At 45.2% G+C, this 144,179-nt stretch overlaps 1 protein-coding gene and 1 pseudogene across 2 annotated transcripts; both read left to right on the top strand.

The window, feature by feature from the left end:
- Window positions 1–71,000: 71,000 nt before the first annotated feature.
- Window positions 71,001–128,281, top strand: NOAZFP (nucleolar atypical zinc finger). 2 transcript variants are annotated; one of them, XM_088445780.1, is made up of 10 exons: window positions 71,001–71,158; window positions 74,257–74,392; window positions 101,729–101,748; window positions 101,846–101,916; window positions 109,485–109,564; window positions 111,767–111,893; window positions 121,485–121,589; window positions 121,948–121,994; window positions 122,309–122,426; window positions 126,408–128,281. In XM_088445780.1, exons 2-10 carry the CDS (start codon window positions 74,273–74,275, stop codon window positions 126,671–126,673), a joined length of 954 nt encoding a protein of 317 aa, XP_088301906.1. In that variant the 5' UTR covers window positions 71,001–71,158; window positions 74,257–74,272; the 3' UTR covers window positions 126,674–128,281. The 2 variants fall into 2 exon arrangements, with proteins under 2 accessions (XP_088301906.1, XP_088301907.1); XM_088445781.1 differs by having other exon boundaries at window positions 74,254–74,392.
- LOC148507667 (5S ribosomal RNA) lies at window positions 115,233–115,351 on the top strand (annotated as a pseudogene).
- Window positions 128,282–144,179: the final 15,898 nt, after the last annotated feature.

Below are 144,179 nucleotides of genomic sequence, written 5' to 3'. Positions count from 1 at the left end.
GTTGCCATGGCGATGGTTGCTAGGCAACTGGTTGCCATGGCGACGGTTGCTAGGCAACTGGTTGCCATGGCGACGGTTGCTAGGCAACTGGTTGCCATGGCGATGGTTGCTAGGCAACTGGTTGCCATGGCGATGGTTGCTAGGTAACTGGTTGCTATGGCGATGGTTGCCATGGCGATGGTTGCTAGGCAACTGGTTGCCATGACGATGGTTGCTAGGCAACTGGTTGCCATGGCGATGGTTGCTATGCAACTGGTTGCCATGGCGACGGTTGCTTGGCAACTGGTTGCCATGGCGACGGTTGCTAGGCAACTGGTTGCCATGGTGATGGTTGCCATGGCGATGGTTGCTAGGCAACTGGTTGCCATGGCGATGGTTGCGAGGCAACTGGTTGCCATGGCGATGGTTGCTATACAACTGGTTGCCATGGCAATGGTTGCTAGGCAACTGGTTGCCATGGCGATGGTTGCCATGGCGACGGTTGCTAGGCAACTGGTTGCCATGGTGACGGTTGCTAGGCAACTTGTTGCCATGGCGACGGTTGCTAGGCAACTGGTTGCCATGGCGATGGTTGCTAGGCAACTGGTTGCCATGGCGACGGTTGCTTGGCAACTGGTTGCCATGGCAATGGTTGCTAGGCAACTGGTTACCATGGTGATGGTTGCCATGGCGATGGTTGCTAGGCAACTGGTTGCCATGGCGATGGTTGCGAGGCAACTGGTTGCCATGGCGATGGTTGCTATACAACTGGTTGCCATGGCAATGGTTGCTAGGCAACTGGTTGCCATGGCGATGGTTGCCATGGCGACGGTTGCTAGGCAACTGGTTGCCATGGTGACGGTTGCTAGGCAACTTGTTGCCATGGCGACGGTTGCTAGGCAACTGGTTGCCATGGCGATGGTTGCTAGGCAACTGGTTGCCATGGCAATGGTTGCTAGGCAACTGGTTGCCATGGCAATGGTTGCTAGGCAACTGTTTGCCATGGCAATGGTTGCCATTGCGATGGTTGCTAGGCAACTGGTTGCCATGGCGATGGTTGCTAGGCAATTGGTTGCCATGGCGACGGTTGCTAGGCAACTGGTTGCCATGGTGATGGTTGCTAGGCAACTGGTTGCCATGGCGATGGTTGCTAGGCAACTGGTTGCCATGGCGATGGTTGCTAGGCAACTGGTTGCCATGGCGATGGTTGCCATGGCGATGGTTGCTAGGCAACTGGTTGCCATGGCGATGGTTGCTAGGCAACTGGTTGCCATGGTGATGGTTGCTAGGCAACTGGTTGCCATGGCGACGGTTGCTAGGCAACTGGTTGCCATGGCGACGGTTGCTAGGCAACTGGTTGCCATGGCGATGGTTGCTAGGCAACTGGTTGCCATGGCGATGGTTGCTAGGCAACTGGATGCCATGGCGATGGTTGCTAGGCAACTGGTTGCCATGGTGATGGTTGCCATGGCGATGGTTGCTAGGCAACTGGTTGCCATGGCGATGGTTGCGAGGCAACTGGTTGCCATGGCGATGGTTGCTATACAACTGGTTGCCATGGCAATGGTTGCTAGGCAACTGGTTGCCATGGCGATGGTTGCCATGGCGACGGTTGCTAGGCAACTGGTTGCCATGGCGACGGTTGCTAGGCAACTGGTTGCCATGGCGATGGTTGCTAGGCAACTGGTTGCCATGGCAATGGTTGCTAGGCAACTGGTTGCCATGGCAATGGTTGCTAGGCAACTGGTTGCCATGGCGATGGTTGCCATTGCGATGGTTGCTAGGCAACTGGTTGCCATGGCGATGGTTGCTAGGCAATTGGTTGCCATGGCGACGGTTGCTAGGCAACTGGTTGCCATGGTGATGGTTGCTAGGCAACTGGTTGCCATGGCGATGGTTGCTAGGCAACTGGTTGCCATGGCGATGGTTGCTAGGCAACTGGTTGCCATGGCGATGGTTGCTAGGCAACTGGTTGCCATGGCGATGGTTGCCATGGTGATGGTTGCTAGGCAACTGGTTGCCATGGTGACGGTTGCAAGGCAACTGGTTGCCATGGCGACGGTTGCTAGGCAACTGGTTGACATGGCGACGGTTGCTAGGCAACTGGTTGCCATGGCGACGGTTGCTAGGCAACTGGTTGCCATGGCGATGGTTGCTAGGCAACTGGTTACCATGGCGATGGTTGCCATGGCGACGGTTGCTAGGCAACTGGTTGCCATGGGCGACAGTTGCTAGGCAACTGGTTGCCATGGCGACGGTTGCTAGGCAACTGGTTGCCATGGCGATGGTTGCTAGGCAACTGGTTGCCATGGCGATGGTTGCCATGGTGACGGTTGCTAGGCAACTGTTTGCCATGGCGATGGTTGCTATGCAACTGGTTGCCATGGCGACGGTTGCTTGGCAACTGGTTGCCATGGCGACGGTTGCTAGGCAACTGGTTGCCATGGCGACGGTTGCTAGGCAACTGGTTGCCATGGCGATGGTTGCTAGGCAACTGGTTGCCATGGTGATGGTTGCTAGGCAACTGGTTGCCATGGTGATGGTTGCTAGGCAACTGGTTGCCATGGCGATGGTTGCTAGGCAACTGGTTGCCATGGCGACGGTTGCTAGGCAACTGGTTGCCATGTCGATGGTTACCCTGGCGACGGTTGCTAGGCAACTGGTTGCCATGGTGATGGTTGCTAGGCAACTGGTTGCCATGGTGATGGTTGCCATGGCGATGGTTGCTAGGCAACTGGTTGCCATGGCGATGGTTGCTAGGCAACTGGTTGCCATGTTGATGGTTACCATGGTGACGGTTGCTAGGCAACTGGTTGCCATGGCGATGGTTGCTAGGCAACTGGTTGCCATGGCGATGGTTGCCATGGCGATGGTTGCTAGGCAACTGGTTGCCATGGCGATGGTTGCTAGGCAACTGGTTGCCATGGCGACGGTTGCTTGGCAACTGGTTGCCATGGCGACGGTTGCTAGGCAACTGGTTGCCATGGCGATGGTTGCCATGGCGATGGTTGCTAGGCAACTGGTTGCCATGGCGATGGTTGCTAGGCAACTGGTTGCCATGGCGATGGTTGCTAGGCAACTGGTTGCCATGGCGACGGTTGCTAGGCAACTGGTTGCCATGGCGATGGTTGCTAGGCAACTGGTTGCCATGGCGATGGTTGCCATGGTGATAATTGCTAGGCAACTGGTTGCCATGGCGACGGTTGCTAGACAACTGGTTGCCATGGCAACGGTTGCTAGGCAACTGGTTGCCATGGCGACGGTTGCTAGGCAACTGGTTGCCATGGCGATGGTTGCTAGGCAACTGGTTGCCATGGCAATGGTTGCTAGGCAACTGGTTGCCATGGCGACGGTTGCTATGCAACTGGTTGCCATGTCGATGGTTACCATGGCGACGGTTGCTAGGCAACTGGTTGCCATGGCGATGGTTGCTAGGCAACTGGTTGCCATGGCGATGGTTGCCATGGCGATGGTTGCTAGGCAACTGGTTGCCATGGTGATGGTTGCAAGGCAACTGGTTGCCATGGCGACGGTTACTAGGCAACTGGTTGCCATGGTGATGGTTGCTAGGCAACTGGTTGCCATGGCGATGGTTGCTAGGCAACTGGTTGCCATGGCGATGGATGCCATGGTGATGGTTGCTAGGCAACTGGTTGCCATGGCGATGGTTGCTAGGCAACTGGTTGCCATGTTGATGGTTACCATGGTGACGGTTGCTAGGCAACTGGTTGCCATGGCGATGGTTGCTAGGCAACTGGTTGCCATGGCGATGGTTGCCATGGCGATGGTTGCTAGGCAACTGGTTGCCATGGCGATGGTTGCTAGGCAACTGGTTGCCATGGCGACGGTTGCTTGGCAACTGGTTGCCATGGCGACGGTTGCTAGACAACTGGTTGCCATGGCAACGGTTGCTAGGCAACTGGTTGCCATGGCGACGGTTGCTAGGCAACTGGTTGCCATGGCGATGGTTGCTAGGCAACTGGTTGCCATGGCAATGGTTGCTAGGCAACTGGTTGCCATGGCGACGGTTGCTATGCAACTGGTTGCCATGTCGATGGTTACCATGGCGACGGTTGCTAGGCAACTGGTTGCCATGGCGATGGTTGCTAGGCAACTGGTTGCCATGGCGATGGTTGCCATGGCGATGGTTGCTAGGCAACTGGTTGCCATGGTGATGGTTGCAAGGCAACTGGTTGCCATGGCGACGGTTGCTAGGCAACTGGTTGCCATGGTGATGGTTGCTAGGCAACTGGTTGCCATGGCGATGGTTGCTAGGCAACTGGTTGCCATGGCGATGGATGCCATGGTGATGGTTGCTAGGCAACTGGTTGCCATGGTGACGGTTGCAAGGCAACTGGTTGCCATGGTGACGGTTGCAAGGCAACTGGTTGCCATGGCAACGGTTGCTAGGCAACTGGTTGCCATGGCGACGGTTGCTAGGCAACTGGTTGCCATGGCGACGGTTGCTAGGCAACTGGTTGCCATGGCGATGGTTGCTAGGCAACTGGTTGCCATGGCGATGGTTGCCATGGCGACGGTTGCTAGGCAACTGGTTGCCATTGCGACGGTTGCTAGGCAACTGGTTGCCATGGGCGACGGTTGCTAGGCAACTGGTTGCCATGGCGACGGTTGCTAGGCAACTGGTTGCCATGGCGATGGTTGCTAGGCAACTGGTTGCCATGGCGATGGTTGCCATGGTGACGGTTGCTAGGCAACTGTTTGCCATGGCGATGGTTGCTATGCAACTGGTTGCCATGGCGACGGTTGCTTGGCAACTGGTTGCCATGGCGACGGTTGCTAGGCAACTGGTTGCCATGGCGATGGTTGCTAGGCAACTGGTTGCCATGGTGATGGTTGCTAGGCAACTGGTTGCCATGGTGATGGTTGCTAGGCAACTGGTTGCCATGGCGATGGTTGCTTGGCAACTGGTTGCCATGGCGACGGTTGCTAGGCAACTGGTTGCCATGGCGATGGTTGCCATGGCGATGGTTGCTAGGCAACTGGTTGCCATGGCGATGGTTGCTAGGCAACTGGTTGCCATGGCGATGGTTGCTAGGCAACTGGTTGCCATGGCGACGGTTGCTAGGCAACTGGTTGCCATGGCGACGGTTGCTAGGCAACTGGTTGCCATGGCGATGGTTGCCATGGTGATAATTGCTAGGCAACTGGTTGCCATGGCAACGGTTGCTAGACAACTGGTTGCCATGGCGATGGTTGCTAGGCAACTGGTTGCCATGGCAATGGTTGCTAGGCAACTGGTTGCCATGGCAATGGTTGCTAGGCAACTGGTTGCCATGGCGATGGTTGCCATTGCGATGGTTGCTAGGCAACTGGTTGCCATGGCAATGGTTGCTAGGCAATTGGTTGCCATGGCGACGGTTGCTAGGCAACTGGTTGCCATGGTGATGGTTGCTAGGCAACTGGTTGCCATGGCGATGGTTGCTAGGCAACTGGTTGCCATGGCGACAGTTGCTAGGCAACTGGTTGCCATGGCGACGGTTGCCATGGTGATGGATGCTAGCAACTGGTTGCCATGGCGACAGTTGCTAGGCAACTGGTTGCCATGGCAACTGGTTGCCATGGCGATGGTTGCTAGGCAACTGGTTGCCATGGCGATGGTTGCCATGGCGATGGTTGCTAGGCAACTGGTTGCCATGGCGATGGTTGCTAGGCAACTGGTTGCCATGGTGATGGTTGCTAGGCAACTGGTTGCCATGGCGACGGTTGCTAGGCAACTGGTTGCCATGGCGACGGTTGCTAGGCAACTGGTTGCCATGGCGACGGTTGCTAGGCAACTGGTTGCCATGGCGATGGTTGCTAGGCAACTGGTTGCCATGGCGATGGTTGCTAGGCAACTGGATGCCATGGCGATGGTTGCTAGGCAACTGGTTGCCATGGCAATGGTTGCTAGGCAACTGGTTGCCATGGTGATGGTTGCTAGGCAACTGGTTGCCATGGCAATGGTTGCTAGGCAACTGGTTGCCATGGCGATGGTTGCTAGGCAACTGGTTGCCATGGCGATGGTTGCTAGGTAACTGGTTGCCATGGCGATGGTTGCCATGGCGATGGTTGCTAGGCAACTGGTTGCCATGGTGATGGTTGCTAGGCAACTGGTTGCCATGGCGATGGTTGCTAGGCAACTGGTTGCCATGGCGATGGTTGCTAGGCAACTGGTTGCCATGGCGATGGTTGCTAGGCAACTGGTTGCCATGGCGATGGTTGCCATGGCGATGGTTGCTAGGCAACTGGTTGCCATGGCGACGGTTGCTAGGCAACTGGTTGCCATGGCGACGGTTGCTAGGCAACTGGTTGCCATGGCGATGGTTGCTAGGCAACTGGTTGCCATGGCGACGGTTGCTAGGCAACTGGTTGCCATGGCGATGGTTGCTAGGCAACTGGTTGCCATGGTGATGGTTGCCATGGCGACGGTTGCTAGGCAACTGGTTGCCATTGCGACGGTTGCTAGGCAACTGGTTGCCATGGGCGACAGTTGCTAGGCAACTGGTTGCCATGGCGACGGTTGCTAGGCAACTGGTTGCCATGGCGATGGTTGCTAGGCAACTGGTTGCCATGGCGATGGTTGCCATGGTGACGGTTGCTAGGCAACTGTTTGCCATGGCGATGGTTGCTATGCAACTGGTTGCCATGGCGACGGTTGCTTGGCAACTGGTTGCCATGGCGACGGTTGCTAGGCAACTGGTTGCCATGGCGATGGTTGCTAGGCAACTGGTTGCCATGGTGATGGTTGCTAGGCAACTGGTTGCCATGGTGATGGTTGCTAGGCAACTGGTTGCCATGGCGATGGTTGCTTGGCAACTGGTTGCCATGGCGACGGTTGCTAGGCAACTGGTTGCCATGGCGATGGTTGCCATGGCGATGGTTGCTAGGCAACTGGTTGCCATGGCGATGGTTGCTAGGCAACTGGTTGCCATGGCGATGGTTGCTAGGCAACTGGTTGCCATGGCGACGGTTGCTAGGCAACTGGTTGCCATGGCGACGGTTGCTAGGCAACTGGTTGCCATGGCGATGGTTGCCATGGTGATAATTGCTAGGCAACTGGTTGCCATGGCAACGGTTGCTAGACAACTGGTTGCCATGGCGATGGTTGCTAGGCAACTGGTTGCCATGGCAATGGTTGCTAGGCAACTGGTTGCCATGGCAATGGTTGCTAGGCAACTGGTTGCCATGGCGATGGTTGCCATTGCGATGGTTGCTAGGCAACTGGTTGCCATGGCAATGGTTGCTAGGCAATTGGTTGCCATGGCGACGGTTGCTAGGCAACTGGTTGCCATGGTGATGGTTGCTAGGCAACTGGTTGCCATGGCGATGGTTGCTAGGCAACTGGTTGCCATGGCAACAGTTGCTAGGCAACTGGTTGCCATGGCGACGGTTGCCATGGTGATGGATGCTAGCAACTGGTTGCCATGGCAATGGTTGCTAGGCAACTGGTTGCCATGGCGATGGTTGCTAGGCAACTGGTTGCCATGGCGATGGTTGCTAGGCAAATGGTTGCCATGGCGATGGTTGCTAGGCTACTGGTTGCCATGGCGATGGTTGCTAGGCAACAGGTTGCCATGGCGATGGTTGCTAGGCAACTGGTTGCCATGGCGATGGTTGCTAGGCAACTGGTTGCCATGGCGATGGTTGCTAGGCAACTGGTTGCCATGGCGATGGTTGCTAGGCAACTGGTTGCCATGGCGATGGTTGCCATGGCGATGGTTGCTAGGCAACTGGTTGCCATGGCGATGGTTGCTAGGCAACTGGTTGCCATGGTGATGGTTGCTAGGCAACTGGTTGCCATGGTGACGGTTGCTAGGCAACTGGTTGCCATGGCGACGGTTGCCATGGCGATGGTTGCTAGGCAACTGGTTGCCATGGCGATGGTTGCTAGGCAACTGGTTGCCATGGCGACGGTTGCTAGGCAACTGGTTGCCATGGCGACAGTTGCTAGGCAACTGGTTGCCATGGTGATGGTTGCTAGGCAACTGGTTGCCATGGTGATGGTTGCTAGGCAACTGGTTGCCATGGCGATGGTTGCTTGGCAACAGGTTGCCATGGCGATGGTTGCTAGGCAACTGGTTGCCATGGCGATGGTTGCTAGGCAACTGGTTGCCATGGCGATGGTTGCTATGCAACTGGTTGCCATGGCGACAGTTGCTTGGCAACTGGTTGCCATGGCGACGGTTGCTAGGCAACTGGTTGCCATGGCGACAGTTGCCATGGCAATGGTTGCTAGGCAACTGGTTGCCATGGCGATGGTTGCTAGGCAACTGGTTGCCATGGCGATGGTTGCTAGGCAACTGGTTGCCATGGCGACGGTTGCTAGGCAACTGGTTGCCATGGCAACGGTTGCTAGGCAACTGGTTGCCATGGTGATGGTTGCCATGGTGATAATTGCTAGGCAACTGGTTGCCATGGCGATGGTTGCTATGCAACTGGTTGCCATGGCGACGGTTGCTTGGCAACTGGTTGCCATGGCGACGGTTGCTAGGCAACTGGTTGCCATGGCGATGGTTGCTAGGCAACTGGTTGCCATGGCGATGGTTGCTAGGCAACTGGTTGCCATGGCGATGGTTGCCATGGCGATGGTTGCTAGGCAACTGGTTGCCATGGCGATGGTTGCTAGGCAAATGGTTGCCATGGCGATGGTTGCTAGGCAACTGGTTGCCATGGCGATGGTTGCTAGGCAACTGGTTGCCATGGCGATGGTTGCTAGGCAACTGGTTGCCATGGCGATGGTTGCTAGGCAACTGGTTGCCATGGCGATGGTTGCCATGGCGATGGTTGCTAGGCAACTGGTTGCCATGGCGATGGTTGCTAGGCAACTGGTTGCCATGGCGACGGTTGCTAGGCAACTGGTTGCCATGGCGATGGTTGCTAGGCAACTGGTTGCCATGGCGATGGTTGCTAGGCAACTGGATGCCATGGCGATGGTTGCTAGGCAACTGGTTGCCATGGCGATGGTTGCTAGGCAACTGGTTGCCATGGTGATGGTTGCTAGGCAACTGGTTGCCATGGCGATGGTTGCTAGGCAACTGGTTGCCATGGCGATGGTTGCTAGGCAACTGGTTGCCATGGCGATGGTTGCTAGGTAACTGGTTGCCATGGCGATGGTTGCCATGGCGATGGTTGCTAGGCAACTGGTTGCCATGGCGATGGTTGCTAGGCAACTGGTTGCCATGGCGATGGTTGCTAGGCAACTGGTTGCCATGGCGATGGTTGCTAGGCAACTGGTTGCCATGGCGATGGTTGCTAGGCAACTGGTTGCCATGGCGATGGTTGCCATGGCGATGGTTGCTAGGCAACTGGTTGCCATGGCGACGGTTGCTAGGCAACTGGTTGCCATGGCGACGGTTGCTAGGCAACTGGTTGCCATGGCGATGGTTGCTAGGCAACTGGTTGCCATGGCGATGGTTGCTAGGTAACTAGTTGCCATGGCGATGGTTGCCATGGCGATGGTTGCTAGGCAACTGGTTGCCATGGCAATGGTTGCTAGGCAACTGGTTGCCATGGCGATGGTTGCTATGCAACTGGTTGCCATGGCGACGGTTGCTTGGCAACTGGTTGCCATGGCGATGGTTGCTAGGCAACTGGTTGCCATGGTGATGGTTGCCATGGCGATGGTTGCTAGGCAACTGGTTGCCATGGCGATGGTTGCGAGGCAACTGGTTGCCATGGCGATGGTTGCTATACAACTGGTTGCCATCGCAATGGTTGCTAGGCAACTGGTTGCCATGGCGATGGTTGCTAGGCAACTGGTTGCCATGGCGATGGTTGCTAGGCAACTGGTTGCCATGACGATGGTTGCCATGGTGATGGTTGCTAGGCAACTGGTTGCCATGGTGACGGTTGCAAGGCAACTGGTTGCCATGGCGACGGTTGCTAGGCAACTGGTTGACATGGTGACGGTTGCTAGGCAACTGGTTGCCATGGCGACGGTTGCTAGGCAACTGGTTGCCATGGCGATGGTTGCTAGGCAACTGGTTGCCATGGCGATGGTTGCCATGGCGACGGTTGCTAGGCAACTGGTTGCCATGGGCGACAGTTGCTAGGCAACTGGTTGCCATGGCGATGGTTGCTAGGCAACTGGTTGCCATGGCGATGGTTGCCATGGCGACGGTTGCTAGGCAACTGGTTGCCATGGGCGACAGTTGCTAGGCAACTGGTTGCCATGGCGACGGTTGCTAGGCAACTGGTTGCCATGGCGATGGTTGCTAGGCAACTGGTTGCCATGGCGATGGTTGCCATGGTGACGGTTGCTAGGCAACTGTTTGCCATGGCGATGGTTGCTATGCAACTGGTTGCCATGGCGACGGTTGCTTGGCAACTGGTTGCCATGGCGACGGTTGCTAGGCAACTGGTTGCCATGGCGACGGTTGCTAGGCAACTGGTTGCCATGGCGATGGTTGCTAGGCAACTGGTTGCCATGGTGATGGTTGCTAGGCAACTGGTTGCCATGGTGATGGTTGCTAGGCAACTGGTTGCCATGGCGATGGTTGCTAGGCAACTGGTTGCCATGGCGACGGTTGCTAGGCAACTGGTTGCCATGTCGATGGTTACCCTGGCGACGGTTGCTAGGCAACTGGTTGCCATGGTGATGGTTGCTAGGCAACTGGTTGCCATGGCGATGGTTGCCATGGCGATGGTTGCTAGGCAACTGGTTGCCATGGCGATGGTTGCTAGGCAACTGGTTGCCGTGTTGATGGTTACCATGGTGACGGTTGCTAGGCAACTGGTTGCCATGGCGATGGTTGCTAGGCAACTGGTTGCCATGGCGATGGTTGCCATGGCGATGGTTGCTAGGCAACTGGTTGCCATGGCGATGGTTGCTAGGCAACTGGTTGCCATGGCGATGGTTGCTATGCAACTGGTTGCCATGGCGACGGTTGCTTGGCAACTGGTTGCCATGGCGACGGTTGCTAGGCAACTGGTTGCCATGGCGATGGTTGCCATGGCGATGGTTGCTAGGCAACTGGTTGCCATGGCGATGGTTGCTAGGCAACTGGTTGCCATGGCGATGGTTGCTAGGCAACTGGTTGCCATGGCAACGGTTGCTAGGCAACTGGTTGCCATGGCGATGGTTGCCATGGTGATGGTTGCTAGGCAACTGGTTGCCATGGCGACGGTTGCTAGGCAACTGGTTGCCATGGCGATGGTTGCTAGGCAACTGGTTGCCATGGCGATGGTTGCTAGGAAACTGGTTGCCATGGCGATGGTTGCTAGGTAACTGGTTGCCATGGCGATGGTTGCCATGGCGATGGTTGCTAGGCAACTGGTTGCCATGGCGACGGTTGCTAGGCAACTGGTTGCCATGGCGACAGTTGCTAGGCAACTGGTTGCCATGGCGATGGTTGCTAGGCAACTGGTTGCCATGGCGACGGTTGCTAGGCAACTGGTTGCCATGGCGACAGTTGCTAGGCAACTGGTTGCCATGGCGACGGTTGCTAAGCAACTGGTTGTCATGGCGATGGTTGCTAGGCAACTGGTTGCCATGGCGATGGTTGCTAGGCAACTGGTTGCCATGGCGACGGTTGCTAGTCAACTGGTTGCCATGGCGATGGTTGCTAGGCAACTGGTTGCCATGGCGAAGGTTGCTAGGCAACTGGTTGCCATGGCGATGGTTGCCATGGTGACGGTTGCTAGGCAACTGGTTGCCATGGCAACGGTTGCTAGTCAACTGGTTGCCATGGCGATGGTTGCTAGGCAACTGGTTGCCATGGCGAAGGTTGCTAGGCAACTGGTTGCCATGGCGACGGATGCTAGGCAACTGGTTGCCATGGCGACGGTTGCTAGTCAACTGGTTGCCATGGCGACGGTTGCTAGGCAACTGGTTGCCATGGCGAAGGTTGCTAGGCAACTGGTTGCCATGGCGATGGTTGCTAGGCAACTGGTTGCCTTGGCGACGGTTGCTAGGCAACTGGTTGCCTTGGCGACGGTTGCTAGGCAACTGGTTGCCATGGCGATGGTTGCCATGGCGATGGTTGCCATGGCGATGGTTGCTAGGCAACTGGTTGCCATGGCGATGGTTGCTAGGCAACTGGTTGCCATGGCGACGGTTGCTAGGCAACTGGTTGCCATGGCGACGGTTGCTAGGCAACTGGTTGCCATGGCGACGGTTGCTAGGCAACTGGTTGCCATGGCGACGGTTGCTAGGCAACTGGTTGCCATGGCGACGGTTGTTAGGCAACTGGTTGCCATGGTGACGGTTGCTAGGCAACTGGTTGCCATGGCGACGGTTGCTAGGCAACTGGTTGCCATGGCGATGGTTGCTAGGCAACTGGTTGCCATGGCGACAGTTGCTAGGCAACTGGTTGCCATGGCGATGGTTGCTAGGCAACTGGTTGCCATGGTGATGGTTGCTAGGCAACTGGTTGCCATGGCGATGGTTGCTAGGCAACTGGTTGCCATGGCGACGGTTGCTAGGCAACTGGTTGCCATGTCGATGGTTACCCTGGCGACGGTTGCTAGGCAACTGGTTGCCATGGTGATGGTTGCTAGGCAACTGGTTGCCATGGCGATGGTTGCCATGGCGATGGTTGCTAGGCAACTGGTTGCCATGGCGATGGTTGCTAGGCAACTGGTTGCCGTGTTGATGGTTACCATGGTGACGGTTGCTAGGCAACTGGTTGCCATGGCGATGGTTGCTAGGCAACTGGTTGCCATGGCGATGGTTGCCATGGCGATGGTTGCTAGGCAACTGGTTGCCATGGCGATGGTTGCTAGGCAACTGGTTGCCATGGCGATGGTTGCTAGGCAACTGGTTGCCATGGCGACGGTTGCTTGGCAACTGGTTGCCATGGCGATGGTTGCTAGGCAACTGGTTGCCATGGCGATGGTTGCCATGGCGATGGTTGCTAGGCAACTGGTTGCCATGGCGATGGTTGCTAGGCAACTGGTTGCCATGGTGATGGTTGCTAGGCAACTGGTTGCCATGGCAACGGTTGCTAGGCAACTGGTTGCCATGGCGATGGTTGCCATGGTGATGGTTGCTAGGCAACTGGTTGCCATGGCGACGGTTGCTAGGCAACTGGTTGCCATGGCGATGGTTGCTAGGCAACTGGTTGCCATGGCGATGGTTGCTAGGAAACTGGTTGCCATGGCGATGGTTGCTAGGTAACTGGTTGCCATGGCGATGGTTGCCATGGCGATGGTTGCTAGGCAACTGGTTGCCATGGCGACGGTTGCTAGGCAACTGGTTGCCATGGCGACAGTTGCTAGGCAACTGGTTGCCATGGCAACGGTTGCTAGGCAACTGGTTGCCATGGCGACGGTTGCTAGGCAACTGGTTGTCATGGCGATGGTTGCTAGGCAACTGGTTGCCATGGCGATGGTTGCTAGGCAACTGGTTGCCATGGCGACGGTTGCTAGTCAACTGGTTGCCATGGCGATGGTTGCTAGGCAACTGGTTGCCATGGCGAAGGTTGCTAGGCAACTGGTTGCCATGGCGATGGTTGCCATGGTGACGGTTGCTAGGCAACTGGTTGCCATGGCAACGGTTGCTAGTCAACTGGTTGCCATGGCGATGGTTGCTAGGCAACTGGTTGCCATGGCGAAGGTTGCTAGGCAACTGGTTGCCATGGCGACGGATGCTAGGCAACTGGTTGCCATGGCGACGGTTGCTAGTCAACTGGTTGCCATGGCGAAGGTTGCTAGGCAACTGGTTGCCATGGCGAAGGTTGCTAGGCAACTGGTTGCCATGGCGATGGTTGCTAGGCAACTGGTTGCCTTGGCGACGGTTGCTAGGCAACTGGTTGCCTTGGCGACGGTTGCTAGGCAACTGGTTGCCATGGCGATGGTTGCCATGGCGATGGTTGCCATGGCGATGGTTGCTAGGCAACTGGTTGCCATGGCGATGGTTGCTAGGCAACTGGTTGCCATGGCGACGGTTGCTAGGCAACTGGTTGCCATGGTGATGGTTGCTAGGCAACTGGTTGCCATGGCGACGGTTGCTAGGCAACTGGTTGCCATGGCGACGGTTGCTAGGCAACTGGTTGCCATGGCGACGGTTGCTAGTCAACTGGTTGCCATGGCGACGGTTGCTAGGCAACTGGTTGCCATGGCAACGGTTGCTAGGCAACTGGTTGCCATGGTGACGGTTGCTAGGCAACTGGTTGCCATGGCGACGGTTGCTAGGCAACTGGTTGCCATGGCGACGGTTGCTAAGCAACTGGTTGCCATGGCAACGGTTGCTAGGCAACTGGTTGCCATGGTGATGGTTGCTAGGCAACTGGTTGCCATGGCGTTGGATGCCATGGCGATGGTTGACATGAAGACGGTTGCTTGGCAAATGGTTGCCATGGCGATGGTTGCTAGGCAACTGGTTGCCATGGCGATGGTTGCTAGGCAACTGGTTGCCATGGTGATGGTTGCCATGGTGACGGTTGCTAGGCAACTGGTTGCCATGGTGACGGTTGCTAGGCAACTGGTTGCCATGGCGATGGTTGCTAGGCAACTGGTTGCCATAGCGACGGTTGCTAGGCAACTGGTTGCCATGGCGACGGTTGCTTGGCAACTGGTTGCCATGGCGATGGTTGCTAGGCAACTGGTTGCCATGGTAACGGTTGCTAGGCAACTGGTTGCCATGGCGACAGTTGCTAGGCAACTGGTTGCCATGGCGATGGTTGCTAGGCAACTGGTTGCCATGGTGATGGTTGCTAGGCAACTGGTTGCCATGGCGACGGTTGCTAGGCAACTGGTTGCCATGGCGACGGTTGCTAGTCAACTGGTTGCCATGGCGACGGTTGCTAGGCAACTGGTTGCCATGGCAACGGTTGCTAGGCAACTGGTTGCCATGGTGACGGTTGCTAGGCAACTGGTTGCCATGGCGACGGTTGCTAGGCAACTGGTTGCCATGGCGACGGTTGCTAGGCAACTGGTTGCCATGGCAACGGTTGCTAGGCAACTGGTTGCCATGGTGATGGTTGCTAGGCAACTGGTTGCCATGGCGTTGGATGCCATGGCGATGGTTGACATGAAGACGGTTGCTTGGCAAATGGTTGCCATGGCGATGGTTGCTAGGCAACTGGTTGCCATGGCGATGGTTGCTAGGCAACTGGTTGCCATGGTGATGGTTGCCATGGTGACGGTTGCTAGGCAACTGGTTGCCATGGTGACGGTTGCTAGGCAACTGGTTGCCATGGCGATGGTTGCTAGGCAACTGGTTGCCATAGCGACGGTTGCTAGGCAACTGGTTGCCATGGCGACGGTTGCTTGGCAACTGGTTGCCATGGCGATGGTTGCTAGGCAACTGGTTGCCATGGTAACGGTTGCTAGGCAACTGGTTGCCATGGCGACAGTTGCTAGGCAACTGGTTGCCATGGCGATGGTTGCTAGGCAACTGGTTGCCATGGCGATGGTTGACATGGCGATGGTTGCTAGGCAACTGGTTGCCATGGTGACGGTTGCTAGGCAACAGGTTGCCATGGTGACGGTTGTCATGGCGATGGTTACTAGTCAACTGGTTGCCATGGCGATGGTTGCTAGGCAACTGGTTGCCATGGTGATGGTTGCTAGGCAACTGGTTGCCATGGCGACGGTTGCCATGGCGATGGTTGCTAGGCAACTGGTTGCCATGGCGACGGTTGTCATGGCGATTGTTGCTAGGCAACTGGTTGCCGTGGTGATGGTTGCCATGGCGACTGTTGCCATGGCGATGTTTGCTAGGCAACTGGTTCCCTTGGTTATGGTTGCCATGGCAATGGTTGCTAGGTAACTGGTTGCCATGGCGATGGTTGCTAGGCAACGGGTTGCCATGTTGATGGTAATCATGGCGACCATTGTCATGGCGATTGTTGCTATGGTGATGGTTGCCATAGCGATGGTTGCCATGGCGATGGTTGCTAGGCAACTGGTTGCCATGGAGATGGTTGTCATGGTGAGCGTTGTCATGGCAATGGTTGCTAGGCAACTGGTTGCCATGGCAACGCTTGCTAGGCAACTGGTTGCCATAGTGATAGTTGTCATGGCGACCGTTGTCATGGCGATGTTTGCTATGGTGACATTTACCATGGCTATGGTTGCTTGGCAACTGGTTGCCATGGCGATGATTGTCAAGGCAACCATTGTCATAGCAGTGGTTGTTATGGCAATGGTTGCCATGGTAATGGTTGCTAGGTAACTGGTTGCCATAGCAACGGTTGCTAAGCAACTTGTTGCCAAGGCGATGGTCGTCATGGTGAGGCTTGCTAGGTTACTTGATTCCGATGGCGACGGTTGCTAGGCAACTGGTTACCATGGCAATGGTTATCATGGCGACAGTTGTCATGGCAATGGTTGCCATGGCGATTGTTGCTAGGTAACTGGTTGCCATGGCAATGGTCATCATGGCGACAGTTGTCATGACAATGGTTGCTATGGCGATGGTTGCCATGGTGATGTTTGCTAGGCAACTGGTTGCCATGGCGATGGTCATCATAGCGACCATTGTCATGGTGACGGTTGCTATGGCGGACAGTTACCATGGTGATGGTTGTTAGGTAACTAGTTGCCATGGTAACTGTTGCATTTCAACTGGTTGTCATGGCGATGGTTGTTATGGCGATGGTTGCCAGGCAACCGGTTGCCATGGCGATGGTCATCATGGCAATGGTTGCTAGGTAACTGGTTGCCATGCTGATGGTTGCTATGCAAGTGGTTGCCATGGCGATGGTTGCTAGGTAACTGGTTGCCATGGCAATGGTTGCTAGGTAACTGGTTGCCATGATGATGGTCATCATGGCAAACATTGTCATGGCGATGGGTTGTCTAGCAACCATCGCCATGACAACCATCACCATGACAACAGTCACCATGGCAGCCAACACGATGACTACGATCGCCATGGCAACCCGTTGCCTAGCAACAATTGCCATAACAACCATCACCATGGCATCCATTTGCCTAGCAACTGTTGCCATGACATCCATCGCCCTGACAACCGTCGCCATGGCAACCCATTACCTAGCATCCATTGCCATGGCAACTAATTGCCTGGAAGCCATGGCAACACACGCCATGACAACAGTCACCATGTCAACCAATTGCCTAGCAACCGTCACCATGGCAACCAGTTGCACAATTAGGGCTTGTTATGCATCCATCTCCCATTGTCCAGCTGCCAGGCATATCTTTTCACTGTGTTTTATATATGTTTATGAAGATAAATTTTCAAGTTTTCCTTCACCACAAGACATATTAGTCAGACTGTTCATTAACATGGTTTCCCAAAATAAAAAGCCCTTGGAACCTTAGGTAGAGCCTATATAAGGGTCTAACCTGCACACACACTAAGGTGGAATGTGGGGCTAGTTTTAATCGCACACCTAAAGGATTAGGGAGAGTATTTTATTTTTATTTGAAAAGGTAAACTTAGATCAATTTAGAACATAACGCATTGTATGAAAAATAACTTTTATTTTAACCACTCTACATTCACTTTGATCCCAAAAGTGACCAGACAATCCCCTGGAGCTGGGAATGTATTCTTCAGGGCTCTAGAATAAGAGATGGTCTCAGAACATTTAAGGAGTTAGCAACCTATAACAGCCTTACTCAAACCAACATTTAAGTAGGTTTTAAAACAATGTGAAATTACACTGGGGTAGTTTAAGTCAAACACCAGAAGGATTTATTTACAGCCTAAAAATTGGGCAAGGGACTTTCTTTTTTAAAACAAACACTGACTCTTCCCAAAAGGGTATGGCTTAAAGATTTTATATATATATATATATATATATATATTTTATTTTTACCATTCAGATTTTTAAGACTTTGTTATTTTCCTCATTAGGATAAAAATCCTTACTCTTCCAATAAACAAAAATCTTTAAATCATCATTATGATATAAATGTACTTAAGGTGGTTTGAAAAAAAAGCTATTTAAGATAAGAAAGAAAACCCTTTAAATACCCCAAATACTTATTACCTTTATTTATGCACCAACCCACCATAAAGAACAAAATGCACTACACACCCACACTCCTCCCTACCCATCCAAGTATATTTAACGAAATGCTTCCATTTCTTATGCTTCCAAATTCCCTCCGCATCGCTTCCATTCCCAGTCTCTCTATCCCACTGTCGAAGCTGGATAATTGGCTGAGACAAGATCAGTTTAAAATTGAATCGCAGCGATGCCATCTTGTGACTGGCCGCAAGACGCCATTTTGGAAATGAGATCGCAAGACGCCATTTTGCGAATGGCCACCTAAGCGCCATTTTAGATAAACTCACCCTTTAGTACATGTGGCGATATTACTATTAGCACCTTGTGATTGCATCTTTCACCATTTCTCATGCACACATTAATACGCACAATTGCACTGTTAACTAGTCGCATATTAGCGAATGCATAAGACTTTGTATGAAAACACTGTTTTATTAGCTTCATGCGCACGCATCTGCACCAAGTTAACTAGCGTCCTTATATCAAACCCCGCATACTCACACATTACATATCCACATACAAGGTTTAATAAGCTTTAAAGTATAAGATTTAAGTTGGCTCAGTTAGTATAAATGCTGTGAAATAAAGATTATTTGGTAACTAAGGCTTTATACATGCTAAGTAAGCCGTGTTTGGTTTTGTACTGATGCGTACTCTTTCAACAGAATTCCGGTGTTATCGGTGTGGAGATCGCATCATGCATTCTCAACTTATGGACTGCAGAGATTTCAAGCAACAAAATGTATATTATATGAACAACTGTTAGGATGCAGCATGGGGCGGGAGGGCAGAGACCCCCAGTTGTTAGAGGCTGGGCAGAGTCTATTTGAATCAGCCTGTTAAATGCTCTGTAACAGATGCTTCCCCCTGGGAACCAATGGCATAAGCAGAAAACTTCTCTATTGTTCTGTCTATTCCGGGGGGGTATAAATATGTGTGCTCCAACACTGGGTTTTTAGTCTTCATGCGGAATGCTGAATGACGAAGGGGTTTCTTGCTGATGCCTATCATCTGGTCCGGAAGCGCTGCGTATGTATACTGTACTTGGGTCTGTATAATTCCTTTGCGCCGAATTGTGTCTGGATCAATAGCATGTAACTGACTGTACTTTTTACTTGAATAATACTTTGTGCTTTGGAACCACATGTTCTAAGTCTGGAGTCTCAATTTACTGTATGACTGCGTACGCAAATTAGCATCATCCTTAGAGGTTTATAGGTAGGATTCTAGAAGGTACAGGCAGGGGTATATAGAGGTTCAATTTCAGTATCATTAGTTGGGGGCTCATAGTAGTGAGGTCACTTAGATATTCACATGGCACATATGGTTATCGATATCTCAGCAAAGGGTGGAGTGGCCACATGCAGGGTTTTCCTGCAACCGCTTTGTGCTGAAAAATTGCTATTCATTTTCGTGTGAGCCAAGGAAGCTGACTAGAATCCAGGGACAAGAGAGGAAAAAGTATGTTTTCCTTTGTTGATAGAACCTAGCATTTAAAGGGGTGCCGCAGTATTGAGTACGCGGCTGAGTCGCAGTTTTGCGCACAGTAAAAATGCACTTTTGCGTACGCAGTTAAAAAGTCATTATACGGTTGTGTGGTAGTCGCATTATTGTGTATGCGACTGGTCGCACAATAGCGTATACGTACTTCTGGTTGTGCTGCCACGTGTTTAAACAAAGCCGTTCAATTGTTATCAATATCTGGGTTAACGTTTATTTTTCTGCACAGGAAAAAAGTGTGTAACAGTGAGAATTTGTTGGACAAAGTTAAGGGTATCGTATGATTCTTAAGGGCTAGGTGCAAGGGTTAGTCTAGCCGCTCGGTAAGTAGCTTTACCGTTCTATACGCAGTAGCAGGTGTACATGTTGTCTTTGTTGTAGAGAGGTGCGTGGAAGTGGCCGACCTACACACTTCCATGGGTGTGGAAGTTGCCTTACTAAATCTTATCCGGGTGTGGAAGTTGCCTTTTTCAAATCTTATCCAGGTGTGTGGGCACCACCGACTTAAATCGTCCACAGGTAAGTGAACATATCTTTATTGTCTTTCACCAGTTTAAATCTTTATTGAAAAGCATAGGATTTTATCTCAGAATGGGAGCCGCGCAAACAGTGGAGATGTTAGACAATGATGTGCTGCTAATGGAGGCGCCGGTCGGATCGGCTCGTCGTATTATGCATACTAAGTACGGTACTTATGCAATAAGGTATTGTGATGTATGGTTTAAAATGATGATGAAGAGTGTTAGACTGTTTCCCAGAATTGGTAGTTTTGATAAGGATGTATTAGATAATGTCCGGGATCACATCAGTTTGATGCGCTCCCGAGAGAAAAAGGTCAAATATTGTGAATGTTTAAGATTGTGGCAGCATGAAGGGGATGCGTGGCTTAAAAATGTGCAAACGACGCAAACCAGTGTTGCTAGCGCATTGCCAGAGAATACATCCGCAACGCTAAATTGCAATACGGGTGAGCCACAACATGGCGCGCACGTGCGGCAAGGTAGCATTGTGGAGAGTATTGCCAGCAGTTCACGCTCACCTCCCCCACCTTATGTGGATGGAGGTGCAAGTACAGTTACCAAAAATACCCATAAAAATGTAACAAGCAATTTGTACCCCCTCTTAAGTAACCATCAAGAAAATGTTTATGATGTGGATGATGAGCCTATTGTAATGTCTGCCATTTCCCATGCTGTGCAAATGATAGATGCTGCATCACCACAATCACAAGTGGTGCCGCCATCTCCATCGGTAATAGCAAGGGAAGTGTTAACATCCTCTGCACCTGCAGCGGAATTTGTTCATACCATACGTAGCAGCAGCAGATTAAACCCCCAGCCAGGTAATCAGGTCAGAGGTAGCAACGCTACCGGTCTGCATCCCATTCGGATGATAACTGTTCCAAATGGAAATGCAGATGCGAACGGTGTAGTGCCCACGAGGGAAGTAGTAATGTATTGTCCTTGGACAAGAGCAGAACTAAATTGCATCATAAATGAATTCCCCGATCCCAAAAAGGAACTAGCCAAATGTCAAAGATTTTTGAGAAATTTGGGTAGTTCTCATGAACCAACTAATAAAGAGTGGCGTGTGGTGCTAAGGGTCTGTCTGCCATGCAATACCAACGTGACAAAATTTATCACGGATTGATTATTGGATGGTGACGTTCCCTTAACAGACCAAGTAAACCAAGGTAACATTTCCCGCATTGTAACTCAATTGGGTATATATTTTCCAGTAGTAGTTCACTGGAACAAAATTTTCACAATCTAACAAAAGGATAGTGAAACTGCAGAAGATTTTTGCGACCGGTCTCTGCAGGCTATCACCCAGTACACTGGGATAGAAGATATAAAAGATAGCACTCACCACAGGGGAATGATAGTCACGGTACTCATGGATGGTCTGAAAGAGAATTTAAAGAACCGGGTTCAGACCTCACAACCTGGCTGGAGGGGACTCACAATAGATAACCTCATAGAGTCTGCCATAGAACATGATAAAAATATCTCAAAAAAGAGGGAGACCCAGAGCGAAAAACTAATGGCTGTCAGTATCCAAGCTCTGGAGGGAATGACTGTAACATCACAGTCAACAGACACACTCGCAACTGCACTCACACCTACACCTGCACTCACTAACCCCACACCACAACAAACCCAGCTCCACTACTCATATCCCCCACAATACCCTTACCCTGCCTATCCTTACCCATATCCACCACCTTTACCCTCTGCTCAAACCTCGCAATAACCCATGTTTTCACCTGACCCACGGACATGTTTTAATTGTAAACAGACAGGACATTTAAGTAGAAATTGTACAGTAAAACGAGTAGGAACTCCAAATCAGGGAAGACCTGGATATCCCCATAAGGGATATGCACAGAGACCAGCAAATGTTCAACAGGCTCCAGCTCCAATTGTGGCCGTAAATACTTTATTGGAGAATGGTAGCCAACACTAGGGGTCAGGTCATACCTGTAGTCTACAGATAGTCAGGTTAACGGGAAGTACTAGGGAAGAACTGGTCATGATGGTTGATGTAGCTGGTACTGAATATCCTTTTCTTGTAGACACAGGGGCGACCAGGTCAGTGATGAAATCTCCTGTTAATTTACAGGTGACCAACGAGACGGTACCAGCAATGGGTGTAACAGGTAAAGTGGAACATTATCCTTTAACAAAGTCCACAGAGGTTACTATTGGGTCATTGCATACCAGACATTCTTTTCTTCTGGCTGCTGCAACTCCTACTAACCTGCTTGGAAGAGACTTGTTATGTAAAATGGGATGTGTTATATATTGCACTCCTGATGGTGTATATTTAGATATCCCAGAGAGAATTGCACACGAGGTGCGGGATATGTTGGACACTCTTCAAAGGATAATGTATCACTCTACAAGTTTAAACGAAAATCCATCACAGGTAGATGAAATTTTGTCCCAAATTCCAAATTCACTTTGGACTAAGGATGGACAGGACACTGGATTAATGGCAAACGTAAGCCCTGTATTGGTAAATTTAAAAAGCGGTAGGCAGGCTCCAAAAATTCCCCAGTACCCATTAAAACAGGAGGTAGAATTAGGGGTGTTTCCAATAATTGAGCGATTATTGCAACAGGGAATCTTAGTTCGTACAGCTAGTGTAGCCAACAGCCCCATCTTTCCAGTGAAGAAGAGTGGTGGGAGGGGTTATAGGCTGGTACAAGACCTCAGAGGTGTTAATAAGGTGGTAGAGAGCCAATTTCCCGTAGTGCCAAATCCAGCTGTCATCCTGATGCAGATCCCACCAAATGCAACCCATTTCACTGTCATTGACCTCTGTTCTGCTTTCTTCTCTGTGCCTCTCCACCCTGACTGTCAGTATCTATTCGCATTTACATACAGAGGTGTGCAATATACATGGACACGGTTAGCCCAAGGTTTCATAGACAGCCCCAGTATCTTCTCCCAGGCATTGCACAACTGTTTACAATCTTTTCAACCTGCCAATGGATCTGTTCTAATTCAATATGTGGATGATTTATTGCTATGTTCTGACTCGTTTATGTCATGTCTGAATGATACTAAACATTTGTTACTTTATCTCTCGCATACAGGACACAAGGTGGCTAAGGACAAACTACAGCCATGCCAATCCAGAGTAAAATATTTCGGACACTGCCTAACCCAGGGGTTACGACATCTTACAAACGATAGAATCCAGGCTATACAAAACATGACACTGCTGCAGAATCAACAGCAAATTTGTACCTTCTTGGGAATGTGTGGATATTGCAGAATGTGGATCCCAGGTTTTTCTATTTTGGCCTTGCCTTTACAGGAATTAGTCTCTTCCTCAAAGCCCGATCATGTCATACACACAGAGGAATCAGAGCAGGCTTTCCTTAATCTTAAGGATAGCCTGACAAAAGCTCCTGCATTGGGAATACCTGATTATGAAAAACCTTTTGATTTGTATTGTACGGAAGCTGATGGTTGTGCTGCAGGTGTCCTTACACAAAAACATAGTGATGCCAGTAGGCCCGTAGCATACTACAGTGCCCAATTGGACACTGTAGCAAGATCACTCCCCACTTATTTGAGAAGTGTAGCAGCTACCGCTCTATTGGTGAGTAAAAGTGAGGACGTAGTACTGGGCCATGATATGATTGTCTACACTCCCCATGCTGTATTTGCTCTGTTGAACTCCGCTCAAACCAGACACGTCTCTTCAGCTAGGTTTACCAAATGGGAACTAGCTCTAATTGCACCCGCAAATATCACTGTTAAACGTTGCAGCACACTGAATCCAGCAACGTATTTACCATATGTACAACATGATGTACAAAGGGTGGAAGGAGACGAGTTGCTGGCGGGAGGTGAGTTCAGCAGACATAATGATATGCACAATTGTATGACATATCTAAATCAAACCTTTACTGCTAGACCTGACATACATGACACACCTTTAGAGAATGTGGATGTGACTTTTTATATGGATGGGAGTTGTCATAGACAAACAGACACAGGTGAATTAAGTACAAGTTATGCTGTTGTAAATGACACAGACATCATAGAAGCTAAACCTCTTGGTCCTCCTCACTCAGCCCAGGTAGCAGAGTTAGTAGCACTAACTAGAGCGTGTGAACTGGCAGCAGGCAAATCTGCTAACATTTACACTGACTCGAGGTATGCGTTCGGGGTGGTGCATGATTTTGGGGCTCTATGGCATCTGAGAAATTTTATGACAGCAGCAGGCACACCAGTTGCACACTCCCGACACATAAAACATCTTTTAGAAGCAATCCAACTGCCCAAAACAGTGGCAGTAATTAAATGTAAAGCCCATACATGTGAGGATGACCCGGTGTCACTAGGCAACAACAGGGCAGATGAAGCTGCAAAATGGGCAGCAGGGTTGAAAATGTTTTCTCCAACTGAAAAAATTATGTATTTCCAAACAATTGATATGCTGAAATTAATTGAGATGCAAAATTTGTGTTCAATTCAGGAAAAATCCATTTGGAAGCCCAAGGGATGTGGGCAAGAGTCCTCCGGGCTCTGGAGGGATGGCCAAGGTAAACCAGTAGCCCCAAAGGCATATTACCCCAGCCTGGCTGAGGCAGCACATGGTCTGACTCATCTGGGAAAACAAGGTATGTGCAAGTTGGTGAGGGCATACTGGTGTGCACCAGGTTTTTCTTCACAAGCAGAAAAGATAGCAATGTCCTGTCTGACCTGCTTGAGGAAGAACATAGGGAAAGCGATCCCTACAGAACCGTCCCACATTCCACCGACTGATGGACTTTTCCAGGTGATACAAATTGATTTTATCCAATTACCACCCTGCAGGAACCTTAAGTATGTATTAGTGTGCACCGATGTATTTTCTAACTGGGTTGAGGCCTACCCAGCGGCCACTATTACTGCTGCATTTACTGCCAAGAAAATAGTTCAGGAATTTGTATGCAGGTACGGTATCCCTAGAATCATCGAGAGTGACAGGGGTACTCATTTCACAGGTGATGTTTTTCAAAATATGTGCAAGCTGATGGGTATTAATAGCCGCTTCATACCCCCTACCGACCGCAAGCCAGTGCCAAGGTAGAGAGGACAAACGGGACTACTAAAAATAAGTTAAGTAAAATTATGGCAGAAACTGGACTGGGATGGCCAGAAGCGTTACCTTTGGTCCTACATAGCATAAGGACCACTCCGAGACCCCCTCTAAATCTGTTCCCATTTGAAATACTGTTTGGTAGACAACCTCATTTGATTATAAGTCCACAGGAAGAGGTAACTGTAAAGTATCTTATATCAATGAGTAAGCAGCTAAAACAACAGCAGCAGAAACTGAAATTGTTGTCTAATGATATGCCTGAAACTAACTGTCATGATGTTGAACCAGGAGAATATGTTATGATCAGAAATTTCTTGTGTTCAGGTTGTTTGACTGATCGGTGGGAAGGTCCATACCATGTGCTGACAAGTATACTACATCTTTGAAGGTGGCCGAGAGAGATACCTGGGTCCACTCCACTCACTGCAAAAAGGTCAATCAACCGGTGGAGAAACAAGTTGGAGACAAGGCTGATAACGTGGACCTGTTGCTCGCGAGCTTGTTCCGGGAGGATTGAGCAGGTTGTAGTGAGATACCTGAACTGAGAGAAATTTTCAGATCTTGTTATGACAATGGACAGGCCTGCTGTGTTCATTTTCATATTCTCTTTTAGAGTGTTCACCATCCTGGTCGGTTCGGGGATATCCAGTGTCTGTGATGGGGGACCGATTGAGGAAATGGGAGCTGATGGCAGTGCTGATGGAGTGGAGTCAGGAGGAATGCAATGCCAATCAGGGGAGTGTCTGACCAATCTTAGTACTGTTATTGTTAAGAGAGCTGTCATTCCGGATACTCGGGGAAGGTGTGGAGGTTTATCGTCTGAAGATTCCTGTATTTGTGAGATTTGTGGGTGCCTAGTTGATGAGAACTGTATCCAACGGTGCCAACCTAAATATAACACGTACTGGGGTGGGTATCATTTAGAGGATTATCATAGCATGGTAGGCAAAGTGTTAAATCAAACTGATTGCTGGGTGTGTTCACACGTGCCACAGGGACAGCATAACATAGGATTGGTGCCATTTCCGCTGAATACCACGGAAATTTTAGAATTACAAAAAGGGAAAACCTTGGATGGAAAATTCCTCTCATCCAAACCACCTCATTTCAAACTCTATCAATTCCAAGTAGATAGATCACTTTTGTGTTTAAACATAACCAACCCCAATAAACCCGGGAGTTGGGAAGTGACGGGGAATAATCAGATGATGACCATCTCACAAAGAGCTGATAATGAGTCCATAAACCATGATCTGTTATGCTCAATTAAATCTAGTGGGAAACATTTTAGGTATCGGTATACATTGAGTTCCACCAAAGAAAAAATTGGTAAGGTGCCAGATGGTTATTGTGCTAAAATAATAAAGCCAGAGACTTGCATGAACCAGATGAAAGACCCAGAAATAGGATTGTTTGCAAGAGAAATGTGCTTAATGATAATGATGCATACCATCCCTTATGTTCTCCCTGATAATATATATTTTGAATGTGGAAGAAAAGCGCATAAATGGCTCTCCCCGAGTTCCAAAGGTTTGTGTTACCTGGGAATAGTGGTTCCAGAAGTTATGACTCTCACACATGTTGAAATGCTTGGTATTCGTAAAAACACATCATCACCATATCTTCACATGCAATATGAACACAGAGGCAAAAGAAACATGATACCTGGTGATGTGCATAAAGCCACTCGGTTAATTAGTGAGACAACTGGCTTTCAAGTGTTGGTAGCACTGGATCCCACCAGGATCGCTCGGGGAACACTAAATTTCAGATATATTCAGGAACTTGCTAAAGTGATAGATAATATCCCCGAGATGTACGATGACACATTCAGGTATACAGGGAGAGAATTGCAAGCGTACAAGAAAGAACTGGTGCAACACATGCTAGTTTTAAATTATTTAACTGCTGTTACTGGAGGGTACTGCATAACTCTGGCCACCCAATTTGGAGTAAAATGTTGCACCTATGTCACCAATGATACCAGCGACCCCAAGGAGGTGATAGACCGGAAGATGGATGAAATTCTGCAGCTAAAATGGGAATTTCGTAAGAACCATAACGCTTCAGTGGTTGAAGTAGGGTAGAAGATAGAAGGATGGGTTTCATGGCTCAACCCAGTGAAATGGTTCTCAGGTCTAGGGGAATGGGTCCAGGAAGTAATCGCCAGCATAGGCAAATTCTTAATCCTTATACTGATTGTCATCATAATAATTGGCATATTTGTCCGGTGTGTTCCTATTGTGTTGAAGTGTGGAAAATGTAAAAATAGAGTAAAACAAAAGAACGAAATTATGATGGTGGTCAGTATGAATACCAAGGTAAATACAGAACTGCATTACAGCCCTGAGCTAGGAAATACCATCATTTAATGTATTATATTTAGCCATGCATAAAAATGTATTATTGAAATGTTATTTTTAAAACACCCCAGATAATGTAAAGTCTCAATTCCCCTTCAAGACTGCTTTTATAAGACTGGTGCATTCCCACACCTTTCACATGATCTTCCAAGATCCGCGGTGTGCGTATAATAGTAGTTTTATGTCCCCACTCAGAGACACATTATTGATGGATTAAGAACCACCTTGTGCCATCCCATAATAACACTAAATAATATGTAAAATGTAAGCCTAAGTCAAAATTCCAACAACAGATTGTGATAGCATGTTGTTTGCTATCAAAGGGTGGACTGTCGAAGCTGGATAATTGGCTGAGACAAGATCAGTTTAAAATTGAATCGCAGAGACGCCATCTTGCGACTGGCCGCAAGACGCCATTTTGGAAATGAGATCACAAGACGCCATTTTGCGAATGGCCGCCTAAGCGCCATTTTAGATAAACTTACCCTTTAGTACATGTGGCAATATTACTATTAGCACCATGCGATTGCATCTTTCACCATTTCTCATACACACATTAATACGCACAATTGCGCTGTTAACTAGTCGCATATTAGCGAATGCATAAGACTTTGTATGAAAACGCTGTTTTATTAGCTTCATGCGCACGCATCTGCACCAAGTTAACTAGCGTCCTTATATCAAACCCCGCATACTCACACATTACATATCCACATACAAGGTTTAATAAGCTTTAAAGTATAAGATTTAAGTTGGCTCAGTTAGTATAAATGCTGTGAAATAAAGATTATTTGGTAACTAAGGCTTTATACATGCTAAGTAAGCCGTGTTTGGTTTTGTACTGATGCGTACTCTTTCAACAGAATTCCGGTGTTATCGGTGTGGAGATCGCATCATGCATTCTCAACTTATGGACTGCAGAGATTTCAAGCAACAAAATGTATATTATATGAACAACTGTTAGGATGCAGCATGGGGCGGGAGAGCAGAGACCCCCAGTTGTTAGAGGCTGGGCAGAGTCTATTTGAATCAGCCTGTTAAACGCTCTGTAACAGATGCTTCCCCCTGGGAACCAATGGCATAAGCAGAAAACTTCTCTATTGTTCTGTCTATTCCGGGGGGGTATAAATATGTGTGCTCCAACACTGGGTTTTTAGTCTTCATGCGGAATGCTGAATGACGAAGGGGTTTCTTGCTGATGCCTATCATCTGGTCCGGAAGCGCTGCGTATGTATACTGTACTTGGGTCTGTATAATTCCTTTGCGCCGAATTGTGTCTGGATCAATAGCGTGTAACTGACTGTACTTTTTACTTGAATAATACTTTGTGCTTTGGAACCACATGTTCTAAGTCTGGAGTCTCAATTTACTGTATGACTGTGTACGCAAATTAGCGTCATCCTTAGAGGTTTATAGGTAGGATTCTAGAAGGTACAGGCAGGGGTATATAGAGGTTCAATTTCAGTATCATTAGTTGGGGGCTCATAGTAGTGAGGTCACTTAGATATTCACACGGCACATATGGTTATCGATATCTCAGCAAAGGGTGGAGTGGCCACATGCAGGGTTTTCCTGCAACCGCTTTGTGCTGAAAAATTGCTATTCGTTTTCGTGTGAGCCAAGGAAGCTGACTAGAATCCAGGGACAAGAGAGGAAAAAGTTCTAAGTCTAAGTCTGGAGTCTCAATTTACTGTATGACTGCGTATGTAAATTAGCGTCATCCTTAGAGGTTTATAGGTAGGATTTAGAAGGTACAGGCAGGGGTATATAGAGGTTCAATTTCAGTATCGTTACCACTTATAACAAAAATATAATTTACCTAACATCCTTTATATGCACTCATTCACTTCAATCTCTTCTTTCTTGAATACATACACATTCCTTGCATCCCACAGACATTCCAATACTCACACCATTATCAACCATAAAATCCTCTCAATCTTTTCCCCATATGCTCCCATACCATATAAAGCTGCCTTCCATGTCATCTTCTGCAACCCAGTCAACTCCTTGCATATACCACCCACAGACTTCCATACTTTTTGTGCATACTTACAATTCCATTCCAGATGAGCAATGCTTTCACATCCTCTACATTCACACCTAGGACACTCATCAAACATTACTAAATTACACTTTCTCAGAACCTCTCTTTCTGGCAATATTCCATGCAAACTCATCCATACAATATCCATTTGTTTATTTTTCATACCATCCATAACCACTTTTTCCATAATTCCTCACATTCCTTCGATTTACAAACTCCAATCTCACATAGTATCTATTCCTCTCAACACTCACATAGGTTTTTTCCTTTGCTTAAATTCTTCTTTACTCACCCTCAACAACTCTCATCTTCTCACAAACTTCTCATATATTTTATACCACTTACATACCTCAAAAGCCACTGGCTCATTGAACTTCCTTTCACACCACTTCAAACCACATAACATCCACCCAGCCATATACTTTACCAATGCTACCTTGCTTTCTTTTTCAATCAAAACCAGCATACTCGCTATACCAATCAACATCAGATACACTTTCCAATCCTCCATTCTTCCTTTCTTTCATCACCCATTCTCTCTAAAAGCGCTCCATCCTACATCCCCACAAAAAAAGAACAACATTCTATTAAACTTTCTTAGTAGCACAACATTTGGTGGAAAAACATTCGCAACACACAGCATCATAGGCAACACAATCATTTTTACAATCAGCACTTTCCCAGTCATAGACAAATTGCTCATCTTCCAAAACGCCAACTTTCTTTCAACCATTTTTCCAATTCACTCCAACTTTCTTCCCCTTTCTTATCTTTATCAAACACTACTACTAACACTTTAATACCTTTCTTCTCATATTCACTTCCCCTCTCACTTCCTCCATCCTGCCCAAACAGTTTAATTTTGGATTTCTCCCAGGTTAGTTTAAAAGCCGTTGCTCCACAGAAGATACTTATTAATAATTTAACCCTATTCAAAGCAGCCTAATTTACCCCCACTACCACAACATCATTCATGTATCCAAGCACTTTCACACTCCTTCTATTTCTCCCAGGTATCATAACACCTCTCATCACCTTTTCATTCCTTAACATACATAACAAAGGTTCTATCACACATATAAAAACAATTGGCAACAATGGACATCCCTGTCTTACTCCTGATTCAATCCTAATATTCTTTGTGAAACACCTATTCACCAATACCTTACTACTCAAATCTTCATACATACTTCTTATTTTACTCACAAACACACTCGGAAACCCCATTCTTATCAACACCCTCAACATAAACTCATGTGAAACCCTATCAAAAGCCTTCTCAAAATCCAGTGCCATCAGAAACATTCTTTGCCCTCTACTCACACAATCTTCAACCACATCCCTTAACAACACCAAATTATCACTTATTCATCTTTCAGGCACTGCACACACTGGATCCTCTCCAATCATCTGATCAATCACTCCTCTCATTCTATTCGCAATCACTTTCGCATAAATCTTATAGTCCACATTCAACAACGTTATCGGCCTCCAATTTTTCAAACACTTCCTCTCACCTTTCTTATGTATCATAACAACCACACCATCTTTCATAGAAGCACTCATCTTCCCATTCTCAAGCATATACTTAATAATTTCTACAACATCCTTACTCACTATCTCCCACAAACTTCTATAAAATTCCACAGGCATACCAGCATTCCCTGACATCTTATTTTTTTCATGCTATCCACTGCCCCCTTCACCTCTTTCTCAGTCACCTCACCACATAATATACTACAGTCACTCTCATCCACTTTGTCACTAATTGCATTTAATACTTCACTCTCCATACTATCATCACTTGCTTTCTTTCCATATAGACAACTATAAAATTTCTCCACTTCTTCAATCACTTCCACACCTCTTCCTTCCATTCCATCCTCTCATTACCACATCCATATCTTTTCTTCCACCACACACTTTCCTGAAAAAAAAACTAGTACATTTCTCATCCTTTTCCATACATTCTACTTTTGCTCTATAAATTATTTGTCTCCCTTTCTCTTCCATACTTCTTTTAATCTCCTTTCTCTCTTGTATCAATTCTTCAGACACATTAAAACCACATTCTCTCATTCTATATAAATATTCCAGCCTTCTATTCATCCATTCCTCTTTTTCTCTCCTAATTCTCGCCATTCTACCTGTATTCTTTCTAAAAAAAAAAACATCCAATTTCCTTTTTCACCCAATCCCACCATTTTAACTTACAATCATACTCTTTCATTCTTCCTTTCCATTCTGCATAGCATTCAACAAACTGATCTTTCACATCAGCATTCTAAAACACACTTACATTTAACTTCCATACTCCCCTTCTATAATCCACACCTGTTATACATTCAATCTTACATTAAATACACTCATGATCAGAAAAACCCACTTTGTTCTGTTCATAACTGACACATGTGAACTCTCTTGTAACAAAAAAATAATCTAAACGCGATACAATCATTCCCCTATCTGCCTTATAAGTAGTTCTTGGTTCTCCTATACCACACATTCTCGCAACATCCTTCAGTGAAAAATCCTCATTCTTCTTAACATTCCCCCCGTGACATCAATCTTAGCTTCCTTCAACCCTCTCTTCACACCTCTATCTATCGCACAATTCATGTCTCCTGCAATTACTACCGGCATCCTTTCAACCAAAAAAAAACACAATCTTTTCAAACTATTCTATTATTTGTTCTCATCAGCATGTACATATATATTAAATAATTTGCACCTCCACCCACCAAAATTCAACGTAACAACAATACATCTACCTGGTTCAATAATTGTGTAAGATTCTATTTTAATATGTCTACCCTTCACCAAAACACCTATACCATCACACTTCTTTTCCCCAGGCCCACTCCACACTGAATCCCCTTATGCCCACTCATCCTTCTATGGTGCATGTGTTATCCCACATTACTGCAAACAAATAATCTCACTCCCTACTCTACTTACATGGTCTAAAACTGCCGCCCTTTTATTCCTGTTTTTACATCCCCTTACATTAAGGGATGCCAGGCATATACTTTTTGCAGCACTAAATGCTTACTTATAAGGAACCTTCCCCTTTTAAACAATTTTTATGTTATTCCATTCCCTGTTCCATAATTGGAGACTTTATTTAATTCTTTCATTCTCCCTTCATCCAGAAAAGGCTGTTCTGGTGAATCTGGGGCAGGAGAAAAGCAGGCAGAAGAGGCTCTGGACTCGGGGCTAGACCGCATTCCGACTGCTAGTGGAGGAAAATTTTTAATCATTGTTCTTGTATCCATCAAAACTTCAGGTGCTTTATGTTCAACTGGATTTTCCTTACGGGGCTATTTGGCAGTACAAAAATTAAGTCTTTCTCTAAACTGTTCTGGAGTTCTGCTATAGTCTGTGTCGCTGTACCTCTCATTATGGTGCCGCACAGCTCTTTTTGCAGTCCCCTGTTCTGTGTGCATTTCATCCTCACTGCTCACACCGGACTCATCCGCCTCTGCCCCATCCGATAGAGCAGCCTCATCCATACTACTTTCATTTTGAAAATCCTCCGCCATTTTTTTGCACAGGGACCCCCTGTTAGAAAGTGCGGGAATGTCCCTGTTCACCGCTGGGACAGTTGCAGAGACACCGGGGCTCTCATCGCTAGCCACGCTTGTAACCCATCTCTGCAATAACACTTACCCACGTCCTGCCTTCTTCAAAGTCTTTAGCCGCGGATTCTGCTTGCATGCGAGTCTCTTCCTCCTCTCTCTGTCTCCTCACTTCAGCTGCTGCCTCTCTCCTCCGATACTCCTCAGCATTCTCCTGTGCATGTTGCCTAGCAGATTTACTTTTCCTTTCAGTCTTTAATTTATCACAGTCTCTTGCCATGTGCTCTTGTTCTCCACATAAATCAAATTTTTTAGGAAGGTGACATTCTCCCACTTTGTGCCCTGGCTTACCGAAATTTCTGCAAAAATCCAGGTTTGGACACTCATCTCTAGAATAATAGTGTTGCTGGCATTTTCTACAGAACTCCGGCTGTTTCTGGTACCATAAATACCCTCTGAAACCTCCAACGAAGAAAGAGGCTGGGGGGAGCTTTACCCCTTGTCTGTCCTCTTTATCCACCTGCAGCCTCACCCAGAATTTCCAATTGACATTGAAAATCCCACAGCAATTTGTCTGCTGCAGACCTCGATGAGCCACAGAGCAATACTGTTTCAAGAAGATGTTAATTACAGCTAAATCCGTAAAGGGATCAAACAAGTGTATGAACAAAACTCTTTCATTGCACATTTGTGGCACTATTTCAACACCATCTAGCACAGAGTTCTTTGCTTCTCTCAAAAACCTGTCTTGCACATCTTCCAACACCCCGTATTCCAAAATAGTTACATCAAAAATACTTTGAGATGGTATTTCTTGAATGCAATAAATACTTTAGACCTCCATTGCCTGTACACCTCTTCAACCGCAGTCTCAAAGTGTTCTTGATATTCGACATTCTAGCTGTCCTCCTGGAACTCTGAAAAAACCTAAAAGAGAGAAAAAAAAATCACACTTCTGACCCAGCCCAGATCTGAGCCAAAAGAACAGACTTCAATGTCTCCATCCACTACATAGCTGTAAATATATATTATTTTTTTTTACCACGCAGGGTGGTATTAAAACCAGACTGTTCTAAAAGGAACAAGTAATCATGGCCTACATAGTAACATAATCATGGCCCATCATCAACGTGATCTTATTAAACTTAAAGAGATTTTATGGTGGGGAAAAATCTGCATAACTCCTCCACTTTTTTCCCTCCATTTCCCAAATGAACACTCCCCCAACACAGAACTTGGGGGCCATTTTGAGAAATAAACATCAGGAGACATTTTAAGTAAAGCATATATAAAAACTGGCATCTTCAAATGTGTCTCCCCATGATACATCTGGCACAAAATCATACAGAATACACAAAAAGTCATTTTGCCCAGGAAAATCCTTATACCCATGCTGCAACAATCTAGGCCACAAACTTTCAGCAAAGCATTTCTTCTGTATGACTCTAGCCTTTGCTCCTTTAAAAGTCTTAACCAACTCTGGTGCTAAGTTCTGAAAATCAGCCACATCTTTAAACTCTTTATGAACTGATTTTGGCACATAGGCTATATTTTCCCCTGACTGTTAAGCAGATTTGCCACACTTTTTTTTCTTTCCCACATCCACCTCTTCCTCAGACTGACTCCAAGGGATCATGCAGGTTCTGCTTCCACCATTTCCACAGACTTCTGACTACAAGTAAGTTCACACTTTTCAGAATCTTTCTGCATATTCTCTTTTACATTCTGAGTTTCAGGCACATTGTCACTCTATCAAACTATTTTTCCTGCTCTTCAGGAACACTCCCACCTTCCATACCAGGGCACCCTCTGGCAGAGTAGCCACTCATCCCAACATCACATGTTTTAGGCTGTGGACATGCTCCAGCCTCATGGCCTACATTTTTGCAATTTCTGCAATATTTCTCTTTAGGGCAATCTTCTTTTATATGGCCGTACTCATAGAAGAACTTGCAAAAACGTGGCTGCCCAGGGTAAAAAAAACAAACCCCTATACCCCCCCACAGAAAAATTAGCTGGAGGGTGCATAACACCTCCTTTTTAATTTGGGTCTGACCTCAGCTTCACCCAAAACTTATACTTTCCGTTGAAAATATCGAAGTCATTTTTCTGGGGAACACCACCTCTCACAGTAACACAATTTCTGGATAAAAAGGCTCTTATCAGATTCAGTGGAATATAGAGGTTATAGACATGCACAATTACCAGGCATTCTGAACTCAAGAAGAGAGGGATGACCTCAATGCCTTCCATGTCAGGTTCCAAAATTCTCTCCCGGATTTTCTCAAAAACAGGCAGGCAGATCTTGTCATCATAAAAAGTGACATCATATACTCCAGTACTGGGGAAATCCTGTACACAAAAGTCATCATCCAAAATCAATCCAGCAATCTCCATCAAAAAAAATATTTCATGCTGAAGCACAAATTCTTTACACACTTCCTCTCAGAATCAACCTGAAGTCAAAAGGTATTCCTGATTCCAATCATATCTACAATAGAACAGGCCAAAATTCAATTTCTCATTACCCAAGGAGTCCCCCACAGAGAAGAACTACAAAGTGCCAAATGACCAAAAAATGATCAGATACAGAACAACTCACTAAGATCAAACTCATAACCTGACATGAATTCAAATACCAACCCACAACACTGGGGGCAGTTCAACTCACCCACCAGTAGCATTAGGGAGACTCTTTTTTTTTATGTGCATTTCCTCTTTTATATGCTTTTGTTTCCACTAGCTATGTGCTGATCCTTATTTCTTGGTTTCTGAGTATAAGCTGAACAGTGCAGAGTGCAACATTGCATAAATTGTAACATTGGTGCAAATCATTTCCATATATGCAAATTACCTTGTCATTTGTCCAAAGTGATCATGATTAATATGGTGTTTGTGGTCTTTCGTGCATGGTTGACATATGGCAATCAGTGGATGTAATTGGCATGAGGTGGGTATTGTGGGGGAAGTGCTCTCCCTAATTTTGAATGGTCATGGTATAAAGGGACATATAAGAATGTGCGGATGAATTGTGGGGGACTATCCACTTAGCGATTTAGCCAAGTGTTTGCATGATAACGATGTTGTTATCGTGCAATTGCTTGCAAATTGCTCATACATCAGGCATGTTTTGGTCGGAAGCAACCAGCGACGTGCGTGCCCGCTGGTCACTTCCAGCATTGCCTATACATGCTGGTCAACCTGGCGATCTTGTCAGGTTCAGCATATGAGGGCTGTGCCAGGACTGAACGAGTGAACATTCAGTCTAGGCACATCACTAGCTATACAAATGAGAGCACGATTGCAATGTCATAATCGTGCTGTCGTTTGTATATCTACAAGTGGATACCTGCCTTTAGAAATCCGGTTGGGGAGAAAGGGCTGCAATAAACAGGAAAACAGACCACAAGTGCCTCATTGCATCAAAGGAACAGTCAGCTTAATAAATATAAGTGAAATTTGGGAATGTCATACCATTGTATACTAGCACACTTCAAGCTCTATCTCTTTATATATAGAGATACATATATAATCATCGTCAGAATCCCAATACAAATCACATGAAAACAATGTAAATAACTCCTAGTTGCCTAGCACCCATTGCCATGACAATAATCACCATTGCAACCATCGCCATAACAATAGACACCATGACAAACCAGTTACCTAGCAGCCATGGCAACTAATTGCCTAACAACCATCACCGTGGCATCTTTTTGCCTAGCAAATGTTGCCATAGCAACCAGTTGCCTAGTAATGATTGCCATTGGAAATAGTTGCCATGGCAGCCTTGGCAAACAGTTGCCTAGCAACCATCGACCGTGACAACCATTGACATGAAAACAGTCTCCATGGCAACCAGTTACCTAGCAACCATCACCATGACAATGGTCACCATGGCACCCAGTTGCCTGGCAACCATCTCCTTTGCAAAAAGTTGCCTAGCAACCATCACCATGGCAACCAGTTGCACAATAAGGGTGTGTTATGCATCCATTTTCCAGCTGCTGGGCATATCTTTTCACTGTGTTTTATATATGTATAGGAAGACAAATATTCAATCTTTCCTCCACCACAAGACATAGTAGTCAGAATGTCCATCAAAAACATGGTTTATTGATTGCTATGCGACCATTTTCACAGTTTCTATGCAACTGGTTGCAATGGCGATGGCTGTCATGACGATGGTTGCTAGGCAACTGCTTGCCATGGTGACCGTTGCCAAGGCGATGGTTGCCATGGCGACAGTTGCTAGGCAACTGCCAGTGAGTCCCAGCCAGTGATGTTTGGCAGTGTGTGAAATGACAGTTGGTGTGGCTCCCCTATTTGAATTTTGAATTGTGCTGCAGCCCCACCTCTTACCAGGGAAGTCCAGGATCACAGCATTGTGTCCCTCCTGGAGATGGTCATTTTGGGAGGTATGGTCAAAGTGTTTGTCTTAAAAAGAGAGTCCCTTGCCCAATTTTTAGGCTGTAAATAAATCCTTCTGGTGTTTGACTTAAACTACCTCCAGTGTGATTCCACATTCTTTTAAAACCTACTTAAATGTGGGTTTGAGTAAGGCTTTTATAGACCGCTCACTCCTAAAAATGTTCTGAGACATTCCCATTATGTGGAGCGCTGAAGAATACATTCCCAGCTCCAGTGGATTGTCTTGCTATTTTTGGGATCAATGTCAATGTAGATTGGTTAAAATAAAATTATAAGTTGCAAGTTATTTTTCCTACAATGCATTATGTTCTAAAATGATGTAAAGTTTGCCTTTTCAAGTAAAAATAAAATACTCTCCCTAATGCTTTAGGTGTGTGATTAATACTACCCACACATTCCACCATTGTGTGGGTTAGGGCTAGATACTCGTATAGGCTCTACCTAAATGTTTTAGGGCTTTTTGTTTTGGGAATTGCTAAAGAAACCATGTTTTTAATGGACATTCTGACTAATATGTTTTGTGGAGGAAGGCTTGAATATTTGTCTTCCTATAAATATATAAAACACAGTGAAAAGATATGCCTGGCAGCTGGAAAATGGGAGATGGATGAATAAAATGCCCTTATTGTGCAACAGGTTGCCATTGTGATGGTAGTCATGGCGATGGTTGCTAGGTAACGGGTTGCCATGGTGATGGTTGTCACGGTGACAGTTGCTAGGCAACTGGTATTTTCCATCTATCTGTCTACTATTGTTCATTGAAACCTTTAATATTGTTTTGATTCCGGCACCTTTCTTATACCACCCAGCTCAACCACCAGGGCTGACCCAACTCACAATAGAGCACCAGCCAGCCAGCAGAAGGCAACAGAAATGTTCATTGCATGGAGCTGCCCAGCTGGAAGAAAGATCCGGCTGCCTCCTCTCCTACTCGAAGCCAGCCAAAAAGTAAGTGAGATGCCGGGTGGGAGGGTGCATGATGTACTGCTTCTGCTTACCTCCTATGATATGGTTAGTTTATAATGTCACCTGGCTTTAAAAAAACATCTGGAGAGAACACTAGAATCAGTACTCCTGATTTAACAGGGACAGATCAAAATGTGTAAAGTGTCCTGCTAATTTTCTTACTAGAGCCTGAATGTGGCACCTGAATAATACAATTAAATTACTCATCCTCATCTACAAAGTCATCAATAATACTGCATCTTCATACATTTCAATTCTCTTCTTGAAATACTATCCTTCACACCCACTTAGATCTACTTTTAAGCTGCACCTCACCTCGTTTCTGGTAACCAAATTTCACTGCTGCCTACTAGACATCTCTTATGATGCTAATAGGGTTGAATATCGAAGGAGTCACCATTGATCGTTAACTTGATGGAACTATCATCACTTGTCCATCTAAAGTGAGTGACCATCAATGTTTTACATAACACCTTACTCCTGACAACACATTGTATGAAAAACAGCAGTTTCTCTCCTCCTATCCCAGCGGCATTGTCCATTATGATGACTTCTCTGCTTAAAGGAGGCAAAACCAAAATACTGGCAGAGCGGCCAGCCTGCGTATGGTGATCCGTGGCTGCAACCTTGGTTGCAGTGCTGGGTTTACAGATGCAGCAAGAAGTGTCAGACACCTCCTGCTGCATTTGCACTTTAGCAAGGACGGAATTGCAAAGCTATTTTGTGTGCAGATTTTAAATTCCATCCTCTGCTCAATCAGGCCCTATAACGTATAAGATCACATGAGAAAATGGTGTATATGCTGTGATGACATGCTGATTCCCCCTCCTGCTGTGTCATGATTGGCCTGAAAACATTTATGTGACCATCGACATAAAGCCTTCGATGACGGGGATACATTGGACTACCGCCATCAATGGGGAAAAGATTTACCATTGGCTTAGAACCATTAATGTTTGCTAATAACAATGGCGATGGCTAACCCTAGCTGCTGCCCAATTATGGTATTTCCTACACCATGCCGTCAGCTTTTCTAAATCTGATTTGGCTGTGTCCTCTTCTAATTAGATTATAAACTTGCTAAAGAGCAAGGCCCTTTCTATCCTTCGTTTTCATGTCTGCATTTATTTTATCTACATTTTATGTCCCTGACAATAATAATAACTGCCCACTTATAAAAATTGGGAAAATCGTGACAGACTATGGGGTGGTGCCAAGTACTCTAACTGCAGCACAGTCAGGGCCCTTTAGGATCTAATGAACTACTGTCTCTGTTCAACTGCTGGATCTACTCAATAATATCGGAAGCACAAATCTCAAATTTTATTTTCAAATATTTTTATTATACAATTCAATAGTAACATGAACGACGTAACATATTGAAATAGAGAACAATATATTGTACAGGAATTTGTGCTTTGTACATCTCAATATTATAGAAACACAATAAACAGCATAGCTAGATATAACAGTGAGGTCAGCAAATTTTAAGTATCAAGATCACTGTTAATTTTTTTGAATGGCGAGCCACAAAACTGTAACAGAAAAGATCATAAAACAAAGCAAGTACATTTTTCAAAAGGAAACTTAAAATCTATCCTAAGAGTGATGAAGACATCCCAAATAATAAACAGGGCCATATTAGCGGTTCGGTTTTGACTCGGTTCTTTTTGCCAAATTAGCACTAGTTTGAATTTATCTTATTGGCTATCCAAAACGTGAGAGTTGGATAACCGATAAAATGCTATTTTTGAGATCTGAACATACCCTCTAATCCACTCATCTCTAATTATCATGAGGAAGGTCATTCTGTCTATAATCAACAAGTAAGCAATATTCTTGTTAGGCCATATACAACGCACCCAAAAATGAACAAGGCTAGATGGTGATTGAAGGGGCAATGGTTGTTTATGGTGAAATTAGCTGTACATAGGAAATGGGATAAAATAGCAAAAGGATGCATGTAGTGGCAACAGTCACAGATGCCATAATTATATTATAACTCAACACATACTATTCTTTAGATTCAAGAACTTTCATTAAGTTATTTTGAATTGGATCAGGTGGAGAGTCAATAAAATCTCTATCTTATCCAATACTTGGCCAGCAGTTGTAAGAGTAATCTTATCGCTTGCCAGGCCCATAAATGCTCCATCAACGCATGTGTTAGTTGGAATACTCAGGCTTCCAGTTTCAATTAAAATAAACTGAGATGGCATTAATGATCAGAGGACAGCTGCAGTACTTCTACTGCTGCTGTCCATATTAAATACGGGAAGCATTGCAGGAGTCTTCCACTGAAGGTTACCACCAGCGAAAGTCATCACCATTCCCACCACGGCCCTAACTGTGCTGAGTTTGTATATTCTCCCTGTGTTTGCATGGGTTTCCTCCTAGTACTCCGGTTTCCTCCCACACTCCAACAATATACTGGTAGGTTAATTGTCTCCCACCAAAAATTATCCCTAGTGTGTATGTGTGTGCGTGTACATGTGGTAGGGAATATAGATTGTAAGCTCCACTGGGGCAGGGACTGAAGTGAATGGCTAGATCTTCTCTGTAAAGCGCTGCGGAATATGTGTGCGCTATATAAATAACTGGTAATAAATAATAAATAAAATAAATCACCAGGAGCGGGGCTTTGATAAATAGACAGAAGCAATAAATCCTGTAAAAATGTAAAATTTTTGCAGGATTTAAGGTTTCTGCCTATGGTAAAAAGAACCTATTACAACATATCGACAGGGTACAATAGGTAGGTCTGGTGAGTGCAGTGAGTATTATTGGGACCCCAGTGGAAAGTTTGGATATACCTGGTTTGTTGCACCCTTGCAATGGATGGACATTTGGACTACTGAGTAAACGACTCTATCTACATCTACATACATACATATATATATATATATATATATATATATATCTTTTACGCCCTGATGATGGTGCAATAAACTGATGCCTCGAAACATTGGTAATCTACCCTGCCTCCATGACAGTTATTATGACTTCAGTGCAGCCTTAAGGAGTTTTTCTGTGTTTGGTCCCTCGTGATGTGGAGACCTATGGAGGGCACCAGGGACTATCAAGTATATTAATGGGAGTGCCACCCTTAAGGATATTATATATATATATATATATATATATTCAGTTTGAAATGAAACAAACAAGATGTGATTTAACTGCAGACATTCAGATTTAATTTGAGAGTAATTACATCCAAACTAGGTGAACAGTGTAGGAATTACAACGGTTTCTATATGTGCCTCCCACTTTTTAAGGGGCCAAAAGTAATGGGACAAACTAAACAATCCTAAATCTAACTTTCACTTTTTAATACTTTGTTGCCAATCCTTTACGGGCAATTACAGCCTGAAGTCTGGAACGCATAGACATCACCAGACACTGGGTTTCATCCCTGGTGATGCTCTGCCACGCCTCTACTGCAAATGTCTTCAGTTCCTGGTTGTTCTTGGGGCATTTTCCCTTCAGTTTTGTCTTCATCAAGTGAAATGCATGCTCAATCGGATTCAAGTCAGGGGATTGACTTGGCCATTGCATAACATTCCACTTTTTAGCCTTAAAAAACTCTTTGGTTGCTTTTGCAGTATGCTTCGGGTCATTGTCCATCTGCACTGTGAAGCGACATCCAATGAGTTCTGAAGCATTTGACTGAATATCAGCATATAATATTGCCCGAAACACTTCAGAATTCATCTGCTGCTTTTGTCAACAGTCACATCATCAATAAATACAAGGGAACCAGTTCCATTGGCAGCCATACATGCCCACGCCATGACACTATCACCACCATGCTTCACTGATGAGGTGGTATGTTTTGGATCATGAGTAGTTCCTTTCCTTCTCTTCTCTTCTCTTCCCATCACTCTGGTACAAGTTGATCTTTGTCTCATCTGTCCATAGGATGTTGTTCCAGAACTGTAATGGCTTTTTAGATGTTGTTTGGCAAAATCTAATCTGGTCTTCCTGTTTTTGTGGCTCACCAATGGCTTACATCTTGTGGTGAACCCTCTATATTCACTCTTGTGAAGTCTTCTATTGATTGTTGACTTTGACACATATACATCTACCTCCTGGAGAGTGTTTTTGATTTGGCCAACTGTTGTGAAGGGGTTTTTCTTCACCAGGGAAAAAATTATTTTGTCATCCACCACAGTTGTTTTCCGTGGTCTTCCAGGTCTTCTGGTGTTGCTGAGCTCTCCGGTGCGTTCTTTCTTTTTAAGAATGTTCCAAACAGTGGATTTGGCCACACCTAATGTTTTTGCTATCTCTCTGAAGGGTTTATTTTGATTTTTCAGCCTAATGATGGCTTGCTTCACTGATATTGACAGCTCTTTGGATCTCACATTGAGAGTTGACAGTAACTGATTCCAAATGCAAATGTCACACCTAGAATCAACTCCAGACCATTTACCTGCTTAATTGATAATGAAATAACGAGGGAATAGCCCACACCTGTCCATGAAATAGCTTTTGAGTTGATAGTCCCATTACTTTTGGCCCCTTAAAAAGTGAGAGGCACATATTGAAACTGTTGTAATTCCAACACTGTTCACCCAATTTGGATGTAATTACCCTCAAATTAAATCTGAAAGTGTGCAGTTAAAGCACATCTTGTTTGTTTCATTTCAAAGCCATTGTGGTGGTGAACAGAGGCCAAAATATGAAAATTCTGTCAATGTCCCAATATTTATGGACCTGACTGTATATATAAAAAACGGGGGGCACTCCAGGGACTCAATAATAAATTCAAATAAGCTGTATTTTGCATCCCGAAACGTCGATGTCCTTGCATTAAACTATTGAAATTTAACATTGTTGAAAGCTCTCTGAGTGCCGCCTCTGTGTGCAGTATATATCGGGTCTTTATTAACCTTTTTCAAGGTATAAAGTGTAGTACAAACATAAGCCCTGATTCAGACCCACTCACTGCCGGAGACAGCTAGCAGGTCTGAAGGGCATTTTTTTTTGTGACCGGCCTCCTGGCCGCTCGCTAAGCTGTGGATGACCACCCACAGCTTTAGCGAGCGGCCAGGTGATGGTTGCGACCATCGCGGCTTGTGAAAAGACCCTTGTGGTAGGGTCTCCTCTTCCGCAAGCCCCAGTGAGCTTCCGGCTCTAATAGAGCCGGAAGCTCACTACTGACATCACTCGTGATGTCAGAAGGGCCGCCCCCAAATGGCAAGCGTTCCTTCGGGAATGCCTCCCTTTGGCCAGCCACCCCCCCTCCCCACCTACTAAATGGGGCGAGCTGTTGATCAACATAGACAGCCACCCCATTTGTAGTGAGCCACGGAGCGAGATCATTTCTCTCTCGCTCCAGGGCTTGCGCACTCGCAGTGCACACGTGGCGCATGCACACTGCCCAGCTCTGGAACGCCACAGAAGATTATCAAAAAACCTCTGCCTATACTGTGGAGAATCGGGTCACCTGGTGGCCTCCTGTACCCGCAAACCAGGAAATGGGCGTTCCTAACTGACCCTGGGGACATCAAGTTAGGAGTAATCTGTCCGCCCCCAACTTTTATAGATTTTGTTCTGACCTTGACTTTAGATGTTTAGCCTAAACCTGCCTTCATCGCTGCTCTACTGGATTCTGGAGCAGCCAGAAACTATATGAAATCTAGTCTTGTTGATTAAGTACAAATTTCCTGTTCTACCCTGGATCATTCAATTTCTCTGACTGCTGTAGATGGACGTCCTCTGGTTAATGGAGTTGTCACCAAGGAGACTCAACCAATATTAGTCCGCATTGGAGCACTCCATTTGGAGTATCTAAAATTTCTTGTGATTCCTGAGGCATCCCAAGAAGTCGTTCTAGGGTTACCCTGGTTTCGTCTGCACAATCCTAGGATAGACCGGTGCTCTATGCAAATTCTTTCATGGGGAATGGAGTGTCAAAAGTCCTGTCTTCCCAAGATACGACCTGTGAGGAAAACAGTCTCGATAGTACCCCCAGCTATCCCCAAGGAATATCAACTGTTTGCTGATGTTTTTTCTGAACAACTAATCTTACCTACTCCCAGGGAATGGGATTGCCCCATCGATTTGTTGCCTTATAAGACACCTCCTCGAGGTCGCACCTATCCTCTATCTTTGCCAGAGACCCAAGCAATGTCTGAATACATCCAGGAGAATTTAGAGAAAGGGTTCATTCGTCCTTCTACATGTCCTGCTGGTGCTGGATTCTTTTTCATTGGGAAGAAGGATGGTGGGTTAAGGCCATGTATAGATTATCAAGGCCTTAATGACATAACAGTCAAGAATCGATACCTTTTTCCGTTGATTACAGAGCTGTTCGATAGGGTCAAGGGATCCATAATTTTCTCTAAATTAAATCTATGAGGGGCTTATAACCTTATTCGTATCTGTGTGGGAGATGAGTGGAAAACCACTTTTAATACCAGAGGATTTTTAATAAGTTCTTGAGTAGACATATAATGTGGCAGTAAATAAAAGTCCAGGAATATATAAATGTGCACAAGAGTTCTGTGGTGGGAGCAAAGGGGTTAATGTCCAAGTAGAAACAATTAGAGCTGTCCAGGTGTGCAGGTATTGAAACTGAAAATAATCAAGCCAGGTTTGCAGGTAGTGAACTGAAAATAATCAAGCCAGGTTTGCAGGTAGTGAACTGAAGCGCAGGATGTCAGCAGGCTCAGGCACTCAGGTATGGGCAAGGGTGATGGAGGAAGCGGGGTAGTCCAGTGGGAGCTAGGAGCTGACAGGCAGACTGGCAGACAGCGAATTCACAGGAACAGGAAAGCACAGAGAACTCCCTCTCAGCTAGGCTGAGATACACGTTGCACTGGCAAAGAAGGAAGGCACTGACCCTTCCTAAATAACCCATGCCGTGCTGTTACTGGCGGGAGGGAACATGTGACTCACCAGGATTGGCCAGCCGCATCACATGGCCAGAAGGCAAGATGGCGGCGCCCATGCCAAATGGAACGGAGACGCTGCCAGGGCTCACCAGCGCAGAGTGACAACAGGGCCGCACAACAACACGCGCAGCCAAAGCCCCCCGCCAAGCACCAGCTCCACCACCAGACAGCCCGTGCCACAACGACCTCACAGGTAACACACGCCTAGCGCCATGCTGAAATACCCTGGCCGTGACATTGGTTATGTCATCTCCAGCTCTAGCCTGGAGATGGATCCCAAAAAGGTCCAGGCGATTCTAGATTGGTCCCGACCCCAGACATTGAAAGCCATCCAAAGACTGCTCAGATTCGCCAATTACTATAGATGCTTTATCAAAGGATTTTCATCTCTGATGGCCCCCATCACAGCATTGACTTGTAAAGGCGTTAACCCTGCTCTATGGACTCCAGAAGCTGAGACAGCCTTCCAGCTTTTGAAACAAGCTTTTATCACTGCTCCAGTGTTAAGACAACCAGACGTGGATAGACCTTTTTTGTTGGAGGTAGATGCATCATCAGAGGCGGTGGGACCAGTTCTATATCAACGGTATGAGGATAACCAAGTATACCCTTGTGGCTTCTTCTCCAAGAAGTTTTCTCCAGCTGATAAGAACTATGCTATAGGAGAACAACTTTTGGCTGTTAAGCTGGCACTTATAGAGTGGGATACCAGTTGGAGGGGGATAAATTCCCTTTCACTCTCTTCACGACCATAGAAACCTCCTCTCCCTCAAAAATCTTCAGTGTGTAAGTCCTCGTCTGGCCCAATGGGCAATATTCTTTGCTCGATTCCATTTTACTCTGACCTTTCACGGTGGAGCTCTCAACCAGAAAGCAGATGCTCTGTCTAGATAATTTTCCTGTGACAACAATACCAAAATCTCTTGCAGTACCCCCGTGCTGGAATCAAGGGTCTTTGCCACCATACAGTTACAGCCCCCTACTGGGAGAGCCTTTGTGGCCCCGGAGTTAAAGAAGCAGCTGCTCACGTGGGCTCACTTCTCATGCTTCGCAGAACATTCTGGTACTCGGAAGACTCTGGAACTTTTAAAAAGGTCCTACTGGTGGCCCTGGATGAAAACTGATGTATTGGAGTTTATCTCATCATGTACCTCCTGTGCCCAGCACAAATCCTCACTTCAAGCTCCAGCTGGTGAACTGTTGCCTATTCCATCACGTCCATGGACGCATCTCTCCATAGACTTTGTAATGGACTTACCAAGTTCTGAGCGTTACACCACCATCTGGGTCGTGGTGGATCGATTTTCGAAGATGGTCCATTACGTTCCTCTGAAGAAATTGCCCACAGCCCCTGAATTGGATCATTTGTTTGTCCAGCACATATTCTGCCTGCATGGACTCCCTACAGAAATAGTCTCTGATCGTGGTGCTCAATTTGTGGCAAAGTTTTGGAGAGCCTTATGTTCCATCCTACAAGTGAAACTCAATTTTTCTACAGGCTACCACCCACAGAGTAATGGATCCACAGAAAGAGTCTTTCAGGACCTTGAGACTTTTCTGAGAATATTCATGTCATCATCCCAAGACAACTGGTCTGAGTTATTGCCTTGGGTCGAATTTGCGCACTATGCCTCATATCATTCCTCTACGAATCTAACTCCTTTTCAGGTGGTTTACGGTCTTCACCCTCGAATACCTGAGTGTTGGAGCCTGCCAGCTTTTGATGTTCCAGCCGTGGAGGATACAGTACAGAGGTTTGTGGCCATATGGGCTCAAGTGCGCACTGATTTGGAGAAGACGTCCTCGCACTACAAACTACAAGCAGACAAGAGGCGAAGGAAGGTACCTTGCATGAAAGTTGGAGACCAGGTTTGGTTGTCCACCCGGAACCTACGCCTCAGAGTTCCATCCATGAAGTTTGCCCCATGTTACATCAGACCCTTCTCCATCACAGAAATCATCAATCCTGTGGTTTATCACCTTCAGCTCCCCTCTTACTTAAGTGTTCCAAACTCTTTTCACATCTCCCTTCTGAAACCTTTGATTCTAAATAATTTCCTTAAGGTCCTCCCTATTTCCCCTCATATCCAAACAGAAAGAGGTGTGGAGTTCGAGGTCTCCCAAATCCTGGATTCTCGTGTCCTCAGGGGCCGTTTGCAGTACCTTCTAGATTGGAAGGGTTACGACCCGGAATAACGCTACTGGACCGATGCCCGGGACGTTCATGCCGGGACATTCAGAAGATTCCATTCTACACACCCTAAGAAGCCTGGAGAGTGTCCTGAGGCCACCCATAAGGGGGGGGTACTGTCACGACCAGGGTTTCTCGGCATAGCGGTCAGCGGGTATTACCTGTGAGGTAGCTATGGCGGGGGGCGTCTGGCGGTGGTGCTGGTGCCTGGTGGGGAGCATTGGTTATGCGTGATCCTGTGCTGGCATGTTGTCACTCTGGGCTTGTTTGGTCTGGCGGTGTTTCCGTCCGCTCCAGCATGGGCACCATTGAAAAACCTGTATTCCCTACACAGCAAAATGCGTAAGGTGCTCAGCCTCTACCCCACAGGGTTATTCTCCAAGTTGAAACTACAACCAGCCAGGACCAGTTTACGGACATATTGATTTTCTTTGCTCAGTCCTTATCAAGTGCGCAGCACCTGGATTACAACAGACACCATGGACCTATGAGGGCTCCGAGTGCAGCATACAGTATTGTATGTTAATAGGACCATCCCTCTACCTGGTGACAGGAGCTGGTAATTATACTTTGGACACAAACGTTCCTCACATTTAAGACTGAGATTGTTACTAACATAAACCAAAAATCCGGAAACTTCCATAGGAACAGGCTATACTTACCTTTAACTTGTGGGAGAGGCTCAATGTTTCCTTTTTGCTCAATTTTTATTGTTATACAATTTACCACATGTCATATGTACAATTGACATATTTTATTTATTTATATATAATAAATTAATTTAATATTTTATATCAATATTGAATGGTCATATAGTCCAGCGCTGCTATTCTATATGTGTTTCCTGCTCCATACCCTGCTGGAATCCTCTGCCTCCTCCTATTGCCTTTCCCTTGCCTGAGTACCTGTGTCAACTGTTACCCTGCACCCTGCCTCCACTTGCTAATCCCCTGAACATTATCAATTCACTACAGACTGCAATTCACTTCAATCTGCAATTCATTACAGCCTCACAAGACCCGGATTACTAGACTGCTCCTATCTGCCACTACCTGGACTTTTACTCATTGCTTCACCTCAGTTCCCATTTGCACTTTAGTGCCATCCCTGGACTTTATTTTCTCCCATTGTTCATGTCTGCCAACTATTAGCTATTAGCAACAGTGTATTCCGATCAGTGGCCTTGGAGTAAATGCTGGTATTGATTTTGTTATTCTTAATGGAAATCAGGACATCCAAGAAGGGAATTGATTCAAGAATCAAAGAGTATGTAAATTTGATAGGGCAGTCCAGATTATTAATATCCACCATGATCTTAGTAAACTCCACATAGTCCTCCCCTCCAAAGTAGAAGGCTGCCATCTATATAGCGGTAATAAAACAAGATCCTGTCTCTAGTATCTCGATTGAAGAACAGTTCTTTTTTTATTTCAAACATGTAAGCATTTGCGTATGAGGTTGCAACGTGCGATCACATCGCCAACTCCATACGCTGTAAATAAAAAACTCCATTAATGTAAAAGAAATTCCTCTTAAGGGTTAATTCTAATAGTTGAAGAAAGAAATGAAATGTCTGGACCAGTGTAGTAGGGATTACCTTTCAATCATTTCTTGGTCGCAAGTATTCCACCATAATGAGGAATACTACAGACTAGAGATATCCAATGTATTGTCTGGTATACTGTATCTCTTATTATTCCAACTTATTTAAAAGAAATGTATCTTTAAGATGTGTAACTTCATGTTGAATACATGGTTGTATATAATGATCGAATCAATTAGAAACATTGCTGTATAACGAATCCCAAGCCGAGGTAATCAGTCGGCCCAGGGACACCTGTGGGTTCATGTGAATCTTAGGAAGACTGTACAGTAAAGGAACTTTGGGAAACTCAGTCACAAGAAATGCAAAAATCTTGTTGTCTATAATATTGTTGGATAAAGCCCCTTGTAGGGTCATATTTAGTTCCTGTTTAGATTCTGCAGTTGGATTACCTGTAATCCGGGAGTAAACATATATATATATATATATATATATATATATATACTGTACAGTGCTATTTTTCACAGAAACAAGCAGGAACTCAGGCCCTGATTCAGAGCCAGACGCTCGCTCTGAATCAGGGCCGTCCCTCTTACTGTTTGGGGCAGCCTCCTGGCCGCTCGCATAGCTGTGGGTGACCACCCACAGCTATAGCGAGCGGCCAAAATGATGGTCGCGATGGGCAATCGTGACCATCGGGACCATCGGGCTTGCCTCCTCCCCTCCATTTCTCCTTCATACATTTTCTTCGGAATCAAAAAACGAAATTAAATTTACTACCAATCAACACTCCCTCTCCCTGCCCTCAACTACATACATACTCCAACTCCCTCAGGCCTCTCTTGAATAATAAAAGTGTTTCCTGATGTGCCATGTTTGAAGTTGAACTGCCATGTGTTTGTGCTGCCCACTGCTGCAGTCAGCCAGCTATCTTGGTGCAAATTTTGGGCCTAAACTAAATGAAAAAAATCAATATTGTGAGATGTGAGTGTAAATAAATGTTATTGAGGTTATTAACACTAAAGGAACAAAAAAAAGCCCATTTTATGTGATTTTAGTTGTTTTTATGATTTTTTAAGAAAAAAAAACAAAGCTGAAAAACAAAACACGGAGGTGAGGTTTTGGCAAAACCAATCCAGATCCAAAACCAGGGGGGATCTAGATCCAAAACCAAAACACGAGGGTCAGTGCACATCTCTAATATATATATATATATATATATATATATATACATACACACAGTCAGGTGCATAAATATTGGGACATTGACAGAATTTCCATATTTTAGCCTCTATTCACCACCACAATGGCTTTGAAATGAAACAAACAAGATGTGTTTTAACTGCAGAATTTCAGATTTAATTTCAGGGTAATTACATCCAAATCAGGTGAACGGTGTAGGAATTACAACGGTTTCTATATGTGCCTCTCACTTTTTAAGGGGCCAATAGTAATGGGACTATCAACTCAAAAGCTATGTCATGGCCAGGTGTGGGCTATTTCCTCGTTATTTCATTATCAATTAAGCAGGTAAAAGGTCTGGAGTTGATTCCAGGTGTGACATTTGCATTTGGAATTAGTTGCTGTCGACTCTCAATATGAGATCCAAAGAGCTGTCACTATCAGTGAAGCAAGCCATCATTAGGCTGAAAAATCAAAATAAACCCTTCAGAGAGATAGCAAAAACATTAGGTGTGGCCAAATCCACTGTTTGGAACATTCTTAAAAAGAAAGAACGCACCGGAGAGCTCAGCAACACCAAAAGACCCGGAAGACCACGGAAAACAACTGTGGTGGATGACAGAAGAATTATTTCACTGGTGAAGAAAAACCCCTTCACAACAGTTGGCCAAATCAAGAACACTCTCCAGGAGGTAGGTGTATATGTGGCAAAGTCAACAATCAATAGAAGACTTCACAAGAGTGAATATAGAGGGTTCACCACAAGATGTAAAGCATTGGTGAGCCTCAAAAACAGGAAGACCAGATTAGAGTTTGCCAAACAACATCTAAAAAAGCCATTACAGTTCTGGAACAACATCCTATGGACAGATGAGACAAAGATCAACTTGTATCAGAGTGATGGGAAGAGAAGAGTATGGAGAAGGAAAGGAACTACTCACGATCCAAAACATACAACCTCATCAGTGAAGCGTGGTGGTGGTAGTGTCATGGCGTGGGCATGTATGGCTGCCAATGGAACTGGTTTCCTTGTATTTATTGATGATGTGACTGCTGACAAAAGCAGCAGAATGAATTCTGAAGTGTTTCGGGCAATATTATATGCTCATATTCAGTCAAATGCTTCAGAACTCATTGGACGGTGCTTTGCAGTGCAGATGGACAATGACTCGAAGCATACTGCAAAAGCAACCAGAGAGTTTTTTAAGGCTAAAAAGTGGAATGTTATGCAATGGCCTAGTCAATCCCCTGACCTGAATCCGATTAAGCATGCATTTCACTTGATGAAGACAAAACTGAAGGGAAAATGCCCCAAGAACAAGCAGGAACTGAAGACATTTGCAGTAGAGGCGTGGCAGAGCATCACCAGGGATGAAACCCAGCGTCTGGTGATGTCTATGCATTCCAGACTTCAGGCTGTAATTGCCTGCAAAGGATTTCCAACAAAGTATTAAAAAGTGAAAGTTAGATTTAGGATTGTTTAGTTTGTCCCATTACTTTTGGCACCTTAAAAAGTGGGAGGCACATATAGAAACCCTTGTAATTCCTACACCATTCACCTGATTTGGATGTAATTACCCACAAATTAAATCTGAAAGTCTGCAGTTAAAGCACATCTTGTTTGTTTCATTTCAAAGCCACTGTGGTGGTGAATAGAGGCCAAAATATGAAAATTCTGTCAATGTCCCAATATTTATGCACCTGACTGTATATTATATATATATATATATATATATATATATATATATATACATATATATACACACACACACAATACTGTGCAAAAGTTTTAGACAGGTGTGGAAAAAAGTTGCAAAATAAGAATAATTTCACAAATAGAAGTGTCGATAGTTTATTTTTATCAATTAACAAGAAGAAAAGTGAATGAACAGAAGAGAAATCTGAATAAAATCAATATTTGGTGTGACCACCCTTTGCCTTCAAAACAGCATCAATTCTTCTACTGTAGGTACACTTGCACAAAGTCAGGGATTTTGTAAGATTATAGTCAGGTGTATGATTAACCAATCACACCAAACATGGTGATAATATTCATCATTTTCATATGTAGGTTGAAAACACAGTCAGTAACTGAAACAGCTGTGTAGGAGGCTTAAAACTATGTGAGGAACAGCCAAACTCTGCTACAAAGGTAGGATTGTGGAAGACAGTTTCATGCCACAAGTCATACACCATGGCAAAACTGTGCACAGCAACAAGACACAAGGTAGTTATACTACATCAGCAAGGTCTCTCCCAGGCAAAGATTTCAAAGCAGACTGGGGTTTCAAGATGTGCTGTTCAAGCTCTTTTGAAGAAGCACAAAGAAACTGGTAACGTTGAGGACCATAGCCACAGTGGTCAGCCAAGGAAACTTAGGGCCTGATTCAGAGCCGTTCGCTATTTGTGGTCGTTCGTTCAAAAACAAGGGGTGGCTATTCAAATGATCCGTTCGCAAATTGCAGTCTGTTCCCACCTCTAAGTCTGAACGAGCGAGCAAAACATACGCTCGTTTATTTGATAAAAACGCCCCCTGGCCGCACGCACCATACGTCATGTCCGCTATTTATTAGATTAATCGAGTACATCGTACAGCGTATGAACTGCTCGCTATTCTTGTGGTTGGTGTTTTCAACCGCTATTTTGCGAGCAGTTCTGACTTAAAAAAAACCAAGTGACGTGGTCAATGACGCTGCTGTATTAATTATGCACTCCCTTAAAACGCCCGTTTTGACCTTTAAGCACGCCTGCGTTCGGATCTCCACTCCCCGTTTTCAAGCACCTTCCCCTGTTACCACCCACATACGCCTCATTCTGTCACTGAAAATAGCAGGCCCTCGCTATATTGCGTACCAACGATTTTCGGCCGCACTGACTGGTTCGCGCATGCGTACTAAAAACCGTACGCATGCGCAGATGTGCGAACATCGCTCGGAACGAGCGTACTGCCGCTAGCGAGTGGCTCTGAATGAGGGCCTTAGTGCATCAGATGAAAGACACATCATGCTTACTTCCCATCGAAATCAGAAGATGTCCAGCACAGGGCCGTAACTAGGGTGGTGCGAACTGTGCCCTGGCACAGGGCACCACAGGGAAGGGGGCACTGTTTGGGCCTGTCAATTTTCTATTAATTATCATTCTCACTTGTAGCTTCCCCTTATTTTATCCCCAGCATCTTCTGGCTTCCCCTATCTCTTCCCTGACCCTTCCATATAAGGCCATGCCCCTTTTTCGGGTGCGTTATGCCCCTATTTGAAATATAGGGGGTGCTAATGCTCTCTCTGGAACAGGACACCAAAAAGTCTAGTAACCGCTCTGGTCCAGCAATGCCATCAGCTCAAAACTGCCAGAAACCAATGGGACCTAGGTACACCCATCTCCTGTTTCGGAGAACTCTGTCCAGAAGTGGTCTTCATGGAAAAATTGCAGCCAAAAAGCCATACCTTTGACGTGGAACCAAGGCCAAATGACACAACTATGCACAAAAACATAGGAACTGGGGTGCAGAAAAATGGCAGCAGGTGCTCTGGGACTATTTGGCTGTAAAGAAAGGCAGTTTGTTCACCGAAGGACTGGAGAGCGGTACAATAATGAGTGTCTGCAGGCAACAGTGAAGCATGGTGGAGGTTCCTTGCAAGTTTGGGGCTGCATTTCAGAAAATGGAGTTGGGGATTTGGTCAGAATTAATGGTGTTGTCAATGCTGAGAAATACAGGCAGGTACTTCTCCATCATGCAATACCATCAGGGAGGCATCTGATTTGTTCCAAATTTATTCTGCAGCAGAACCACGACCCCAAACATACAGCCAATGTAATTAAGAACTATATTCAGTGTAAAGAAGAAATAGGAATCCTGGAAGTGATTATATGGTCCCCACAGAGCCCTGATCTCAACATCATTAAGTCTGGGATTACATGAAAAGACAGAAGGATTTGATCAAGCCTACATCCACAAAGATCTGTGATTAGTTCTCCAAGATGTTTGGAACAACCTCCCTGCCGAGTTCCTTCAAAAACTGTGTGCAAGTGTACATACCTAGAAGAATTGATGCTGTTTGAAGGCAAAGGGTGGTTACACCAAATATCGATTTGATTTAGATTTCTCTTCTGTTCATTCTCTTTGCATTGTGTTAATTGACAAAAATAAACTATTAACACAATTTTTGTAAGCATTCTTACGTTGCAGCATTTTTTCCAAACCTGCCTAAAACGTTTGCAGAGTACTGTATGTGTGTGTGTACATAGGAACCGAAACAGGGGAGGCAAGGGAGTGGTTCACCTCCTGCCCTCAAACATTTCAGAGGCGCCAGTGGAGCGGCGGCCGTGGATGGTCAGAGGCGGCACATTATAGGAAAAGGCTGCACAGCCCCTGCACTGGATGGAGGAAGAGGAAGTGTAATGTGCATTCTTCTTTAAGTTAAAAGAATACAAATTACACCTCTTCCTCCATGCAGTGCAGGGGCTGTGCAGCCTATTGCTATAATGCCTCCTGCTCCGCTATGATGCCTCCTTCTCCTCCCTGGTGGTCCTGCCCTCCTCTTCTTCCGTGGTGTCAGCCTCCTCCCCCATGCTACCTACCCACCTCCACCCAGCAAAAGGTAAGTTGGAGGGGGGGTGCTAAAATTAAATATCTTCCCCCAGCACAAAATTGTCCTGACACCCATGTACGTGTATACATATTTTAGCACGTGTGTATACACATATATATATATATATAGTAACCATCCAGAGTGTCCGCACTTGCAATACCAAAATCGAGTTCGGGGTGCTCAATTAAAGACAAGAGAAGCCCAAATGCATGACAAATTGGAATCGGCACTCACCAGGTAACTGACAAAAAAGTGGATTTAATTACCCATCTTGAGGGAAAAAGTGCATAAAGCCATAAAGTGCAGTAGTCATAGTCTACGTTTCGGTCCAATGGAGGACCTTCTTCAGGACATAACAGCAGACATGTTTCAGCTTGAAAACCAAAGACAGACTAAATACCACCACCACTTGCTGACATATATACCCACATCTATTAAGTAGAGCTCCACCCACGCAAGACACAATGTATGCTGGGACATAGTCACTACATCTTATGAACAACTAAACATACATATCTCAAACAACACTAGAATGATTCCCTTATTAGCGCTAAGTCCAACCGCCAAGACAGCGTCGGAAATGGCTTCCAAATAGACTCAAACAAAGAGAAAAGAGAAAAAAGCGTTACTACCGGAAGTTCCATGCGTTCCAAAGCAGTGGAACGCATACCCACAACCGGAAGTCGCGGACAAAAGACACAAGGCATACCAAATCATCCCCGGAAGGTGGTAAGCGCTTCAACTAAGTGGAGCGCAGACATCATCGCAAAGGTGACAGAGCACTCATAATAAACAAAAAACACATACCCAAAGATAAATACGGTCTGCATGTGTTGTGGCCACAGTAATAAAAATTCACTGCTCTGATGACTTCAATAATGTGTAATAGCCCAAACAATAGAGAGCATACAACACAACACATCTTAATCACACCCCCTGCTGGTCGGGAGGACAACTGTATCATATACCAAAAGGAATAATGTTACAGTGTGTATATTAAAATCAATAATAATAATTCCTTATACAATTAGAATCAAATATATATATATATATATATATATATATATGTGTCATTCATATATTCCAGAGAGAGTCAGGTCCCAATACAAGTTTACACAGAACTGGTTATTCCAGCATATCAATAGGGATGGCTAACTAAAAATACAAGCTGATTAGCATTTGTTTACCCTAGCTAAGAGACACAGCTTCCTGCCTGAGACCCTACACAATAAGGTTTGAATGTCCTTTTATGGGCAAGATCCCACAGGTAAGGGAGAGCAGGATGGCATTCACACAAACACTTGGAGAAACACACATGCTTGCAAGGATACACCAGAGGCAGGCAGACATACACTTGCAGAGAGATACGAAGGACAGCAGACTTCTCCCCAGAAGACTGCCAAGATGGATCTAAATACACCTGGAAATGGCTAAGTAAACTGTACAGTGGTTAGCCTATATGGGTATTTGTAACTAGTTTGATTTGATCTGTTTATAGCTTGTATAGATAGTTTGTAGTGATGAATATTGTGGTTCATAGTGGAATCTTTGTTAGCGCACAGGTTATCAGGCTGTAATGTTTTGGTTACGCCTTAGTTTGTGTTAATCTGTAGTAGACAATATGTAAAAGTTTGCAGTGATTTGGGTTCAGTTTTACATATATGGCTGGCTGTGATATATATATATATATATATATATATATATATATAAGTTTCGTCTTTCCCCCTTCCTTCCCATGTGTTGTATTCTTGTGATCTGACTGTATCATTGTGTAGTTAAGATTAAGATGGAAATTGTGTAAAATATTGCAATCTGTAGATATATAATTGTTTGATATCAGCTGATGATGAAGGAACCCGTAACTCGGTAGTGGTCAATTACATTGTACTAAGTTTATAAGTAATGTACACTGTTTAGTAGTTTATACTTTGTGAAACATTATATAATGGAATCAGGTTGAATTCAGCTAGTGGTTGTGGTCCCATGGGAGTTGCGGATTGCTAGCCATATTGTGATAGTATTGTGAAGTTATATATTATCATAGTTTGGGCATTTCAAGATGGCTACCTCCATGTGGTGTGAACAAAGGAAATTCCATGTGCTCCACGTTTCCCCATTGAATCATGTGCTTGATTCAATGGAAGTTGGGAATTACTAGTCTTGTGATCATAGTTATAATTCTACCCAGTTTTGGTGTTGTATAGTATAAATAGGTTGTTATAGATATTATAATTATGATCATTAATGGATATATGATTTACAGAAGTTACAACATTATGTGAGTTTTCAAAATGCAGTTTGCCTAGGGATCATGAGGCTTGCAAACAAAGGAAATAGCATGTGCTTCGGCCCTTCCCCCTCCCCATGGTCTAGTGGGTACTGGATGGGGTCTGTTGTAGGATGGTATTGTTGTATATTGGAATCAGCTTGTGTTGTACATGTTGGAATATTAAATGGTGCAGTGTTTGCCTGATGTGTTGGCATATGATATTCAGCTTGCATATTTAATTAACTATGGTATTATGGGAGATTTCAATGAGGGTTTTTCTGACATTCAAAATGGAGTTTGTGTTCAGAGACCATGCGGTTTGAACAATAGGACAAAGGGTCACAACAACCACCACACACAATCTCATACAGCAGCCATATTTTCTCTCTCACTTTTTCTTTCTCTCTCTCTCTAATCTTTGTATCGTCTATATTGTATTTTAACAAACATTGATTTTATGAAGATTGATTGGAAGAATATAAAACATTTTACTTATAGCATTTTGTGTGCATCGTTATCTTTATGAAAGGAAATTATCCAAATGATTTAAAAGGTATATAATTCTGGTTAACACTTTGCGAAGTTCATATTTATGTTACTTATAACCTGATAGTTATTATATGAAAAATAGAATAATTTACTTCAGATATATTGGGATTAAACAAGCTGGCAATAGGCTGTGTGTACAAAAAGAAAGAAGGAAAAAACACCCCCCTTATCAAATAAATACCTGTGATACTAACAAAATATTAATAATCAAAAAATATTAATGAGAAAAATTGATGTAGGTATATATGTCAACAAAATAACAAAACCCAACATTATAAAAAATACATAATATAAACAGAATAGTATACAAAAATAATAGTCATATACAAAGGTCACTCTAAACAAAGAAAAAAACAAGGAAAACACAGAAAAAGAAAAAAAGAAGAGAAAGAAAAAGAAAGGACTCCCATAAAGATATTAAAGACTTCATTTTAAAAAAACATTGAGTGGATTAGATTCATTAAGTCCCTTAGGAACTAGGGTATCTAACTCAAAAATCCATCTTGCTTCACGTTTACGTAGGGCAACTTCCCGGTCACCACCTCTTCTCAAAGCAGGGATATGGTCTATCATCATGCATTTCAAACTGGACACCGAATGCCCAACTTGTAGAAAATGTAGTGCCACAGGTTTGTCAGTTCTCTGTGTATCTAATGCCATTCTGATAGATGAGCGATGGTTCGCCATTCGTTCACTGAAGGGTCTCTTTGTCATCCCGACATAATAAAGTCCACATGGGCAAACTAGGATGTAGATGATAAAGTCCATAAGACAATGTAATTTGTGTTTTATTTTTATACTTCTGCCATTGTGTGGATGAGCAAAAGTAGGTCCACTCAATAATGACCGACAGGTTGTACAATCTGGACATCTGAAGCATCCCATCTTCTGATTATGCAGCCAAGTGTTTGTTCTTACTTCTGGTGTCATGGTAGGCCGCATTAGAAGATTACGGAGTTTGGGACCACGTCGATAGGCACATACAGGTGGCTTTTTGCCCAGTGCTCCTAGTTCACGATCCGACGTGATTATCGGCCAGTGTTTGCGAATAATTTTATTGGCATAATGGGAGGTTACATCAAAGGTGCTTGTGAATAGCATCCTTGTTGAGTCCAATCTGAGATTTTCTGTCAGACCTGTCTGTGAGTGCCGTGTTGTTGCCTTAGATAAACATCTACGTAAAGTCATATCCGAATAAACTCGTTCCAAAAATCGCTGGGTCATGCCAGCATCTGTGTTTCCGCTTGTGAGACTGAGGAATTGTTCCTGAAAATACGTAGATATTGAGAAATGGGTAGACTTTCTTTCAAATGACTTGGATGTTGACTCGTAGAATAAAGTAAGGTGATCTGTATCCTTCCTATAGAGGGTGGTGCCGAGAGTGTTGCCATCACGATAAATCGTGACATCCAAAAAATTGATTTCACAATGGTGTACTTGACTAGTAAATTTTATGGGAGAATCCAATGTATTCAAAAAATTGACCATGTCCATAAATTGAGCCTCAGAGTCCAACCAAATCAAAAACAAATCATCGATATAACGTTTGTAAAATAAAATTTCTGACCCAAATACAGGTAAGATGTGCATCTGTTCAAATTGTGCCATGTACAGGTTGGCGTACGCCGGCGCCAAATTTGACCCCATAGCGGTGCCTTTATGTTGTACAAAATAACTATTGCCATATTGAAAATAGTTATTAGTCAAAACTAATTCAATAAGTTCCAGCATAAATTCAACTGGAGGACCATGATAATCATTGTTTGTAAGAGCCTGTTTAACAGCCTGTAAGCCGCCATCATGCAGAATCACAGTGTATAGCGAGCATACATCTAACGTGGCCAACAGTATATTGTCGGGAAGACATGTCAATGATTTAAGGCAAGTGAGAAAATTGTTGGTATCCTTCACATAACTAGGCATCTTGACAACAACAGATTGCAAAAACGAGTCAACAAATTGAGCCAATGGTTGTAAGGTAGAGTTGCGTGCCGATATTATCGGTCTACCTGGAGGATCAACCAATCGTTTGTGTATTTTAGGTAGCGTGTATAATATCAGACACACTGGATGTTCTACTCTTAACCAACTAGCGACCTTCTTGTCAATCCAACCATGTTGGTATGCCAACTCAATAGCAGAGTCAACTTTGCGTTTCACTTTGATCATAGGGCTGGCATCAACCTTAGTGTAAGTGTTCAAATCAGATAACTGTCGTTTGATCTCTCTGTCATAGGCGTGCCAGTCTTGCACGACTGTAGCTCCACCCTTGTCGGCTTGTCTAATCACAATTTGATCATTCTGTATTAGGGATTTAAGGGCAACTCTCTGAGCTCTAGACAGATTATCATATTTCGGCTTGGAGTTGACCAACCTCATATCATTCTCAAAAAGCCGTAGGTGATCGAAATAATGAATCAGGCATGGAATTGTTGGAATTACCAAAAAATTCTCTAAGTCTCATCTTACTACCAAGTTTATAATGGTCGACTGACCAACTAAAACTGTTATGTAAACTGGTAGGAACAAACGATAAACCACAAGATAAAACGTCCAACTCTGCTGTAGATAAATCATAGCTGGATAAGTTGAATACATTGTTTAATAATGGCTGCGCCTGCCTCTCCTTCTTCTTCTTATACCCCCCTCTCCTCGAAGGATATCTGGACCTCTTCCTCTGACCTGATCCACATTGGATCTGGTCACTCTGCCTAAAAAAGTGCCACTAGGGGGTCTGGAGTCATTGGAGCCCATCACACTAGAATCAGTGTGTTCACTCTCCGAGAGAGATTGGGATGAAGAAGAATCAATGTGTCTAGATGTATGTGTGTAGGCTCTGGGTGGCCGTCTTGATCTTTTAGGACCTGAATCACCTTTCAACCACTTGTACACCTGGTGGTTGTTATAGTCATAATTGACCGTAATTAGTTTTTTCCGTTTAAAGGTAATAAGGTCTTGCTGGAACCTATCAATTTGTTCCTTGAGTTTGTCACACCAATTATCAGTTTTATCTGTTGTAAGAAGAGTCAGAGAATTTTCATCCAAAATGGCAATCTCCTGTCGGATTTTGGTAAGTTCTACCCCCACCTCTTCAATTACTAACAACATAAGGTCTAACAAACATTTGTTCAATACCCCACACCATTTGGTGCAGAATGTGAGATTGTTACGACCAATGGTGGGTACATTGTTGATTCTAAACCCTCTAGGGATCCTCTTATTTCTATTGTAATCCGACAGGAATTGACCATGTAACTTAAGCTCAATTTCTCGTTTCTTTAATCTTAAACCTTTATAGAATAAATCTTTAGGAGTTTCATCAGGAAGTTGTGTGAACTCCAGATGGTCAAAGAGAACTTTGTCCGCATCATCATCAGTTAAAGAAATGACATTATTCTCAATGGCGCTAAACATAGCTTCATCAATTTCATATACCTGATCGGACGCCATTATAAAAAAACAAAACTTAATGTAATAAAGCTGGACAAAAAGGCTCAATAAATAGACAACAATGTCACAATTAATGAAGAGGTGACATATAAAAAAACACTTATTTATTAAAAAAATTATCAATATTCACAAAGAATAGGTAATCATGTTGAGGGTCATGGTAGAAAAGTCAATGTCCAGGTTTTGTTCAATCCATAATAACCATCCTAAACATCAAATCCGCAAGAGTAATAAGCAGTGCTGGACAAAATCCAGTTTGTAAATCAAACTAGATAAAACTAGTAACCATCCAGAGTGTCCGCACTTGCAATACCAAAATCGAGTTCGGGGTGCTCAATTAAAGACAAGAGAAGCCCAAATGCATGACAAATTGGCAGGGCTGCCATCAGAAAATGTGGGGCCCAGAACTGACAAAAAATAGGCAGGGCCCCACCCCAGGGTTTGGGACAGAGTTTGGCGGAGCTGTGGATAATGTGGGTGGAGCTACTTTTAAGGGGTATTAACATTTGGGCTGTGGGGGCAGTTGTTATAACTGTGGGGGATGCAAGGAGGGCTGCCTGGACTGGGGCAGGCTGGCTGGCTCGACTGGGGGAAGGCACAGGGAAGGCAGGTTGCCTGGACTAGAAGGCTGGCTGTACTGGGGAGGTGGGCAGGCTCACTGGCTGGACTAGGGGAGCACAGGGAATGCTGTATATACTGTGTGGGGAGTACAGGGAAGGCAGGCTGGACTGGGGCAGAACAGGGAAGGCAGGCTGCCTATACAAGAATACTGGCTGGACTTAGGGGGACAGGGAAAGCAGGCTGGATGGGGGGGCACAGGGAATGCTAAATGGACAGGAGGTGGGGAGCAGGGAAGGCAGGCTGGACTGGGGGGGGTCTCAAGAAATGCTGACTGGACTGGGTGGGGGCAAAGGGAATGCTGGGTGGACTGTGGGTGGAGAGCAGGGAAGGCTGACTGGACTGGGGCAGGGAAGACAGGGTGGGTGGCTGGCTGGACTGGTGGGCGCAGGGATGGCAGGCTGGCCAGACTAGAGGGCTGGCTGAACTGGGCGGGAGGGAGGCGAGCAGCAGGGAAAGCTGGCTGGCTAGACTGAGGTGGGGGATTAAGGCGGGGTAGCATACCTTGTTTAAAAAGAGAGGGGTCCTGGTTGGCAACTGTGCAGAATACACTGGGCAGGAGGTATAGTCAGAGCATCGGCGCAACGGCATTTGGAATATGGAGCCAGCCGCGAGCCAATCACAGCTCAGCTCGCGGAACAGCAGCCAATCAGGAGCGGCCGCTCCTGATTGGCTGCTGTTCCGTGAGCTGTGATTGGCTCACGGACGGCTCAATATTTAATTCAAGCGCAGCCAATGCTCTGTCTCCTGTGACTGTCAGCCACCCAGTGCATTGTGCACCGCTGCTACCCGGGCCCCATCTCTCTCCGGGCCCGGGACTGGATTCCCGGCAGTCCCCCCCTGATGGCGGCCCTGCAAATTGGAATCGGCACTCACCAGGTAACTGACAAAAAATTGGATTTAATTACCCATCTTGAGGGAAAAAGTGCATAAAGCCATAAAGTGCAGTAGTCATAGTCTACGTTTCGGTCCAATGGAGGACCTTCTTCAGGACATAACAGCAGACATGTTTCAGCTTGAAAACCAGAGACAGACTAAATACCACCACCACTTGCTGACATATATACCCACATCTATTAAGTAGAGCTCCACCCACGCAAGACACAATGTATGCTGGGACATAGTCACTACATCTTATGAACAACTAAACATACATATCTCAAACAACACTAGAATGATTCCCTTATTAGCGCTAAGTCCAACCGCCAAGACAGCGTCGGAAATGGCTTCCAAATAGACTCAAACAAAGAGAAAAGAGAAAAAAGCGTTACTACCGGAAGTTCCATGCGTTCCAAAGCAGTGGAACGCATACCCACAACCGGAAGTCGCAGACAAAAGACACAAGGCATACCAAATCATCCCCGGAAGTTGGTAAGCGCTTCAACTAAGTGGAGCGCAGACATCATCACAAAGGTGACAGAGCACTCATAATAAACAAAAAACACATACCCAAAGATAAATACGGTCTGCATGTGTTGTGGCCACAGTAATAAAAATTCACTGCTCTGATGACTTCAATAATGTGTAATAGCCCAAACAATAGAGAGCATACAACACAACACATCTTAATCACACCCCCTGCTAGTCGGGAGGATAACTGTATCATATACCAAAAGGAATAAATACCTGTGATACTAACAAAATATTAATAATCAAAAAATATTAATGATAAAAATTGATATGTCAACAAAATAACATAAAACCCAACATTATAAAAAATACATAATATAAACAGAATAGTATACAAAAATAATAGTCATATACAAAGGTCACTCTAAACAAAGAAAAAAACAAGGAAAACACAGAAAAAGAAAAGAAAGAAAAAGAAAGGACTCCCATAAAGATATTAAAGACTTCATTTAAAAAAAACATTGAGTGGATTAGATTCATTAAGTCCCTTAGGAACTAGGGTATCTAACTCAAAAATCCATCTTGCTTCACGTTTACGTAGGGCAACTTCCCGGTCACCACCTCTTCTCAAAGCAGGGATATGGTCTATCATCATGCATTTCAAACTGGACACCGAATGCCTCCTTCTCCTCCCTGGTGGTCCTGCCCTCCTCTTCTTCCGTGGTGTCAGCCTCCTCCCCCGTGCTACCGACCCACCTCCACCCAGCAAAAGGTAAGTTGGAGGGGGGGTGCTAAAATTAAATATCTTCCCCCAACACAAATTTGTCCTGACACCCATGTACGTGTATACATATTTTAGCGCGTGTGTATACATATATATATATATATATATATATATATATTAGGGGTGTGCACCGGCCACTTTTCGTGTTTTGTGTTTTGGTTTTGGATCTGGATCTTTCTTCGTGTTTTGGATCTGGATTGGTTTTGCTAAAACCACCCTTCCGTGTTTTGGGTTCTGGGTTTTGGATCTGTATTTTTAAAAAAAAAAAACATAAAAACAGCTAAAATCACAGAATTTGTGGGTTATTCTGCTCCTATGCTATTATTAACCTCAATAACCTTAATTTCCACTCATTTCCAGTCTATTCTGAACACCTCACAATAGTTGTTTTTATATCCAAAAGGTTGCACCGAGGTAGCTGGATGACTATGCTAAGCGATACGAGTGGGCGGCACAAACACGTGGCCCATCTAGGAGTGGCACTGCAAACCAATCATTTCAGCGCCAGGGTCTGCCACACGACTGTGGCTGAAATGATTGGTTTGTTTGGGCCCCCACAAAACAAGCTGGCAATTAATCTGTCCCCAGCAGAAACTGGCTCTACGGAGGCAAGATTTCGTCCTCATCCTCCTCATCCACCGATTCCTCACCCTCTTCAGTGTTGTGTACATCCTCATCCTCACAGAGTATTAACTCGTCCCCGCTGGAATCCACCACCACAGGTCTCTCTGTACGTTCTGGAGGCCGGTCTCCCTGGAAGAGTTGATAATTCATTTTTATGAACATCATCTTCTCCACATTTTGTGGAAGCAACCTCCTACGCCTTTCGCTGACAAGGTTCCCGGCTGCACTAAACACTCTTTCGGAGTACACACTGGAGGGGGGGCAACTCAGGTAAAATAGAGCCAGTTTGTACAGGGGCCTCCAAATTGCCTCTTTTTTCTGCCAGTACAGGTACGGACTGTCTGACATGCCTACTTGGGTGCTGTCACCGATGTAATCCTCCACCATTCTGTCAATGGTGATGGTATCATATGCAGTGGCAGTAGACATGTCAGAAATTGTTGCCAGGTCGTTCAGTCCGGACCAGATGTCCAAACTTGGTCCTGCCTGCCCTGCATCACCACCAGCGGGTTGCTTAGGATACCTAAGTTTTTTCATGGCAGCCCCAGTTGCGGGAAAAAATTAAGAAGGAGCTGTTGACGTGTCACGTTCCGCTTCAGCTGACAGTGTTTTCACCAGCAGGTCTTTGCACCTCTGCAGGCTTGTGTCAGCCGGAAAGAGAGACACCAACCTAGGATCGAGCAAAGTAGCCAAAATGTAGTGGTCTGATTTCAACAGATTGACCACCTTGGAATCCTGGCAAAGTGAATGAAGGGCTTAATCCACAAGTCCCACATGCCGAGCAGAATTGATCCGTCTTAGCTCCTCCTTCACTTTCTCCAGCTGCTTCTGCAAAAGCCTGATGAGGGGAATGACCTGACTCAAGCTGGCAGTGTCTGAACTGACTTCACGTGTGGCAAGTTCGAAGGGCTGGAGAACCTTGCACAACACGAAAATCATTCTCCACTGCGCTTGAGTCAGGTGCATACCCCCTCCTTTGCCTATGTCATAGGTGGATGTATAGGCTTGAATGGCCTTTTGCTGCTCCTCCCTCCTCTGAAGCATATAGAGGGTTGAGTTCCACCACGTCACAACCTCTTGCTTCAGGTGATGGCGGGGCAGGTTCAAGAGTGTTTGCTGGCGCTCCAGTCTTCGGCACGCAGTCGCTGAATGGCGAAAGTGGCCAGAAATTTTTCGGGCCACCCAAAGCGTCTCCTGCACGCCCCTATCGCTTTTCAGAAAATTCTGCACCACCAAGTTTATTGTGTGAGCAAAACATGGGACGTGCTGAAATTTGCCCAGATGTAATGCCCGCACAATATTAGTGGCGTTGTCAGATATCACAAATCCCCAGGAGAGTCTAAGTGGGGTAAGCCACTGGGCGATGATTTCCCTCAGTTTCTCTAAGAGGTTGTCGGCGGTGTGCCTCTTACTGAAACCGATGATACACAGTGTAGCCTGCCTTGGAACGAGCTGGCGTTTCTGAGATGCTGCTACTGGTGACGCTGCTGCTGTTGCTGCATAAGGTGATACATCTACCCAGTGGGCTGTCACAGTCATATAGTCCTTAGTCTGCCCTGTTCCACTTGTCCACATGTCCGTGGTTAAGTGGACATTGGGTACAACGGCATTTTTCAGGACACTGAGGACACTTTTTCTGACGTTTCTGTACAGTCTCGCTATCGCCTGCCTAGTGAAGTGGAATCTAGACGGGATTTGGAACCGGGGACACACCTCCATCAATTGTCTAAATCCCACTGCACTAATGGCGGATACCGGATGCACGTCTAACACCAACATAGCAGTCAAGGCCTCAGTTATACGTTTTGCTTCAGGATGACTGCTGTCGTACTTCATCCTCCTCGCTAAGGACTGTTGGAGGGTCAATTGTTTAGTAAAAGTAGTGGTGTTCCTACTTCCTCTCTGGGATGATGAACGACTCCCAGCAGCAGCAAGAGCAGCAGCGGCACCAGGAGGTGTAGCAATGCAGGATCCTCCGGAGGAATCCCAGATAGGAGAGTCAGTCATGCCAGTGACATGGCCTGAAGGACTACTTCCGATCCTAAGGAGGAAATTGACGAGGAGGGAGTTGACGGTGTGGTTTGCAGGCGCTTGGATACAACAGGACAACAGGATTTAGGTGTCCCTGGACTGCTTACGGTCTTAGCCAAAGTTTCTGAACTTGACAGTAACTTTTTATGAACGCGCTGCAGGTGCCGTATAAGGGAGGATGTTCCTAGGTGGTTAACGTCCCTACCCCTACTTATTTCACCTTTACATATGGTACATATGGCAAGACAGTTGTTGTCCGGATTTGGATAGAAATATTGCCAGACCAAAGAGGTGGAATGTTTGGTCTTCTGCCCAGGCATGATCGTGATGGGCTTTTTCATCCCACGGACAACAACTGTCTCCCCCGGAGCCTGATTTAAACAAACCACATCACCATCAGAATCCTCCTCGCCAACTTCCTCCTCAGTGCCAGCTACACCAGTATCCTCATCCTGTTGTACTTCAACAGTGACATCTTCAATTTGCATATCAGCAAGTGGACTGTGGGTGCTCCTTTCAGCACTTGCAGGGGGCGTGCAAATGGTGGAAAGAGCCACCTCTTCCCGTCCAGTGCTGGGAAGGTCAGGCATCGCAACCACCACCACACTTGGACTCTCCTTGGGGATTTGTGATATCTTCTTAGAACGCACAATTCTTCGCTGTGCTTTTGCCAGCTTAACTCGTTTGATTTTTTTAGTGGGAGGAGGGCTTCCATCGTCATGTGAAGCTGAACCACTAGTCATGAACATAGGGAAAGACCTTAGCCATTCCTTGCCACTCCGTGTCGTAAATGGCATATTGGCAAGTTTACGTTTCTCTTCAGATGATTTAAATGTTTTTTTCAAGGTCATTTTCCTGAACTTTGTCATTTGGGATTGTATGTGCCCTCTACTATGACATTGGGCATCGGCCTTGGCAGACGACGTTGATGGCATGTTATCGTCTATGTCATGACTAGTGGCAGCAGCTTCAGCACTAGGAGGAAGTGGTTCTTGATCTTTCCCTATTTTATTTTTATCGGAGAAAGTTTGGTCCTCCATTTATGTTATATTGATATATACGTGCGGCTAAGGCGCACACAAACACAGAAAATTATTTTTTTCTTTTTGTTGGAGACTAGTGCACTTTGTGGGTTACACCACCCTTTAAGAAATGAGCCAGCCGGCCCTTTACTTATGGGACACAGGCGCACGCTTGGCGCTGCTCCTTTGTTGATGCACGTGCAGCTACAGCCCACACAATTCACAAACACAGAAAATATTTTTTTATTTTGTTTGGAGTGCCCTTTCGGGGTTACAGCACCCTTTAACGGACAAGCCAGCCAGCCTTTTACTTATGGGACACAGGCGCACGCTTGGCGCTGCTCCTTTGTTGATGCGCGTGCAGCCACTGTGCACACAATTCACAAACACAGAATTTTTTTTTTTATTTTGTTTGGAGTGCCCTTTGGGGGTTACAGCACCCTTTAGTGGTCAATCCAGCCGGACCTTTATTTATGGGACACAGGCGCACGCTTGGCACTACTTTGTTGATGCACATGCGGCTACTGCGCACACAATTCACAAACACAAAAAAATATATTTTTTTATTTTGTTTGGAGTGCCCTTTGGGGGTTACAGCACCCTTTAACGAACAAGCCAGCCGGCCTTTTACTTATGGGACACAGGCGCACGCTTGGCGCTGCTCCTTTGTTGATGCACGTGCAGCCACTGTGCACACAATTCACAAACACAGAATTTTTTTTTTTATTTTGTTTGGAGTGCCCTTTGGGGGTTACAGCACCCTTTAGCGATCAATCCAGCCGGCCCTTTATTTATGGGACACAGGCGCACGCTTGGCACTACTTTGCTGATGCACGTGCGGCTACTGCGCACACAATTCACAAACAAAAAAAATAATTTTTTTTCATTTTGTTTGGCGTGCCCTTTGGGGATTACAGCACCCTTTAACGGACAAGCCAGCTGGCCTTTTACTTATGGGACACAGGCGCACGCTTGGCGCTGCTCCTTTGTTGATGCACGTGCAGCCACAGTGCACACAATTCACAAACACAGAAAAAATATTTATTTTTTTTGCACTTGGGGGGAGCACCCCTGATGGACAGAGCACCCCCTGGACAACACTACAGCACCCCCTTAGGACTGGGACACTGCACAGGACTTTGGAGTGGACACAGCCCCTATGGACAACTGACTGCACAACACAGTCCAGCCAGCCCCTATGGACTTTGAACGAGTGGACACAGCCCCTATGGACAACAGCAGCACAGCGCAGCACAACACTACACTGCACTACACTACACTACACAGCCCAGCCAGCACTAACTCCCACCCTCCCTCTTCACTGTCCACAGCCGAGTGAGAAAATGGCACCGACGCGGGTACCTTATATAGGATCCAAAACCCACGAGACCCGGAAGGCGGGATGATGACGTTTTGCCTCGATTTCAGATCCGAGCCAGGCGGGAAAAGTCGAGCCTGACTCGGATCGGCCTCGGATCGGGGGGGTTCAGATTTCTGAAATCCGAACCCGCTCACCCCTAATATATATACATATATATAATATATATATATATATATATTCGAAGAACAAAAAGATGGCACTCCAAATCTTGTTTAGAAAGGAGAAAAACAGGTGCTTTAATCAACGTTTCGGGGTCCAGGCCCCTTCCTCAGGACGGTTGTGTTTCCTGAGGAAGGGGCCTGGCCCCCGAAACGTCCAGCTACCTACAGAGACCCAGCTGTGTTAAATATATATATATATATATATATATATATATATATAGGCTTACCATATCATCCCTTTAAACTGGGACACTCATGGATTACACAGGTTCTGTGGCTCATTAAAAAACCAGGTGAAATCCAGGCTTGAAGTCAGCCAGCCAACCACAGAACCTGTGTAATTCATGAGTGTCCCAGTTTAAAGGGATAGTATGGTATGTAAGTATATATATGGAATGGGATTGAAATTCCGGTGGTTCAAATCCCGACAGCGGCACGTAAGTAACCTATCCCTTCCCTCTCCACCCCTAACCCTCCCTTAGGGATGCCTTCCCCTCTAACCCTAACCTCCCCACTAGTGCCGAAACCTAACCTCCCCCCAGGGGTGCATAAACCTAACCCCCCTCCCCGCACTCTAACCCTCCTGGGGGGGATTACTAATCCTAAACTCCCCCCCCCCCCCGGTGGCGCCTAACCATGACCCGTCCTTCCCCTAACCTAACCCTCCACAGGGGGTGTCTAACCCTAAGTCCCCCCCCGGGGTGCCCTAAACCTAACCCTCCCCCCCCACGGCTAAAAGGACGGGCGCCCTGGACTTACCTGGATACCGGCATCGGGAATATGATAGGGGTCGGTATCTCGACGCCTATAATGAATCCCTAGCCATCATTCTGCCGTCTTCATATATATTTTTATATATATAAAGCCTTCCAGCCTAACTTGCTACTACATGTTCTTTCTTCCACGTCTACCCCATCTGTGTCACACCTGTTTGTCTGCATCTCCCTTTTAGAAAGCAAGCTCTTACGAGCAGGACCCTCTACCCTCTTGTGCTTCTCCCTACGTTACTTTCATCTACTTCTTACTCCCCACTTGGGCACCTAACACTTGGGGATCAATCCTATTACATGCGAAGGGTGCAAGTTGCCGTTGCAATGGCGTTAAAACGCCGGCAATGGACCGGCACCTTTCTCCCTTTGCTGCTGGATCCGAGCCCGACTTCACCTAAATTTGCTCGGAGCCCTATGGGGTAGCGAGCACTTTTAGGCAAATCCGGGCGGCCGTCAAGCACGGCAGCTGTCGCGATGACTCGCCCCCGCGAGTACATTGCATGTAATAAGACTGACCCCTTGGTTGCTTATGCTCTGCTGCTTATGTGGGTGTTATGGTCGGTAATGTAGCAATGGCCTACCCTCCAACATGATCCGTTCCATTAGGTACAAAACACTCTGCTCCTGGACTTCCCACCTACTGTAAGATTGCAGTCACCTGTGTTGAGCTAGGAAATTTATGATACAGTTGTTTCATCACAGGTGGCTGCAATCATAAATTAAGAGTGAAGTCAAGGAGCAGAGCATTTTGTACCTAATGGAACGGGTAATGTTGGAGGGTCTGCAATGTATATTATCCATGTCCTTCATTTGTACTGTAAGTCACTGGTCACTTATTTGTTTATTTACTTTGTAAGGCGCTACAGAACTTGTGGCGCCATTTAAATAAATAAATGATAATAATAATAATAATAATATGTGTGCTGCTCCTACCATCAGCTACTGGGCATGCTACGTACCTGGCTTGAAACACTAGAGGAAAATAAGTTTTACTTTAACGTCTGGATTATGACAGCCAGTTTTCTGGGACACCAGACCAGCATAGTGGCTAAACTTGCTGTCATAATCCAGACGTTAAAATAAAGCATGTTTTCCTCTAGTGTTTATAAATCTGCACATTAAGGCTATACTGTTGTTCTGTAGCCAATCACAGACGTTCTTTCATGTCATGAAGCTGAAAAAGGAGATTAGAGCAGCGCTGTCATTGGCGCTTTGAACCTGTCTGAGAGTGAGGCTGTGATGTGGCCTGTGTGCTGCTGAACACCGTCGGGTCGGACACTTGAGAACTCCTCTGCTCTGTGGTTTACACCGTACAGCTAGCTACCTCCGGCTGTGGCATATCTCCTCAGCAGCCAGGTATGTGACGGTGGCCGCAAGTAGCCGGTTGCCGTACATACTGCAATTTCTTTCTCGTGTGTGAAATTATATTTATGTTCAATCTTCGACCGACTATCAGGGCAACACCTATATTATGTATCTGCTGTAGGGCAGTGTCACATGCACTTCTCCCATTCATTGCTGTCCCTCTTTTCCGCCCTCCTGTGTGCCCTGGTTATATAATACAGTAAAGGGAAATGACCTCCATGCCATGAGAGGTTGTTGGTCCATGCACAATTTGCAAACCGAAGGAAGGTAAGCCGGGCGCGGACAGCCGCTGGAGGGAGGGTTAGGTTTTCGGGCTCCTGGGGGGACTTCGAGTTAGGCACTCCCCAGGGAGGGTTAGGCTAGCGGAAGGGGGGGGGGTTAGGCACCTCTGGGGGAGGCTAGAGTTAGGTTTAGACTGTGGAAAAGGGGGGATTAGGCACCCCTAAAGGAGGGTTGGGTGGGGGTAGGGTTGGTAAATACTTACCTTTTGTTAGCTGTCGGGATCTTCACTCCTGCCGGTGTTCCGGCGTCAGGATTTGAACTGCCGGACATAGGTTCGGTGGTATGTCATACCGATCCCGTTTCACTACAGGTGACTGCAATCATACATTACATGGGAAGTCCAGGAGCAGAGCATTTTGTAACTGGTGGAACGGGTCTTGTTGGAGGGTCTGCTATTTCAGTGGTTCCTAAACTGGGTGCCTCTGGACACCAGAGTGTCTCAGGTTGGTGGTTCAGTACCAAATAAAATTATATTTAGTCAGTGTGATAAGCAAAACCAGTGCTGGCTGCTGCCAATCATAAAATGTGTACAAAAAGAAACGCAGCCCTGTCAACCACCACATTAACTGAACCTAAGGGTGACATATAAGCACAATTTACTTCATTGAATTTTTGCTGAATTCTTCAATAACAGATGATTCGAAAAAGATTGGGATCCACTGCCGCTAGTTTTTGATTCGGCCCCCGCTGGTGTCAGTAACTCCCTCCTGCGGCCGCTTGTGTCAGTACTAGCCTCTCCACGGCCGCCGCTGATCTGTGAAACCCCCTGCAGCTGCTGCTCCTCCTCAAGTACTGCCCCCACAGCCTGTAATTAAAGTAATAATCTCCCTCGCTGCTGCTGTGTTAGCTCCACCTGACTGCTGCCTGCAGCACAAGCTCCCCTGGGCTCGGGTGCTCTGTGGAAACCAGTGACAGCCAGAGATGCTGAAGGTAAGTAGATACAGCTGGAGGGATCTGCTGCACAAGCTGGCATCTAAAAGGCTGTACACCATTTGAGAGTGGCGTACAGTATCACTCTCAAATTCTGAAAAAAAATGCTTTTTTGGAACTTGATGAATAACATCATTTCTATGTCCCCACACTAATGTATGGGGACTGGAAAAATTATCGGGGGAGAATTATAACCAGGTGATATCTCCTGTGTCACATGCTTAATGAATAGCTCTAATCCTTCATTTTTACAAAAGTAAGGGAAAATGTTAATTTTCACCCACTTTTGTAGAAATTAAGAGATGATGAATAGACTCCCTAAGCGAGATGGAGGGTGCATATGGTGGCTGCTTACCTCATCTGACAGAATTTGCAAGCATGCATCCAATAGCAGTTCTAAACACTATGGCCCTGATTCAGAGCTGCTTGTAAGCGGCCGCTCGTTCGTGCTGACCGATGTTCGCACATCTGCGCATGCGCGAACCGGTCAGTGCGGCCGAAAATCGTTTGTTCGCTATATAGCGAATGCCTGCTATTTTGAGTGACAGAGGAAGGCTTATGTGGGTGGTAACAGGGGAAGGTGCTTGAAAACGGGGGTGTGGAATTAGATCGCAGGCGTGCTTAAAGGTCAAAACGGGCGTTTTAAGGGAGTGCATAATTAATACAACAGCGTCATTGAACACGTCACTTGTTTTTTTTTTTACTCCGAAATGCTTGCAAAATAGCGGTTAAAAAAACCAGCCACAAGAATAGCGAGCAGTTCATACGCTGTTCGATGTACTCGATTAATCTAATAAATAGCGGACATGACGTAGGATGCGAGCGGCCAGGGGGGCGTATTTTTCAAAATTACAACCGCAAGTTTTGCTCGCTCGTTCAGACTTAGAGGCGTGAACAGACCGCAATTAGCGAACGGTTCATTTGAATAGCCACCCCTTGTTTTAGAACGAACGACCGCAAATAGCGAGCGGCTCTGAATCAGGCCCTATGGCCTATGTTCAAGACTCTGATGTGCAACCACAATGTTTAGCTGTGCACAATGTGGTTAGAATACTGTACACCAGCCTCTATTGATTGCAAGGCAATGTACACACATTTCCAATGCACTTCTCATCTATCACTGCTAATTGAATTGCCACCTGTCTCCCCTTTTTATTATTATCACGTGGTTACATTAGTTAGGGTTTGAAGTCTGAGTGCTGATGCTTGCAGGGGAGGTCATATAAAATGGTGTTTGAAGTGAAAGAGTTGGGTTCAGATAGTCCTAAGGCTGTATAGCAGTGTCTGTTACACTAACGATGTAAACCAAATGACTCCATTGGTACAAAGATATTTTTCTAGTCATGTAACTGTGTTGCATTAGCAAGTCTATGTTTGAATCTAATATTTAACAAAATAAATTTTTTGTAAGAGAATTATCTTTTTAAGAAGTATGTGTCAACCAGCACAATTATGCCTGGATTAAATTATCTTAAAAAAAACTACAGATGCCTGTCTCTAGAATATTAGGGTGTTAAGTGGAGTGGTGCTTTAGGGTGGGGATTAATATAAAAAAATAGTCGATATTCGTTTCAAAACCTTCCAAAGTTACTGCACTGATTTGGGTCCGTTAATAGAGTACTCAGACGTTGATTTCGGAGTCAAACCCCCCCACATTCCATCTCGCTTCCTTTTACCTTCATAAACTGTTACCATAATTTGCAAGAGTATAGTGCATGTTTTATAAACTAATAGGACATCTATCCAGCACAAACAAAAAGGCAACTTAAAAGAGTAAATATACATGCTTTTGTGCGTACATCAACAATATCACCTGTGAAGTCTTTAAAATATACATGTTAATATATGTGACTGTTTTTTTTTCTTTTTCTCAGTAGAGTTTTAAAAAAAAAAATGCCCAAAAAGAAGACTGGTGCCCGCAAGAAGGCAGAGAGTCGCAGAGAGAGGGAAAAACAGATAAGAGCATCTCGCGGAAATGTGGACTTAGCCAAACACCCCTGTAATGCGTCAATGGTAACATACCATTTTTAGCTGTGTTTACTGTGGAAACTTTCTCTTACATGTATATTCTCATAGATTAACAACATATTACTTTAAGGGGAAAGTTGTGCAACAGCATTTTTGTTGTACAATTACTTTACCCTCCAACATGGGACTATTCATAATATATGCATGTTAATTGTCAGTTTATTTTTTATATATGCGGGTGCTTATTTAAAAATCGTCACACATCACCCTGTTAGGCTCAGGTACATGATGCGGCGGTGCCACTTTGCTACCATCATGAGCCTGGTGGGCTGTGGCAAGCCTACTCTGCTATCAGCCCTTTCAGTCAGCCAATTAGGTAGCTTATTCTGCTGCACCTTTTTCCTGCACCACCATGTCATGATATATTTTTCACCAATTCGATCCGCAGTTCTGACCACCTGACTTGTACATCCTATAGGGTTAAAGGGTTCCCTATTTAAGTCTGCTCCTCTGTTCCAATTGTTGCCTGAATAACATCGCTCCAATGTCCATTACCTTGCTTCAGACTGCTCTGCAGTTTTGTTCCTGTTCTGCTCACCCGGACGGCCTCCGCATTTGCTCCATTCTGTTTCTCACCGCGGCAGCAGTCGCCAGTACTTTCTGCTGTTGCAGCACTGTCTCCAATCATCAGTGCAGACACCAGTTCTCTTTGCTATGACAACTACAGCGCTGTCTCCAATTACCAGCGCAAGCATCAGAACTCTCTGCTGTACAGTACAGCACTGCCTCCATTTACTAGCACAGACATGAGAACGCACTGCTGTACAGTAATCAGAGCTGTCTTCAACAGTTCTTGCTGTATCAGCTTACTAAGCACAACGTGCTCAGCACTCTGCTCCGTTGCTGACTACCATAGGACCATTCCCTCTTCTGGTCCACCTCAGTACCACTATATCGGCAGCAGCTCTGTTCTCCTTCTCATGAGGAGGAACTTCATAAAGCCCCAAAAACTTCCTTCACTACACTCACACGCCAGCCAAAACCATGGTCCCTGAGCTGAGTTCACCCAATTCTAGAGCCATAACAAAAACTTTACATGCTACTCTCTCGAATAGATCAGCACTGATTTGCTGTGTCTCTCAAATATGCTTTAGACCTGTATGCTAGAGTTGAGTGTGCTGTGTGCACTTTGTATACATTGTCACAATGTGCAAATACATGTGTGAGACTGGAAATACCATCTGAATGAGTTGTATGACTTACGAAGCTTTGACTGAGGTTTCAAGAACTAAGCAACAATACAGAAAGAAAAGATGCATTATATGATTCTATATGCAGTGCATCCGGAAAATATTCACATCGCTTCACTTTTCCACATTTTGTTATGTTACAGCCTTAATCCAAAATGGAATACATTAAGTTTTGGCCTGAAAATTCTACACACAGTACCCCATAATGACAACGTGTAAAGTTTTTTTGCGAGTTTTGCAAATTTAATTAAAAAAAAATAAAACAAAAAAAAAATCACATGTACATAACATAAGTATTCACAACCTTTGCTCAATACTTTGTTGATGCACCTTTGGCAGCAATTACAGCCTCAAGTCTTTTTGAATATGATGCCACAAGCTTGGCACACCTATCTTTGGGCAGTTTCGCCCATTCCTCTTTGTAGCACCTCTCAAGCTTCATCAGGTTGGATGGGAAGTGTCGGTGCACAGCCATTTTCAGATCTCTCCAGAAATGTTCAATTGCATTCAAGTCTGGGCTTTGGCTGTACCACTCAAGGACATTCACAGAGTTATCCTGAAGCCACTCCTTTGATATCTTGGCTGTGTGCTTAGGGTTGTTGTCCTGCTGAAAGATGAACCGTTGCTCCAGTCTGAGGTCAAGAGCGATCTGGAGCAGTTTTTCATCCAGGATTTCTCTCTACATTGCTGCATTCATCTTTCCCTCTATCCTGACTAGTCTCCCAGTTCCTGCCGCTGAAAAACATCCCCACAGCATGCTTCCACCACTATGCTTCACTGTAGGGATGGTATTGGCCTGGTGACGAGCGGTGCCTGGTTTACTCCAAACATAATGCCTGGCATTGACGCCAAAGAGTTCAATCTTTGTCTCATCATGGTCTGAGAGGCCTTCAGGTGCATTTTGGCAAACTCCAGGCGGGCTACCATGTGCTTTTTACTAAGGAGTGGCTTCCGTCTGGTCACTCTACTATACAGGCCTGATTGGTGGATTGCTGCAGAGATGGTTGTCCTTCTGGAAGGTTCTCCTCTCTCCACAGAAGAATGCTGTAGCTCTGACGGAGTGATTATCGGGTTCTTGGACACTTCCCTGACTAGGGCCCTTCTCCCCCCGACCGCTCAGTTTAGATGGCCGGCCAACTCTAGGAAGAGTCCTGGTGGTTCTGAACTTCTTCCATTTACGGATGATGAAGGCCACTATGCTCATTGGGACCTTCAAAGCAGCAGATATTTTTCTGTACCCTTCCCCAGATTTGTGCCTCGAGACAATCCTGTCTCTGAGTTCTACAGACAATTTCTTGGACTTCATGCTTTGTTTGTGGTCTGACATGCACTGTCAAGTGTGGGACCTTTATATAGACAGATGTATGCCTTTCAAAATCATGTCCAGTCAACTGAACTTACCACAAGTGGACTCCATTTAAGCTGTAGGAACATCTCAAGGATGATCAGTGGAAACAGGATGCACCTGAGCTAAATTTTGAGCTTCATGGCAAAGGCCATGAATACTTCTGTACATGTGATTTCTTAGTGTTTTTTTTTTTTTTTTTAATTTTCAAAAATACTTTTTACACGTTGTCATTATGGGGTATTGTGTGTGTGTGTGTGTGTGTGTAGAATTTTGAAGACAAAAATTTATTTATTCCATTTTGGAATAAGGCTATAACATAACAAAATGTGGAAAAAGTGAAGCGTTGTGAATACTTTCCGGATGCACTGTATTATTCAACTATCTTCTCTATGTGGTAATGTCTCCCTGTCTGGGAGATACTGTTGGTAGGTTATGTTTCATCCAGGGTTGCTTGTTTAAATCACCTCTGTTTAAACCAAATGGTTTAAAAAAGAAAAACGAAAAAAAAAACAATTGTGCCTGTAGTCACAGCATAATAAAAAAACATGTGGTGGTCTTCTTTTTTTGAAGCCGTACACTAGAAAAGAACAGACTCCTGCCCCGCTCTCCGGCAGTTAATGTCTCCAATGTCTTACAGCATAGTAGGAATTGTTTAACATTATCCTCATGGTCCCAGCAAAATAGTCTAACTATGTATGTAGATAAAGGAATAGAGACAACGTTCCAACAAGACAGCGTTCAGATGATTCCAACAGGCTTAAAATAACTATAATTTGTCTCTAATATAAAACCACATATAATTTCAATAAAAAGCAAATTGAAATTGATCAAACCAATAGTTTCAGAAGTTGTTTAAGATCACGTTCAGTGTAACTACAGGCAAGATGTACAATTTTGCATTGTCTTTAGATAAATAATGGAGCATACACACTGTCAGATTTGTCAGATAAACGATTTTACCAAAGATTTGAACGATTTTTGACTGCATTAAAATGTATGGAATCGTCCTAGTCTGACTGCAAACATATCAGATGTCAGATATCGTTATCTGACCATCGGGAACGCGCATCGTTCAAATCGTTCATGTGACAGATATGTCAGATTTTCCTTCAGATATGAACGATTGAACGATTTTTTAAAATCATTATTGTTCAGATCTGAAAAAAAATCTGACCATGTGTATGCTCCATAACAGTTCCAAAGTCTGTTGCAATATATCTCCTGTGTTATGAAGGTGTAATAAGTATCGCAGGAGAAATATTGCAACAGACTTTGGAACTTTTTTTTTTTTTTTATCTAAAGACATTACAACATTGTACATCTTGCGTGTTAGTGTTATGGTGCATACACACTTAACGATTCGCTCCATGAAGTGTTTGCCGGGACATTGAGGCTATATACTTAACAATGTCATTCAGTGACGTCACCAGCAGAATCCCTTATCATGCATAACCTGACGATATCGTCAGGTTGGCCTGCATATTCAGGCGATGAAAGATATCGTTAACAATCCGGGGGACAACCGTCATTAACGACATCTTGCATACACACTGTTCGATTTGACATGTTCATGTACAAATCAAACGGCAAATCGAACTGCAAATCCCCGTCTGAATCGAACTGCTACATGCTTCACTTTCAGCATCAGCAGTTTGTTTTCACACTGATACATGCATACATCAGTGAGATGCATGCATGTATCTTACTGTAAATAGCTTATAAATCGTTAAATGTAAAAAAAGAAAAAATGACGTGGGGTCCCCCCCTAAAACAGAACCAGCCCCGGATTTTTCATAGCCAGTCCTGGCTGTCTAAGTACAGGGAAAAAAAATATGCACGGTTCCACTGTACTTATAACTAAAGAAGAAAAAAACATAGGGGGCTCTAAACAGAGGAGATGTCAAATATTGGTTGATTGGTATTAATATGCTTTGAGACACGCTGCTTCCAATGAGGAGCTGACCCTCATAGAATAAGTGCAAAACAAGAAACAGTAGATGGAGGCACAGAGTCAGTTAGCATAAATCTTAAATAATAAGTATGTAAGGAATTTGGAATTGATAAATAAACATATATTTAATAAATTAAAATACACATTGGCATGAGATCAAAATAAAAAAAATAGACATAAAATTACACATAATGCATTCAATGAAAATAATTAAGATAACATGAGTTAAAAGGTAAGCTCCGCACAGTTATGATAATAAGAGCAGTTAACAGCTGAAGTAGCAATTGGAAGGTAAATGTAACTTATTTTGGAACGATATGGGAGAGTTGCACAACAGTGAACAAATCCAAAGGCTTTAAGTAGAAGTTCTAAAGTAATGTCCCTCTGTATGTCAGCAATTGATAAAACATCCAGGAATAAACCAAATCTTTTAAACTGTTTGATCACACTTGGTACCACAAAACACAGCAACAGAATGCCACCTTAAATTTTATCAAAATCACAGTAGTCCATGTGTGTTATTGGGTCCCCACACAATGAGATTAGAGGAGATGGTGTACTCACAGTTACTGGCAATTTGTAGTAATGTACCTTACTTGGAGAGCCCAGGCACCTTGAATAAAGGTTCCCCAAGTGGTTTGCGTTAAGCCAGGTTGTGAGAGGTGATCACAAGCAATGGACAGTCGATAAGACCGGTGTAGATGTGAAGCCACTAGGAGCCGGCACTTGTTCTTATACCTGACTAAAGAGTGCTGTTTGTAGTGTGGACTGGCTGTGTACGTTACGACTGTAGAGAAAGTCACTGCAGTGAAAGCCGGCACCTGTATGAGCGTTCACCCGGTCGGGGAGACCACACAGTGGTGAGTGGTACAGGAAGCAGGGCGCTTGAGAGCAGTGCGGCAAGGACCTCTGACGTCATTGGAGGTGTGTCGCTGACTCGTTTCTCGGCATAAACCGTTTTCTCAAAGCTGACTTAGAGGGAAAAAATTGCATAGGGTTCCCCTGTAAGCTCCGGAACCAGCACCGGACCCTTTCTAGTGGGGGACTGATGCCACAGCCAGGGGAGCCCTATCACTGGGCCCCCCAGCCACAGCATCAGCCCTGACCGCAAGTCAGCCCAGAACAGGGATCCCTGGGGAGTTGGGGACCCCCCCCCCAATAAGGGGTCCCCTTCTCCAAGGCACCCCTAGCCTAGGCTGATAGCCCGGGGCTATCCCCGCCACCCCTGGGCGGTGGGTTGATAGTGTAAGTGTAGTGCATTTTATATAGATTTAAATATTGTCTTTTGCTGTGGAACTGCAAGGCTCCCCCGCATGCTGGTACTTGGAGAACCACAAGTACCAGCATTCGGGGCATTACTGGCCCGCTGGTACCTGTAGTTCCACTGCAAAAGCAATATTAAAAAAAACACAGGACACACACACCGTACACAGTATAATTTTCTTAAACATACATGCAGACACACATGTACTCATACTCCCCTATGTATCCCTGTAGCATCTGCCCCCTTGTCCAGTAGAATTTCCATACGGTACCTGTGGGAAAAAAAAAAACATACTCACCTTCTCCTATGCGTGGTTCTGTCCTCTTCGTTCCAAAGTAGGCATCCATGGTCGTCTTAAAATAAAAAAATGAAGAAACGTGAACCACGCAACAGATCACAACCAGGATGGTTGTTCTCTCCCGAATGAAGCGCTCAGACGCGGCTCTAGCCTTTGTAGAGCCGTATCTGAGCTCTTCATTCGGGAGATAACAATCACCCTGGTATATTTTGTGTGGGTCGGTTTAATTTTTTTTTTATTTTAAGAAGATCTTGGATGCCTTCTTTGGACAAGGGGACCACTCCTGGTAATGCAGGGGTGTGTGTGTGTGTGCATGCATTAAAACTGTACTTTCACGGTGTGTGTCTTGTGTTTAAGCATTTCTTTACAGGTGCACTACAGGTACCAGCTGGCCCTTAATGTCCCGCATGCTGGTACTTGTGGTTCTCCAAGTACCAGCATGCGGGGAAGGCTTGCTGGGACCTGCATTTCTACTGTAAAGACCATGTTTTTAATCCTTCTTTTTTACACTATCAACCCGCCACCCACCGCACAGGGGTGGCGGGGATAGCCTCGGGCTCTCGGCCTAGGCCTGGGGTGCCCTGGAGATGGGGACCCCTTCCCCAACTCCCCAGGGATCCCTGGCCTGGGCTGACTAGCAGTCAGGACTGATGCTGCTGCTGGGGGACCCGGTGATAGGGCTACCTTGGCTGTGGCATCAGCCCCGCGCTAGAAAGGGTCCGGTTCTGGTTCTGGAGTTTACAGGGGAACCCTACACGATTTTTTCCCTATAAGTCCAGAACCAGGGCTGGTTCCCAGAGCCCAGTGCTGGTTGTGCTAAGTACAGTGGAACCCTACGTATTTATTTTTTTTTCCCTGTACTTGGACAACCAGGACTGGCTATGAAAAGTCAGGGGCTGGTTCTGTTTAGAGATGACCGGGTTCGGTTTCCAGAGATCCGAACCCACCCAAATTTAGTAGATCTGAGTTGGGTCCAAGCCGGCTCGTATGTTCCAGCATTACTAAGATCTCTCAAATCGAGGCAAAACCATAGAGCAGAAATCTCGCGGTTCGCGAGCTTTCGTCTCTATGATCAATGTAGTATATAAGGGACCACGTGACAGACGCCATTTCACTTCGGCTGTGGAGACTGAACAGGGAGGGTGGGTAGTGTAGGGCTGGGAGAGGTGCTCGTGCTGTGTCCTGGGCTGGTGACTGCTTATCCATTCTGGGCTGGTGCTGTGGCAGCTGTCCCTGTGCTGACTGCTGTGTCCATCTGGGCTGTTGCTGATTCATCTGGGCTGTCTGTGCTGTCTGCTGTATCCATCTGGGCTGGTGCAGAACTGCAGATACATCTGGGCTGGTGCTGTGTCCATCTGGGCCCACGTTCTGGACTCAAAAAAAGAAGAAAAAAATTTGTGCGTGTTGGGCTTAATTGCAGTACCGCACAAGATCCAGCTAGCAATGCAAGTTGCAAGCTAGTGCTGCCCGACTCCAGTCGTGTTGAAAAAAAAAATCAAGTGTCTTTTATATTTTTCTGTCTGTGCGTGTTAGGCTTAACCGCAGTACCGCACAAGATCCAGCCAGCAGCGCAAGTTGAAACCTAGTGCTGCCTGATTACAGTCGTGATCAATCTGTGCTCTGGGCCCAAGTTCTGGAGCTGGAAAAAAAAAAAAATCAATTGTTTTTTTTTTTTCTTTTGTCTGTGTGTCTGTGCGTGTTAGGCTTAGCCGCACAAGATCTAGCAAGTCGGCAATGCAACCTAGTGCTGCCCGACTCCAGTCGTCACCAATCTGTGCTCTGGGCCCAAGTTCTGGACCTGGAAAAAAAAAAAAAAAGTGTCTTTTGTATATTTTTTTTTTCTGTGTGCGCACAACTGCACGTGTGAATTTTGTAACCGCACCTTGGCTACATTATTGGTGCTTGCGACACTGCTTCATGACCGCAGAACATATTGAGGGCTGTCACATGACAGGAGAGCAAGGCCAAGACCAACATGTTGTAGCAGCCGCCAGCAGTCGTCATGATAATGCAAGGCCGTCAACTTCCTTGTCCTCTATGAAGGCCCATGCCTTCAATCCTCAAGGGTATCCCAACCATCATCTTTGCACAGTCCTAAACTCTTTAATAATTATATCAATCAGTTTTGAGCCAGCAAGCTGGATGCAACCTTTTGGCCCTTTAACTAGATGGAAAAAATCAATATTGTGAGGTAACCAAAATTGACTGGAAACGAGTGGAAATAAATGTTTTTGAGGTTTTTAATACTCTAGGAACAAAAAATGCACATTTTCTGTGATTTTAGCAGTTTTTTTTTTTAAAGAAAAAAATCCAGAACCAAAACACGGAGGTGAGGTTTTGGCAAAACCAATCCAGATCCAAAACAAAACACGGGGGTCGGCGCACATCTCTAGTTCTGTTTTAGGAGGGAGACCCCACGTCATTATTATTTTTTTTTTTTTAACATTTAACTATTTATAAGCTATTTACGGTAAGATGCATGCATGTATCTGTGTCAATCCGACCTGCTCATGCTCAAATCGAAAGCATGAAGCAGGTCTATTCATTTGGGGATTTGAAGTTCAATTTCAAATCGAATGATAGTAAATAAGGGATTTGTGTGTTGGTCTATGTAAAAGTACCTATGTTTTTCCGATGTTCGATTTGAGTAAAATTCGGTTTTACATTCGATTTGGCATTTAGTAAAAACCCAAATGCAAAATTGAATGCCAAATCACTCAAAATGCAAAATCGGATGTTAGTAAATATACCCCTATGTCTTATACAAATGCAAAGTAGTCCTTCTTACAGTCCCATTCTTCTATTTTAAGATGGTTTCTGGTTTTCATACCATCAAGGAGCTGGTGATGCCTTCCTTTTGTCCGCTCCCTTGGTGTTCTAAGGAAGCAGCATTAAATGCCTTGTGGTGCGTTGTCCTTCCTCTCTACCTGTCCACGACTCCGTAATTCTGTTTGAACACTGCCTTATTCTTTCCAGTAGCCCTAGGAAAGGATGCAGTGCCTCCTCTTAGTAGTTCTCTCACTGGAGTGGGACAGAAATGTCAACAGTGTTCTGCAGTGGTGATACTAGTTCTTATTGGGCTGTCCGTGCTCTCGACTGGGGCATACGAACCTTCTGAGATGATGGGTCCATGGGGTTCTGGCATACCAGGTGTTCAGAGTGGCCATCTAGTCATGCTTTTTCTAAATTTTACACAGTTGGCTTTTTGTTGCCAAATGGCTGTTCATTCTAAGGAAATCATCGACTAGCATTGAAAGTATTTTTGATCTGTCTCACTGTCTGTGTAGCCCTACTACAGTAGAAGAAAAGGTTATGCTTCACTTCTAGGAGGTAAGGCACTGGGAATCAAATAAAACAAGGTTTATAAGGTTTTCAGTTTATTTAAGGAGCCTTCTCTCCAAGAAGTGAAGCATAAGCTACTTTCTGGGTATCCCTTGCTGCCACGTAGAATAGGAGAAGGGGTTTAGTTGCCTTTTTCTACTTCAGGGTCCATAGGGGGTCCACAGGGTTGACCTTGGGGGTATAGGTTGGGGAACCAAATCCGGGCACCACGCAGTTAAAGCTTTCAGCTCCCAGGATGCACTGGGTCCACTCTCCCTATAACCCCGCCCCCCAGCCAGAGGCACCTCAGTTTAAGTTGGTGCCGGAGTCGGGTCACCGTTTAGTGCAGTGGGGGCTGATTAGCAGCCCCTAAGCTTTATTTTTCCTAAGGACAAAGTTTTTATTTTTACTTTGGACTGTCCATAGGACTTCTAAGCTGCCGCTCCGTCACCCCGCCGGCGCTGAGACGCCAGTACAGGTCTGGGGATCTCAGCGGGACCCCAGAGTCTGTACTAGCCGGACTCTGCGGGCGTCCGGGACTGCTGCCGGATCCACGGGGAGCAGGTAAGGTCGCGGATCACTGCTTGCGGTGATCCGCGCATTTGAAATGCAGTCCTGTGCCTCCGGTCTCTGGGGACAGACCGGAGGTGGCGGCGGTACCCCCCCCCCCCCCCCATACCCCGTGTGTCCACTAGACCACCAGGGACTTAGCGATCGGCGCTGGGAGCCGGCGTCCCGGGGGTTAATAGCCGGCCAGGGGAGGAAGCCTTCACTGTTGTAGCAGCTCCTCCCCTCAGCTCAGCGCGCCTTTCAGTATCCATAGTCTGGCGTCGCTGAGCTGCATTCCTCCGCGGGCCACACTTCTTCAGAGGTCTCCAGCGGCCATTTCTCTGTGGTGCAGCAGAAATCTCTGGAGATGGCAGTTGGTCCAGTCCACCTGCGTACCTCACCATTAGGTCAGTGTACACAGCGCTGTAGCCTTCCCAGACACTGGATCTGGGCAGTTGAATATATATATATATAATTTTCTACTTCAGGGTCCATAGGGCATCCACAGGATACCTTGGGGTATAGGTGATGACGTCAGGCATTGGGCACCATAGAGTGAAGTTTTCAGCCTCGCAGGATGCACTAGGGTCCCCCTCCTATACCCCGCCCCCGAGCCAAGGCATCTCAGTTTAGTTTGGTGCCCGGCCGGAGTCGGATGCACCTGTTAGAGGGGGGCCATGAAGAGCCCCTGAAGTTTTCCTCAATGCAGCTGTGGCTGCACATCTGGAAGTACAGCATGGACAGTCTGTCCTGACGTCCATGATGTCTTCCCTACACCCCCGCCGGTACCAGAACGCCGGTACCGATCCGGGGATGCTGGTAGGCATCTGGGGTCACAGCTAGCGGTGACCCCAGATGTTTAGGACCATGGCCGGATTTAAGGGGGACAGCAGGTAAGCATCGGGGTCCCGCTGTGGGTCCCCGCTGATACATGGTCCAGAGTCCCCAAGCAGGGGGCTCCCTGGGGACTGGCTGCAGCATGGAGCCAGGTACTAACCTGCGCTTCCACTACCCCCCTGGGACAGCAGGACCGTGGCAGAGCGGTAGCGCTGCGGCGTCCCAGGGGTTAAATGCATGCCAGGGGAGCGCGCCTTCCCTGTCTCAAAGCCAGCGCATCCCCCGCTGCACACAGCCCTCTCTGCACACACCGACTGGCCCTTTGGAAGCGCTCCTCCCCCAGGCCTGCCTCCTCTATGCTCCTCGGTGGCCATCTTCTAGAATGCATGGTGAACGCTGCTGGAAGTCTGGACGGAAGCATCGTGGTCTGGGTCCCCCCGCATACCTCTCCTCCGCTGTGGTCAGGTCTGTATGTAGCGCTGTGTCCTACCAGACTCTGTCTGTGTAGTTGATTTATCAACACTGTTAGTGCAGGAATTGATTTTCTTTGCATTGTATGTGGCTGAGCTAGCGCTGCTGCCTGTACTTTTTACTTTCTGTCAGCCTTATTACTGTCCCTGCTCTTTCTGCTAAAGCCCTTGCGGTGCGGTGCTGCAGGGTGGTCTCTCACTATACTAAAAGTATTGGTGAAGAGGGGTCACATACTTTCCACCAGTGGTGTCGTCACCCATGCAGGGTTTCCCGAGGCAATTGATGGTACCCCGCAGTCTCCCTATTTCCCCTCTCCCGGTCTCTCAGGAGCCGGCGTGGGTTAATTCCCTGACTAGTTCTGTACAGCACTTGTCGGATGTGTTACAAGGGTAGTCTGTGTTGCGGCCACATAAGAGGCCGGTGGTGTCTCTATCTGCTCCTTATGAGGATGACGAAGTGACGTCTGATGATGGGGAGATTCTGGATCTTTCCGACCAGGAACCTCTCTGTACTAAGGAGGCGGACGCTAGGTCCAAGGTATATATTCCTGGACTTATTCGGGCAGTCCGCACAGCTTTGGTGATTGAGGATGAAGTTCCTCCGGCGTCTAAATCCAAATATGCCTTTTTTAAGGCTGTTAAGGGTGAGGCCACAGTCTTTCCTCTTTCGGGACAGTTGGTGGACCATTTAGAGGAGGCGTGGAAACAGCCTGGCAAACGATACCAGCCGCAGAGGCGTTTGGCGGTGGCTTATCCGTTCGCGGATAATTATTTTTTTAAGTGGGAATCCCCTCCACAGGTGGATTCTCATGTGACACGCATCGTCTGGAGTGCCACTTTACCCATGCCCTCCATGTCCTCCCTTAAGGATGCTACGGACCGCAAGGTGGAGATCTGCCTAAAGTCCGTTTATTCCCTTGCGGGGGGGCAGCGCGGCCAGCTATGGCCATTTGCTGGGTTGCCAGAGCTATGGAGCGCTGGGCGGATACGTTGGAGGCGTCCTTTGAATCCGACTGTTCGGCTGAACAGACGGAGTTGATCGGCAATCTCTGGGATTCGGCCACTTATATCAACGAAGCGGCCTTGGATATTAGTACCCTGGCGTCTCGAATTTCTTCGGCAGCTGTAGCTGCACGTCGCACATTGTGGTTGCGATCTTGGAAGGCGGACGCTGATTCCAAAAAGGGTTTGGAAGCGTTACCTTTTAACGGAGAAGTTCTCTTTGGTCCGGACCTGGACAAAATTGTAGCCACGCTGGCGGCAGCCAAATCGGCATGTCTCCCGTCTGCTGCAGTTCCTTCCGGTTCAGGTACGTCATCCTTTCGGCCTTATAGGGCCCAGGGTAGGCCCTAAAGCACAGTCCTTTCCCCGACAGGCTGGCCCCAAAAAATCGGCCAAGCCCCGGAAGCAGGCCTGGAGTACCAGACGTCCGGCCCCTAAGCCAGATGACAAGCGTCCGGGCCTCCCTTTGGGGGATCACAAGGTGGGAGGCCGCCTGCTGCAGTTCGCCCCGGTGTTGGTCGGTCACCACGACAGACACTTGGGTTCTCGAGGTGGTCTCACATGGGTATGCCCTCTCCTTCCGGCACAGACCCCTGTCTCGATTCTTCACCACGGGTCTGCTATCAGACCGGAACAAAGCCGCGGAGCTGCGGAAGGTCTTGCACACTATGCTCCAGGCTGGAGTTATAGTGCCTGTTCCATTCTCCCAGAAGGGCCAGGGTTTCTATTCCAATCTCTTTTTGGTGCAGAAACCCAATGGGTCGTTTCGTCCGATACTCAACCTCAAAGCTCTCAACAAGTCTTTGCGGGTGCCGAAGTTTCGGATGGAGACCCTACGGTCCATCCTTCTGGCGCTGGAACCTGGGGACTACGTGGTGTCATTGGACGTACAGGACGCTTACCTGCATGTCCCTATTCTTTCGCGCAGCGACCACTTTCAGTTCCGGGCGTTAACTTTTGGCCTGGCGACAGTACCACGTGCTTTCACCAAGGTGATGGCGGTCATGGCGGCTTCCCTGCGGCTGCAGGGAGTCCGCATGTTGCCGTACTTGGACGACCTTCTGTTGGTGGCAGGATCTCCGGAGCTCCTTCTACGCCACTTGGACCTGACCATTGCGGTACTGCAACGGCACGGCTGGTTAATAAACTGGCAGAAGTCCACCCTGATCCCGTCTCAGTGGATTCTGCACCTCGGAGCCTTATTGCACTCCGGACAGCAAAGGATCTTTGTGATGGGGAAAAGATCTCTGCCTTGCAGTTGCGGGTGCGCAGTTGTCTGCAGAGGTTACTGGGTTCCATGGTGTCGGTTTTCGACATGGTGGAATATGCCCAGTTTCACTCCAGACCTCTGCAGCAATTGATCCTGTCCAAATGGAATGGACTGCCTCAGTCTAAAGTCCCAGACGATGGTGCTCACTCCGGAGGTTCGCCTGTCTCTTGCCTGGTGGTTGCAGACGACCCATCTCAACAAGGGTCGTCCGTTCTGGGTGGCGAATTGGGTCCTGTTAACAACGGACGCCAGTCTTCGGGGCTGGGGAGCACACTTGTTCCAGGGCAGGTGTACTCCGGCAGAAACAGAGCTTCCAATAAACATCTTGGAACTCCGAGCGGTTTTCAATGCTCTCCAGCAGGCGCACCGGGTTCTCCAAGGTCACCCCGTGCAGGTCCAGTCGGACAACGCTACCACCGTGGCCTACATAAATCGGCAAGGAGGAACCCGAAGTCGGGCGGCTCTCGTAGAGGTGTCCCGAATCCTGGTATGGGCGGAGCGCAATCTTCCGGCCATATCAGCAGTCTTCATCCCGGGAGTGCTAAACTGGAAGGCGGATTTTCTTAGTCGCCAGGACGTTCATCCGGGGGAATGGTCTCTGCACCCGGACGTGTTTCAACTACTGGTGGACAGGTGGGGTCTTCCAGAGATCGACCTCATGGCGTCCCGGCACAACAACAAGTTGCTGGTGTACGGGTCTCGCACAAGAGACGAAAAGGCGTCTCTGGTGGATGCTCTGTCAGTCTGGTGGACGTACCGGTTCACATTCCGGTTCGCTTATCTGTTTCCTCTGGTTTCCCTTCTTCCGCGAGTGATCCGGAAATTCAAACAGGAAGGAGGGATGCTCCTGTTGATAGCTCCCGCATGGCCCAGATGGCACTGGTTCTCAGACCTGCAGGGTCTGTCCGTGGACAGTCCTCTGCAGTTACCGCTGCGACCGGACCTTCTGTCACAAGGTCCTTGTCTTCACCCGGACCTGACTCGGCTGTCTTTGACGGCATGGCTGTTGAGACGGCCATGTTGAGGTCCAGGGATTTTTCCAGCTCTGTAGTGCGAACCATGCTAAGAGCTCGGAAACCGTCTTCCGCGAGAATATACCATCGCGTGTGGCATACGTTCTTCCAGTGGTGTCAACCGAGAGGTTATGCACCGCGGGAGTTTCGTCTGTTTAGAGTGCTAGCCTTCCTACAAGCGGGACTAGACCCTGGGCTTCGCCTTGCTTCTTTGAAGGTGCAGGTTTCTGCCCTGTCTGTCTGGTTTCATCATAGGATTGCTACAATCCCTGATGTGCGCACCTTTATGCAAGGTGTTCTGCGAATTCAGCCGCCTTTTGTTCCACCTGTGGCGCCTTGGGACTTGGCTGTGGTCCTGAGGGCTCTCCAGGGACTGCCGTTTGAACCACTGGGCTCAGTGGATCTTAAATGGCTAACAGCTAAGACTGTTTTCCTTCTGGCCAGACGTGTTTCTGATTTAGGGGCTCTCTCTTGTAGACCCCCTTTCTTCATTTTTCATGGGAACAGGGCAGTGCTACGCACTCGACTTGAATTTCTTCCCAAAGTTGTTTCCCAGTTTCATGTTAACGTGGAAATAGTTGTACCGGCTTTTAACTTACCTGGACTTTCAGTGGGTGAGGCCACTTTGGATGTTGTGCGGGCCTTAAGGACTTATGTCGACCGCACTTCTTCGTTTAGGAAGTCAGACGCCTTGTTTGTCCTCTATGGCTTCCGTAAAAAGGGTTGGTCTCCTTCAAAGCAAACTTTGGCAGCCTGGATCCGTATGGCGATTTCAGAAGCTTATCTTCATGAAGGCCTGCCGGTTCCTCCTTCTGTGAAGGCTCATTCCACTAGGTCTGTGGGTCCTTCGTGGGCAGCTCGATGTGGTGCCTCTGCAGTCCAGATCTGCAAGGCTGCCACGTGGTCCTCTGTCCATACCTTTGTGAGGTATTACGCTTTCTACTTCAGGGTCCATAGGGGTCCACAGGGTGACCTTGGGGTATAGTTGGATCCTGGATCCTCGGGCACCACGGAGTTAAAGCTTTCAGCTGCTCCCAGGATGCACTTGGGTCCAACCTCCCCTATACCCCGCCCCCGAGCCACAGGCACCTCAGTTTAAGGTGGTGCCCGGCCGGAGTCGGGTCACCCTGCGGGGGGGGGGGGCTGCAGGAGCAGCCCCCTAAAGCTTTTTATTTTAACTTAGTTTAATTTTTTTACTATAGATTTTTTTTTCTCCAGAGCGGCAGACGCCCACGCTGCCGCTCCTTCTCCCTGCTGGCGCCGCGATGCCAGCACTGAACTGGGGATCGCGGCGGGGGAAGCCAGAGTCTGTACTAGCCGGACTCTGGCTTCCCCCGGGCCTGCTGCCGGAAGACGCCGGGGAGATTAAGGTAAGCCGCGCACCGCTGATTAGCGGCGGTGCGCGGGTTCCTTGTAAATGCAGTCCCATGCCCCCAGTCTAGGGGACAGACCGGGGGCGCTAGCGGTGGCGGCGGGCCCCCCCTCCAGCGGAGGCATACCCCGCTAGACCACCAGGGTAAATTATGCGGCAAGCGGGATGCCGGCAACCCGGGGGTTAAATATGCTAGCCAGGGGAGGAAGCCTTCCCTGTCTAGCGGCTCCTCCCCTCAGCTCAGCGCGCCTTTCAGCTAGTAGTCTGGCGTCGCTGAGCTGCAGATACTCGGGCCACTCCTCCTCTGAGGACTCCAGCAGCCATTTTCTTCAACTGGCAGCGCAGATCTTCAGGGAGCACGCGGACCGGTCCCCCTGTGTTCCTCTCCCCCGACAAGGACAGTGTACACAGCACTATAGCCCTCCCAGACACTGAATCTGGGAGGTTGATTGTAGTGGAAAGGTGCAGTGAGTATATCTTCCTGCATGGTATGTGACTTTTGCTAGTGCTGCCTGTCTGTGTCTTTTTTCTACTTACTGTCAGCCTATACCTACCCCTTTCCTTCTCCTACAAGCCCTACAGGTGTGCGGGGGAAGGGTGTTTCTACAGACCTCGCCTATATAAATCACGTATTTGTGAGGTCGGTCACATACAGTTGTGTGCTACACAGTACCATATTGTGGGCTGTTGTTCAGCACACTGGTGAGTGCGCACGTTTTCTTCCTAAGTCATGTCTGAGGAGGAGATTGAGCACTCTGGGGCTCCGGTATTGTTCTCCTGCAGGCGCTGTTCTGCAGGAGTGGATAGGGAGGATTTGTCACAGGACGGCCTGTGCGGACGGTGCCAGGCGCTCCCTGGTATATCTAAACCTCCCATGTCGCAGGAGCCACCATGGGCGATGTTTTCCCAGGTGCTGGTGTCCATCGTGGACCGTCTGTCGGTCCCGACCGCCACCCCTACTAGGGCGTTGCCCCTGCCTGCCATTCCCTGGGTGTCCCACAATTATTGCAGACTCCCCCGGGGTCTCAGCCTGTTGGTCCCTATGCGGGGTTGCCAATGTATATTCAGTCCACCCCTGTGGCACAGCAGGTTGTGGTGCCGTTTCAGGCTCCTGTGGCAGCTCCTCCACCCTGGGTGGATGCGCTTTCCCACACTGTCCAAGATTTGGCGGCAGCTTCTTCGGCTTTTCAGTCGATGTTGCGCAGTGACGTGCCCTCCAGGGCGTCTAAACGCTCAGTCATGGCGCAGGCTGCACATCTTTCGGATTCTAAGGGGTCCTCGGATGATGGTGAGGTGCAGGATGACTCAGCCTCAAATGCCTCAGTCCAGGAGGTAGACACTAAAGCTGGCCACACACTAGACCAACTTACATCCAACCAGCCAACTTGTTGATTGGTTGGAATGAAAATCTGGTAAGGAATGAAAGCAAATGACAATCAGCAATTTGCTCCCAAACGCCATAAAATGAACAAAAACTGTTGTTTGAAGAAATTATTTAGATCAAACATTTAACAAAGACAGGGCGTACCCCTGGGAGACCACTTCTCGCACCCAGGCATCCGTGGTGGTATTGTGAAAGCACTGGGCGAATTGAAGAAGTCGGCCTCCCACTCTGGGGTCCCCCAGAGGGAGGCCCGTCCCATCACGCAGAAGGCTTATCTTCTTGCTTGGAAGAAGGGCGCCTAGCACTCCAGGCTTGCTTCTTTGGCTTTGAGGCGGTCTTGGGTGTGGACTGCCTCAGGAAGGACTGACCCTTTGCCTTGCCCTGAACCCGAAAGGAACGAAAGGCCGAGCCCCGGACCTTAGCAGGTGTAGTAGCTGAAGGGAGGAAGGCTGACTTGGATTTTGCCAGGGTATCTACTATTTTGTCCAGGTCCGGACCAAATAGTAATTCTCCATTAAAAGGTAAGGCCTCCAAGCCTTTCTTTGAATCCGCATCTGCTCTCCAAGACCGCAACCACAAGGATCTACGAGCAGACACTTCTGCCGCCGAAACCCTAGAGGTCAACAGGCTAGCATCCAACGATGCTTCTCCAATGTAGGAGGCGGCATCTCTCATCTGTCCTAACAACGCCCTCTGGACGTCCAGAGCTTCATCCGTAAACGTGTCCTCCAAGGCGTTGGCCCACCCCTCAATGGCCTTGGCCACCCAGGAGATGGCCATGGACGGCCGGGCTACAGCCCCTGAGAGAGAATAAATAGACTTTAGACAAGTCTCCACCTTCCTGTCCGTAGGATCCTTCAGCGAGGATATAGACGGCAATGGCAAAGTAGCACTCCTGATGAGGCGTGTTACATGGGAATCGACTGCAGGCGGAGTTTCCCATTTCTTACAATGCGCTTCCGGGAATGGATAACTGGACGCCAAGCGTTTCTGTGGCAGGAAACGCTTACTGGGTGTCTGCCAGGCCACCGCCATGTGATCAGTCAACTGATCAGACTAGGGGAACGCTGCAGAAGTAACCTTAGCTTTTTTAAAACTAGGATACCTCGACTTGGGAGCGGGTGCCTCATCCTCAATCAGAAGAATGGCCCGCACCGCCTTAACCAGAGCCCGCACATTGATGGAAGACTAAAGCTGGCCACACACTAGACCAACTTACATCCAACCAGCCAACTTGTTGATTGGTTGGAATGAAAATCTGGTAATCAGGACAAAACCAAGGCCTTGCAGGTTCAGGAAGCCATAGAGGCCTTGCTGACGGCGGGGGTCATTATACCCGTACCACAGTCTCAACGTGGGATGGGGTATTACTCTACGCTGTTTCTGGTGCAGAAACCCAATGGCTCTCATCGCCCCATCCTCAATTTGAAGTCCCTGAACAGGTTTCTCAGGGTTCCCAAATTCAGGATGGAAACTTTGCGTTCCATCATTCTGGCGATGGAACCAGGGGACTATATGGTCTCCCTGGATATCCAGGACGCCTACCTCCATGTGCCTATAGCAACATCGCACCAACGGTTTCTGCGGTTTGCTATTCTCCACAACCACTACCAATTCAGGGCTCTACCCTTTGGTCTCTCCACGGCACCAAGGGTATTTACCAAGGTGATGGCGGTCATGGCGGCTCATCTACGGAGCCAGGGAATACGGTTGCTACCGTATCTAGACGACCTCCTCTTGCTGGCAAGCTCCCCGGAGGTACTGATCCAGCATCTCCACCTGACGGTCGCTTGTCTACAGGCGCACGGCTGGTTGGTCAACTGGAAGAAGTCCTCCCTCATCCCATCACAGCGGATGGTTCATTTGGGGGCCCTGCTGGACTCTCGTCAGCAACGGATTTTTCTGACTCCAGAGAAGGTCTCCTCCTTACAGCTGCGGATTCACAGTTGTCTGAGCAGTGGCAGAGTGTCGGTGCACTCAGCGATGAGAGTTTTGGGGTCCATGGTGTCGGCATTCGACATGGTGGAGTTTGCCCAGTTCCATTCCAGGCCCCTGCAGGGGCTGATTCTTTCGGAATGGAACGGATTGCCACACAGGATCCGCTCTCAGATGCTGGTGTTGTCCTCGGAGGTGCGTCTGTCCCTAGCCTGGTGGCTGCAGACGGCTCATCTCCTAGAGGGGAGCCCCTTTTGGATCCCGGAATGGGTTCTGCTCACGACAGATGCCAGTCTCCGGGGTTGGGGGGCGGTGACAGGCTCCTTGTCACTTCAGGGTCGTTGGTCGGCGGAGGAAGCGCTTCTTCCCATCAACATCCTGGAACTGCGGGCAGTATACAGAGCCCTGCAGTTGTCCGGCACCGCTCTTCACGGAAGGGCCGTTCAGGTGCAGTCAGACAACGCCACCACGGTGGCGTACATCAATCACCAGGGAGGGACTCGCAGTCGAGCTGCGATGTCGGAGGTGTCCCGCGTCCTGGCTTGGGCGGAACGCTATCTTCCAGCTCTCTCGGCAGTTTTCATCCCAGGAGTCCTCAATTGGGAGGCAGACTTCCTCAGCCGTTACGACGTGCATCCCGGGGAATGGTCGCTTCATCCAGAGGTATTCCAACTACTCGTGGACAAGTGGGGGCTGCCAGAGCTGGACCTGATGGCGTCCCATCACAATCACAAGCTGCCTGTGTACGGGTCAAGGACAAGGGACGCAGGCGCAAGTCTGATAGACACGCTGTCGGTGAAATGGCTGTTTCAACTGGCTTACTTGTTCCCTCCGATATCTCTGCTGCCTCGGGTCCTGCGCAAGTTCAAACAGGACGGAGGCACACTGATCCTGGTGGCCCCAGCGTGGCCCAGAAGGCCGTGGTACTCCGATCTGCGGAGCCTGTCCATCGACGCTCCGTACCTCCTACCTCAACGGCGGGACCTGTTGTCTCAGGGGCCCTGTCTTCACCCGGATCTGGGTCGACTATCTTTGACGGCGTGGCTCTTGAGACAGCCGTCCTGAGGTCTCAGGGCTTTTCTAGCTCCGTTATTACCACCATGCTGATGGCGCGCAAGCCTGCTTCCGCGAGGATCTATCACAGAGTGTGGCACACTTTCTTTCAGTGGTGCGAGGCCAGAAACTATGATCCCCAGGTGTTCCGGGTTTCGCGTATTCTGGCTTTCCTTCAGTCGGGTTTGGACTTAGGATTACGTCTTTCTTCGCTGAAGGTGCACGTGTCTGCTCTGTCGGTGTGGTTCCAGCGCAGGATCGCTGCTATGCCGGACGTACACACCTTTTTCCAGGGAGTTTTGAGAATCCAGCCTCCCTTTGTGCCACCTGTGGCCCCGTGGGATTTGGCGGTGGTTCTTCGGGCCTTACAGGGTCCGCCTTTTGAGCCCTTGGAGTCAGTGGAGCTCAAGTGGCTAACACTTAAAACTGTTTTCCTCTTGGCAATTGCTTCTGCCAGGAGGGTTTCAGATTTGGGGGCGCTTTCTTATCGTCCCCCTTTTCTGATTTTTCATCAGGACAGAGCGGTGCTTCGCACTCGTCCTGAGTTCCTGCCTAAGGTGGTTTCCAGGTTCCACATTAATCAGGAAATTGTTGTACCAGCCTTTCAGTCGCCTGATCTTTCGGCTGGGGAGGCTTCCTTAAACGTTGTCCGTGCACTCCAGGTTTATGTGGACCGGACTAGTTCTGTGAGGAAGTCGGATTCTTTGTTTATCCTCTTTGGTTTTCACAAGAGGGATTGGCCTGCCAACAAACAGACTCTAGCCCGTTGGCTTTGTTCTGTTATTATTGAGGCTTATATGCAGGAGGGTTTACCTGTTCCAGCCTCTGTTAAGGCTCATTCCACTCGGTCTGTGGGCCCTTCTTGGGCTGCTAGCCGTGGCGCCTCTGCTGTTCAGCTCTGTAAGGCGGCCACCTGGTCTTCCATTCAGACCTTTTTGAGGTTCTATGCGTTTGACACCTTTGCCTCTCAGGATGCATCCTTTGGGCGCCGGGTTCTCCTATCAGCACAGGAGCATCCCCGCCCTTAGTTGGACTGCTTTGGGACATCCCCAAGGTCACCCTGTGGACCCCTATGGACCCTGAAGTAGAAAACAAGAGATATGGTAAGAACTTACCCTTGTTATCTCTATTTCTACGAAGTCCATAGGGTTCCACAGGACTCCCGCCCTGTCGCACCTGTGCTGCAGATGGGCTTTGCTCTGGTCACCGGTTTTCCGTCTCCCTCTGGTGAGAATGTGATTCTTGTGTGTGTCCAGATCTTTTTTCTCTCTCTTCCTTCTCCTCCTCCGGCCTATGGCTTGGTACGAAACTGAGATGCCTTGGGGCGGGGTATAGTAGGGGGACCCTAGTGCATCCTGGGAGGCTGAAAACTTAACTCTATGGTGCCCGATGCCTGACGTCATCACCTATACCCCAAGGTATCCTGTGGAACCCTATGGACTTCGTAGAAATAGAGATAACAAGGGTAAGTTCTTACCATATCTCATATATTATATATATATATATATATATATATATATATATATATAATATATATTTCTGCATGGTATGTGACTTATGCTAGTGCTGACTGTCTGTTCTTTTATTCGCACCTGTCAGTGTATATCTATCCCTTTTCTTTACAATCTGCCCTAATACAGCTGTACTTAGGGTGGTTCTGAGACCTCACATGTATATACTCGTTAATATTTGTGAGGTTTGTCACATACTGTTGCGTGCTGCACGTTGCCATATTTTAGGTAGAACTGTGTGTTGCATACGCAGAAAATGGGTCCCTGCAGCTAATTTTAGCATCTGTCAGGACCAGTATAGCGCTGCTTGATATTTCCGCCAAGATGGTTAGTCAGATAGGTCTGACAAGGAGAAAGAGCGTTATACTGCACCCATTTTTACTATCCTGCAAGTCATGTGCTGCAGGTGTTAGTGCGGAGGATTTGACTCATAAAGGGTTCTGTATGTGGCGTCATCTGATGCCGGCCCCTTTCACGAGCCCATTGGCCGGTTTGTTTCTTGGGATCCTCTCAATTGCGGATCGCAGGGGGCCCCCTTTGTTGTAACTCAATTGGAGTTACTTCACCATACTGCCCTTTTCATCTCAGGGTATCTCGCAGTTTCTTGCACTCTATCCCTGTGACACAGACTATCGCTCCTTACAGGTTTTCACAGTACATGAATTCCTGTTGCAGGGATTACCACAACAGCCACCCTGGGTGGATGTCGTTTTTCTATGAAACGCAAAATGGCGTGGTATACGCCCTGTGGTTACTTCCCAGTTGGCTCTGCCGTGGACTGGATGCTGTTTTGGGTTCTTTCCCGCTTACACGGGGGGAAACCTATTTCAGGTTTTATTATCCATGCTTTGGGGCTGGTAGTCAGGTCCATACTGGTTAGAGAGAATGTTGATCCTGCACCTGTATCTTACTCCCTCAGTCTAACGGGCCTTCGGGTTCCCTGTTTCTGACCAGCAGGTGGATCGCATGGCGGGACTCTGGCTGTCGCTGGATACAACAGCGATTTGGCTTCTGGTCCCAAATTCCCTGAGGGTCATCACGAGCCCCTCCTGGGGGGGATTGGCATGTAACTCGTCTGATTACAGACGTTACTACACCTTATATTCCTGCGTGGTCGGATTCTACGGATCCGTAGGTGGTAACTCTGCCTGAAATCAGTATACTCGCTTTCAGGGGCTGTTACCCATCCTACCATGGCTATAGCATGGTTGGTTGCTACTATTGCATACTGGGCTGATGCATTTGTGAAATTTTTTCCACGCCATCACGTCTGGGGTTCAAATGTCTTTGGTCGCTCACATTATGTATGCAGTTGTCGTATGTGGTTGGATACCAGTCTCCTAACTTTCAGAGTTCCGACTGCGACTGTATCCACTGTAAGTAACATTGGTAGTTTTACTAACGACACGTTTACCGCCTTCAGCTACTCCCACTACAGGGCCTCAGACTAAATCTGTTACGTCTTTCGGTCCTCAGAGTCAGCCTAAAGGCCTGTTTCTTCTTAGGCTGTCGGCCTTTACAAGGGCCGCCATATCCAGTACCGAGCAGACCTGGACTTCCAGCCAACCCTGCTTCTGAACCTCAGGATAATTCACAGCCTGACGGGACAGGTCTACAACTGGGGGATTCCAGAGTGAGTTATTGACTTTCTCAGTGCGACCACTGCTAGTGTTGAGTCGCCACGGCTACATAGGTAGGAGTGGTACTCTCTCACGGGTACGCCCTCTCATTGCTCAGGCGGCCTCTTTACAAGTGGTGGTGCGTGGGTCCTTCTTCAGACCCGAACAGGGCCTTACATATCCAGAAAGCTATACAGTTTTTGCGGTAAGCAGAGCTAGTCAGGCCATCCCCACTATCTCAACGAGGGACTGGTTGTTCTGCGTTCTTTCTGGTGCAGTAGCTGAATGGTCCTCTTTGGCCTATTCTCTGTTTCAATTCCCTGAACCAGTTTCTAAAGGTACCTGGGCTCAGGAGGAAACTCCTATGCTCCATCATCCGATGTTTGGATCCTGGGGACTTCATGGTATCCCTGGATAGGCGGGACACGTGCCTACGGGTACATACAGAGACCTCTCATTAGCATGGGCTCAGGTTTGCTGTCCCACAGCAACACTTGCAATTTTTCAGACTCTGCCTTTTGGGACTGTCCTCAGCCCCACAGGGGTTTACCAGCTTTATGGATTTTCTGACAGTATATTCGACTGCTCCAGTATCTGGACGGCCTCCTGCTCTTAGCAGGATGACCGAGGTACTCTACAGCCAGGTCAGAATAACCGTGGCTTTTTCACGGCGCAGATGTTCATCAACGGGGGAAAAAGTCCTACTTGCATCCCTCTCAGGGTATTCTTCATCTGGGAGCCCTGCTGGATTCTCAGAAATCTGAGAATTCTTCTGGCATAAGACGGGATCTCCACTCCTTGACTAGGAGTATGCGGATGTCTATGTAGTCGACATATGTCAGTACACTCTGGGATGCGTGGTCAAATATCCAGTGTGTCTGCCTTTGGATGGGTGGAATGGGCTTAGTTCTATTCCAGGCCTTTCCATAATTGGCTCCTCTCCAGGTGGAACGAGTTTTCTCCGTCGGATCACTGTTCATACGACTATGCTCTCTCCAGAGGCGAGTCGGTCTCTATCCGGGTGGCTATGGCCATCTCGTCCAGGGTATTCTTTGGCTACGAACAGTGTCTGGTTCGCATTTGTTTCAGTGCAGTTGGACGTCTGTCGATTCCGCCCTACCAATTAACTTGTTGGAACTTTAGGCTGTCTTGGGCCTTCCCTGGCATTACACGTATTTCAGGGTAAACCTCAATAGGGTCAGTCTGACAGTGTTACGATAGTGGCTTCCATCTTGACAACACTGTTCGTTGGGTGGCAATGACAGAATTGTCTCACATTCTGACATAGGCCGAGGGTTTCCTCCAGGCCATCTCTGCAGCGTTCAGTCTAGGAGCTCTACATTGGGAAGCGGGCTTCCTCAGCCGTCACGAGGTGCATCCCGGGGACTAGTCTCTTCTCCAAGAGAGGTTTCGTGTCCTGGTGAGCAGAGGGGGCCTCCCTGAGGTGATCCTCATGGCCTTCTGACTTTATCACACACTACCGGTGTTACGGTCCAGCACTAGGGGTTTTGAAGCTACCTTCAGTGACTTTGTCGGTGAAGTGGTCCTTCCACTTTGTGTACCCGGGTCCTCTGGTCTCCTTTCTTCCTCCAGGTCTTCGGAAGCTTCATTTTAGACGGAGATGCTTTCCTGCTGGTGGCTCCTGATTGCCCCAGATGTCAGGGGTACTTGTTTTTTTTTTAATTTCCCCTCCGATATTCCATTCCTGATGCTTCACTATCCGGACCTGTTGTCTCGGGGTCCTTGTGTTGCCCTGGACCTGGATCGTTTGTCTTTGGCTACGTCCCTACGGGGGTCCTACGGCCTACCTGGGTTTGTCATCAGAGCACATAGATCAGCTTTTGCTGGGACCTTCCACAGACTCTGGCAGGCTTAATTCTTATGGTATTGTACCTGTCGCTACGATCCTCCGGCGTTCAGAATTTCCAGATATTCTGGCATTCCTTCCAGCTGGCTTGGGTCTCACTCTCCGCCTAGCCTTCCTGACAGTGCGGATCTCTACACTGTCAGTATGGTTTAGGTGTGGAATTGCTCCCCTCTGGTATCCAGTTCATCCTTCAGAGTGTTTTCTGGAGTATGCCGCCATTTGTCCCCCCTAGGGGCTCCTTGGGAGTTAGTAGTGGTTCTTCGTTCCCTCCGGGCACAGTCAATGGAACAACTGGGTGTGATAGCCACTACATGGTCTATTGCTTAGGTTCTCTCTCTCTTATGGCGTTTATATCCGCCAGGTGAGTGTCGGAATTGGGAGCGTTCTCAGGTGGCTCCCTCTTCTTCTGGATGGTATTATGTCACTCAACCTGTGTTTCTTCCTAAAGTGGTTTTTAGGCTCCATATTATTCTGGAGCTTAGGGTACGGCCATTCGGTCTCCGGTCCTCTCGGCTGGTGTGGCCTCATTGACTGCGGTCCGGCCTCTTTGGATTTATGTGATCCGTTCAAGTTCCTTAGGGAAAATCGGACTCCTTATTTGTTGTCTAAGATTTCTGGTTTTCACAGGAAGGGATGGCCGGCCTATTATCAGATGTTGGCTGGATGGCTTCATATGTCTTCCTCAGGGGCTTACCCATGGGTAGGCCTTTCTGTTGTTGATGTTTGTTTTTCTTGGGCCGTGTATCCCGTGTGGCCGGCTCGCTGTGGCACCTCGGCTGTTCTGCCTTACTAGGTGGCCACGTGGTCTTCTGTCCATACCTTTTTAAGGTTCTAGGCATTGCTTTTCCTTTACCTCTCAGGATGCTTCCTTTTGGGTGACGGATTCTCCTCTCAGCACAGGAGCGTCCCCACCCTTGGTTGAACTGCTTTGGGACATCCCCAAGGTCAACCCTGTGGACCCCCTATGGACCCTGAAGTAGAAAACAAGAGATATGGTAAGAACTTACCTTTGTTATCTCTGTTTCTACGAAGTCCATAGGGTCCACAGGGCACCCGCCCTGACGCACCTGGCTTCATATGGGCTGTGTTACTGGTCACCGGTTTCCCGTCTCCTTTTCTGTGAGTATGGTTCTTGAGTGTTCCAGTTTTCTCTCTTTTTCTCTCCTCCTCCGGCCTTTGGCTACTTACAAACTGAGGTGCCTCTGGCTGGGGGGCGGGGTTATAGGGAGAGTGGACCCAGTGCATCCTGGGAGCTGAAAGCTTTAACTGTGTGGTGCCCGGATTTGGTTCCCCAACCTATACTCCCAAGGTCAACCCTGTGGACTTCGTAGAAACAGAGATAACAAAGGTAAGTTCTTACCATATCTCTTGTTTTCTTATGAAGTATTTTATTACTTTAAAACTTTAATATATATATATATATATATATATATATATATATATATATATTTATTTATTAGTTGCTTTTGAAGTATTTATTATCTTTCTGTTGAAGTTTCTAATAATCACTGGTGTATGCTTTATTTAAGCCTAACTTCCTTATGTTTTTAATTTGTCAAGTAACTGTATGCTGGTGGTTCAGTCACAAGCTAATCAACATTTCTGCACTAAAAAGGAATGGAGAAAGAACAAGTAATTTCTCCAATAGAAATTGAATCGATCCCTGGTCTTGTCCCTCTTCTATTTTTTTCTTTTTTTTTTTCTTTTTGTCTTTCTCCTTTTTATGACGCATACTGGAAGGAAATATAATTGATACTTTGCAGTCTTCATACCTATTGTTCCCTTGACTGCCATAATGGCACATGTGTCCTCTGAGTACTCGTTATAAGCTGGTGTAAAAAGATAGAACTCTGACACAAGGAATAATTTAGGAGGCAACTGTACATTTAATTTGTCTTACATTGACGGGGAGGGGGGGGGGGGGGGTATATAGTTGCCTAGTAAGCAGATAAATTAATCTTCAATGTGGGAACCATTATTTTCCTGAAACATAAAGTACAGCTTAAGTAAACACTGCTGGGAGTTTGTCATGTAAATGCTTACTCTGTTTTCTCTTTGTTTTTATAGGAATGTGATAAATGCCAAAGGTATGTTAGATGTTTTTTGTTATTGTTTCCCAGACAGCTTGTCAATAATATTTTAAAGCTGTGAAATGTTTGTTTCTCTTTTATGTGTGAAATGAAGGCGGCAGAAAAACAGAGCTTTTTGCTATTTCTGCAGTTCTGTACAGAAGCTGCCAATGTGTGCCCACTGCGGTAAGTGATCATACACTTTATACTTGTCTTAGGTGTGTGAGGATCTAACAAGGAATGATCAAAATATAAATGAGCTTTTCTGTTTATTTCAAATATATTAAATAAAAATTACATTTGCAATGAATATTTATAAAATAAAACCCAGTTTTTTGCGATTTTTTTTTTATACATTGTTAGAGGAAAAGTTTTGATTTGGCTTAACACGATGCCTAGGGTATGCCTTCTGTAGGTTGGGTAGAAGCTTTGCATCTATAGGTTGGGCAACACAGACGGTGTAATGGTTGGCACTGCTGCGCCGCAGCATTGAGGTCATGGGTTTGATTCCCACTAAGGCCCTAACTGTGTGGAGTTTGTATATTCTCCCTGTGCTTGCATGGGTTTCCTCTGGGTGTCCCGGTTTCCTCCCACACTCCAAAAATATACTTGTTGGTTAATTGGCTCCAACAAAAATTAACCCCTAGTTAAACTGGGTACATCCCTATACAATCATCGGGCTGTTTAATCCAATATCGATAGAACGCCCGTTGGATTTTATAGGTATGTACGCTGTCCGATGCAGGAGCATTAGCCGATAAACTGCTTTTAATGCTCCTGCAATGGTCTGGATCGGGTGGTCGCATCTTATGTACGGTTTAATATTTATCGGTTTGACCTCCTGATCCCATAGAAGCCCATACACACTGCACAGTGTGTACGCAGCTGACTGGGTCACACTGGGGACAGACTCCACGGCTGATCGGGACAGTTTTACCCAATCAGCCTGCAATCGAAAAAGTGTGTACCCAGCTTTAGTGTGTGCATGTGATAGGGGACATAGATTGTAAGTTCCACTGGGGCAGGAACTGATGTGAATGGCCAAAATATTCTCTGTAAAGCTATGCGGAATATATGCACTATTTCTACATCAGGGTCCATAGGGTATCCACAGGGTACCTTGGGGTATAGGTGATGACGTCAGGCATCGGCACCATAGAGTTAAGTTTGCAGCCTCCCAGAATGCACTAGGGTCCCCTTCCTATACCCCGCCCCCGAGCCAAGACATCTCAGTTTCGTTGGTGCCCAGCTCTGAGTCGGAGCACATGTTTAGAGGGGGGCTAAGAATAGCCCCTGAAGTTTTCTTCAAGGCAGCTGTGGCTGCACATCTGGGAGTACAGCATGGACAGTCACTGCTGACGTCCATGCCGTCTCCCCTACACCTCGCCGGTACCAGAACGCCGGTACTGATCCGGGGATGCTGGTAAGTATCTGGGGTCACGGCTAGCGGTGACCCCAGATGCTTCGGACCATGGCCGGATCCAAGGGGAGCAGGTAAGCAGCGGGGGTCCCGCGGTGTGTCCCTGCTGAGCACATGGTTCACAGTCCTCAGGCAGGGGCCTCCCTGGGGACTGGCTGCAGCGTGGAGCCAGGTACTATCCTGCGCTTCCACTACCTCCCTGGGGCAGCGGGCCGCAGCTGAGCTGCAAGCGCTGCGGCGTCCCAGGGGTTAATTGCATACCAGGGGAGCGCGCCTTCCCTGTATACAGCCGGCGCCTCCCCCGCTGCACACAGCCCTCTCTGCACTGCCGACTGGCCCTGTGGCAGCGCTCCTCCCCTAAGCCGGCCTCCTCTCTGCTCCTCGGTGGCCATCTTTGTATGGTGAACGCTGCTAGAGCTGCTGATCGGTGGCATCGCGGTCTGGGTCCCCCGGCATACCTCTCCTCCATTGACTGCAGGTCTGTGTATGCAGCGCTGTGTCCTACCAGAATCTTTGTAGTTGAGAAACAGCGCTGATAGTGCAGGGATTGATTTCTTCTGCGTGGTATGTGACTTCTGCTAGCGTCTGCTGCCTGTAATTTCACTTTCTACTGTCAGCCATTTTACTGTCCCTGCTCTTACTCTGCTAAAGCCCTTGCGGTGCGGTGATTGCAGGGCGGTTCTCCCACTATACTAACGAGTATCAGTGAGAGGGGTCACATACTTATCATCATGTCTGAGAGTGAATTTCCTCTCCAGCTTGTGTACTAAGTGCAATGTACCAATAGCGGAGGGGGAGGGTAACGCGGAGGAGTTATGTCTGCAGTGTTATTTATTGGCGCGGCCAATTACTGTCACTGCTCCGGTACAGGAACCTCCCTGGGCTTGTTTCGCTAAGGCGCTTACAGCCCTAGTGGGCCAGTTAGCTCCGCCACCTGCGTTTTCCCAGATGGGATTGTCCCAGCAGTCAGTGGTGTCGTCACCCATGCAGGGGTTCCCGAGACAACTGATGGTACCCCACAGTCTCCCTATTTCCCTTCCCCAGGTTTCCCAGGAGCCTGCGTGGGTTAATTCACTGACAAATTCAGTACAGCATTTGTCGGAAGTGTTACAAGGGGAGTCTGTGTTGCGGCCGCATAAACGGCCTGTGGCGTCTGTCTGCTCATTATGAGGATGACGACGTGACGTTCGATGATGGGGAGATTCTGGATCTATCTGACCAAGAACCTCTCCGTACTAAAGAGTCGGACGCTAAGTCAAAGGTTTATATTCCTGGCCTTATTCGGGCAGTCCGTACGGCTTTAGTCATTGAGGATGATGATCCTCCGCTGTCCAAGTCCAAATATGCCTTTTTCAAGGATATTAAGGGTGACGCCACAGTGTTTCCTCTTTCGGGTCAGTTAGTAGACCATTTAGAGGAGGCGTGGAAACATCCCGGAAAACGGTATCAGCCTCAGAGGCGTTAAGCCGTGGCTTATCCTTTAGCTGACAATTATTTTTCTAAGTGGGAATCCCCTCCACAGGTGGATTCTCACGTGACACGCCGTGTGTTGGGTAGCCAGAGCTATGGAGCCCTGGGCTGATAGTTTGGAGGCGTCTTGGGATTCCGACTGTTTGGCTGAACAGGCCGAGTTGGTGGGAAATCTCCGGGATTCGGCCACTTACATAAATGAAGCGGCCTTGGATATCAGTATCCTCACCTCTAGGATTTCTTCTGCAGCTGTTGCTGCTCGTCGCACCTTATGGTTGCGATCTTGGAAAGCCGATGCTGATTCCAAAAAGGGCTTTTAATGGAGAAGTCTTATTTGGTCCGGATCTGGACAAAATTGTAGCTACGCTGGCAGCAGCCAAATCTGCATGTCTCCCGTCTACTGCGGTCCCTTCAAGTTCGGGTACATCGTCCTTTCGGCATTACAGGGCCCAGGGTAGGCCTAAAGCACAGTCTTTTCCCCGACAGGCTGGGCCCAAGAAATCGACCAAGCCCAGGAAACAGGCCTGGAGTACCAGACGTCCGGCCCCTACGTCAGATGACAAACCTGCGGCCTGACGGTCCGGGCCTCCCTTTGGGGGATCCCAAAGTGGGAGGCCGCCTGCTGCAGTTTGCCCAGTGTTGGTCGATAACCACTACAGACAATTGGGTTTACGAGGTGGTTTCTCACGGGTATGCCCTCTCCTTTCGGCACAGGCCCCCATCCCGATTCTTCACCACAGGCCTTCCATCAGACCGGAACAAAGCCTTGGAACTGCGGACGGTTTTGCACACTATGCTCCAGGCTGGAGTTATAGTGCCTGTTCCATTCTCCCTGAGGGGCCAGTGTTTCTATTCCAATCTATTTTTGGTGCAGAAACCCAATGGGTCGTACCGTCCTATACTCAACCTCAAGGCCCTCAACAAGTCCTTGAGGGTGCCTCGGTTTCGGATGGAGACCCTACGGTCCATCATTCTGGCGCTGGAACCTGGGGATTACATGGTGTCTTTGGACATATAGGACGCTTACCTGCATGTCCCTATTCTTTTGCGCCATCAGCAGTTCCTCAGGTTTGCAATCCGCAACTATCACTTCCAGTTCCGGGCGTTACCTTTTGGCCTGGCGACAGCACCACGAGTGTTCACCAAGGTCATGGCGGCTTACCTGCGGATGCAGGAAGTCCGCATGTTGCTGTATCTGGACGACCTTCTGTTGGTGGCAGGATCTCCAGAGCTCCTTCTACGCCATTTGGACCTGACGATTGCAGTACTGCAACGTCACGGCTGGTTGATAAACTGGCAAAAGTCCACCCTGATCCCGTCTCAGAGGATTCTGCACCTCGGAGCCTTGTTGGACTCCAGACAGCAACGGATCTTTGTGACGGGGGGAAAAGATCTCTGCCTTGCAGTTGCGGGTGCGCTGTTGTCTACAGTGTCGCCGAGTGTCTCTACACTCGGCGATGAGGTTGTTGGGCTCCATGGTGTCAGTATTCGACATGGTGGAATATGCCCAGTTTCACTCCAGACCTCTGCAGCAATTGATCCTGTCCAAATGGAATGGTCTGCCTCAGTCTAAGTCCCAGACGATGGTGCTCACTCCGAAGGTTCGCCTGTCTCTAGCCTGGTGGTTGCAGACGACTCACCTCAACAAGGGTCATCCATTTTGGGTGGCGAACTGGGTCCTGTTAACAACGGACGCCAGTCTTCGGGGCTGGGAAGCTGTCCACACTTGTTCCAGGGCAGGTGGACTCCGGCAGAAAAGGAGCTTCCAATAAACATCTTGGAACTCCGCGCGGTTTTCAATGCTCTCCAGCAGGCACATCGGGTTCTCCAAGGTCACCCCGTGCAGGTCCAGTCGGACAACGCTACCACCGTGGCCTACATAAATCGACAAGGAGGAAACCGAAGTCGGGCGGCACTCGTAGAGGTGTCACGCATCCTGGTCTGGGCGGAGCGCAATCTCCCGGCCATATCAGCAGTATTCATCCCGGGAGTCCTCAACTGGGAAGCGGATTTTCTCAGTCGCCAGGACGTACATCAGGGGGAATGGTCTCTGCACCAGGACGTCTTTCAACTTCTGGTGGACAGGTGGGGTCTTCCAGAGATAGACCTCATGGCGTCACGGCACAACAAAAAGTTGCCGGTGTACTGGTCTCGAACAAGAGACGAAAAGGCATCTCTGGTGGATGCTCTGTCCGTCCAGTGGACGTTCCGGTTTGCTTATCTCTTTCCCCCGTTTTCCCTTTTTCCGCAAGTAATCCGGAAATTCAAATAGGAAGGTAACCTGTTGATAGCTCCCGAGTAGCCCAGGCGGCACTGGTTCTCAGACCTTCAGAGTCTGTCCGTGGACATTCCTCTGCGGTTGCCGCTACGACCGGACCTGCTATCACAGGGTCCTTGTCTTCACCCGGACCTGGATCGGCTGTCTTTGACGGCGTGGCTGTTGAGACGGCCATGTTAAGGTCTAGGGGGTTTTCCAGCTCTGTGGTGCAAACCATGCTAAAAGCTCGGAAACCATCGTCTGCAAGGGTGTCGACCGAGAGGTTATGCCCCTCGGGAGTTCCGCCTGTCTAGAGTGTTAGCTTTCCTACAGGCGGGGCTAGACCATGGGCTCCGCCTTGCTTCTCTGAAGGTGCAGGTGTCTGCCCTGTCAGTCTGGTTCCATCGTAGGATTGCTGCGCTCCCTGATGTGCGCACCTTTATGCAAAGTGTAATTCGCTTTCAGCCACCTTTTGTTCCACCGGTGGCGCCTTGGGATTTAGCTGTGGTCCTGAGGGCTCTCCAGGGACCGCCGTTTGAACCACTGGGCTCAGTGGACCTTAAATGGCTGACAGCTAAAACAATATTCCTTCTGGCCATTGCTTCGGCCAGACGTGTTTCTGACTTAGGGGCTCTCTCCTGTAGACCCCCTTTTCTGATTTTTCATAGGAACAGGGCGGTGCTGCGCACTCGTCCTGGATTCCTTCCCAAAGTTGTTTCAAGTTTCCACATCAACGAGGAAATCGTTGTGCCGGCTTTTAACTCACCTTAAAGATTTATATTGACCGCACTTCTTCTTTTAGGAAGTCGGACGCCTTGTTTGTCCTTTTGTGGCTTCCGTAAAAAGGGTTGGCCTGCTTCAAAGCAAACTTTGGCAGGTTGGATTCGTATGGCTATTTCAGAAGCTTATCTTCATGAAGGCCTTCCGGTTCCTTCTTCTGTGAGGCCACATATCACTAGGTCTGTGGGTCCTTCATGGGCAGCTCGACGTGGTGCATCTGCAGTCCAGATCTGCAAGGCGGCCACGTGGCCCTCTGTCCACACCTTTGTGAGGTATTACGCGTTTGACACCTTTGCCTCTCAGGATGCTTCCTTTGGGCGGCGGATTCGCCTTTCAGCACAGGAGCGTTCTCACCCTTAAAGTATACTGCTTTGGGACATCCCCAAGGTATCCTGTGGATACACTATGGACCCTGATGCACCTGTGCTGCAGATGGGCTTTACTCTGCAGCACAGGTCTCCCTCTGGTGAGAATGTGATTCTTGTGTTTGTCCAGATCTTTCTTCTCTCTCTTCCTTCTCCTCCTCCGGCCTATGGCTTGGTACGTAACTGAGATGCCTTGGCTCGGGGGCGGGGTATAGGAGGGGGACCCCCTTGCATCCTAGGAGGCTGAAAACTTCACTTCACTTGAGCAGTAATGCTCAATACACATTATGCCGCACAGTGCAAATCTCCCATGCCCCTTACCCTTACACATTATGCCACAGAGTGCAAATGCCCCCTGCCCCCTTCTTTTACACATTATGCCACACAGTGCAAATCCTCCCTACCCTTACACCTTATGCCACACAGTGCAAATCTCCCATGCCCCTTACACATTATGCCACAGAGTGCAAATGCCCCCTGCCCCCTTCTTTTACACATTATGCCACACAGTGCAAATCCCCCCCCCTGCCCCTACCCTTACACCTTATGCCACACAGTGCAAATCCCCCCCTACCCTTACACATTATGCCACACAGTGCAAATCCCCCCCTACCCTTACACATTATGCCACACAGTGCAAATCCCCCCTACCCTTACACATTATGCCACACAGCGCAAATGCCCCCCTGCCCCCCCTTTCACATTATGCCAGCCAGTACAAATCCCCCCTCCCCTTACTCATTATGCCAGCCAGTACAAATCCCCCCCTGCCCCCTCCCCTTACACATTATGCCAGCTGGTATAAATCCAGTACAATACAGCACACTTACCTGTATTACTAAGCTCCTCAAAGCGTCACTGTGGGAGCCGCGGGGAAGCCACAGTCTGTGTCCGGCACTAGCAGTTGCAGGCATGACCACAGCACCAGGGCAAAGGCGGCTCAGCCGCCGCAGGGCACTCTGGGACTGGATTAGGTCTCTCCCAACCCAGCCCCTTCCAGAAGACACTCACTAGCACTGACTACAGCAGATGGGGAGGGGGCGGACCACAGGGTAAAGGCTGCTGCAGGGCTGCCCGCTGAAATGTGTATTCGTAGCGGTGCGCCTGGCAGATCAAGAGCCAGGCACACCGCTACTATTACACATTGTAGCGGGCGGTACATTGCTGTTATCACGAGTGAAGGCGACTAGTTCCGCCCACAGGGCATGTGCGCTCTGTGCAGGCGCACCGGCCGCACCACCCTAGTTACGGCGATGTGTGCCCACTGCGGTAAGTGATCATACACTTTATACTTAGTTTAGCAGTGTGAGGATCTAACAAGAAATTATTAGTATGGAAACTACCATATTGGGAAACCTACCATACACTTTCTTTAGAAAATGCTGAATTTCCTGCTCTAATATTGTGTGTTTTATTTTCTGCTATATTTAAAAGCAAATATTAACTATATTATTTATTACAGGAAAAACCAAATGTATGATGAAGTCGTCAGACTGTGTAATTAAACATCCTGGTGTTTATAGCACTGGCATGGCAATGGTGGTATGTATCCAAGTCACTAGATATTTTATTGTTTATTATAAGTAGTATTCATAGTATTACTATTATTCTATTTAGTTACTTAATTTTGGTGCCAATAAATGTTTAATGCATTGTGTAAATTTGTATTTATTACACACAAATGTGAGTTCTCACACTTCTGAACATATAATGTATGCATAGTCGAAATTAGGTTCTTACCTTTTGGTGTATACTTCATATTATTCAGCCAGGACAGTCCAGAGTTCTGGAGTATATGCTTCATTGGGTATGCAGTCAGTAAGTCGATATTCATAGGGGCAAATTCAATCAGATGCAAGATTGTTTCATAAAATTTCCACACTTTGCTCTACTCTCGTCGATGTTTCGAAAACGTTTGTGCAAAAAGCGAACTGGGAGAAGAGCGTGAATAAGTGGGAAAACCGACCTGAACCCCAAAAATATGACAACTAAGATAGCAGAACCATATAGAAGGCTGTTAGCGGCCAGAACAATAATTCTGGAGGGTCTTACATGGTGTCAAATGGCTGTTTTTTGCACTTTTTTAATGGTTGAAAAATGATAGGAAGAAAGTGTTTTTCATAAAATTAGTTGTTCTAGCATTTTGTGGTACGGGAAAATGCTTGTACAGTGATTTTGGCTTTATTTTTTACTAGTTTGTAAAATGTCAGAATAAACGCTTTTAGCTTCCATCTGCAAGTTCAGAAACCCCTCTAATCAATACAACACCTTCACATACCTGTCCCACATTATTTACACCTTCACATACCTGTCCCACATCATTTACACCTCCACATACCTGTCCCACATCATTTACACCTTCACATACCTGTCCCACATCATTTACACCTTCACGTACCTGTCCCACATCATTTATGCCTTCACGTACCTGTCCCACATCATTTACGCCTTCACGTACCTGTCCCACATCATTTACACCTTCACGTTCCTGTCCCACATCATTTACACCTTCACGTTCCTGTCCCACATCATTTACACCTTCACGTACCTGTCCCACATCATTTACACCTTCACATACCTGTCCCACATCATTTACACCTTCACATACCTGTCTCACATAATTTAACCCATTGAGCTTTTTAGAGAAACTCACCTGAAAACTGACATTTCTTTATTGGCCAAATTATGCTATTTAAACCCCTTTTTAAGTGCAACACCTCACTACTTACCTCAGATATCCCAGTGGTCGAGATGACGGCGCCGGGCTTTTGACCGGCGTTGGGATTTCGGCACCGGTAACAGGAGCCTCTGCATCTAAACCACTGGGATGCCGAACGCATACCACTGCCTGGTGTGGTCGCAAACTGTGATCACGTAAGGGAGGTGGTTAATCAATCGTTTTGCTATTTTAACAGAAATAAATTGAACATGAGTCTGTTATTGTAGTGTACAGTGTGTTTGGGGAAATATACTGTATATACAGTTTAGAATCTATTTAAGCATATACACCATATAACCTCAAGATGGAGCTATAAGCACAGATGTGTTGGATATATAAAAGTTAATGCAGTGAGCATATGGACCCTGTTAACGTTACATTATCCCACACAACTTCCAATAAATTAGAAATAAATACACGCTAACCTTTCGTTATGTGTTGTAGGAAGCATGTTTTGGGCTAATCTATATGTGTAGAATATGTTGTCGGTAAATGGCTCTTTCCCACTTCTTAAACATCTTCTTATGATCTGTAGTGGAATACATCACTGCTATTGCAAGGCACAACTAGATCATAGATTCATGCCAGAATGATAAACGTATTTAAGGCTGTGGAAATTATAGAAAACCATTCCCCACTTTATAAGGGGGCCATTGAATTACAGGGAAAGGGTCTTCCTCCATATGAAATAACAAAGGAGGTGGTGATATATAAACATTTTGTAAGATTCCTATATGTTGACATGGTTGATTTTAGAAAAAATACTACCTGATAAAACTGGTTACTGCTGTAAATATTCAGGAGATGTACATCTAAGAGAATGACAAGTGGTTGTCCGTGATCTTAAGCTTATTGTGGTGCAGTTCTGTTTCATGTAATCACATTTTTTATGACATTATCTAAAACTTTTTTTTTTTTTAAAAGGTTTGTTATACAATTTTATATGCTTTTCTGCAAATATGTAGTAACTATCAGTGGTTCACATGAGCTATGTTCTAGATTTGCACGTCTCTTTCTGTTTGCAGGGTGCAATTTGTGACTTCTGTGAGGCCTGGGTGTGTCACGGCAAGAAATGCCTCAGTGTGCACGCATGCCTCTGTCCGCTGGCCGCTGCTGAATGCATTGAATGTGAAAGGGCAGTCTGGGACCATGGTATGTTAATGCATTAAGTTTATTATAGAATTCTAGACACCCAAAAAAAAATGTATGAACAAAGCACTAATCTGCATTTTTGAGTCTAGCAGCCTAAATGAGTATTGTCAATGTATTTGTAAGTTGCCATAGGTCTGCAGCATCATACAAAGGGGAATAAAGCACACTGTATGTAACAATTATCATGTTGGGCAGTCAGAAAAGGAGGCCAAGGCTGTGTAAGCATAGGACCATGAATGCATTGCTGAATACATAAAACATGCTACTAAGTGACATACAGGAGGGAAATGGTAGAATGCACTGGTAGATGAAAAGGGGACAGGCAGGAATACAATAGAAAGGAGGGACTGCTTACAATATAAAGTACATATTTGGTATTTAAATGAGCTGCAATGACACATCAAGCAAACAAGTTGTTTAGAAGAGCAATATATGGAAAGGGAGCCCTATACTGCACACCCTATATATAATGGGAGGTGCTGCCTGTGGAGACTATTGTTGCAAACCCAAAAAGAAGAATTACAGATGCACAACTCCAGCATTACTAATTATGGGTATGGGCCTACCCACCGCGCCCAGGTAATCTCTGAGTGTAGGTCCTGCGCTCTGGATTTCAACCCCAGTATGTTAGGGACCTACCGTCAGAGGTTACCTGGGCACGGTGGATAGGCCTATAACCATGGTCATGATTATGCCAAAACCTCTTTTTTATTATTTGCAAAATTCTATTGCAAAATGTATTATTATATATAATTAGTAATGTTGGACTTGTGCATCTGTAATTCTTCTTTTTGTGTTTAGAAGAGCAATATACTCTGCTTCAGGAAACTGAGGAATTGTGATTATATTTGGGATCAGTTATCTAAAATTGCCAACATAAATGCTGCCAATATAATCATGATCAACTGCCTTACTACTACCAAGAGAACAAAGGAGAGAAGATTCCGCACAGAACTTAATTAATAGATACCAACCACATTACATCCTTTTTGACACTGGACCGTATTCAATTAGAAGCGAAAAGCTGTTTTCGCGTGGTTTTTAGTGATAATTTCGCGGGTCAAGGCACTGAAATAGGCAATACTTTTTCTCCAGAGAATAGCAGGTGAAAAAAAGTGTAAAATCTATATTTTGGGGTGCAGATGTTGGGAATCTTCTCAATCCTTGGGAAACCCCCCCCCCCCCCCCAAAGGACGATTCACCCAAAAAAATAATTAAAAACTTCCAGGATCCCCCCAAAAAAATGCCTATGAAATTTGGGCCAAAAATGTCCCCTTCTTAGAGCAGCACCAGAAGCTTAATTACTCTAGTTTCTGAAGTTGTCCCCCACTGGTGTCAAGTGTTTTTGGGATTGCAGGTGCTTGTATGAAAGAGGAATTTCACTCTTCTAAAACTTCACTTTAGAGACATTAATATATACTAGTACCCATTTTCAAGCACCCCAAATTTGATGGGACTAACTTTCACCAAAAAAATACTGCTTAATGCCATTCTTCCCTAGCTTTACAAGAACACTAATAATAAGGATTTTAAACAACTTCAGTACCCCAATTAGTTGTATTATGGTTATTGGAACACTTCTACATTGATCCCCAATGTTAGTGCATCTTTTTTGGGGGGTAAGGCTGATCTCCCCAAGTCTAACAGTACTTTCCGTCTCTTCTGTATTCGCCGCTTGCCATTTTCGCCTGTTTTGGAATTGAATATGGCGGGGACACACAAGTTAAGTTTCCGCGTCCAAAACATGCGAAATCGGCAAAGTACGGCAGGTGAAACCTTTTTCCGCGGGTGCGAAACTAACAGAATACGGCCCTGTGTGTCATATTCCACCGTTGGTGGTGCTCCTAAAACCCAAAATGTAGAACACCGAACAGAAGAAAGAAGGGCTTGTTGCTGGGGCACTCTTATTATTCACATAGAATTCACATAAAATATAACTTTTAATATATACGGTTAAAATTGGGGGGCACCCATACTACACAAGAATATCAAACAAAATGATATATGATTATACTTGTATGAATGCTAAATCGTCCAGGTGTTACAATTTAACACCCGTGGGATGTATGGCGAAAATATTTCATTCAGTTTACGTACCTCCTTTAATGTCATAATTAACATATATGCATCATAACAACGTGAGGATTGTTAACACTATGAAATTAATGTGCTGGTTATCTTATACATTGAATATGTGAAAGCAAATTATACAAATCCTATTTTGTGTACCACTCTGTCCTCATCATTCTCCTGCGTGCCTTAACCTACAGCATCTGGTATTCCCAGGTGGTCTCCCATCTCTACTAACTAGGCCCAGTGCTGCATAGCTTCCAAGATCAGAAAAGATTTGGGTGTATACAGTAAGGTATGGCTGTAGGTATGTTATCAAATGGAAGAGTAAAAAACGCCCAGGTACACAGACAAAGCTAGAATGATTGTAGGACTATCTCATATGAGGAGTTCATTCTATTAAGTAAAACCCAGTTCAAAGATAGTAAAGCATTAGCGTACTTTAATTGTTCCATATATAAATCATGGATGAGTACCCTCCCTGGGGAGATCGGGTCCGGCAGCAGGCTGTCCAATGGAGACAGAGGATACACCCAATGGCAGACGTACAATGAGAACAGTACTTAGTTTAAAAGAACAGTCTGCATGACACACGGCAATGGAGAGGTGAACAAGCCACCATCTAGGCAAAACGCGCGTCCTTTAACCCTGGTACTGTATGTATAGTTACTCGCTGACAGGCCGCCGTGTCTGATCAGCTGCTACGCTCTGCATATAGCAGAGGACATTTTATTTAGGGAAAACTTAGAATTAACACATTAGATTGCTGGAATTGATCTGCAAAGTTATGTCTGTTTTAATACTGACAGAGTCTAGCCTTGGCAAAACGTACTGGCTTAGTGATGTCTGATCACTGATTAGTATATCCGGACTGAACGACACTAAGATGTGACTGTCTTTTCCACTGTGTGTATATAATATAATATGTGTGTGTGTGTATATGTGTGTGTATATATATATATTTATATATATATATATATATATATATATATATATTAGTGTACTATCTGTGCCAAAATGTTTGTCAGTGACCTAAGAATATTTTTTAGGACTCTTGATATGCAAAAATACCGTATAGCCTGAATGAGTCCTATGGATTTGTTAATCATGTAGTGATCTATATGTGGAACAATTAAAGTACGCTTCTGCATTACTATCTTTGAACTGTGTTTTACTTAATAAAATGGACTCCTCATATGAGATAGTCCTACAATCATTCTAGCTTTGTCTGTGTACCTGGGCGTTTTTTACTCATCCATTTGATAACATACCTACAACCATACCATACTGTATACACCCAATCTTTTCTGATCTTGGAAGCTATGCAGCACTGGGTCTAGTTAGTACTGAGATGGGAGATCACCTGGGAATACCAGATGCTGTAAGTTAAGGCACGCAGGAGAATGATGAGGACAGAGTGATACACAGCATAGCATTTATATAATTTGCTTTCACATATTCAATGTATAAGATAACCAGCACATTAATTTCATTGTGTTAACAATCCTCACGTTGTTATGATACATATATGTTAATTATGACATTATAGGAGGTACAATTGTATGTATGAAGTACACCATATAGTACATATAATTATTGAGTCAACACATGTAATGTCATTCATGAATGTGTTGCCAAACACTGAACGTGAGAACAATGCAGCAATGTCAGATGCTGTGAATTGTGATACATACAAAACAAATGAAACAATATATGTTCTTGGCTAATAGAAGTAGTACAGCACTATGCAACCTCCTTCCCCTCTGCTGTCTAGTGTCATTGCAAAGAGGACACCAGATGAGAGAGGGACTCTGGTGATGCCGATAGAAAGAAAGGTAAAGGTAGGCATGAGAAAATCCTGTGCAAGGTGTTAGATGGTCTCTGTTGCCGGAGGCATTGCAGAGGCCAAATGCGCCGCAGGAGTGTCACACCTATAGAAGGAAGATACCTGTATCGTGGTGGCTGAACGGAGATCCCCTCGACAGTGAAGAGTGGTGCCCCTGTATGATATAGCAGGAGCTCGTGGTGATGATAAAATAATCAAACAATCTGATAAAGGTGGTAATACGGTCTTGTGGCCAAAAGACATGTATATCCGAGAATCCCATAAACAGTTATCTGACACCTCGTGTTACCAACACCTTATCTTTAATCCCATGGAGAATTATAAAGAGATTTACTTTTTTATCATTGATCAAGCAAGACAACATGGGACTATTACAAAGCAAGAACATGATTTTCTTAAAGTGGATAATCCGAAAATACCTACATTTTACCTTCTCCCTAAAGTCCACAAAAATTTAACCAATCCCCCGGGGAGACCTATTGTCTCAGGTATTGGTGGACTAACGGAAAAGGCTAGTTTTTTTGTTGACACGCATCTTAGATAATTTGTGACAGAATTACCGTCATATGTCAGAGACACAACAGATGTCCTGAAAAAGATCCATGATGTAAGATTGGAAGAAAATCAATTGTTGGTAAGCATGGATGTTGAGGCATTGTATACCTGTATCCATCATGAATCAGGACTGAAGGCAGCTGAATATTTTCTTCAGATGGAAGGACTGGAGGACTTTCAGCTTTTTCTCCTAAAATTACTGAAATTTGTCCTCACTAAGAATCATTTTGTTTTTGACAATCGCCATTATCTCCAGGTAAGAGGAACAGCTATGGGGGCAGCTTGTGCCCCCACGTATGCTAACCTCTTCCTGGGGTGGTGGGAGCGTGAGATGGTTTTCACAGACGCAAACGAGACATACACCAGACATGTTGTTGCTTGGTTATGCTACATAGATGACCTTCTCATAATATGGGAAGGCACTAGAACCCAACTCACTGAATTTATAACGAGTCTCAATAAAAACACATTAAATCTTAAATTCACATATGAATATAGGGACACCAGCATTTCCTTTTTAGATCTGAGGATCTATAAGGATAGTAATAATATGTTGGCAACTTAATTATCCGCAAGAAGACGACAACAAACAGTGATTTACATGAGTCTAGCTCTCATTTTCCTCCTACTATAACCAACATTCCAAAAGGGGAATTCCTAAGGTTGAAACGAAACTGTTCCGATGAGGTGATATTTAAAGAAAAAAGCATCGAACTTACGAATCGTTTGAGGGAACGTGGCTATAGCCACAGATTGATCAAACGAGCTAAAACAGCGATCAATTCCATTAATAGAGATACTCTTATCTTTCAAACGAAAGAAAAGAAGGACCCCAATGAAATTCGGTTTGTGGGAGATTATTGTAAAGAATGGAGAGAAATTAAGAGCCATACAAAAACATTGGCCCATTCTGTTATCTGATCCTGTTCTTGCGGACAAATGACAACCAAATGTCACCATGAGTTGGAGAAGATCACCTAATCTTTGTGACCATCTGGTTAATAGTCATTTCACCAAAACCAAATATAAACCATCATCTATTACTGGCAGTTCCGCTTGTGGAACGTGCAAAGCCTGTAAATACATTTGCAATAAACAAGAAGTTAAAGACACTTTTGTTACTACCATCAAGATAAAGGATTACTTCAATTGTAAAACTTCAAATATGGTCTACTGTATTTCCTGTCCTTGCAACAAGATGTATATCGGAATAACTACGAGGATGTTAAAACAGCGCATCCTTGAACATGCAGGGAATATACGGAATGCATCAAGGGACCTAATCAACATGAAACAAATCACTACGGTAGCCAGACACTTTCACTCCCTTCGGCATGATAACACACACCAAATGAGGGTTTTTGGTTTAAACCATATCAGGATGGGTATCGGAGGTGGTGACACTCATGAGAGAAAGTGAATGGACCTTCAAGATGGGTACTCTGGCCCCTAGAGGTTTAAATGAGTTTATCAATTACTCTTTTTGAAGAAATATTAAAACATATTTTTGTATTTAATACATTTTTTTATTAAAGATAGTGCATAAAGGCACATCTAATTTAACACACATTATTTTGAATAAATGAAAAGCCAATATTTTACATTATTTTCCAATTTCCTACATTCACTCATCTATGTTATTATAATTAAATTATGAGTCTAAAATGGATGTTATCGATATGTGAATGGATGTGAATGTCTGCATTCATGCATATGTTTTTATATGTATATGTGCATACATATATTATATTTCTGGCTATTTACATGGCTAAATGATATATTTATGGTTTTATACTATACATGGGTACAATCTATTTGTATAACAAAACAGCATTACTATATGATTATATCAAATCTCCCCTTTCTTTCCCCATCCCCTCCCTCTTTTTTTCATAGCACCGATTATTTTGTGTCACTCACTTAGCATCTTTAGTTTTCATTCCTCTTTTTAAGAGTCGAACATGGTCACGTTGTCACTTAAGTTTTACCTTTTTCTCGTGTGTATGTGTGTTTGGGTACGTGCAGAGCATACATGCAGACATGCGTGTGTGCTGTGTACGTATACATATGTGTATATTTAATATTTTCTTACAGGGATCACCATTCACTTTTCCTCTCACATTGACATTTTAATCCTCTCACAACAACACATTCACTTTTATCTTCTTATTATTTTTACACTTTTACTTTTAATTATTCACACACATTATTTTTTCATTGACACTGGGCACTATTTTATCACATCCTTGCATTATTGTTGATGTTCCAATTACTAGATATGCACATATTTCATTTTATTTTATTTTGTCATCCCTTTTAGTTAATTGTTTCACATACATTGATAACACACATGCTTATTAAATATTGCCGCGTTATAATGGCTTTTCCCTTTACTCTCCTTTTCTCTAATCGAATAATTATATATATATATAATTATTTATTTCTACAGCCTTTTTTTATAATACGATTATTGTTATTTTAGAAGCAACTAGATACAATTAATATATCATTTATTTGCAACATTTTGCCGTATTTATTTACACATCTAGAGCTGAAGCAACTGCCAGTTTGGATTCTTAATAGTTTAATTGATACAATCTGTGTATGGAGGATCTACAACTAGGTCCTTACTGGTTAGAATACTATTCTCTGGTTACATGCGTGTATGTAATAGCGATACTCAGAGGTCATGTTAGGTTGTAGGTGAACAAGCCGAGGCGAAACGCGCGTACTACCACGAGCTCCTACTATATCATACAGGGGCACCACTCTTCACTGTCGAGGGGATCTCCGTTCAGCCATCACGATACAGGTATCTTCCTTCTATAGGTGTGACACTCCCGCTGCGCATTTGGCCTCTGCAATGCCTCTGGCAACAGAGACCATCTAACACCTTGCACGGGATTTTCTCATACCTACCTTTACCTTTCTTTCTATCGGCATCACCAGAGTACCTCTCTCATCTGGTGTCCTCTTTGCAATGACACTAGACAGCAGAGGGGACGGAGGTTGCATAGTGCCGTACTACTTCTATTAGCCAAGAACATATATTGTTTCATTTATTTTGTACAGATCACAATTCACAGCATCTGACATTGATGCATTGTTCTCACGTTCAGTGTTTTGCAACACATTCATGAATGACATTACATGTGTTGACTCAATAATTATATGTACTATATGGTGTACTTCATACATACAATTGTTTCATTGTTTGTTCCTGTATACTAGTAATAATACACTGGGAGTATTTGGGTATTACACCCTTATTGTGTTAAAGTACTCTTAGTGCCACTGAGTTTGTTGTACGGAGTTAATTTCGCCGTCCTACTAATTGTTTTCGGTGTTTTGATTTATTTATTTGACATTTGTCTTACACCGTATGTTTTTCTCACTGAGGGACAGACTAGTCCATCATTGTAATCTAGTCTGATTATTACAACCCCATTTTTTTAAACATAATCATTAAAGACTATATTTTAATATTAATAATTTCTTATTAAGATATACTTATATAAATGAGTGCCCCAAGAAGGAAATTCTCTGCATAGCATTCTTGCTATTTTTTTTGTCTCTAGCTTTGTGGTCAATCACAATTTTTCCTGGGAGCACCGCCAACTATTCCAATGGTGCTGATGTAAATCTATATTGTTTTACAAGTTGGTTCTTCATATGTGCTACTATATTTGAGTCTAGTGCGGGATCATCTTTATATTGATTGGCATTATAGGAGGTACGTAAACTGAATGAAATATTTTCACCATACATCCCACAGGTGTTAAATTGTAACACTTGGACGATTTAACATTCATATAAGTATATTCATTTATAATTTTCTGTTTGATATTCTTGTGTAGTATGGGTGCCCCCCAATTTTAACCGTATATATATTAAAAGTTATATTTCATTTGGATTTTATGTGCATAATTAAGAGTGCCCCAGCAACAAGCCCTTCTTTCTTCTGTTCAGTGTTCTACTTCCAAGAGAAGTTAACCTGTTCCTTTTTATAGCTAGTGAACTTCATATTATAGCGTGTGTGCAAATATTGGTTGTTGGCCTGATTGTGGAAGGATAAAGTACCAGTGAGGAGGCAGGAGGAGAGTGCAGTTACTAAGTATTGTGCTGAGGAGATTAGGGGAAATGTGGTACTGTACACACTGCGCTCACACTGACTTCATTGGACTTTTTTCCTCTATATAACTGTTAATGTGTGATCTTCTGTAGAAATTCAGTATAAGGAGTTGCAGAGATCCTCCTTTCTGGAGGCTTTCTTCCAGTCTTTAGCTTTAATTGTAAAAGTACCGATGTGTACTTAGCAAAATTAAAGGTTTTCTTTGTTAGTTTTTCAATTCCTGTACAGAAAAATTAGAATGTATGGTAATTTTGTAATACCATAGCAATGCTTAACCTGCAAACTGCTAATGCCAAACACATTGAGTGTGGAAAGTTCCTTACATCACAATGGGGCAGTAAGTGTTTAATAAGGGCCCCAGGGAATGAAACCTAAACCATTCATTGTCAGCCGACCGCTCATACACATGCAGCCGCAGGGACGGGGTTGTGTCGCGACCCCTTGCCAGCAGGTCCTGCGGCTGCCTGGAAGATAATGGTCGTTCGGTATATATGAACGACAATCAGCTACAGATATATCTGCAGATCACTCGATCTGCAGATATATCTTTGCAGTATGTACCCACCGTTAATGGCTTTCCGCCTAAACCCTGCAAAGTGAAACCTTTTGGACAAATTGGTAATGGCTAACATTTTATGTTTTTCCAGTTGCTCGTTTTTAGACTGTGCTGTTTTTATGTTTACCTATATTACAGTGTGAAAAATTAGATCCATTTGTCCAGGCATGTTTATTTCTGCTGTAATCAGAACACGGAGCAGATCTGCTGTATAAATAAAACTACCCTTTATCATTTTCAACTTGAGCAGTGCTGTCTTGTATCAAAAATGTGTAGGTGGGCACAGAGGAGAAGAAACATTTTCTTGTAACTGCATCACACTTTCTCCTTGTATCTACTGTATCTTCAGTTCTGCAACCTACTGTGAGGCACACGCCCATGCTTTGTAGGCTTATAATGATGATGATGTGTGACTGACTTTCTCCTGTGCAGGTGGCAGGATATTCAGCTGCTCCTTCTGTTACAATTCCCTCTGTGAAGACGACCAGTTTGAACATCAGGCTAGCTGCCAGGTCTTGGAGGCAGAAACCTTTAAATGTAAGTTTTTATTTCTAAGAGTCTCAGGTTTCCGATTTTCCAGAGATTCGTAAAGTATACAATACATCCTTATCCCACCCTGTATGAGAAGTAAATAATCTTCAGTAGAACAAGCTCTGTTTACTCATGGTTGAATACTTTATAACATATGAGGCTTGCCAAAACAAAGACCACCAAATGTTAAAGTAAAAGTTTCAGTGAGCCATAAGTAAAGAGTTACCATCATTCTGCAATAAAAAATGTTTTCCCAAAGCAAATAAGCATGTATGTATGGATTTTGTATGTTGTTTGTTACGATCAACATCTTTCTTTTCTTTTTTTTTTTTTTTTTTTTTTTTTATTCTGCTGTATTCGACAGGTGCTTCCTGCAATCGCTTAGGGCAGCATTCATGCCTCCGCTGCAAGGTAATGCATCTTTTCCTTTCATTCATCTTTTCAGGGCACCCAAATATGCTTTGTCTTAAAGATCACTAGCTTACTGTGATGTGTAACCTTGATGGTGTTGAACTAGATCTTCTTTTATGCTCAGGGAGCCAGATGATGGATCAGATGTGGGAGGATCTGGATTGACTATCCCTGCAGTAGGGGGGGTCACCTGTTTCTGCAATGATTTACTGCTACTACTTAGAAGAAGTTTATGTAATGTCTTTTAACCTTTGCTCAAATGAGTGTTCCGTGTTGTGCCGTGGGATAATGTTTTATCATTGTAATTTGGACAGGCCTGCTTCTGTGATGATCATGCTCGAAGCAAAGTTTTCAAGGCGGAGAAAGGAAAGGAGCCGCCCTGCCCTAAATGTGGCCATGAAACCCAGCAAACTAAGAATTTGAGCATGTCTAGTAAGTCCTCCTTTTCTTTTTGTTCTAGGTAACACATTTTGATTCAATATATAATGTTAATACAAAAATAGGAATATAATTGAAGTCCCTTTTTTTTTTTCTCTGTGTTGTCTTAATCTGAATGAATTGGTATAAATAATTATGCTTACATTCTTACTATCCAATGGATCCTTCTCGGTTCCTAGCGGCTTGCGCAGGCCAATGGCTGCGCATGCACATTTAGACCCCCAGGTTATAAACACGGAAATCTCTGCTTTGTCGGGACTACACTATATCAGAAGAGCTGTCCTGGCAGTGAATAGGGAGGAGATGTATCGCAATTTATTTTCGAAAATGTATACATCCTTTTCCCCCTACATATACTGCTATTGTGGTGTTACATTCACAAGCAGCCATGGAATGTTTCTGTTTGCTGGAGCTTATGGAACTGCAAGCACCAGCAGGACCATAGATATGGAAGAGCAATTGAAAACCATGCTGCATCCTCTTGTCACTTTGTGCTGATTAAATGTTAGGCTCGCGTCTGGTATAACTGTGTGTTAGAGTGAACAGGTGTTTGTTGTTTTGTATATGTGTGTGTTATGAAAAACTGAGGTGATCACTAGTGTGTGGGAGAAGGAGGAGGGTAATCTTGTATTAAATTCAGTATAGCCCACACTAATTTACCTGACTTGGTCTGGGGTGTGAGTCTCACACAGTCCAGAGACCTTGTTACAGTCCAATAGGTGATGATCCTTGATATGTAAAAGTAATTGTCCGATGGTGTCAGCAAATCCTTCGTTCAAGTTTGTATAATCGGATGGATTGCACAGGTGCTGCTTTTATACTTTTAGTATTACAGGAAAGCATGGGCCTGATAACACAGTGATTTAAATATCCCCTTAGGGTCTATGTGAGCAATGCACAATAATTTATGAAACTGAGGGCCTAATTCAGACCCGCTCGCGAGCGCACAGCGCTCGCAAGCCGGTCGATGGTCTCCGACTGCGTATGCGCCGCCTCCGGCTTGCGCGAGACCCGTACTGCGACGGCAGCTCTGTCGCAACGGGTCTCGCTACAAGATTGGGTGGCTGTCAATGTTGATTGACAGCTCGCCCCATTTTGTAGGAGGGTGGCTGCACAAACGCAGGCGTTCCCTGAGGAACGCCTGGCGTTTGGTCTGCCCTACTGACATCAATCGTGATGTCAGTAGTGGACTTCCTGCTCTATTAGAGCAGGAAGTCCACTCGGGTTTGCGAGAGCGGAGACCCTACCACAGGCGACCATCGCCAGGCCGCACCAAAATCTGTGGGTGGTCACCCACAGCTTAGCGAGTGGCCTGTAGGCTCGCAAACAGCCTCTGAATAAGGCCCTGAGTTAGTAATTTGGTCCAGTAAGTGTTCAAGTCCAACAACACAATAGAAGGTCGCACCAAAGAAAAATTATCACTTGTCAGTTTATACCATATGACCCTTATTAGTGCATATATGGCTCAATTGAGTCTATGTAGTTCTATGGGTTGCTACTCCAGGACCTGTAATATTGATATTCAGGAAGCAAGAAAAAGTCCCTATACAGGAGTGCATCTATAATTGCATAGATATGTTATAAAACTTAACCTTTATTCAATTTTATTAATAAACATGTAATTCTTAAACAAATTCAGCAAAATAAAATAAGTAAAAGAAATTAAAAATTAATGCTATGATTATCACTATGTCCCGTTATTTATTATGCTGCTTATATAGAAAATACACTATATCTGGCCAATAATTGTATTCGGCTCTGCACATACAAGAGCGTCAATGTATCAGGGAATTAATTAGTTTATAGATATCCCCACAGTTTTTCAACAGTGTATATAAAAAGATACAGTGTCTCATATACCATCCTCATAAATTCCATGAAACAGTGTATCTAAATATGGTTTCTCAATTATTGCACATACTCTGCTCTGTGCAGCTTGTTAAATTCACAGTGCTGTTTGTTTCAGTATTTATCTATGTATTCACTGTCATACAATACAAGATACTAGATGAGGGAACTCAATTTATTATTTTCATTGATTAAATGTTGCTGTTTATGCTGACAGCTGTTTAAATGAGAGCCATACCATGGTTATATGGATTAGGAAAACTGTTGCATGAACCCTTTCATTAACAGCTCAGTATGACAACTAATTAATGGATTGCAAAGGCTGCTTCATTCCCACTATATTGTAGTAGTCTGTTCAATAGATACTACAGCCGCAGTCTATCAATAGTATATTTCACATTACTAGTCCACCGCTATATTGAATGTAGTAACAATGCTCTGGTGTCAGTCTCCCACCGTGCTTGATACCACATATACTTTCAAGTGTTACATTCACCCTCTTAGTAGTCCCGTATATTGACAGTACTGCTAGCGAGTTGATGGGGACACTGCAGTAGTGATTTGTTCACAGCGTGTCTCATATCATTACAGCCCGGCTAGGTTAAGTATGTTAGCATCGCTCTAGTACGAACGCCCAGCTGTGGTCATTGTATCATGCGCTAATATGCGCTACAGTACTATGGCTAGTAACAGATCTATGGCAGCAAATATATTCATTCAGGCATAATTTAGACAATCACAGCTAAACGCTGATGCGCGTTTCGCTGTAGCTTTTTCAAAAGAGGCAAGCCGACCGCTGCCTTTCCCGTTTCTTTTATAGGTTGAACCTCCAATCCCTGCACAATGTTTTGGAAAAAAATGCAGTCCATTTTATGATTTATTGTGTTTCCATTTTAATTGTTTCCTTCTATATTAGTATAGTCCATGGTCAGACACATCTAAAATAAAATTGATCACTAAACTCAAATATATATAGAAATAAATAAATTCATACATTTGTATTTAATATATTGTATAATTGATAGCCTATATAAATAATATAATATTAATATATCCTAAATAAAATTCCATCTATTATGAATTATTAATGTGAATAAGTATATAACATCTATTGTGAAATCCATAGTTCAGTGAATAAATTCGATATTATATTAGTGTTCCATCATCTAGTATCTTGTATTGTATGACAGTGAATACATAGATAAATACTGAAACAAACAGCACTGTGAATTTAACAAGCTGCACAGAGCAGAGTATGTGCAATAATTGAGAAACCATATTTAGATACACTGTTTCATGGAATTTATGAGGATGGTATATGAGACACTGTATCTTTTTATATACACTGTTGAAAAACTGTGGGGATATCTATAAACTAATTAATTCCCTGATACATTGACGCTCTTGTATGTGCAGAGCCGAATACAATTATTGGCCAGATATAGTGTATTTTCTATATAAGCAGTATAATAAATAATGGGACATAGTGATAATCATAGCATTTATTTTACATTTCTTTCTTTGCATATCTATACCCATTTTATTTAGCTGAATTTGAATTTGTTTAAGAATTACATGTTTATTAATAAAATGTAATAAAGGTTAAGTTTTAAAACATATCTATGCAATAATAGATGCACTCCTATATAGGGACCACTTTTTCTTGCTTCCTGAATATGTGTTCAAGTCCCACAGGTCTGTTCTCTCCTCCTGCATCTGTTCCAGAACGATTGCTCTGTAGTCAAATAAATTGCAATCCTGAGGGTCCCCGATCTGGGATGGCTTCTGGTTATAGCTAATTGGTATGCAAGTAGGGCCAGTGCATTGGGTTACATCTGGGTACCCGCTCTTCAACCATCTGACGCTTTCTTCCATATCTATTAACCACAGAAACATTGGACCTGTCTGTATAGGTTTACGGCAGCTCCCCTCCATCTCAATTAGGCAGTACCAACATAAGGATTTGAGCACAGGATCACCATATTAGAAACTGTTAAACTCATCCTTTTCAAGATTCAACCCTATGTCATTATTATTGTCTAAAAACCTACACTAAATGCTTGACTGATAATGACTAGATTAAATGTTGCCTACTAGTAACCAGTTCTTGCTGTTTGCGCTCTGTAGCACGTACACTGAAGTTTGGCAGGCAGACCGGAGCTGATGACGATGAAGATGGTGCCTCTGGATATGAAAACTATTGGAAGAATCTTGCATCTGGTGCCACCAGCACCTACTATGATGAAGAAGAAGAGGATGATGAGGATGAAGACGTGGATGATGAGGAAGGAGAGAGAGACTCTGACACGGAGGCTTCAGAACCTTTTAGTCACTTGAATTTAGGCAGAACATATGCTAGTGGCTATGCCCACTATGAAGAGTCTCAAGAATGAGACCTTTTAAATGGTGTGCAAAACAGTCAATTACAGTAGCTTTGCTGTACACTAACTTGCCCATTGTCAAACACCTGTGCCTCATTTGGTAAGCAAAGAATACAATATTTATACGTAAGACTTATTTCAATATTCATTTAAAATTACAGTCATGATACTTTCCCTGAATATATTTAAGATTGAAGTGATATCATGTATTTGGTTCTAGATAAATTTAAATATATTTGTTGATTAGACTGCAACACCACAGTGGTACACAGTAGTCACAATGGGGTAAATGTACTAAGCCTTGGCGAGAGAAAGTGGATAGAGCTAAAGTACCAACCAATTGGCTCCTAACTGTCATATTTCAAACTGAGGGCCTCATTTAAAAACTAGTAATTTTCTTTTTATCACTAGTTGGCAATCTTAAATGGGGCTCCAAGCAATCTGCTTCTAAAGCTGGGTACACACTGATAGATATATCGCCCATTCAATGGAATGGGCTACATATATATAATATGCATCGCTGGGTGTGTACAGCGGATATATCTGTGAACGCTGTAGTTCACAGACCTATCCAATCTGCTGTGCAGCACAGTAGATGGGCAATATATCTGTCATCAGCTGTTGTGTAAGGGCGACCTGCCGATCGTCCATACACATGCGGAGACCTGGCGGTGATTGACAGCTCAACTGGGCGGGCGATTTAAATGCCCGTCCATTTGAGCTGTCAAACCCGGCACATCGGACAGACGATTGGTAAGGGTGTATACACTTGCCAAGCGTTAGGTAGGTTCGGCCGACCTAGTGTGTACCCAGCTTTACTATCATGTGTTTGAAAAATGACAGGAGCTGATTGGTTGGAGCACCAATTAAGATTAGTAACGAGTGATAACAAGAATATCACTCATTGGTAAATGAGGTGAGGCCCACAGCCTGTAAAGTAACAGGAGCTGATTTGTTGGTACTTTGTCTCCATCCACATTCTCTCACTTTCCAAGGCTTAGTATGTCTCCTCCATTATGAGAAAGCATGGTAGGATGCTTACATGACATTAGTAAGCAAGAAATCTTAAGTAATGGACTCTTCATATTTTGAGTCATTTAGGGGCAGATTCAATTAGCCACAAGGTTCCGTTGTACGGATATTACAGGAGGTAACTCCTATGGGAGCAAAATGTTAAGGTTTTCTTGCCCTAATATCCACGGTCTGACCACACTTCTATTTGAATCTGCCCCTTCTTTTACTCGGTATGAAAAAGCCTTGAACTTTCATAGTTTAAAATGAGTCAATGTATAGTATTTCTTTTATTAAAATAAATTCCAAAACCTATAATGTTATCAAGAATGTACTAATTTCTGTGGAAAAAAATAATTTTGAATGTTAGTGCTATTTTATTTATGGTTTACAAGAGGAGCATTTTTTTGTGAAGGGACAATGTTGTTTTATGGGCAAATTATAATATATGTTCACTTTTAATGAGATTTGTTTTTGGCTGCAGCATGGAGAATTAGTTTGTATGAATCACTCTGACACCTTAAGAGTCCCAACTGATATATTTCATTGCAGAAGAGGGTTCATGACTGAATTTGAATTGGATCAATAAAATAATTGTATTCTATATGATTTTATTACTTTGGGCTTTTTATTTATACTTTTGTCTGTAAGTACCATCTAACGGTCTACCATGTCAAGTTTCTTGTACAAGGGTGTAAAACATTTTTGAATGAAAACATAATAAAGGGAATTTAGAGATGGAAAACTAGCTGGAATAGAAATCATTGATGTACAGTACAGATGATCCATTGTCTGCCAAGTTGGACTTTGAAGGTGATGTCTTATAAAAAAAATTCCACAACATTCAAAGTTGAACAAATACCTGAAAAATGGAAATAAATAAAATTTACTCCATGCTAGATCTATCAATGTCTGTATATTTATATTATATGCCATTGCAACAATTTCATAACCTCAACATTTATATTTTCCAAGTATATTATATAAACCGATATAGAAGGTAGAAAACGGAAGTATATTGCTGCTTTTCAGACAATGGGCCAAATGTAATAGGGTGAGAGTTTAGAAGTAAACACTCACATTGGTCGAGTTTTATCTTCAAAATGGGAAAACATCTGGATGAGAGTTTAATCGCAAGTTTTTTTTTTTTGTTTTTTTTTGCACAGTATGCATGAATATTCAAATGCCTTGTGTAAAGTTGTGAAAATAGTAGGTGATTTAGCTAGCGTAGTGTGCACTCTAGGTCCGGAGCCGGACCTAGAAAAAATGCACTTCTGCGCACGCTCGAAAAGGGGGCGTGGACCAAGTGCTGCAGTCACTGTGAATGAATGCCGGGACTGATGGTAGCGCTCGCCTTTCCTTCTCCGGACAAGCGTTTTTCCAGATGCCCTAAACAATTTGAAAGGGGATTCATTAGAGAGAATAACTTTACCCCAGTCCTCAGCAGTCCAATACCTGTAACTTTTGCAGAAGATCAGTCTGTCCCTGATGTTTTTCCTGAAGAGAAATTGCTTCTTTGCTGCCTTTCTTGGCACCAGGCCATCCTCCAAAAGTCTTCATCCTGTGTCATGCCAACAGTAAAGCATCCTGAGACAATTCATGTGTGGAATTGCTTCTCAGCCAAGGGAGTGGGCTCACGCCCAATTTTGAATAATAACACAGCCATGAATAAAAAATTGTAAAAACGCCTTCCAAGAGCCACTTCTCCCAACCATCCAAGAACAGTTTGACGAAGAGTGCCTTTTGCAGCATGATGGAGCACCTTGCCATAAGGCAAAAGTGATAACTAAGTGGCTCGGATCAAAAAATTGAAATATTTAGACCATGGCCAGGAAACTCCCCAGACCATAATCCCATTTAGAATTTGTGGTCAATCCTCAAGAGGCGGGTGGAGAAACAAAATCCCACAAATTCTGACAAACTCCAAGCATTGATTAGCCAAGAATGGGCGGCCATCAGTCAGTTTGTGGCCCAGGAGTTGATTGACAGCATGCCAGGGCGAATTGCAGAGGTCTTTGAAAAAGAAGGGTCAGCACTGCAAATATTGACTCTTTGCATAAACTTAATGTAATTGTCAATAAAAGCCTTTGACACTTTTGAAATGCTTGTAATTTTACTTCAATATACCATAGTAACCTCTGACAAAAAGGTCTAAAAACAATGAAGCAGCAAACTTTGTGAAAACCAATACTTGTCATTCTCAACTATTATCCTTGGTTGTACTTGCAGTATGTTTGGTGGCACACTGCCGACATTTGTACCGGTTCCATATCCTGACTCCTGACACGGGTGTGTGCCTTATGAATGGCTCATATCCTGCCTGGGGCAGCCAAGTTGTCTGCCCAATACTGTCTGATTACATCAGCTTGACCCTATTCTAGCTACATGTTTTCCCAGAAGTATTTACTGCTTTTTAGTTGTATCTTAGTCCTCCCAGTCTCTTGCTTAAAAACACCTCGCCAGTGAAGGAGCCACATTTTTACAAGATACAGGTAAATGAGAATGCCATGCATAAAAGAAACCAGGGCAAGTACACCTCTTATTAAATATGCAAATTATCATTCCAGTATGGTCAGGGTCATGTATGCAAAACTGCCATGATTACGGCAAGCTGGGCTTCAAGAGCAGATCTCAACAACGGCCATAATTACGGCAAGCTGGGCTTCAAGAGCAGATCTCAACAACTGCCATAATTACGGCAAGCTGGGCTTCAAGAGCAGATCTCAACAACGGCCATAATTACGGCAAGCTGGGCTTCAAGAGCAGATCTCAACAACTGCCATAACTTTGGCTAACCTGGATTTACGTGAAGATCACAGAATGGTTTTGGTGCAGTCAGTCTCTTTAGAATGCAAAATAATTGCTAATTATTAAATAATGTTATTGAGTGATCAACTTCACTTCATGTTGCAATATTTTCTAATGGCATATGTGTCTTTCAGCATGACAATGGCCATCCGCAAAGCATGTTTTATGAGCATGATGCAGCATTTCTAATCTATTTATTTTAAACCATTTTAATCCTGGCCTATTTATTTTTAAAATAGCAGACCCCCTTTTGTTTTTAAGTTTGCTTTCTTTCACTAATGTCTGTTGCTGCATACGTTGTCGTTATCCCTTTATAAAGTTGTTCACTGGTTTAATATTCTCTTTAATAACTAACTGGGAAATCTGAAATATTATTTCTTTTTTTCTTGTTTTTAATTCCTCCACTTAATTTTTTAGTGCCTGCACATCTAGGTGCTAATACATTGTTGTATCTCCTTCCTATGCAGTTACATTTAATCCAATAATTCCTTAATATAACCTCTCTCAGGAAATATCCTATATTTGTTTTAACACGTCTGTGTAGTTTTATTTTCTATTTTTTTTTTTCATTTGAGTAAAAATGTCTCTCTATGAAGAAGAGGGAAGAGATTGCGTTTCTGAAGAGCAGATGGGCCCAAATGTAATGGATCATTGAATTTGCTGCTTTAACAAACCTCATTTTGGGACCTATTCATCATGACTTAATTATCTGATTTTCCCCCTCCCCCGGCTGCTTCATCCTCTTCTCCCTGGTCATCTGACTTCTGTCGTTAAGAACGGACCAAGTGTCTGCTGAGAGCGTCGGGGCTCTGCAGTGCAGACACAGCAGGGAGGGATCTTTAATAGATCCTTCTGCTGTGGCTGGCATGTAAATCTTCACAGGCGGCCGTGTAAACAGCAGCCAGTGAAGATTATCGGGGGCTGAACGCCATCTCAGGATGCACAAGCGGGAGCTCCCATACTCAAGCTCCAAAAATTTTGTATTTTTGGAGCTTGATTAATTCTATCACCATACTAGTGTATGGGAACAGCAGGCCATTCCGCCAGAGGAAGTTAAGTAGGAGATATCTGTGATATCCCCTGCTTTACCTTCTTGATGAATGGCCCGATAATTTCAAAAGCAGGTGAAAGTGTTATGTGATGATGAATAGGCCCCTTTCTCTCTCTATAAAATGTTGCTTTAAATCTGCTGCCAAATGAAGGAAAAGTCATCAATGTTGCCATATTGGGACCTATTGCATTTGGCCTGATGTCATTTATGTTATGATTGATGTTTTTATAAACCGATTTGAAAGGTAAAAATATGAATAGCAAGAAAATAGCATTTGTCATTACAATTGTACCTGAGACATAAGAAACTGCAAATAGCATCTACACGGGGTAGTTTGTATTCCTTTCATCTTTCTGAAAACTGCCAACATGCTTTTTACCACTGCTTTGGCTTTTTTTTTTTTTTTAAATCAGGTTTTAATTATCAAAAAAATTGGAAATCGCTCTAACCATACCCATTAATAAAACCAGACAGTCCTGCACTTTGGTGCAAAAATGAAAAAAAACAGCACACAAGTGGCTCGCAAAATCCCGACTGTCGACATCCCGAAAGTAAGTATTAGGGTAAGGCAATAGGAGAAGGTCAGTTGGTGGGGGTTTAGTGTACTTTCCTGCATGAGTCTGGATTCTGACTGTTAGTATTCTAATCGCTGGCAACCTGACCTCCGGAATCCTGTACCCAACATAAGGATATCTTACTAATCTGCAGTATGATATAGAACTTTCATATATCATATGCTTAGGACTCCAATTCAATTTATGCCATTCAGAAATTCTGCTGTTTTTGCATGTTAATATCTAAACTGGAGACTGTTCAACCATCAGTAGACCTTAGCATGTTTCATCAGTATACAATTCAAGTATAGTATTATGCCTCTAAAATAGTACTTACACGGATTGCAGTTAAGGATATTAGTGTGTGTGTGTGTGTGTGTGTGTGTGTGTGTAAGGAGGACTGAGACTTGATATCCACTTGTCTTTACTGCCTTTCCATTTGTGTGACACAGTGGACGGAAGGTGAGAGGACAGACAGAGGAAAAGAAAAGGGCATTTCTACTGTCAGGGTTTGCACTAACTGACTACCTTGTTATCCTGAGGACATTGCATGGTAGTTTCAGAGCACTGCCCTGATGAGAGGATACTAAGATACTGTACCTGTAGAAGAGTCTAGTGATTGTGGATCCCGTATGGTGTCCTCAGCAGAAGGCCAAGGTCTTTGCAGATAATATTTAGGACCCACCTGTCTGGTAATCTACCTCAAGATGGCAATGGCGTCTGCAAGCATAATGAGTGTATGAAACTCATACCGCTATTCCTTCCCTTTTTGGAGGAGTTTCAGGCAGAGAACAGAGCACCTCTGGAGAACATAGTGCTCTACTGGAGATGCCTTTTCTCTGGGTTCTGGAAGCCACCTTGAACTTGTGGGTCAAACCTCTGGCTCTTGGACAGGAAGGGGTACAGATGTTAAGGGGTACAGGTGGCCCATTCTCCAAGCCTCTCTTGTTCAGGGGGCCCAATAAACCCTGGTGTATGTGTGTTGCCCTTCTGAGCCAGTGTAGTGTATAATTGCACAATGTATCTCTCCCTCTTTTCCCCATTTGCTCCTGCCCCCTCTCCATGTGTGCCACTGCCTGTCTGTCACTTTCTTTCTATGCTCTATATCTCCATCCCATGTGTCTTCCCATCTGCCTACACAATTTTCCTATTGTGCCACACTTTTTCAATTTCTTACCTCTTCACACCTTTCCATCCTCCTCTTCTGGATGTTGTAGGTAGATCCAAAGTTGGTGGCTACTAATCAGAATTGGTTTGGATGAACGGAAGCATGACTATGTCCAACGCCATGTAATTGATCCTAAGGACAGCAGGAAAATACAAGTTTCCTTTATTAAATAGATTCGGGGAGCAGTAGGTGGGTTAAGTGGGGGAGCTTGCATGTTTCATTTGTACTAGCCATCACAATTTGTGATGCCAGCCATGCTCATCTCCCCACCAGCTGTTGCCATGTGGCAAGCTTCCCAAAGGAAAAAGCTGTAGTACACACAAAAAGAGTGTGAGATCCTACAGAACAGGGTAACAACCCGCAGACAGGGCTGGATTATCAATGGGGTAAATGGGACTACTGTGTGTGTGTGTGTGTGTGTGTGTGTGTGTGTGTGTGTATATGTATGTAATATATATATATATATATATATATATAATGTATATTTATGCTTTCACCTGTTTCTTTGTTTTGTTCTTTAAAGCAAACTCATAGAGAAGACTGCACAGATCCATGCTTCTCTTAGTAAATTGTGCACAAGGTGTTTTGAATCAACTAGAGGACACATTGATATCAAGTTCAACATGAGTCAGGTTCACTATTCCACACTTTCATGATCAGAAGGATATGTATCAAACCTTACAGAGAGTAAAGTTCCAACCAATCTGATTCTGCCATTTTTGAAACACAACCTGTAAAAAAACCCTGGTTGTATATGCTGATTTATCTGTGTGTCATGCAATGTCATACAGGGCCAATGAGCCTGTATCCACATTATATTTGTGATTTTACGTTTCATTGCCTGAACAAAATATAAAAGAGAAGGGGAGTAGGAGCTTGTCTGGCTGTGCTATTCGCTAATCACACGGCCCTCATGCAATTTGTGTTCTCCATTTATGATCGTTAATTCAACCCTCCACTGTTTTTAAAAAAAAATGTTAACACTTTTATTCTATTGGAACATTATAACCCAGTTTAATTATGTTTTGAAGTGTTCCCTTTATTTTTCTCTTCCTCCTTATGATGAATCTCCCCTGCAAGGGGCCGGAATCCAGCTGCTAAATGAAAGTCTCAGCTGCAGATGGAATAAAGTTGTATTCTGCAAACTCCCTTTAGATTAAGGCCATCTGTTATTAAGACACAAATGGAAATGAAAACTTTTATACCAGGTGCACCAAGCACCTGCTGGATATAAGATGAGCATTATTTATACTGCCAGGTTACATCTTAAGGGAGCAACTGCACAGTGTTTAGAAGTCAAACGTAAAGCTGTACGCAGAGCTTCTGCTGATTAAAGCTTAGGTTGGTGGAGAAGATTGCTAGATGAAAGCCTGAAACATCTGTTTTAAAGGTTATTTTGCTGGGGGCCCTTGGACCATGCCGTGATTCTCAGAAACTAATGCTAGTGTTAGGAATGGGTGACATTCATCTTTTGTTATTGCCTACTGAAAGCTTTGTCAAAAGAGCAAAAAACATTAAAGAAAAAGGTATAGAACACATAAGGCCAGGTTTCTTCAAATGTTTCTTCAAGAAACCTTGTCTGATGCACTTTTTGGTCCTGCGCTCCTGTGGAATTGTGATTAATCCCTCAAACTTTTATGTAACAGTGAGATTTGCTAGTAGCCCAGTGGTTCCCAAACTGCGCCGTAGCACCTTGGGGTGCCTCAGGACACTTGCAGGGGTGCCTCAGGTTGTTGGTCCAGCACAAAACCAAATTATTTATGGTCAATGTAATGTAAATATGTGGACAAACAGAAGTGCAAACCTGTCCACCACCACATAACTGAACCTAAGGATGACAGGTATGCACAATTTAATTCATTTTACTATATTAGCAAAAAAAAAAATCTATCATTGAAGATCGCAGTCCCTATTATTATTATTATTAGAGATGTGCACTGATCCTTGTATTTTGGTTTTGGATCTGGATCTCCCCTGGTTTTGGATCTGGATTGGTTTTGCCAAAACCTCACAACCGTGTTTTGTTTTTCGATCTGGATTTTTTCTTAAATAAATCATAAAAACAGCTAAAATAACATAAAATGGGCCTTTTTTGTTCCTACAGTATAATTAACTTCAACAACATTTATTTCCACTCATTTCCAGTCAGTTTTGACCACCTCACAGCTCACAATATTGATTTTTTTTCATCTAGTTTAGGCCCAAAATTTGCACCAAGATAGCTGGCTGACTGCAGCAGTGGGCGGCACAAACGCATGGCAGTTCAACTTCAAACATGGCACATAAGGACACGCGTTTATTATTGAAGAGAGGCCTGAGGGAGTTGGTATGTATGTAGTTGAAGGCAGGGCAGGGACAGGAAGGGCTGATTGGTAGTAAATTTTATTTCTTTTTTGATTCCTAAGAAAATTTATGAAGAAGGGAAGGGGAGGAGGCATTTACAAAAAAAAGTGATACATTCACATCAGTCCTTTCCACAGAAGAATCCTTGAGCATAGCTGCTGCTGCTGGGAGTTGATTTTCTCATCCCAGAAGGGAACCAAGAAGAGTGCTTTCCAAAAAGAAATAAACAATTGACTTAAATAATCCTTTGCAAACCTTCTATAAAGGCATTTCCCAACCTGTACAGGGACATTAAAAAAATACATAGTTATTGGCCTCAAAGTGCCACTTAACCAGCACAGATATGTGGACAAGCGTAAGATATATGATTTAAGGCAGGGGTAGCCAACCCTGGTCCTCGAGAGCTACCAACAGTACATGTTTTCCAGGTCTCCTCACAGAATAACAACTATAATAATTAACTCCATCTGTGGATATTTCTAAATGTTTTGGTGAGTAATGAATACACCTGTGCACCAGCTAGGTCGTCTGGAAAACATGAGCTCTCGAGGACCAAGGTTGGCTACCCCTGATTTAAGGCCTTACATTGTGTCTTTCTTGAAAACCCTGCTTCTGTGGCTAGGTGTGGATTTTCATCCCAAAAGGGGACCATGAAGAGTGCTTCCAAAAAACAATTGACTTAAATAATCCTTTGCAAACCTTCTGTAAAGGCATTTTCCAACCTGTACAGGGACACTTAAAAAAACCAGTGGCCTTCAAACTGCCGTTGTTCCCACTGTCCACTTAACCATATCAGATGTGTGAACAAGCAGAACAGAGCATTAAATGCAACATTTCAGATGTAAGGTTTAAGTCTTACGTTGTGTCTTTCTTGGGAATTCTTTCTTGAGCGCCATGCCTGCTTGCTGGGAGTGGATTTTTTTCATCCCAGAAGGGGACCAGGAACAGGAAGTGTGCTTTCCAAAAATAAGTAAACAATTGCCTTAAATAATCCTTTGCAAACCTTCTGTAAATGAATTTCCCAACCTGTACAGGGATATTAAAAAAAACAGAGTTAGTGGCCTTCAAATTGCCGTTATTCCCACTGTCCGCTTAACCATATTACTTAAATATGTGAACAAGCGGAACAGAGCATTAAATGCAACATTTCAGTTTAAAGTTTAAGTTTTACGTTGTGTCTGGAGATCATTTAGAAAGCAGAAAAAGAGCTCCACCACAAGCGGCAGATGACCAAACTCACACACAAAGGTTTAATCGAAATAGATACAACACCAGATCAGATGTTTACTCTGGAGGATCTGTCTGATTCATAATGGTGCCCCCAAGACCAAGATTGTGCAAATTCTGCCAAAAGAAAGACTGACACCACGGCTAAACATAAGAGTCACCTTCTGGATGTGAATTGTTTCATTTGCATGGGGAAAACCCAACCCTCAGATGAGATGGATGTCAGCCAGTGGACAACATTGAAATCACCATTAAAAAGTCACAATGGAAGACTACAGTGTGGAGAATCTTTCTTCACAGTCAGGAGAGGGCTCAGATAACATGAAAAAAGATGCTCTAGGTGCTGAACTTCAAGGTATTTCTCCATCATGTTTTGCAGTGCGGAAAGGTTTCATTCCCATGTTTTCTATAAAGTGGTTCAAAGTTACAGCCTTCAAAGTGTCTGGCTATAACACCCACCTTTGCCATGGATTACAAAAGATTATCACAAGCAAAGGACTCATCTGTCTGGGAATTCATGAATTGTATCTGGCCTGAATGCACTAAGACATCCAGTTATTCTGTGTTCTGTAGCCGATTTTATTCCTACCTGAATCGCAAATTGAAAAACAGAATAATGAGAACAGACAACATGGAGGCCTTTGTTATTCTGCATGTCAACCAATACCTCCCAGACTACACCCACTGGGGGGACCAGCTCTTGATAATGACCATCCCCATCTGTTGCTAGGCATTCTTCCAAACCAACCATCCTAGACTTCCTGTCCAAAAAGGGTGAGCAGGGTACAGAAAGAGGAGCTAGATGTCCCTGATGACATTTTTTTCATATATAATAGATGATGTGGAGAGAGAAGAGCTTCAGATGTTGGAACAGCGGCTCCCACCTATTTGGCTTCCCTCCAGAGAGCAGAGCTCTGCTCCTCAGGAAGTGTCTGTGCCTGAGCTGATGATAGGTAGTCTCTGTTGGTAAACACCCTTCAGGAGATGGAAACCCAGAATAGCAACAACTATAATAATGTGTCCTCTGGTAACCAGCCTGATCCCTTAGCAGCAACATAACCCATATGGCCAAATCATAACATGACACCCAGTTTGCAGCCTCCTCTTCCTTAAAACACTAATCCAGTCACCATGGTTGATCAAACAGCCATGTGTGGTCCACCCAATTTTTGGCCTTCTACATTCTATCATCATAATAACACACTAGACTTATAATCTTTGCTTTTGTTTGTGTTTTTGAATAGAACCGTTTTAAAATTTAGGATGTCCACTCTATATAGGTTTGTAAATATAGGCTTTAGTTTTTTAGAGCATATAACTTTATAAGCTGTTCGGGTAACATTCCTGCTATGTTTAAGATTAAAAAAAAACTTTTTGTAAACCAATAACTTAAAAAAAAAGTTTTCATTGCAATATTAATGTTTGTTTTTTTTAAAAAAGATTTTTTTTTACTGGTTTTTTTTTACAAAATGCAATAAAAATATTTATCAAAATTAAAAAATAAAATATTTTTTTTTTCACTGATGGTGTGGCTAACACGCACACAGAAAAAAATGATTGTTTTTTTAACACTGGGGGTGAACCCCTGAAAGTGACAGCAGCCCCTTGATAGACAGAAGCACAGCACCCCTGCGCAGCTACGCCGACGACAGTGACAGCCAGGTGTGGCTGACACGCACACGAAAAAATTTTCATTTATTTTTTGGGCAGCAGCTCCTCGACAGACTGGAGCGCAGCACCCCTGCGCAGCTACGCCGATGACAGTGACAGCAAGGTGTGGCTGACATGCACACAAAATAAAATGTATTAATTTTTTGGGCAGCAGCCCCTTGTCAGACATGAGCGCATCACCTCTGTGCAGCTAAACCGACGACAGTGACAGCCAGGTGTGGTTGACATGCACACAAAAAAAAATATTTATTTTTTGGGCAGCAACCCCTTGACAGACAGCACTACAGCACCTCTGTGCACCCTTTTTTAACACTGGGGTGAACCCCTGAAAAGAGGCAGCAGCCCCTTAACAGACAGCAGCACAGCACACCTGCACTGATGACAAGTGTGGCTAAGCTAACACTATTTTTTTTTCACACTGGGGGTGGGTGAAGAGCACTCCTGAAGGACAGAGCACCCCCTGGACAACACAGCACTAGAGCCAGTCAGCCCCTATGGACAGGACAATGACAGCAAGCCAGCCCCTATGGACAGGACAACGACAGCCAGCCCCTATGGACATGGCAACAGATAGCCAGCTCCTCTATAGACAACAGCCAGCCAGCCCTTATGCACAGCGTGCAATTAACATTAACAAGTATTAAGTATAAACAGCACAGCTCCCTCTCTCTTCACTATCCACAGCCGGAATGAAAAATGGCGGCGAATCGCGGGACCTTTATAAAATCAAAAACCTGTGAAAATCCAACAGCAGGATGATGACATTTTGCCTCGTTTTCAGATCCGAGTCAGGCGGGAAAACCCGAGCCGACTCATATCTGCCTCGGATCACCATAATTCGGGTGGGTTCGGTTTTCAGGGAACCAAACCCGCTCATCTCTTATTATTATAAGTCGGGGCTATAATCTGACCCCACAGTATATACCAAACTCTGAAAAGTTATGTTTTTGGAAATCTGGCCCTGCTGGTTTACGCCATCCTCTATAGAGGCATTCTCAAAGGGAGAAATCTGCTGATCTCTCTCCAGCAGCCTCTGTCTGGCTCCCGAAGCTGACACTGTGTGCATGCACAGTGTCAAATTCTCCAGAGGAGTTTTTAAAAAATGTGACACTCCTCCAATATGGTGGAGATGTAACTCGCAGGAACAGTGGTTATCACTATCACTGTTCCTGCGAGTTAACATTAGTACATGCAGGAATAATCATGTTAAACATGATTATCGCTGCTGTGATGTGCAGTGCCCTTTCCAGCAGCCTGTCTGGCTCCCGAAACTGACACTGTGTGCATGCACAGTGTCAGATTCTCCAGAGGAATTTTTAAAAAATTTGACACTCCTCCAATATGGTGGAGATGTAACTCGCAGGAACAGTGGTTATCACTATCACTGTTCCTGCGAGTTAACATTAGTACATGCAAGAATAATTATGTTAAACATGATTATCGCTACTGTGATGTACAGTGCATTAAAAAAAATGGTGGCATTCCAACAATTATTTGTACATAGGCCCCTAAGTGTATTTTGAATTTGATTAGTATTAAAATGCCCTTTCTCTGTTCTACAATAGCACCATCATCTTATTACCATGTACACATTATTTAGAAAATAATTTTTTAGTTATGAATGTATGCAAGATTTTGGAGTCTTGCTTTGGCAATGTAAGCTTAAATACACTATGTAGACAAAAGTGATTGGACACTGACTGCAAATAGATCAACAAGATTTTATTGACTGCAGACACCCAACTGTCCACAAGTTCCTGGACAACAGCAGGCCATTCTGCCTTATGAATTCCTAATGATCTATATACCTAAATGTCGCTATTTAGCATTTTAAGTCGCCCAAGAAATAATTGCTTTCCAGATTTTGAGTGTAGTTCCAAAGCACAAAAAGATATTATTCACATAAAAAGCATTTAGTTACACGCTGTGATCTAAATACAATTAGTGCAAAAGGATATACATAAACAAGGTATAGTCGATACATTACGCAAGTGCATCGGTCCCAGTTACAGTCATCAATCCAGAGGTCTGTGGTCATCCAAGAGAATGGCTACTAACTGGGACCGGGACACAGGCTATATACCTTAACAGATCATGATAACAACAATGTAGACAGACAAACATAATTCCATTGGATTTTGCTCTTGGTCTTTATAGTACACTGAAGTTCATAGGACAGTTCACTAGGGGTATGTCCCAATTCTCCAGATTACATTGTCATTCTTTAATTGATTTAAATTAGATAGAGACACTACATTACAATGTATACATTCTAACTAATAATTTCCTATATTCCATAACCATCGAATGCAAGATGCGGCTCCCTCACTGATAGGTTCAGATATCTGGAAATAAACAGTGTGTCAGTTTAGTACCAAACATGCCATGTCCATCATGTTGTATACCATAAATATTAAATACATGCATTTTACATCATAATTAATAACTTTAATATAAACCATAATATGCAGGAACCTTTTATGAGTGCATGTATATTTATGATTTTATGTAAGTATGCGTTGTGTGTCTTCATGCAGCGGAAAAGGTGAACTGTGTGTTTCTATTTATAATTTTATAATTGCAACTGTATATATATATATATATATATATATGTGTGTGTGTGTGCACGCATTCTGGATACCCATGTGATCGTTTAGTACATATTATTATATACATATGCAGGTGCATAAATATTGGGACATTGACAGAATTTTCATATTTTGGCCTCTATTCACCACCACAATGGCTTTCAAATGAAACAAACAAGATGTGCTTGAACTGCAGACTTTCAGATTTAATTTGAGGGTAATTACATCCAAATCAGGTGAATGGTGTAGGAATTACAACGGCTTCTATATGTGCCTCCCACTTTTTAAGGGGCCAAAAGTAATGGGACAAACTAAACAATCCTAAATCTAACTTTCACTTTTTAATACTTTGTTGCAAATCCTTTGCAGGCAATTACAGCCTGAAGTCTGGAACGCATAGACATCACCAGACGCTGGGTTTCATCCCTGATGATGCTCTGCCAGGCATCTACTGCAAATGTCTTCAGTTCCTGCTTGTTCTTGGGGCATTTTCCCTTCAGTTTTGTCTTCATCAAGTGAAATGCATGCTCAATCGGATTCAGGTCAGGGGATTGACTTGGCCATTGCATAACATTCCACTTTTTAGCCTTAAAAAACTCTTTGGTTGCTTTTGCAGTATGCTTTGGTTCATTGTCCATCTGCACTGTGAAGCACCGTCCAATGAGTTCTGAAGCATTTGACTGAATATGAGCATATAGTATTGCCCGAAACACTTCAGAATTCATTCTGCTGCTTTTGTCAGCAGTCACATCATCAATAAATACAAGTGAACCAGTTCCATTGGCAGCCATACATGCCCACGCCATGACACTACCACCACCATGCTTCACTGATGAGGTGGTGTGTTTTGTATCATGAGCAGTTCCTTTCCTTCTCCATACTTTTCTCTTCCCATCACTCTGGTACAAGTTGATCTTTGTCTCATCTGTCCATAGGATGTTGTTCCAGAACTGCAATGGCTTTTTTAGATGTTGTTTGGCAAACTCTAATCTGGTCTTCCTGTTTTTGTGGCTCACCAATGGTTTGCATCTTGTGGTGAACCCTCTATATCCACTCTTGTGAGGTCTTCTCTTGACTGTTGACTTTGCCACATATACACCTACTTCCTGGAGAGTGTTCTTGATTTGGCCTACTGTTGTGAAGGGGTTTTTCTTTACCAGGGAAATAATTCTTCTGTCATCCACCACAGTTGTTTTCCATGGTCTTCCGGGTCTTTTGGTTTTGCTGAGCTCTCCGGTGTGTTCTTTCTTTTTAAGAATGTTCCAAACAGTTGATTTGGCCACACCTAATGTTTTTGCTATCTCTCTGATGGGTTTGTTTTGATTTTTCAGCCTAATGTTGGCTTGCTTCACTGATAGTGACAGCTCTTTGGATCTCATATTGAGACTCGACAGCAACTGATTCCAAATGCAAATGTCACACCTAGAATCAACTCCAGACCTTTTACCTGCTTAATTGATAATGAAATAACGAGGGATTAGCCCATACCTGTCCATGAAATAGTTTTTGAGTTGATAGTCCCATTACTTTTGGCCCCCTAAAATTGGGAGGCACAAATAGAAACCGTTGCAATTCCTACACCGTTCACCTGATTTGGATGTAATTGCCCTCAAATTAAATCTGAAAGTCTGCAGTTAAAGCACATCTTGTTTGTTTCATTTCAAAGCCATTGTGGTGGTGAATAGTGGCCAAAATATGAAAATTTTGTCAAAGTCCCAGTATTTATGGACCTGACATATATATATATATATATATATATATATATACAATGTACATTCACATATACATATCCACATATATATATATATATATATATCCTCAAACTGGTTATTGTTTATTTTACGTCTGTCTGAACTAAAAGAATGGCAGATAATGGGGTTTTGTCCTGTTCGTGGATGGAGCAAGCTTTGGAAAACAATCTGATAATTTTAACAAAAGGCTCTCCTAATACAACTGTTAGTTCTACTTAAATACATCAGCATTGGATACAAGGCCTACATTTGTTAACAATAGCTACACGTCTGGCAATTGCTTATAAATCCAACATTTCAATTGCCACAGACATACTGTGTATATATTTGAAGTAAACACTCACAGTATCTGTGTGTATTCTTGATTATTTGTCACAGACATGTCTACAAGACAAGTCTGTCATCACTGAATCTATGAAGTCTTTAAATATATATATTTATATGTGTATCCGTGCGTATGGGGTATGATAGGATTTTAAACAGTATGCAGTGGTAATGCGATCGCACGGTGCTAATAATAACATATTAGCATCACAAACCATGGTTTCATGCTGACGACGCAAGATGGCGTCGCTCGATATTAATTTTAAGATCTGGTCTCAGCCAATCATCTGTCTTCGACAGCCTTAAGTACAGTGACCAAATGTGACACTAAAGAAGGTTGAGTCGGCCTAGAACGCACCTGTCACTCCAATTCGTCACAGAGGTTCGCATAGGGTTAAGATCTAGACTCTGAATTGGCCAGTCCATCCAGTCTACCAAATTTTCTGTATACCAGTCCGGCGTCTCCCAGGAAACATGACAGTTGGCATTGTCCTGATAAAAACATTAGTTGTTTCTGCAGAACTGCAAGTACATGGGCCTCCCTACAAAGTGTTCTTGTTGAAAACTGCCATATTAGTGGCCATTTAGAACTCGAGTGCAATGGTATGCAAGGTATGCATTTTGTTTGCGCAGGGGTATCCAATCACTTTTGTCTACATGGTGTACTACACCGCACAGAAGAACAATTTTAAATGGCAGCAATATAATAAATTCTACACATGTACAGGACCACTTTGCACTGAGCAGTACAATAAAGTACATAAACACATTGAGAGATATGAACAAAACATGTAAATGAGCTATAGACTCATTAATCAGTGCAATTACAAAGTCTGATTATGTACAATGGAAATATGTAAATCCAGATTGCTATGCTACTCCTGAACATAGATAGACACATGTCACTTACATGCATGTATGAGACCATGTCTAGGTCCTCATGGGTAATGGATGAGGGACATTTATAGGATTTGTTGAACCTAATGATATAAAATTTGCTTTGTGGTCATATGGCTGTTCTG

This window comes from Taudactylus pleione, unplaced genomic scaffold (genome assembly GCF_031769625.1).
Source record: "Taudactylus pleione unplaced genomic scaffold, aTauple2 ptg000389l, whole genome shotgun sequence".
NCBI classification, from domain to species: domain Eukaryota; kingdom Metazoa; phylum Chordata; class Amphibia; order Anura; family Myobatrachidae; genus Taudactylus; species Taudactylus pleione.
The sequence above is the reverse complement of the archived record's forward strand: the minus strand, read 5'-3'. Positions and strand labels throughout refer to the sequence as shown.

Coding starts and splice junctions, on each gene's coding strand:
- NOAZFP (XM_088445780.1), top strand. CDS start 74,273: ATGCCCAAAAAGAAGACTGGTGCCCGCAAGAAGGCAGAGAGTCGCAGA. Junction 101,749..101,845: donor GAATGTGATAAATGCCAAAG/GTATGTTAGATG, acceptor TGTGAAATGAAG/GCGGCAGAAAAACAGAGCTT. Junction 122,427..126,407: donor TAAGAATTTGAGCATGTCTA/GTAAGTCCTCCT, acceptor TGCGCTCTGTAG/CACGTACACTGAAGTTTGGC.